The sequence below is a fragment of the Varanus komodoensis genome, unplaced genomic scaffold (genome assembly GCF_004798865.1).
Source record: "Varanus komodoensis strain SLA01 unplaced genomic scaffold, ASM479886v1 scaffold13_1, whole genome shotgun sequence".
NCBI lineage: Eukaryota > Metazoa > Chordata > Lepidosauria > Squamata > Varanidae > Varanus > Varanus komodoensis.
Genome location: NW_025335408.1, coordinates 10,242,798 through 10,386,976, shown reverse-complemented (window position 1 = coordinate 10,386,976; position 144,179 = coordinate 10,242,798). Strand labels below are relative to the sequence as shown.

The 144,179-nt window shown below is 40.0% G+C and overlaps 2 protein-coding genes across 8 annotated transcripts; one reads left to right on the top strand and one right to left on the bottom strand.

Moving 5' to 3' along the window:
• The first annotated feature begins 51,369 nt into the window (after positions 1-51,369).
• ANKRD26 (ankyrin repeat domain 26) lies at positions 51,370-127,559 on the top strand. Of its 6 annotated transcripts, none has more exons than XR_006413980.1 (40): positions 51,370-51,853; positions 54,368-54,482; positions 56,437-56,610; positions 57,981-58,087; positions 60,003-60,140; positions 60,532-60,680; positions 67,512-67,545; positions 67,686-67,755; positions 68,175-68,235; positions 68,350-68,549; positions 70,509-70,677; positions 71,736-71,803; positions 72,148-72,238; positions 72,817-72,836; positions 72,931-73,000; positions 73,093-73,137; positions 73,885-73,995; positions 75,433-75,482; positions 77,478-78,488; positions 79,206-79,432; positions 80,391-80,540; positions 81,464-81,485; positions 85,527-85,668; positions 88,613-88,826; positions 90,174-90,357; positions 99,241-99,387; positions 100,660-101,616; positions 103,168-103,320; positions 103,812-103,987; positions 106,761-106,854; positions 107,197-107,274; positions 107,930-108,064; positions 108,995-109,107; positions 109,809-109,950; positions 111,883-112,173; positions 112,388-112,623; positions 115,348-115,594; positions 124,126-124,183; positions 125,449-125,494; positions 126,819-126,909. XR_006413980.1 is itself a non-coding variant. In XM_044423042.1 (39 exons), exons 1-39 carry the CDS (start codon positions 51,597-51,599, stop codon positions 126,965-126,967), a joined length of 6,840 nt encoding a protein of 2,279 aa, XP_044278977.1. In that variant the 5' UTR covers positions 51,370-51,596; the 3' UTR covers positions 126,968-127,559. The 6 variants fall into 6 exon arrangements, 4 of the variants coding, with proteins under 4 accessions (XP_044278977.1, XP_044278979.1, XP_044278976.1 ...); XR_006413981.1 differs by lacking the exon at positions 124,126-124,183 and adding an exon at positions 118,245-118,454 and having other exon boundaries at positions 126,819-126,889; XM_044423042.1 differs by lacking the exon at positions 124,126-124,183 and having other exon boundaries at positions 68,353-68,549; positions 126,819-127,559.
• Positions 127,560-129,438: 1,879 nt separating this feature from the next.
• On the bottom strand, positions 129,439-133,462 carry LSM8 (LSM8 homolog, U6 small nuclear RNA associated). Of its 2 annotated transcripts, none has more exons than XM_044423120.1 (4): positions 133,329-133,462; positions 132,475-132,515; positions 130,642-130,769; positions 129,439-129,687 (listed from the first exon to the last, which is right to left on the bottom strand). In XM_044423120.1, the coding sequence occupies exons 1-4, from the start codon at positions 133,357-133,359 to the stop codon at positions 129,597-129,599; spliced, it is 291 nt and encodes a 96-aa protein (XP_044279055.1). In that variant the 5' UTR covers positions 133,360-133,462; the 3' UTR covers positions 129,439-129,596. The 2 variants fall into 2 exon arrangements, with proteins under 2 accessions (XP_044279055.1, XP_044279056.1); XM_044423121.1 differs by lacking the exon at positions 132,475-132,515 and adding an exon at positions 132,568-132,748 and having other exon boundaries at positions 133,329-133,375.
• Positions 133,463-144,179: the final 10,717 nt, after the last annotated feature.

Below are 144,179 nucleotides of genomic sequence, written 5' to 3'. Positions count from 1 at the left end.
AATATAATGAATAAATAAACATGCACTCATCTATTTATTTGGGGCAGGGTGGCCACTTACACGTATCCCCAAAATGCATCAGCAAACAAGAAAACAATAAGAGGTCCATAAAATGCCCATGTGTTGACATACACAAATATAAAAATAATTACTATCATTCCTACCCATAGTGGAGAAGGCCGTGACTAGGTGACCTGTCCAGTCTGCTATTCAGGTGCCCAGACTTGATGGATCAAATCAGGTTCTTTCCTGCTCTCCATTCTTATAGTTCTTCATATGATTTACATTCACACACTCAAATATGTATTTCCCAGAGGGGTTACAGATATGTATGGGGCACAGCCAATCCAAGCTCCAATTACTTCAGTGTGTCAGCTGCATTTACTCACTGAAATCAATGGTGTTTAGAAGCAATTCACTCTGGCAAGGTAATTCTCTGGATTCCTAGGATAAAGACATTAACGGTGTGATCCTGTGGGGATGTTTGTGAGCCTGCTAACTCAGTGGGCATCCAGGAGAGAGCTCTTATAGGTAGGGGATCTTTGCTTCCCTGCGTTTTCACTAGATGACCCTTTTCAGCAATGGTACTTCAGAGGGAGAGGGAACGAGGCTGCAGTGCTGTTAGAATACCTCATATCCTGGGTCTCCTGTTTATTCACCTCCCTACCTCCTAAGCAGACCACCTCCCTACCTCCTACCTCCTTCTACCACTGTGCAAGATTTCTACACCTCACAGAGCAGCCAGGGCAATTCTTTCTGAGACAGCTGAGTCAAAGGAATGGCAGTCAGACGAGATGGCCAGCCCTGAGGTTGCAGTTGGCCATTCCTCAGGTCTAAAGTTGGGGAAGTATATGGCCGCTATACATGCCTATGGGCCATAGGATTGTTCCCTATGTGATTCTAGAATTGCAGCTTATTTGAAAGTTATGTTTGTAGAATTAAGCCAAGTTTCACTCTGAAATACATTATTCCTGCTATTGGGCAACACCAGTTTCTAAAATAGGAAGTTGATTGTGTTATATATAATTATGTACATGTTATATATACTACAAATCCTTTTACCTCATATCTTTCTAATGTTGCAGAGGTAGGAGGGTTTTTAATCTGACAAGGAGAACTTTCCCAGTTGCAGTATCTGATCCAGCAAAAATATATAAAATGAGCTTTCACCTTTTTGCATTGGTTGCTCACCAGGATTCCTGTTTATTGCATATTTGAATGGTACTTCAGATATTAACATATCTTATTGCATATTTGCATATTGCATATTTGAATGGTTCTTAAGATATTAACGTGAATGTCACAATTTCAGGAAATTTCTTGAAGCCTAATAATATTACTTTTAATAATACTACAATGCCACCAGCCTTTCTTGGTTATATATGTTAAAGATGCATTTATACAATTAGTTCTGTTGGGGAAATGTCATTATAAGAAGGCACTGTTTCTGTCCTTTTTACAATGGTTATTTGCTCTTATGACAATTCCCTAATCTGCCCATGTGTCCCCTGAACAGGTTCATATTGAGATACATTTGACATGCAACATTCTAATTTAATTTCTGTGGTTGTAAATGTGTGCTATGTACACACCTGCAATCTTTAGTAACTATAAGAAAACAAATAGAAAACGTTATATTTTGGTGATATTTTAGTGCCATTCCTCCATGGAAAAGTACATTTTAAAAATGCAAACTCTTTCTCAAAACACCCCTTATATTTGTACTTTCCTGATTATGAACAGTCATAATTATGGAAGCACTATAATTCTCCATGCACAGCACTGACCAATTCAGTTTTATCGTGCTTTAATATCATTTTGAAGGACAGATCCCTGGTATCCTGCAATCCTTTGTTCTAATCTGGTTGTTGTGTCCCTTATATCTAATATGAAAGAGCCTGTATGGTGCAATTCCAGCAGAATTCAATATCTGTGTATTCTACTTTGTCAAAGTGAAGTGCTCATTACTATAGTGAAGTTAGTAGTTCGTATTCTCAACAAAGACATTATAAATCCTCAGATAATGCCAAGTCTTAAAGGTTACCCAGGGCCCCTATGAGGAAACAATTCATATCCTCGCAGCCAACATCAGAGTTTAATTTCTAAGAATAATCCTTTAGGCACTGGAGACTACAATGAAAAAACAACCCAATAAACAGATTCCAAGTGACAGAAAGAAAAAGGCACTTGGAAAAGCATATGAAGCATTGCAATCATCCACTTATGTATGGCAGGAACCCCATAGAGCTCTTTATGTGTAATAGCATTTATTTTTTTAAGGAAAAGCAGCAAAGTTTGCCCAAAAAGAGAAAACATCCATCATATCCATAGTCACCATATCAAAAAGTGCTTATGTAGAGGGAGTGTGGTGTATTCTTCAAAGGCTAACCTTTTGTTCCAGCACAGAGATTGTTCTATTCTGATTCAAAGGAGGAGTCTGCAGAGTTCAGCACAGCATCATCTTGGACCTCAGCCCTTCCTTGCAAGATGGGCAGCACTAAAAACTCACACCAGGCAGGCTGCTTGTGTTGGACCACAGACTGTTTGGTTGTAGGGCTCTTGGAGGGGGCTATATGAACCCATTGCTGTTGCTGGACTTGGGGGCTGCAGCTTTGGGCCCAGGCTCAGGGCTCTGCAGCATCCCTGGGCTGGAGGTCTCCAGTTCTGCAGTGGTGTTCAAACTTTGTGTTCCTCAGACTCAGTGTCCATGCCCAGGTGACTGATGAGCTCAGGGGTCTTGAAAAGAGTAATCCTGAGCAAGATGTAAATGGACTCACAAGCCCTGTCTCATTTATTTCAGAAGACCCAGTGAGAAAAAAAATCAAATTATTCAACAGAACCAGAAAACTATGAAAACAAAAAAGCTCTCCTGAAAATAGGAACATCTGTGTAGCTCTGAGTGTGGAAACTATTATCCCTCCACTGAGACTGCGTTAGACATTTATAGCTTCCAGAACTAATTGAAAGGTTTATCTTTTCACAAAGAAGTTAGGGAGACTTCATTGTGTGGTACTATACTGTACTTCCAGCCATTTTCTTCTCTACAAATTTATTTAACCCAGGAATGGCTAGGAGTGAGTAGGGTATACAAGTCATCTGCAAACCATTTCTCTTTTCAGTTAATACTGGTTTATGACATCCAATCCCAGAAACCACGTTTATGGATTAAACAACACAGAGTTAATCCAGCCACAAACCATGAGCAACAACCCAGGTATTGCAACCATGTGGCGTAAAGCAGTAGATGTGGGTTTTTGGATGACAGTGCCAAAGTGACATAAAAAACTATACAGCATTGCTGATTGCAATAGGGAGAAAAGCTAGTTTTCAGGAGCAAATTGCATGCAAGTTAATGAGGCGATTAAGTAATTATCCATACATTCCATTCAGAGATAACATTATCTTCACACAGCAAATAAAGGCATATGTTCAAAGTCATCTCTGTGTAACAGGAGCCTCCTTTTTCAAGACAGGAATGGTTTGGTTTGAGGGCTGACACAAGGCACTTTCCTGCCTGAAAGTAGAAAAGCAAATGGTGTACACACACAAACACCTGAATGTGCAGCGTATTCAAGGCTGGCCAAATTTCTGGGCACTTAAAGATAAACATCTAACACGAACTTTCCCCTGGTGATAAAAATGAAACAGTACATTAAAGGTGCAATCTTATATATAGCATCTCAGTACTGGAGAAAAGAACCATGGTGAATCCAAGAAAACTTTCAGGCCTTTCAGACAATGGCGTTAAACTAAACTTATCTCTTTCTGCTGAACAAGATATTGTTGTCTAGATGCCCAGAAGCAGTACTTGGAAAGAATTTGCATATAGGACACAGGAAAAAATGTGACCTGCTCAGAATACAGTATGCACCCAGACTAAATAATGGGGCACTGGGATGATTCCTCTGAGTCTGCACCAGACTCTCCCCACCCCACCACCCTAAAAACTAACACTGACAAATTCAGTGATGATGCACTACACTTAAACATGAAACTGAGTATACTTATTGCCTGTACAATGACAGGCAATAACCTTCTCTCTGGTTATCAAGAAAGGAAGGCAATCTGAGAAAACCTAAAACATCACAGAAGGTGGATCAACAAACCCCATAAATCTAACCTAGATATCTGCATTTGTCTTCCCTTATATAAGATCGACATGGCAAGCTGCAGCCAGGAATTGTCATATATTTTGCTTCTGGCAGTTTTCCTGTTAGAGTATATCAAGCGGTAGATAGTAACTACTAAGCTCTCACTTTTGTAAAGTAATAAAAGTGACTAAGAATGAATGTTCAGGATAAAAATAGAAGCACCCGAGCTGGACATGGTACAAGAAGCAAAATCTCTCAGAAAGTGTATGGCTGTCTAATATAATCAAATATGTTTTTATGGTGCCTTACCTATAAAATAAAGTGATAGTGTGCACTATAGGATAGTGCTCTGTGGCTCAAAGTACCACAAACATATTTGGCTGGCCTTCCGATGAACCTTTCATCCTGGAATCAACAAGGATTTCTTGTGCTTTAAGAACAGCTTTCGGTACTTAACCTTGGGTAGCTGGGAGGGGACTTGCATTTAGTGCTGCCTCTTTGTTCTGCACTATTAAGGAGCCCGTAAGTAATGCTCCTCATCACTCAGGGCCTTGGCAAACCTTCTAGCTGCCCAGCTTCGTAGGTGAAGAAGACCGGACTAGCCCCTGTGAGTTCTAGCAAAAGGCCCTACTTGCGACTCAATAAATTAGATTAGTGTGGTTCAGCGAGTTTCACATGCCTTTCACTTCAGCAGTTCCCCAAAACCAGGGGGAAAGGCAACACATGCCACTGATTGCCAATTTGTTATCTCCCAGGTGCCTCATTGCTGCCGAATTGTCATCAACATTGCTGCAAAAAGGTGGCGCCCTGCTCTTATTCCTACTCCAGCTCACCTTTTCTGGCTGCTGTGACCACAGCTCTGCTACCCTGCCAAGGAAAAGGAGGCCTGTGAGAGATGTTCTGGCCTGTGTTCTCACGGGGCAACAAGGTGCAGGTGCATACACTGCCTCGCTGTTTGGGGAAGTGATGATGATTCTCTGGCACATAACTACAGTTCCCATAGCTTCCTGGAAACAATTACTGTTACAGCAGCGAAGTTCTGTGGTATGGATATACCAACTGTTATTGCATTATGGCTGGAATTCTTGCCACCAAGCCTGCTCCCAAAATGTTGAAGGGGGAACCTCAGTGGAAGAGGAGGATTTATTACAAGAGATAGGAGATGTGTGTAGGTAAGTGTGCATACACGCTCGCACTTTCCAAGAACTATGACAGCAATTAGGGCACCCTCTAGGGAGGAGCGTAAGCTGGATCTTTACCATTTCTCAGCCAATTCATCCCTCCTCTGCTTGTATTTGCTGGACTGGGTCCCTGTTTTCTCAGAAGAGTTGCAGGGGAGCTGCCTTCAGGATTGATTGGAAGCACGAGCAAGTTGTGTTCCCTCTGGGGAAGCCGTTATCTGCTGGCCTGAGAAGCAAGACAGCAATGCTCCAGCGGCAACGACCACAACGAGGGGAATCTGAATGGGATCTAGAGGGCCATTGGTGTTTCCTGGCTGATACGACTACATGAATCCCTGGTCAGTCCTTGGAATACAGAGATGCCTTAGACACTTAAATAAGATTGCTTCTAAGCTTCCTCTCTGTAGTAGAGCTAGTACAGCTCCATGGCATATCCCAGAGCTGAGAGCAGTGAAACAAATTAGGAAATTAATGGCTTGAGTGCAGATGGAGAACACTCCTAGTAGATGCAATAGGGCCCTTGGGATGTGCCTACAGTACAGTATACTTAGGTGCAGTGAAGGAGGTGAACTAGCAACATCTCAATGACTGCATTCAAGTCTTCTCCTCACCACCCAGTGGAGCTTTTCAGGTCATCCAGGGGCTAATATATGTTGCTAAGGTGTCCAGAATACAGTATGATCCAATTTTATGCATATTGGATCTTTGCTGCTCTTCGTTTGCAGAAGAAAACAGTGAAAGAACAACTGGCTGGTACAGGGAGGTGATCAATGACTCCTTACAAGAGGGAGAGGTCCCAGGAAAGAGTCAGTGGTGAAGAAACTTACTCCTAAAGAAAGCCTCTCTGCACTCAAAAGCTCTTAACAGCTTTAGGTGACTGACAAATATTCTTGGGAGATACAGAAATAAAACAAAATATAGTAATAATAGTAAAAATAATACTACTTTGGGAAACACAGAATGCAGATTATTAGTAAGAAAAATACATTTTCCACCACTGATGAATCAAAGTGTCCAATTTTGGTTAATCAACTATCTTCAGAAAATTTGGACACTAACACATCTGGGGTGAAAACGGGGTGATGGGGGAAAAACCCCATAGCTTGGAGATTTTGAAAAGCACACTATAGTTGTGTCGAAGAAAAAAAATCAGATCTTGCTTGGAACAACTCAGTAATGAAGTACCTGCCTCTAAGCTGGCAGGCAGCCATCCAATAAGAAGTACTGATTAGTTAAACATCTCTTTTTTTCATTGATCTATTCAACACAGCATCCTTCAAGTCAGCACAAATATTTGCATCAAGTATGATAGTGTGGTATTATTGCTACAAATGTAGTAAACACGGATAAATAAACTTAAAAATTACATTTCTGCTTCTTCAGCAGATTCAAGCAATATTTTGTTCAGCATCTTAGTAATAATATGTACTGTAAAAAAACCCACTCAGTTCCTCAAACATTTAGTCTCTTTGGGAAACTAGAATGGTGAGTGTAAGATGAAAATGAGATTGCCTATGCATCATTTTACACATTGAACAAGATGGTACATAAAAGCATGGCAAAAAAGCAAGCACCGCCACTCCTGCACACCATACAGGCAGCAGGTCATGTGCATCACGCTCTGCAGCTGAACACCCATTTCTAAAATCTTTCTGTGCTTTTTGAATGGGAAGAGTAGCATTGAGCCATTCCTTGAATCGGGCACTCATGTGGCCCAGTTAGTACTGCAGAACTGTCCACAAGGTGAAAGACAGGTGCTCAGGTATGGTGCGGTTTACACATTGCCAAAAAGGGGGACAAAGATCTGCGGGACCTGTGCATTGTGTTGTAAGCCGCCCCGAGGCTTCGGCAAGGGGCGGCATAGAAATGTAATAATAATAATAATAATAATAATAATAATAATAATAATAATAATAAGGTAATTGATGTCTAGAACCACACATTACTGGATAAATGCTGTAATTGAAACAGAAATGCATTGCAGCTCACTCTAGTGAAGAAAACTACAAGCAGGGGACCCATGTGCTGCCCAGTCTAATGTCTTGGTACAAAGCATTGACAGATGAAGGACCCTGATATCCCTACTTAGGGTCTTTGGATGTGGACCGGACAAACCCTACATCCATCTTCCCCAACCTGCTAACCTCCAGCTAGTTTGGACTATATTTGAAATGTGAGTGGAAGAACTTGTGAAAGAAAACACTGGTTCCAAACCAATATTTCTGAAGCCAAAGGCATCCTTTTTTGCATTTTGACAATACACATGTCAGTCAACTTCTTAGAAAAGATGCTCCTTTGTGCAGATAGCCGGCAACCGCAGAGGGCAAGCAAGATCTTTATAAGCCCTTCTATCAAAAATTGGTTTACTAAAGCTGCCTAGTTAATTGGAAACACCATTCTGAATTTATTTTTTCCAAGTCGCTATTTCCCTTCAAAATGTGTCTAAGTGTACAAGGGGAACATGAGTCTCCGCATCATGCCATAATGTAAGGATGCATTGCTACAAACGTCATCAGCAGGGTGACTTTCTTTCTTCATTATTTCTTTTCTACAGGTCTTTCTTGACACTGAAAGGATCATTGCATCTTTCAGCACAATCCTATTCATGTGTACCGCAAAGTAAGACCCATTGAGTTCATTGAGGTTTGTTCCCTGAAAAAAGTGTCTACATTTGAGCTTTTATGTTTCTTTTAGCATTCAACAAGACTATGGAATGAAGTTTCTTGAAATACTTTGGAACATGTCGAGTAGCCCAGTTGCATAGGGTTAGACCTGACCTATGATGGAGTTTGAGCTGGACAATTCAAAATGATCTAATCTTGCTTGGTGACCCAGACACCACTGGTGGTAGTTTATGCACCATGACAAATTTTACACATTGCTAAGAATGGATGATTATTACATGTACATATATTCATGGTCACTGGAATGAGATTGGCTGTATCAGATGTCCATTCATCAAAAGCAGATATATTTTTATTGTACGTAGACAAAATCTATAGTGGCCCCTAAATGCCCCTGTAAGAACCATATCCTATCTTTGCTAATGTATAAAATGACAGGCTGCTATTGACCTTTTCTTATTGAGGAGGTGCACTATGTCATAATTATTGAAAGATGGTTGTTTGCAGTTAGGTAGCTCAGACTTATTAGCCATTCTCAACATTGTGTATTGCTTGCTTTGGTTTTCTGTTTGAGGTTTTGGTGTAATTAGACCAAGCAGCATAATCAATCTTGCTTTATGACTGGTTAGTTTGGTTTACTGCAATTACTTACATATTCTTGACAATAGGATTGATAAAATAAGCTTAATCTATGAAAAATAGCCTTTAGTCTCCTCCTTGATCAATATGTGATTCTGGTTTTAATGGCGCAAAGTCCTTTGTTCCAAGCAACCCTTTACGAGTGGCTCGTTCACTGGATATTGAGAACCCCTGCACCGTTCTGAGTTAAGACTCGCACGGAGGTACAAACGAGGTATGGGGAGAAAACTGGGAAGAGCCACAGGCAGGACTGCTGAGCAGCAATGTGCGCCACTGAATGGAGCCACGCAAGCTAATTTCAGCAGTGGGATGTGACGTATCTAGTGCATAAACATAGATGCCGGATAGCAAGGAGCAAGAGCAGCTGCTGAAAGTAGGAGTTTGGTGACTACCTGCAGTGCCAGGCTCATCCTGGCTGCCAGCAGCATCAGTGAGGGTGCAATCTGGCGCTCCCTGGTACTGATGCACATGGGCCTATGATCTGGGAGGTTTCTGTGCGTCCAATGCACAGAGTGAAGCTCAGTAGCGGCCATCTCCACGCATTTCATCTAGACGGCTGTTCTTGGCTCCCTCAGGGAAGTACCCTTTGCAGCTCAAGAGTCATTTTGTTGCTGTAGGACAGTCTTCTCCAAGCTGGTTCCCTCCAGATATTTTGGACTTCAGCTCCCATCAGCCTGAGGAAGCATGGCCAATGGCCAGGAATGTTGGTTGTTGTAGTCCTCAACATCTGGAGCAGACTTTATGTTCCTAATTGAATAGTATGTGTAACTTGTTTTGCTCATAAAAATATCAATATATTTAAAAATGTTTAACAGATTAAATTCAGTAAATTTTAATTATTGTTTGAGTAAAGTATATTTTTGCATTTAACATACCAAACATGAGAATAATATAAGCAAACCAAGTTATGCCTAATGTATTTTAGGTTCCTATTTCATTGTCTGACCAGAGGGAACAACAGCAAGTAGTGTCTGAAACATCTGATCATCCTAGAAGCCAGAAGAAACAGGAAGAACTAGAGGCACAGGAATTACAGTGTGCAGCATTTGTTCCTATTTGTAAGGAACTTTAGGGAAATTCCTTAACATGTTCTTGTTTGTGGGATACACATTAGAAAAATATGGTGTAAAGGAAAATCTATTGAGATTTTATTTAGCTTGATAAGACTTAGATTAGGAATGGTAAGCAGCCATATTCAATTTAAGAACCTTTAAGCAACCCCTGCATATTATTTGAAGAATGACTTTTTGTGCACTTTTGTAAATGCTTTCCATCATGGAAATTATTTTTGTTCATTTTGAAAATCTGCCTTCAAAGATCTGTTTCAAAGTACCATAACAATAATCCAAGAACATTCTGCCTCAAGAAATCAAAGCAAAGCAAATGAACTCCACTAACCCTACTTATTCCCATTTTTCACCCTTTTTCTACAGGCCTTCCTGTCTACTTACATAAGACTCAGGTAGCAAGCAGGCATATAAGCCCCCTTTGCAGGGGTCATCTTCCCAGAGTGATCTGGAGTGCCTCCACTCTGGAGCAGATCAAGGGGAGCCTTGCGGGAGATGGCAGTTGGCGCATGTCAAGATGTGGATAGCCTCCTCTTTGGATCCCGATGCTGAATGCATGCTAGGAAGTACAGGCACCTAAAGTTGCAGGCTCAGTCATCTGCTAGGCAAAGGAGTGCCCAGCTAAGGAAGAAGGAGGGCTCATGACTGAGGGCAAGCAATCTTCAGAGTAGACCATTCCTGAGGTGATGGGCTGCAGCTGTGCTCTGGATGGGTCTTCGACAGGTCAAGATTAAAAGCCTGCCCTTTTAGGCACAGAGTGACTTGTTTTTTTATGTAGTGATAGCCCACTGGTTAACAACAACCAGGGTAAGGTGGAAGTTCTGTAGGCCTTGGTTGACTCTATGGTGCTGCCTCCTGCCTGAGATCTACTCTAGGAAAGAAGGCAGGGATGTCTGAACTGCTTGGAGCCTCCCTCGCAATCACCTCATGCTGGAAACACTTCTCTAGAAGCAAGCAAGCGTGCCCAATCTGTTCCTTACCACTGTCACAAGCACAGAGCAGTCTTGCAGAGATGACTCTCGCCTGCAGCTTGAGAGGTCTACTCTCAAGACACAGGTAAGGATGTCTACTCCCCCTAGTCAAGGAGAAATGTGCTCCTTGGCAAAGAAACCAGCTAACCCTGGCCATCTTTGCAAGTATCAAGAATAGACTACTCAAACCTCTGGCATGGATTTTCACTTTGCACTGCCACAGGTGGAGGAAAGCTTCTGACAGCAACCAGTGCCGCCTGTGCACTTCGGAGGCTGCTTTCAGCAATGCTTCTCGGGAGCGGTGAGGGATTTTTTGCTGCTCTCACCAAGCAGTCTGCTAGGTGTTGGGGCCGGCTCATGGGGGGGTCATGATATCCAGGTATGAAGGACCCAACAATCCACCATGAGTGACAACAATTCTAGAGCAGTCCATGAATTCTCAGGGTGAGTGACCCAAGCTGTGTTTGCAGAACATGAAAACCCAACTACAAGAACAAACAATTGTGAGATGAGTTGTCATGGTGGCTGAACCAGGTCACTGTGTTGGATCTTGGACTGCCTTCAGACCTCACCTCTGTAAGTACTTTTGCTGATTCCTAAATACCCTGTCTTTGCACCACCTTTGCAAAAACTTCTAACTTGGGTTTCATAATGTTCTAATTTTTAGGAATGGCACCTATTCTTTACCAGCTGCACAGAATGCTGGTGCATTTCCAGACTCAGTTTAAAGTGCTGGGCTTGATCTTTGATGCCTTAAATGGTTTGGGTCCACACTCTTTATGGGCACTATACACCCTCCTGAACTTGCCCATTAAGATCAAACATTGCAGGCTCTATTTGTTGGCCTACCATTGAGGTTGTGAAAGGTTGTATGGTTGGGGGACGCAAAAGTAAAAGGAGGACCTTCTAAGTAATGGCCCCTGTTCTATGGAACTGTCTCCTAAGGGATCTGTGGCTGGATCCATCTGTTGCTACTCTTATGTGTGGCAGGAAAAACTACTGTTTTCTCAAGCTTTTAATTAAAAGATTATTACTATTATATATGCAGCTTTTGTTAGTGATTCATTTTAAACTGGTCCTAAAATTAATTAATATTTTTATGAACTTGTTCTATTGCAATAAAAGAGTATGTTTTATACTGCAAGCTACCTTGGGATAATTGTCATGTTGAAAGAAAGCCAAGAAATATATTCAATTAACAAAATTAGACAAATAAAATTATACATTTCCCAGAGGCATAGCCATGGTAGATTGTTGCTGAAAAGTAAAGCAACTTAAAGGCAAATTAACTGATAATGGCATGCACTTTTGTGGACTAGAGCTGACTTCAGCAGAGGTATGAAGTGTTATTCTCAGATGCACATGTGTGTATGCATAGAGGAGGAAAAATCAACAATGAAGTTGGGATGAGAGGAAATAAAATAATTCTGTGAAAATTATGTGAAGGGTAAAATGTATGCCAAATAATCATAATAACCATTCAAAGTGGCAGTAATTTATGATAAAAACGGACATCCTACAACTGCTACGGACATTAACAGCTGTAGTTTGATAGGAAGCCATTACCACAATTCAGGCCAAAGGGGACAATATTGAACTATTTGACACGTTGCAATTCAACCGTTGGATGGTTTAGCCTTCCTCTGAAGTTCCTTTTGTCGTCAATAGTCACTTTCAAGTCAACGATACACTGCCTAGGAAACAGGAATATTCTGCCACTGGTTTCTAAGTGCCCAATTCATTTATTATTGGAATGCTTCTCTTCATCTTTCATAACACATCCCAAGGTGGTGTATAAAATAGAACATCTCTACAACCAAATACTTAAAAGTACATAATAACAATCAGTATAAAATACTTGCAAAGTTCTGGGTGCATAAATGAGTTTTCAAGCTGTCGAAGGAACAGCAATGGTAGTACATGACTAAGCTCAAGAGCAAAGTCATTCCACAGGGAAAGCACCACCAGAAAGTAGGCCTGTTTCCTAGCCATTGCCAAAGGTTCCTCTCCAAACTCGAGCACAACCAGGAGAGCCTCCAAAGCCAGTCATTAATTCAAAACTGATCCAACCTCCAATGAGTTGGATGCTGGTTGGAAGTTGTACATATGTATCACTGCTTGAAGCATTTGGCTTTGGTATACCATAGTAAACTCTGGAAAAGACATGAAAGCAACATGTTTAATATTCCATCCCTACAAAGTCGTTAACTGATCCAATGCTCAGCTGGCTGCCTAATGCCTTAGCTTCTGCTGTCTAGCAAAGTCATAATTTAGTAATCAATATTTTAAAAATATATCCACTTTAGAAGAACACCTTCTTTGAAGGAACTCTCTCTTAATCCATTTCCTGTGCTCATAACGTGATTAATGATATCAGTGACCCAACAGACCATTTTGCTAATCGGCCAAAATATCACTGAACCCAGAAATTATCACTAATTTTGATCATCTGCTCTGTTACCATCAGCAGCACATTTAACTATCTTATTCTTCATTCCCTCACTTTCTGTCACTTATGATAGATAAAGCACTCTAATAGCCTTAAGGCTGTTCCCTATGGTTTCTTCACTAATGACAGTCTACCAGCATGAATATCTACTGTTAATAACATTCCTTTATATCCTTTTACTAATTCTAATTTACTGTTTCTTTTCATGCAGCTCGAGAAACTGCATTATACAAGCAAACTGTTTATATAACATTTTAGGAAATAGCTTTCATTTGTCTCTTACAAGCCCAAACAGAAAATGTCTTTTTGCAAATCTTTATAGCCAAAGCAAATTAACAAGTAGCTTCTGATCTTGCAGTCAGTTGTGTGTGGATAATGCTCTATGTGGTGGACAAAGATAGGCCAATCCTATGGAAATGGGATTGGCATAGGAATTGATCTGGGGTGTGAGGCTGAGTGAATGTGACCTGCTCTGCTATTCAGAAAGCCTCTTCCTCTGACTTCTCTTGCTTCTGAAGGCCACAGACCCATAAGATTTTGCACTATGAGAGAAGAATTTCTGATTTCTGCTCTTTTCTCCATACTGACAAAAAGCCGTGGCACATTTTGGGTTATACAACAATGCCATGAGGAACATCTGGGCAAGGTACCAATATGCCACCGGCACCCCTTTTTTTGGTCTGACGCATTCATTTTTAGGTCTAACATATAGACCTAAGCGGGTCACACTTGCAGGACAGCAACTAAAACTACAACTGAAACAACAGATCAACTACAAATCAAAACAACAGTTTTATAACTGATTGAACACAAATATAATAAAGCAAGTGAGTAGTAAAAAATATGTCAGTTAAAATCTTCAGAATGTTCCCTGATTTTATTTTATTTTAACAATACACACAGGATTTAACTATTTTTTGAAGACAAAGACAGATTTGCCTACCAGGCATGCCTAAGGAAGAAATGCTAGAGCAAGGATAATGCAACCATGACACATTCCTGTATTTTGTCCCCACAAATTTCAGGTAAAATCATCACTCAAAGCAGCCTCTCTGCTGAGCTTCTTAACTTACAGGCTACTTCCAGAAAGTTCTTAGCAGTGGCAACTAGAAGGCATTGTGCTAGCATTCTGTTAGTTCTTTTCCTTAACAGATTTTCTGCAGTAAGAAAAAGGACATCAGAGGGAAAATGTAGGCATAATTGTGTTAATTAATTGATTTGTATCCTGCTTTTCTACCAAGAAAATGGCACTCAAGGCTGCTTACGAATGGCATACAATGATGTCTGAACCACTGTAATACCATGAATGAGGCAGGGTGATGGCACAATAAAAGTCTCCTCTGGAAGCACTCACAGAGACTCTGTGAAAGGAAAAATTTGAACTAGCACTCTGCATTGTACCTGGAGACCTACTGGAAGCTAATGCAGCTATTTCTCTGCCCTTTTCTTTATGTAATATGTTACTGGTTGGAAATATTTTTAGATCACCGTTATCCTGATGGATCTCAAGGTATGTGCAACACACTTGACCAAAACTAGCCATACAAATAAAATACATACTAAAATCAATAAAATAACATTTCATGAAAACAATTGAGAGGCAGATAAATAATAGAACAGGCTGACCAGCATATCCCAGCTGATATGAAGTGCAAAGTGTTCCCTGGCCCTCATTCCTATACTCAACGGTGACTGCAGTTGAACTAACTGTAGTTTGCACTCATTAAAGGGAGTGGCCATCTTATCCTCCAGAAACTAGCTGAGGTGTGTCTCCCATTGGCCAGAACATCCTTCTGCAGCTGTTGAATCACCCCCATCTGATAGCTGAGCTACCTGAGAATTCAGGATCAATGCTGCACCCAAGAGCACCCTCTCTTCAAAGGATCTTTGACCTCATTCAAACCATAGTAGAAGCACCCTTTCAACCACATATCCCTCAATTTCATTGATCCATACCACCCATTGTTTTCTCAGATTAGGGCAGGAAGGAACCAGCAGCCTGAAGGAAACCTACAAGCAGGGTGAGATTGCAACACCACCCTCTCACCCATGTTACCTGGTGTAGATAAGTCTCTAATATCGGAGGTCACATGTAGCCATGCATAGCCTTATCCTCCAGAAATTTAGCCAGTCTCCTTGTAAGGTCATCACTATATCCTTCCGAAGTGAATTCCATTGTTTAAGTAGGCACTGTGTGAAGACGTACTTCATTTTATCTGTCCTGAAGCTTTTACCAGTCAGCTTCATGGGTTCTAATATTATGAGAAAGGGAAAAACATGCTTCCCAGTCCACATTCTACACACCCTGCATATATTGTACAACTCTAGCATGTTCCCCCTAACTCACAAACAGTCCCACATGTTGTAACCTTTCCTCACAGAGGAGTTGCTTCAGCCCCTTGATAATTTTAGTCATCCTTTTCTGTACTTGCCCCATTCTACAAGTATTTGAGGTGTGGTCACACCATAGATTTGATAGTGGCAGTTATATTTTCAATTGCTTTTCTAATTATTTCTGACATGGGATGTGCTTTTTTTCACAGCAGCCACACACTGAATCCATGTTTTCATTGAGCAGTCCACCAGCACCCCAAGATCTCATTCTTGGTCAGATTGCTAGCACGTATCCCTTCAATGTATATGTGGACTGGAGATTTTTTTGCTTGAACATGCATCATGTTACACTTGCTTTCACTGCACCACATTTACTATTTTGATGCTGATTCAGTTTCAGTTCAGGGAGATCCTTTGCAAACGAGGCCACCTCAGTGATCACTTCAAATTTCCCATCGGTTATTGACGAGTGGAAAGCATCACAGGTACTCAGTTTTTGCCAAGCTAAAACTGTTGTATTCCACTTTCTTGAACCTGTGTCTTGGCAAGTATCCCTAGAATGTATTTCTCATCCCACCATCCCACTGGCTGTCCACAGATTGCAAGATCAGTGCTATGACATTGTTGAACAATCCTTCTTCCTGTTCTCTATTTATCCTTCCTTCATGATTTATCCTTCTGAGTCCATTGCTACTCTGCACCGTTTCTTCACCCATCTTGCTTCGCTGTTCCCCATTTTCAGCCCACAAATGTCTTTAATACATTCATAGTTTCACTGTAGCAAAAGATACTTGTATTGAAATAAATTATAACGAAACTCTAGGCATCCCATGATTGAAAGAAGAGATAACTTAGTATATCATTCGCTCACTTTTCAAAGTGAACCAACTTGATTTTCATCCCCCAAGCCAGTGTTTGGGTTGGAATGCAGTTATCTTTGGAATATGCACTTTGCAATGCAGTTCTTAGTTCAAAAAGTACCCAAAATGCATATGAAAATGTATACATATATTGGGATAATATATGTTTAGATGCATTAAAATGGGTTTAAATAAATATTTATATATGCATTTCTATGTGGATGATTAATTACTGTGGATTAATGAAGAAATGGGATGGAACAGATTTAGGAATGAATAAGCACAAACATGCAGTGAACAAGAAATAGGCAGATCATTCCATCATTAGTTGAAAGAGAAGTGGAGACTGGCTACCAACCTTATCCCTGACATTTCACAGCTGCCCAGCTCTGTTCCCTGACCTGCAGTGGGGATGAATGTCTGAGCAGGAAAGCCTATGTATATGGACCCTGTACAAACAGCTTGCCTGCTTTTGCAGAAAGACTATGCACATGAAGGAGCCATTACTGGGTATAAAGGAAGGGCACTAAAGGAGGTCTGTTAATTATCATTTATAAATATGTAAGTAGAAAGTTCCACAGAAAACTCATATGGATACAAAATACAGAGGACAACCACTTGACTGAAAATAAATTGCTCCTTTCCATATTTATTTCTTATTTTATATTCTGAAGATTACCAGCCTCCCAACACCCAACTTCCAATCTGAGCAATATTTTCAAAACAAAACAAAAATTATGGCTGAGATTTGCTTACAAAACAAGACCAAAGCCATTTAACAAGAGTTGACGGGTCATTTTTCATGAAAGTATGGTAAGATTAAAGTAGCATTTTATGCTTAGATTCAAAAGACTATAAATACAATAAGAAGAATTATGTGCTTGGCTGAAAATTTAAGTACTACAGATATTCAAATTTTATTAACAAAGACGCAAGATCCATTTTAACAAAACTAGAAAGGTAACGTTATGTCAAACACAGCGGTGCTTTTAAAGAAGACAGCAGTAGGAATGTGGTGAAATCCAAGGACTTGTAGGTTGAATGTCACGGGTAACAGAAAAGTTTAAAATGTTGAATTTACCTAAGAAAGTATAGGGTTCTCTTCCTCAGGTGGGTTCCTCGGGTGGGTCAAACAATAATTTCCATCAGCCCCAGCCTGTTTGACCACTGGCCACTCATACTTTAGGGGATTACAGCAGTTGTAGGCCAATACATCTGGGGGGATGCAACTTTTCAACGTTTCCTGACAGTTTAAAAGTCAGTGTCAGGAAATTTCAAAAGACTCCACAAGACACCAGGGAAATAGCACTTCTACAACTCTGTTGTCTTTCAAAGAGGTTGCCAAGTTTCAAGTGTTTTTTTCATTAATCCCAACAAAATTGCTGCCTCCTTTTGCAGAAGCAAAAGGTAGCATTGCTGTCTCACTGAACCAGACATAGGACAAGCCAGGAGCCCTTCTAATTTAAGATTAGTGAAGCCATAGAGGCAGGCAGCAAAATCATGCCCAGTTGTCCCCAACTTCAGTCTGCATAGACATGTATCTTCACACGTAGCTGCACAATCGAGAGCTCTGGAAAAGCAGGGATCCCAGTGGCACAGACTTTCTGTCCAGACACACAACACAAAAGAAGGAGAATGCATGGAAGCCCATTCTCCCCACCCTTCTTTGATCTTAGCACTTCTTATACATTGCAATGAAAGCATTTAAACAGAGATAATGGGCATTTATCATTCTGCTAATTGCTGTATCTCCCTTTGGTTGCATTCCAGCACAAAGTGCTCCTCCTTTGCTACTTTTCTGCTGGACAAGTTCTAGGTAGGGCTGTGCTATAGAAGCACAACAGAAATACAGCAAGTGACAGAGCACCAGTTTCCCCACTGTAATTTAGGAAATCATTTCCGTATTCTTAAAAAAGTGTGGGGGTGGCGGTGGGGGAAGTACTCTGAAAAATGGAAGCAAAACCAGAGGATTCCTTGTCTAAAAGTCCTGTAAACATTCATGAATCACAGAAAGCCTTGTGAATGGAAGCCTACCAGCTTAGGTTTTACAGGACCAATCCAAAGTATCCGAGCCACAGCCCACTACAAAACTAGTTAAAGCAACATCAAAGGTTCCATGCTTTATATGCTTGGTTGTTTCTCATATTTGCCTGAAAGCAGGAAAAAGGAGCAAAGACAGTCCTCGGTTGGTAAACACCGATGTTTCCCTCTGTGTCCTCCTCTCAACAGCATGATGTTGAACTCAAACCATTCTTACCAAGAGCAGAGGCCAAAATATAATGTATAACCTTTAAACGTCTAAAGCAGAGAAAAATCCCAACTAGAGAAAGGGGCAACAGTGGTATAGCACAAAACAAAGGTGAAGGTCTGAAAAACCTGGGAAAAAGAAACGGTTTTTACCTGGTGTCAAAAAGAGCTCAGAGCAGGTACCAGGCAAGCCTCTCTGGCATTACACAACTGGAGTTCTACCACATCAGATTTCACATATAGCACCTCTTGCTTCGAGGCAGGAGATTTCTAAAATAAGACCTCTGCCCTGTCAAGGGATAGTAGTTGGTAATTGCCTTCTGCAGAAAATTATCTATAGAGCAATTTTCTCATACATTTGTTTACCTGTATAAAAGGGCAGAAAGTGTAGCACGTTTTCCTTGACAGCTTCTTTCAATAAATTATAACAATCCCATGGAAGCAGTTCGTGGTGATTAATGCTTCTCTCTCAGTTCAACCTTACTGGCTATCGCTCTCTTCTTACATTGTTGAATGCCTCTGCGTATTCTCTTCCCTCTCGCCAGCTGCTCCGAGTGTCGATTCTTACGTTCCCGTGCCGTCTTCCACCATCCATGCACTGGTGGTCTCTCAGCCTTGCTCCTGGTATATCACACCTGTCAAGTGCTGGAAAAAATCTCCCTTTGCAACTGCCGTGTTCATACTACCAAGGGAATCAATTAAATCTACACCCTTTCTTTTTCCCACGTTTTCATTTATAGCCCTGACAAATAAGTCATTTGCATAATTTCTGTTCACATCATGGTAATATTAGTTTATCCCTTTTGTTCTGCTTGCAATTACTAACCACGAAGAGGTGAATTTTGAGCTGCCCTCCAACCTCATCAGAACAGTAATAGATGAAAGGTCTGATTATGATGTATCGATGTATTCTCCCCTTAAAACCTTGACTGGGAAAGCAACTCACATCCTGCCAATTCTTTAAGCTGAATTCCTTGCTAACCAGGAGCTGTGATTGGTGTGGGCATACAGGCAGGCACTGAAGGAAAGAGGAGCTGGGGAGCAGTGGCTACTCAGCTGCAAGGAAGCACCTATCCCAGAAGAGGCCTGCTGAGGCAATTGGAGCTCTGATGGGCTGGATGGGTGCAAGGCCAAAGGGGCAGGTGTGCCTGTCAGAGGCCAACCTTTCCCTTTTGCTCACTCCAAGCAGATCAGGGCAAAAGGCTAACTGCAGACTTGCTATGTTGCTCTGGCCAGCTAGGCTGACTAGAAGACTAGCAGGACAAGGAGTATGGCTCCCTGCCCATTACTAGCTTCAGGCAGTCATTCATAGGAGCAGCAACATCCTTGGAGGAGCAACATTCTCCAAGCATCACCATCAGGACACAACCTGAGTAGTAGGAACAGAACCACTGCATGGGTTGTTGCAGGGTGGGGGCAACCAAAGCAGTGCCCCCAATTTCCAATTCCCTTAGAGAATCCAGAAGGATACTATGGTCAATAGTACTACAGACTACTGAGAGATCCAACAGAGCCTACAGGGACACACTCTCCCTGACAATTCTGAGTTGTAGCTCAACCAGTAGAGTGACTAAAGCAATCTCAACTCTGTATCTCACTGAAATGGGTCTGAAATGGGTCCAGAAAGTCTGCATCTCTCACAACTGCTGGAGCTGGAGAGATCTTTCCTTTTCAATCCTCTTACAAAGAAATGGTATATTAGAAACTGATCCAAAGTTGTTAAGGTCCAGGGGGTCCAAATTAGGGTTCTTAAGAAGCAGCCATACAACAGCCTCCTTCAGGCAGGAGGGTATGTGGAATCCTACCCTCTCTGAAGGAGGCATAATTCCCTCAGTGCCTCTCCTCCCTGGTCTACAAGCCCAGATGGCCACAGATTGAGGAGTTAGGTGGTTTTTCTCACCAGTCCAAACAGCCTGTCAACATTATCAGGACTTACAAATTGAAAGTGATCAAAAAACTCAGTTCACAGAATTGTTGGACACTTCTATGTTGATCTCCACCTCCACAATCACATCAAGCTTGGCTCTTATCTAATACATTTTATCTGCAAAATGGTTGTTTAAAAGTGTCACAGTAAGCCGTTTATGGCACTAAAGATAGCTTAAAGTGCATTGGGGCTTGAGACAAGTCCTTTACTACACTAAACTTGGTAAGGGGCTTGTATCTTGGGTATGTGGCACCAAGACCAAACCAGCATGGCAGGTGAGAGTTGCTCACATCCAGGAAAAAGGGGTTCCCATTAACAGTCTGTACAATGGTCCTGCCATCTACCACCAGTGCTCCTGGCATGTGAATCAGGAAGGGGGAATGGAAAGCAGACAATGACAGGATTCATTCCGTATGCCACTACCAAGCCTATTCAATAAAATCAATAAAGTTCTGGTGAATTTATTATCCCAGCTACATCAGAGATTGATTTCATTCCCTTCCATTTACCACCTGGACCCAACTAAACATTGACTGTACAAACCATTTTTTGCAAAGAATATTGTGGATTTTGGAGTAAGAAACCTCCCATGTGAAGTACACTGTGGACACATTACATCTGACAGCTCAGTCAGTATGCTGGGTGCCATTATAATGAAAACTGGCATGGCTACGTAGTTCATCTAATAAATGTTATATTACCCAGTAATCTTTGCAGCCCCTTCATGGATCACTGCCTAGTTGAGGCGAAGGGGCTTGTGTAACTCAATGAAGCTATGAGCTATGCTGTGCAGGGCCACCCAAGACGCACAGGTCATACAGAGAGCTCTGACAAAAGGTGATGCACTGGAGAAGGAAATGGCAACCCACTCCAGTATCTTTGCCATGAAAACCCCATGGACAGTTCCAAAAGGCAAAAAGATATGATGCCGGAAGATGAGCTCCTCAGGTCGGAAGGTGTCCAATGTGCTACTGGAGAAGAGCAGAGGGCTAGTACTAGTAGCACCAGAAAGAATGAAGCGACTGGGTCAAAGCCAAAAGGACGTGCACTTAAGGATGTATCTGGTGGCAAAAGGAAAGTACGATGCTGTAAAGAACAAAACAGCATAGGAACCTGGAATGTAAGATCCATGAAACAAGGCAAGCTGGATGTGGTCAAACAAGAGATGACAAGGCTGAACATAGACAACTTGGGAATCAGTGAACTAAAATGGACAGGAATGGGTGGATTTAATTCAGATGACCATCAGGTATACTACTGTGGGCAAGAATCCCTCAGAAGAAATGGAGTAGCCTTCATAGTCAATAAAAGAGTAGGAAAAGCAGTACTGGGATACAATCTCCAAAATGACAGAATGATCTCAGTTCGAATCGAAGGCAAACCATTCAACATCACAGTACTCCAACACTATGCCCCAGCCACTGGTGCTGAAGAGGCTGAAGTTGTCCGGTTCTATGAAGGCCTACAACACTTTCTAGAAATAACACCAAAAAGTGATGTCCTTATCATCATGGGGGATTAGAATGCTAAAGTAGGAAGCCAAAAGATAACCGGAATAACAGGCAAGTTTGGTCTTGGAGTACAAAATGAAGCAGAGCACAGGCTGGTAGAATTTTGTCAAGAGAATACAATGGTCATAGCAAACACTCTTTTCCAACAACCCAAGAGTCGACTCTACACATGGACATCACCAGACGGTCAACACAGAAACCAGATTGATTATGTGCTCTGCAACCAAAGATGGAGAAGCTCTATACAGTCAGTAAAAACTAGACCAGGATCCCACTGTGGCTCAGATCATGAGCTTCTTGTTGCAAAATTTAGGCTTAAATTGAAGAAAGTAGGGAAAAGCACTAGGCCACTCAGGTATGACCTAAATCATATTCCTGATTAATATACAGTAGAGGTGACAAATAGATGTAAGGAATTAGATCTGATAGACAGAGTGCCTGAAGAACTATGGACAGAAGTTTGCAACATTGTACAAGAGGTAGCAACTAAAACCATCCCAAAGAAAAAGAAATGCAAGAAAGCAAAATGGCTGAGGAAAGAAGGGAAGCGAAAGGCAAGGAAGAAAGAGAAAATTACATCCAATTGAATGCAGAATTCCAAAGAATAGCTAGAAGAGATAATAATAATAATAAGAAGAATGCTTTCTTAAATGAACAGTGCAAAGAAATAGAAGAAAACAATAGAATAGGGAGGACCAGAGATCTCTTCAAGAAAATTGAAGATGTGAAAGGAATATTTCATGCAAAGATGGGCATGATAAAGGACCAAAATGGCAGGGACCTAACAGAGGCAGAAGAGATTAAGAAGAGGTGGCAAGATTACTCAGAAGAACTATACAAGACAGAGCTTAACGTCCCTGATAACCACAATGGGGTGGTCACTGACCTCGAGCCAGACATCCTGGAATGTGAAGTCAAATGGGTCTTAGGAAGTCTGAGCAACAAGAAAGCTAGTGGAGGTGACAGTATTCCAGCTGAGCTATTCAAAATCCTAAAAGTAAAAGTGCTACACTCAATATGCCAGCAAATTTGGAAAACTCAACGGTGGCCACAGGATTGGAAAAGGTCAGTTTACATTCCCATCCCAAAGAAGGGCAATGCCAAAGAATGTTCAAACTACCGCACCATTGCACTCATTTCACATGCTAGCAAAGTGAAGCTCAAAATCCTAAAAGCTAGGCTCCAGCAGTATGTGGACCGAGAACAACCAGAAGTACAGGCAGGATTTCAAAGAGGGAGAGGAACTAGAGATCAAATTGCCAACATATGCTGGATCATGGAGAAAGCTAGGGAGTTCCAGAAAAACATCTACTTTTGCTTCACAGACTATGCTAGTCTTTGATTGTGCAGATCACAGCAAATTGTGGCAAGTTCTTAAAGAGATGGGAGTACCAGACCATCCTATTTGTCTCTTAAGAAACCTATATGTGGGTCAAGAAGCAACAGTGAGAACTGGACACGGAGCCACTGATCGGTTCAAAATTGAGAAAGGAGTTTGTCAAGGCTGTATACTGTCGCCCTGCCTATTTAACTTATATGCAATGCACATCATGAGAAAAGCAGCACTAGACGAATCACAAGTTGGAATTAAGATTGCCAGGAGAAATATCAGCAACCTCAAATATGCAGATGATACCACTCTAATGGCAGAAAGTGAAGAAGAACTAAAGAGCCTCTTGATGTGGGTGAAGGAGGAGAGTGCAAAAGTTGGCTCGAAACTCAGTATTAAGAAAACTAAGATCATGGCATCCAGTCCTATCACTTCCTGGCAAATAGATGGGGAAGAAATGGAGGTAGTAACCGATTTTATTTTCCTGGGCTCCAAGATCACCACAGATGGGGACTGCAGCCAAGAAATTAAAAGACGCTTGCTCCTGGGGAGGAAAGCTTTGGCAAATCTAGACAGCATACTAAAAAGCAAAGACATCACCCTGCCGACAAAAGTGTGTATAGTCAAGGATACGGTTTTCCCAGTTGCAATGTATGGTTGTGAAAGTTGGACCATAAGGAAGGCTGAGCACCGAAGAATTGAGTCCTTTGAATTGTGGTGCTGGAGGAGACTCCTGTGAGTCCCTTGGACTGCAAGGCGATCAAACCAGTCAGTCCTAGAGGAGATCAGCCCTGACTGCTCTTTAGAAGGCCAGATGCTGAAGATGAAACTCAAATACTTTAGCCACCTAATGAGAAGGAAGGACTCCTGGAGAAGATCCTAATGCTGGGAACAACTGAAGGCAAAAGAAGAAGGGGAAGGCAGAGAATGAGGTGGCTAGATGGAGTCACTGAAGCAGTTGGCATGAGCTTAAGTGGACTCCGGGGGATGGTGGAGGACAGAAGGGCCTGCAGGAATGTTGTCCATGGGATCGTGATGGGTCAGACATGACTTCGCGACTAAGAACAACAACAAATCTTTGCAGAGCACTTTACCCATCCAAGACATTTTATGCCCAAACAAAGCCAGAAGTGTACACAACTCTACTCTTAACTAAAGCATGTTTCTTACACACCCAGAGATAGAAGATAGAGATAGGAAAAACAGTGTCACCTCAAAATCCGATGCCTGAAGCTTTGCTTTGCTCTATAGTTAGGCAGTTCTTGGCAAAAGAGAAAGAAGGAAATATAATTTCTTGATACAGCTAGGCATAGTTTATTGTATTCCACAAGGAATGAATGTGTTCAATAAGAAAAGTCTGAACAATGCAGAGAAGTGATATTAAAAAGTAGTGTGTTGTTAAACTTCAGTAGACACCATGGTTTCCATGTTTCTTCAATGAAGAAACACTCTCCACCAAGTATGACAACAGCTGTACTGTCTTGGGAGGAATGCTTTTGTTTCAAACCAAAAATTACTCCTGAAGAAATATCTGTCAAACCATCTGTGGGAAATTGTGCCTTCAGTGGACAAAACTGCCAATGGCCTTTCTTATTTTTCTTAGTGAGTGCCTATGAGGAAGAAAAGGGACTTCACTCTGCATTTAGATTCATCCAAGTAAGTAGCTTTAATAAGGAAAGCTCATCAGCAATTGCAGGAGAAAAAGCAAGAAATGACAGGGTATCCCTATAAGCAACAAGCTTTGCTTCCCACAAAGAAATGCCACTTGCTTACATAACATTCCTGGATTACACAGAAGGAAATAGAAACCTAGCCAATTACTGTGCATGCAAATTACAACAATTACACATGCACCAATTCACGAACACTTACCTGCTTTCTCTGATGATGGTGATTTACAACAGGAACAACTCCAACTCGAGTCAAAACAAAATGTGAGCTATCACAGACAAAGACTGCATCGTGAGTTAACACCTCATCCATCATACAACCCATCCATGTGACTGACTGCTTCCTGTGTCTCTGCAAGAGAGGGTACTGTTGTTTTCTCAACACATAATCATGGGTCATATTCAAGGCCTGAATAACTCCTGCTTCTGCACCTGTGATTCAGGGATTAAGAAACAACACAGAGGCCCTTGAGCTGACTTTTGCAACTACCACGAATCCTCTGAGAAAGCACTCCTATGACCCTGAGAGAGCATTGCCCCCCACACAGAAAGGGGACCCTGGAATATGCAGGCTGATTACCAAACTTGCAAAAATGTCCTTAGACTAGCAGAGAGCTGAAAGGGGGCATTCTGATGGCTGGAGAGGAGAGGAGAGGAGAGGAGAGATGATATATTATGTTTTCTATGGGCTCTCTAGCCCCATCCCAGTGTAACTACAAGAGGCCTGTCTAGAGAGAAAAGAAAACCAAAGGAGATACAGAGGCGAATGTCACCCCTCCTATCCCTCTTGTCCTGCTGGAAACACTATGGCAGAACAATGAATACTTGGAAGTTTTCAAGATCAGAGCCTTTTATCCAACATGGGTGTGACCCATACTTGAAACCTCCTTGAAGCTTGGTATAAGAGGCTAAAGCAATTCACCTAGAGCCAAGGTGAACTCTTGAACAATTGGGCTATTAAAGTGCTATTTCGTACACAAGGGGATACTAATATTTACTTTGGGGTTTCACAAGAATGCTTACTGACACTTAAGAACTCAAGGGGCACTGTTATTAATACAAATCTTTTAACTATTTTACCTAAGTCCCTGAACTTCCATTGCAGCCACATGTATTCAAAACCAGGTACATTTTATCCTGACACCAAACTTCCTTCTGTTGTACTTCTGGCTCCTTAGAAAGTTCATCTGCTTTTTAATGCATGTTGTGTACCCTTCTTCCTGTAAGATCATAGGGCTGTGTCCTGGCATATCATAGCTACCTACCTCCTTCTCACGGTTTTCATCAGTTATATAGGGTTCTCACACAGAGAAGGAATCAGCTTGATTTTCTGATTGAGGTGTTCACTCCTTTTTTTTTTAGCACACACCAGTCAATAGATTACCTCCTTGACTGATCACCAAGTCCAATTGAAGCAGCCCTCTTTAATTGTCCTATTCCAACTTTCTCTTTGCAGCTACAACCTACACCCCTTCAGAATCTGGCATTTTCCAGACCAATCAAAATTGAATTCAGCTAATACAAGTGCCATCCATAAATATTAAAAGTGATCATTTCTCTCTCTCTCTCTCCCCCCTTCAGAATTTCACAGCAAACTCTTGCTACTGCCAAGCGAGTCTTCAAGACAAAAACAATGCTATGCCTCAAGTCTACACAGATACATTATGGCCTCACATAAACCACACAAAGCACTCCAAGATTACATCACATAAATGGTTACCTAGATGGCATTGCTTCACGCCATCATTCTATGAAATAGATCTTTCACTGAAACAGACTAAAGCAGATCAGATTAAAGCTTATCAGTCTGACTCAGAAATGTCTATTTTCCATCTTCTCCACATTTTCTGTTGATTCAATTTGGCCAAGAGTTTCTTATAACTGAAAAGATTGCATTCAGCATGTTCAGTAGTAGTTGATCCCAACTAAATCGGCCAAGAAGCATAACTTCTACTCCAAGCTATTTCTGTATCTTAATATTAAATCTATCAGTGAATCCATAAAGCAGTAGGATCAAATCAACAACCACTCCACCAGACTTACTGAGCATCTAAGGGGCTTTCACTAGCTCACTTTTTGATGGTGATATAAATTGCTGATTCTGTTTGCTTGGATTTGGGTGCTGAGGCCTCCACTCAAAAAGTACTCCTCAAGTCATACAGAAATTCAACATTTTTTGGTGTATGAATGAAACATTAGTGTAACAGAAATTATTAAGCTGAAACAGCATCCTTAGTTGTGATAATGCTGAGATGACAAATGCTGGCACCTGACTTTGTGCTTAACTGTCCACTGTTAAGATAAGCGTGGAATGGGACCTACTTTCTCTAGCTAACAATGCACAGAAGTCAGGATCAATGTACAGATGGGGATAGGCCAAAATGACCAAAGACTGAGTTTACTCTTAAAGATATAAAACATCTGGATTGTTTCTGGCTGTTAAAAAATCTTGCTGGTGGTTTGTTGTCTCTTGTGGTTAGACAAACAAAACTTTAGGCCAGTCAGGGTTAGAGTCCCTGACAATGGGAAGCAGGAGACCTTCCCATTTTCAGTATTATTCTGAAAGGCCTTCCTGCCCTTCCACCTTCCTGTCCAAAGAACAAAAAGCTTCATTTCCCTCAGTATCTGGAATGCCATTTTATCCTTGCATGTCCCCAAGTGCATTATGAGAAATAGGGTGGGTGAGTCCAAGACTGAGCTTTAGACAGCTGTCCGAGTTGAGCCAGGTACTTGAACCAAGGCACCACACCAAAACCAAGAGGACATTTTTCCTCAGGCAAACTCCCAGCTCACAAAGCCTTTATAGTCCTTCTTGTTCAGCGGTGCTCAATGGCTGCCCTTGGTGAGCCCAGACAAAAGCACTTGTCCAGACAAGGGGACTTCACTGCCAAGATGCTCCAAGCTGTAGTTCTCATATTCACTACACAAGGCAAGAGCTAAAGGATTCTGGTTGTAGCCTTGCTGCTCATACCAGAGTGCTTGCAGATGCATCGTATATTAACCTTATCCATGGAATTTCATGAAGAGGAGCAGATGCTGTTGTGTTCAATTGGTAGCCCTCCTATGGTTTCCCAGTCCTTCTTTGGTCTTGTTTCTTACCACAGTAGGGAAGGAGGGCAGGCAGGCAGGCAGGCAGGCAGGCAGGCAGGCAAGCTGCATAATGCCTTTTTACTGTGAGCAATGGGAGTCCTCCAGCTGAAAGGACCCTTTAACAAGTAACCAGAATGTGCACAGTTATATGTCTTGCACAGTGTAGGCTGAGGACCAAATACGTTATGCTACTCATTGGCTCAGCTGCCTGTGTTCCCAATAAAAACGCTTTTCTGCTCTATAAAAACAATATTTGGTAAGCAAGCATTTCTCAACATAAAAAGATTCATAAAGATTCTCTAAAATAACTTGCCTATCTTAGAAAGGAAGTACCATTTTCCCATCAGTGATTTGGAATAAGAAAAATTATATGCAAGAACTTTGTTCATGTAAAGCCTGAGAGCATAAGCTCTGACTTTAATAGGTACTACAGCATTACAAATAAAAACGAACTTAAAAGAAAAAGGAAATTGCCTTCCTAAGCATCTGCTTAACCAGTCAGAGACCATTACAGTAGAACAGTGTTCTGGCAAAGATAAGAATGTGTTACGGAGGAAGAAACAAGATGCAAATAACTCAGAAAGTAAAGCCCGTCTAATTTTATTCAGTGCATCATTCCCTGATGTGTCATATTTGAACTGACTTGTGAAAAAAACATTCATTTAGGTAATGTTACTGTACTTTATTTACTATCCATCAATACCAGGCATATGTCCATGTTCTACTCTGATAGTTTTAAGAAAAATGAGATGGTTGCTTTTTACAACTCAATTAAGCTAAGGTTTCAAAATACTTAATGGCATCCTTGCAAACGATGATTTGAACATAAATTATTTGAACTAAATGAATAGTGTGAATTCCTGCCAATATTGTCAAACCTTGATTTGTTTAGATCTCTTTTACTTTTCTTTAATAGTGCTCAGGTTGCTGCTATCTCTAAATACTTCATCTCCTGGGGAAAGGTCAACATTTTTCAGATAGTCGTGAGTCTTCATTTCACGGCTGCTAAAATGCCTTTGAATACATCTAAGATTCATCCAAGCCATTGCCTAGCTCTGACGTTTGCTAACTTCTAGGTTCGATTTTCCCTTTCAAAAACTTTATTCTAATTTTTATCCTGTGGTGACTGCAGCAGTGTTTCTCAATAATGAGGATATCTATACCTTCCCTGCCGAAAATATTAGCTTTGATAATTTTACATTTTTATGATAGCTTTCATCACCACTAGCAGAATGTGAGAGCTGGGCCTCATGCAATCCTATCAGGGCTGGAATCAAGGGCAGGAATTTGTAGATATCTGTCTGGGACTGACGAGGGGCCCTGTTCATGCTCCTCCGCTTCACCACTGCAACCCTTTTGTCCATCTGCCTCTCACTCTGGCCCAGACAATGTTAATGTAGGAAACCTTGCTTGCTCACTAGGGCACTAGGCCACTGACCCTCAAGCAAGCAAGTGGCAGCAGTGATGAGAAAGAAGGTGAATTGCAATAGTCAGTGCTTTTTTTCTCATAGAACGCACTGGAACAGAGTTCCGGCACCCTTTTTTGACAGATTTTCCAAGTTTCAAAAGTAACTTTTGAAAATTTGATGTTTGGTCCACGTGGATTTGAATCGCCCCGTCGAGCATAGCAGGTCAGTGGCAAAATCATTAAAACGGTGCATGCGGGCTGCTTGTGTGTCGAATCTGATGCATGCGAACTTCGTCCGCACTGGTTGTGATGGTGCTGCTCAGCTTGTGGCACTGCTTGGCTTGTGATTGGTTGTGTGGTCGCATGCTGAGCTTATTGTGGGTGGCAACCGTTATGTTTCATTACACAAATGACGTGTGTGGGTGTGTGTACAGTGATTGACTACATACGAAAGGTAAATAATTTCATGAGTTCCGGCACCTTTTTTCTTACAAAAAAAGCACTGGCAATGGCAGTTGATGACAATGATGGTGAGTAGATGCACTGAAGCATGGGGAGCCACTGAAGCTGTCTTGCTCAAGGACCCTCATAGAACTGGAACTGGCATGGTTTCCAATAGGTAATCACAGTGATTCAGGACTAGGTGATGCACCTGTTTAGCATAAATGTATATAGACATGCCTACATATGTTGTGGATTATATAAGAAATGTTGGTAGGCTATGAAAGAATGAAATATGGAATTAAATATGTAAGGACAGCACAGTGAATAGTGTCAAAGAGGTGGGGAATATCTAATCTGTTGTGCTTCTTGGAAAGCTTGTTTAATCTTGACAGTTCTCTATGGAAGTCAATCCAGGGTGTTTCTGTGCCTCTCCAATAAACCTAATCATTTTCCTTTTGTATGAATAAACAGACTTTGCTCCTTCATGTCACATTCCATGACATTCTAAAGCCTTTACGGTGTGGAAGAAGATCCTGTGAACTGAGAAGTTGAAAGCACCAGTCAGGAACGGTATTTGAGGCTCATATATGGTAGCTACTTATGGACCACCAAAAAGAGAAGTAATGCATTATTGAAAAAGAGAGGTGATTTTCCTAAGCACTTGACATGCTAATTATGCATACATAATGATAGGTACATGAATAGCAGAGCAATTTAAACATTTAGGCTTCAGCCTTCATCAGTAGCTGTGATGTTAAATGGATACCATGAGTGACAGTTTGGAATTCTGGGGAAAAGAAAATCCCAAAGAAGAATAAGAAGTATGAGTGATATAAAGTGTATAACTTGTCTTCCAGATTAAGGCCATATGGACTAATAGGTGAGTTTGTAGATCCAAAACTGCCCTTTCTGTCAAGCATGTCAATGTCCTTTGTTTAACTGGAAGCAATTGTAACTCTGAGAGACTATGGGCACTTAACCCAGTGCTTCATGGAAGCTGCTTCTTCCACTTTCTTTGTGCAGGGGGTAGGGAAGAGTAATTGACAAGTGGTTTTTTCCCTTAGGCTTTGGTTTCTCAGCCTTCATATATGCTACATTATGCAGCTACAAGGTGGTGATGCAGTATAGTGCAATCTCTGAATTACAGGATCCTTTTTTCAGGTTTGGCTAGTCTTTAAAATGTAATACTTCATTGTCCTTGCTCTAGAACAAGAGCCACAAAATGGCTACAAAACTCAGAAGAGGAGTTGGAGGATGACAGTGTCAGATAAATGACCTGTCAACTTCCATGTATGAAGTATCACTTGTGCAGATACAGAGAAATTATTGCAGTGACACTGTTGTTCCATGAAACAATAGCGCATCTTTGGTTGTTATTCTATAGATCTTTGATAGCACTTAAAATCTTCCTGCTGTGGGGGCTGGTTAATTAAAAGGTCAGCAATTGTGGAAATGGTGTGGAAATGTGGAAACAGTCTATCCACAAGGTTAACCAGAATTAATATTGATGTTTCAGCTAAGGCTTATTGTATAATGAACCAATGAGCACTAGGACTGGATTTTAGGATGCTATCGTAACAGGAATGTATCTTTCTGGCAGAAAAAGTCTTGGATATATAGAATGCAGTTCAACTTTGTTAGGAATGCAGTTAATATATGTTCAAAGCCATTTTATTGATTGAGACATACTTCGATAGATTGAAGTGGCTACGTGGTCCAGAAATTCTAATTGATACCTCTGCTGCGACTCATTCCCTCGTGGGTATAGATAAGTTTTGTTTTGGCTTTGAAATTCTATACCACAGCAAAAATATGTAATCTGCAAGCTTGCACTGCAGAATCTGTAGTACTTTGGGGTTCAGTTAAGGGTGTTCTCTAATAACCATTGTGCTAGCTATTTATTTATTTATTTATTTATTTATTTATCATCCCATTTAACTTGAATTTACTCTCAGTTAATAATCACAGCAACATGCATTCAAACTTCTGCAAGAGTTTCTCGCATGTTTGCTATTAATACCAAAGCAACAATTAGCATATATATAGGATTACCCTTCCATTGACCCTGTCTGCATATTTAGCTATTCCAGTGTTGTAAGGTGATCTTTAATACAGTTCTCTCTTTCACAACAGCTGTCTGCCCCAAGCACAATTTCATATTATTTGATGAATCCAGAGACTAAACTGCTGCTTCTATCTACTGTAAACAAAGCAAAAAAACAAACAAACAAACAAACCAAAACTGTTCTGCATAATCTGGAAGAAATATGGATATGAGTTTTTTTAAAAAAAAATCAGGACTATTTTAATTATCTGTGTAAAATGTGAAAGCTCCTTTGTAGCTTTTCCAGTTAACTGTTATGTGCGTGCACTGATGCTCTGTTACTACAGCAAAGGATTATGTTGTAACATCCTCTACATTTTTCCATTACAGTTACCTAGATAGCTATACATTCAGCAAAAATAATATGACCAGTCAATCCAGCACGAACACTTGAATTCATCCAGTGATGGGTCTAGAGCTTACTGCTGCTGATTTTAGACAGAACAAAAGGCAGAAAAACTCTGAAGTCACTAAAATGAACAGAACAGCATGGTACAAAGTCTACATTGCCCTTAGTGGTATGAAACATGGTAATTAAAGTGGACTCTTGAAGTTGTCTTAAAGTTAATGGACTACCCTGCCGTTTGTTGGAAAGAAAGACATAATAGAAAGTTCTTTTCAACAAAGTAGCCCGCTCCTTCCCAAGCCAATTCAGTTAAAAAATATATTTCTACCAAGTCTTCTTCCATTGACCTTTTGCTCCTATTCTTTGTGATTACATCTCTTTTGATTGCCTTTGATGCCAAAAGGAGGAGGAGTTTGTATTTAGTTCGCCAAGGAAAGAAAGTGTTCAAGCAAAGTTATCGGCACTGGTGATGGACTATCTGGGGTGTGCCTACAAAATAGGGGCAAAGTGAATTAATTCAGGAAACATAAATGAACTTAGTCTATGGCAAATGAAAGAAGAATTTTCAAGGAAATGCTAGGGAGTGATATGACTGCAGATAATGCCTGATAAGAGGTAAAATAGGCAGAACTGGCATCCAGGTTAGACATGGTGGGCAGCAGTTGAGGGTGTTCTTTACAGCATCACAGTGGCCCAGTGACAAGGCATCCTGGGAAATGACCTTCCTCATCACCATTGCTTATTCCCCTGCCTATAGCTCTAGCCCTGACAATAGTGGTGGTGAGAAAAGCAGCAGTAGCTGCCACTGCTCACTGGCTCTCTTCCTGACATACAGAAAATGCAATGATGAGAACGAGAGGATGAGAGCAAGAGAAGCCAGTGATGGGCAGGGTGAGAAGGTAGATTCCCTGAGGAAGGGCAGCCATCGAGAGTGCCTTGACCACAAAACCTGAAACTGCACCACACACAGGGCATACAATTCAGATTCAGTTTCAAGACTTGGGGTTTAAAAAAAAATACGTTGCACTCTTTGTTGCTAAGCATTGGTCTTTGGCCTCAGGGAACATGCATGAGCCAGTGCTCCTGGTTTCACAGGATGACTTGGGCCATGACATGTTGCCACTGCCATCTTCCCAGGCCATGGCCATGTAACCATGACAGCAGAGCAGGGAAGATGGCGGCAGCAGTGTTATTTTAATATCATTGGGAATCATGGCAGTGGGGATAATGAAATACAAAAGATAGTGGTGAGAGTGGCTAGCCTTGCATCTAAATCTTCAAGGACAGCCTTTGGTTCAGCATGAGGATGTGGCTAAGATGCTGGAAGACACTCATTTGACTATGTCCATATTGGACCATTACCCATCTTAGTTTATAGAAGTTAGCAGGGAGTGAACAGCTGGCCAGGCCAGAGTGGTGGTTGCTGCCTCTTTGCAAAAGAGAGGGACCCATGTCAAAGGGGCAGGAATAAGGACACTCCTAAAGAAATCCTGTCTAGATTGAGAAGAACCAAATGCTTTTAGGCTAGTGGCAAATGTTCCCTTTCTGAGCAAGGTCTTGAGCAGGTGGTAGCCAACCCGGTCCATGCACTCTTGGATGAAATGATTATCTGTATCCATTTCAGTTGGGGTTCAGGTACAGAAACAGCTTTGGCCACTCTGTATGTTGATCTATGCCAGAGGGGGAAAGTGTAGCCCTGTTGATACTCTCAGCAGCTTTCAATACCATCGACCAATTCCTTCTGGGGCAACTGTCTAAGCTGGGAATAGAGAATTCTGCATTTCAGTGGTTCTGTTCGTACTTGGATAGCTGTACCTGATGGCAACAAATAAGGCTATCAAACAGCTGTATTTCTCCTTTTCATCTTCAGCAGGTGAGACCATGGATGTGCTAAACCAGTACCTGGCTGTGAAAATGGATGGGATGAGGGCTTACAAACTGAAACTTGATCCAGACAAGACTGAAATGTTGTTAGTGGTGGTTCTTCTGACCAAATGAGAGTGCTCAACCTGTTCTGAAGGGGCTTGCACTCCTTTTGAAAAGTGCAAGGTAAAAGGTTTTTACCTTGAAGGTGCTTCTTGATCCATCTTTTGCAATTGAAGCCCAGGTGGCATCAGTGGTATGGAGTGCCTTCTACCATAGCTGGTGGCCCAGCTATGGCCCTATCTAGACAGGGGTATCCTGGCTTCAGTAATTTCTTACACTGGTTACTGCAATGCAAACTACTGAACCTGAATGACAGTTCAGGAACTGTAGCTTGTGCAAAGTGCAGCAGCCAGATTAATAACTGGGACTAGAGGGTCCAAACATGTATTTCCTTTTCTTGCCAGCTTGCATTGGCTGTCTATGCAGCCTCTTGCACTGGCTACCTAGTGGGCTTCTGAGCCTAATGCAAAGTTTTAACCTATAATGCCCTGCATGGACCATAATGCCTGACAGAATGCTTCTTTCGGCCACAGTGTACCAAGATGCTAAGCCAAAATCTGAGACCTTTGTCTGAATGGTACCTCCAAAAGAGACTCTACAAGGAGGTAGGGCTTCTCTGTGTTGCCCACAAATTATGGAATGATCTCCCACCAACACTCTCTTGACACCAACTTTCTTTTCTTTTCAGTACCAGGTTAAGACAGCTCTCTTTGCTGAGGCATTTACAAACTCAGAACAGCACATGTGGCTGAGGGTAAGGTATTGCCAACTGTTTTTTCAGCAGGCCAGGTAGTATGCACTAGTTTTATCTGTTTGGGTGCAAAAATATGGTTCTAAACGTGGGAAAATTCAATATTTAAAGAAGTGAAAGAAAGACCTATTTCCACTTGTGTATTTGCTTTATTCTGTTATACAATGGTGCTACCTGGAGGTGATGTAGTGGAAAGGCAGGAAAGGAAACTTCCTCATAAATCTGAGAGTAGATACAATGGATTAGTAGCCTTGCATAGAGAAACTTGTAGTTTTCCTGGTGTACCTTCCTCTGGAGCACTTCTCAGACTGCTGTCATTATCTGAAGCTAAGTAGGTGGCAACAAGGGAGAAACATTGCCAATAGCTGTGGACCTGCCTCCTCAAGAAGCCCATCTGTTTCTGAGCTTCTTATTTATTCTCACAGGCATTTTTCTTAGTAGTTTTTCAAAGGAGGAAGCAAATCGCTACTCTAGTCACTGAAAAGGAGCAGTTTATTTCACTTTACTGTTGGATTGCATTTCAGTTGAGTGAATTGTTTTAAATTGAATATGAAACATCAGTACTACTGGGGCGTATTTTATCACTATTTCGATAATTAGTGAGATACATTTGATAATTTCTAAATCATTTGTATGTTTTCCATGAAAGATGCAGGTATATACACACTAAGTATATTCCACTGTGAGATTACTAAGTACTTTGTAAAAAAATTGTCATACTTTATACCAGGAGTAGGCGTAGCCTTCCAGATGTTTTGGCCTGTAACAGTCCTAGTCAGCATAGTCAATGGTGAGAGATGATAGGAGCTGTGGCACTCCAGATGTTCCAGCCTACAAGTTCCCCACCCCTTTATTGATACATTACTCATCTGTATGAACACCATTTCTGTTCTCAGTAAGCCTTCATATTCCATTGTGTATTCCTATCAAAGGCTACAGCATCAATTATTTGTGATTAACAGCTTAAGGCACAAATCATGCCCTGCTCTAATTTCCTTGCTTATAGTGAGAAATGGATTCAAATGTAAGCTCATTTGTTAAAACTCACCCCAGGAACAAACCATAGATGCAAATGCACAGTAAAAGAGTGGTGCCAAAAGACAAAACAAAGTAGTTTCTATTTTTGACATTTTGTTTTTGAACAGTTTTATTCATGTCGTTATATATTTTATGTTATTTTTCAGGGCCAAACCAGCTATCTCAAGGTAGTTTATAATATAAAATCATAATAAAGCAGGTTAAAGGTAAAATACTGATACAAAACACGCAGTAATGACCACCTAAAAATAATTTATTCTGAAATTAGTAGTACAATAGTAACAACAGTTAAAACTTCAACTGAAGAGGATTGACCAGCATCAAAAGCAGATAAAAACAACTGGGTCTTTACAGCACATTTCAAATAAGTCAACAAGAAAGCCAAGCACATCTTTGCCTTGAAATCTGCTTGGGACACTATAATGAAGCAATTAAGAATAAGAATCCATTAGGAAACATTCAAACATGAAAGGAGTGTGCTGTGTCGGCAGGGCCAAGTGCTGCCATGAGCTCCCATGACTTGCCAAATTACTAAATTGCCAATGGATCGGTCTGTCCAGAAATATCATGTCATATGCTGCTCTAGAAGTTTTCAACAAAAAATAGGATAGTAATAATAAATAAGCACAGAGAGTTGCTATTGCTATTGTTGTTAATACATGCATGCTATACTGAGAGACAGTTTAAGCTTTGAAGTTTTATGCAAGGAATTTATTTAGCAAGTATGATGCAAGAGTGGTTAGAGTGTTGGCTTGGAACTGGGAAGACTAGAGTTCTAGCCCCTGCTCAGCCATGAAGCTTGCTGGGTAACTTTCATCCTAAGCTACCTCATGGCGTTGTTATGAGGAAAGATGGCGAGAAGGACCATGTAAGCTGCCTTGGGTCCCTGCCATGAGGAAAAACAGCTGGGATCTAACTGTAATACTAATAGTAACAGACTTATGTCCTATTAGGAAAAATGGAAAAGGTCCCCAGCGCAATTCTATATTTGTCTACTAATTGAGTTCAATGGGTGTGATTCAATGGTGTGACTCCTGGGTAAGTATGTACAGTATACCATTACAGCCATGGATTCATTACTTCGAATGGATCTTGGCAAATATACCTGTGGCATGGTGGTAAATTTTGAACTGTGAATACCCATCATGACAATCTCTTCACTTCTGTTGATTTATACCAAGGAACCAGTTCTAACCATTTTCATCTCTACCAGTAGCACATATTTTGTAGATCTAGTAGGGCCTTAATTGTCCATTCAAGACTAAGCCAGTCAAAAAAATTTCAGTACAACAGGAAATAATATATTGTGGCTAGGAAAATTCATCCCCCTCCTCAGCTACTACAAGATTTGTAACTAAGCTTAGAGGGAGCAGGGGATTCTTCTGGAGCCGCAGGGACAGATTTCTGAATAAACATGTTTAGGATTGTGCTATGAACCTGTGTTGGATTGTGGCTGGAATAACGTGCTCGAGAAAATGGTTGATTAATGTTTATCAGGAAGGAAATTCCAAAGCACTTCCATGGTAACTAATCTGAGCTGATGTTGAAATGTTTTCAGAGCACCATAAGTTCCATGTCAAGGTCTTGTGGGCCATGATGCTGTGGATAAATATATCCCTGATCATTATCGGATGATAGTCCTAACATCCAAGTGAGCAAAGAAATGAAAACTACAGGCTCATCATCTGTGCTTTTATGAGATATAATGGCTTTTATGTCACTGTAGCCAAGTACAATATTTGATCATATTAATGCTTTGCAGCTAATTTGGAGATTCAGCCAGGAAGACTAGTAGCCCAGTCGTTCTGTAATCTAAATTTATAAACTTAACAGTAAATAGTTCCATTTACATCCAAATTAACCATTATCACCGCAGGGGAAATGGATGCATACATTTTAAATGGTACTGGAAACATTACCTCTAGACATCAGCCCAGTGAAATCTACAGTGGGAAATACAATTTCATCAGCACAGAGTTTTGCTACATTGCTGTTTAAAATATAAATTGGTTTGGTTGTTCTCCTTTGCCTCTAACCTCTTTATGAAAGTAATATTTGTCAGTGCCATGAAAAAATCACAGCATATAATATTTCAAGGGAAGAAAACAATACATACCTGCCAGTAGATGGCAAGAAGTTTACACATTATGTATAATAGCATTTCAGATTCTCAGTATATAAAGGCATTGTTCAGTTGACAAGTAAAATCCACATTTCAATTCTTAGAAAAAAGGGGGAAAATCAGATTCATACTCATTGCTTGTCCACACCCCATTCAGCTTCTTGAAAATTTCTCCACCCCTTTTTTCTGGGATTCATTTTTCAGATGTTGTGACCATATAACTGCATCTTGATACATTCTAGGAAAAGAGTTAAAGGATCCACTCATTGACTGGGTTCAGATGACACTATACCTCATCATGGGTTGCTACCTATAATTAGTTGTCATTTCATGTGATCCTGGAGCAAATTCCCCAGCATGGGCTATTTGTATCTATAATGAGTTGTCATGTCCTCTGAATCCAGGTGAGCAACTCCATGGAGGGTGCAGGGAATTGGATACTGAGTTGCTTGGCAAGAGTAGCAGAAAGCCTTGATGTTCTTGGCAAGTAGCTCCTGGGGAATGTCCAGTGCCAGCCACCACCAAACTGTCCAAGTGGCACTTGGAGCCATCAGGGACTGGCTTCCCACATGCCATTTCAGGTATGCCATGGCTTTTCCTCCTTTGCCCTTTTCCCTTGATAGCAGGCTTTTGTGATTCTTGTTTTAACCCCATTGCAGGCACCCAAGCAGTACATTAGAAGGACTATCTGTGGCCAGTAGAACATAACAAAACCTGAGTGAAACTATTTGAGCAAATACCAATGTTAATTTTAAAAACGATCTGCAATCGTGCAGATATGAAGTCTCAGCTGAGTGACTGTGGGCAAGATGCAGCAGCTGGGTTGTGATGAACCTTGTCGGAATATGTCCCTCCAAGCGTTCATGGGCTCCCACTTGTGCTCAGCCTGGTCTTCCCAAGAGGACAGAGCCAAGAGGAAGTCCAGGAAAGCGGGACAAGCCCTAGTTGCTCATCCAGCAACCTTCGTCCAAAGAGTTTGGCTGCGGCTGGTACAGAAGGAGAAGCTGCTTACACAGTGTATGGGTGTGGGGATGTAGAATTGAAAGGCACAGTAAATAGGAATTGAAGAAAAACTCTCATAGCATTGCACAAATCCTTTGGGCCTGGCATATCTGAAAAATTAGGACAGCATGAGGGGAACAAGTCACCCTTAAACCTTGATCCTTGATTTCTTATATCAAGACACAAATACATTTTGCCACCTTGGGGTCAACTAGTCTTTATGATGTTCACTCATTGTTCCTTGAGAAGAAAGTATATTTTTGATAGGCATCTGGACTTACAGAGTTCTAAGGATATGAGGTGTCATTTTTTACAACCAAAAGCACTGACAGCTTTCATTTAGCTCTACATGTAGTTCTCAACAGCTGTGAATGTATTACTGAAATGAATAGATAGTAAACTCAGAACATATGTTATTCATTTTAAACTAGCACAAAAATGCACAAATGGTAGCAGATTCAATGTTGAAAAATATATTCAAAATAAAAATAGTATAAAAACTAAAAAGGGGGTCTCTTGCTCCACTAAATACCAACAAGCTCAAAGCTGGTTTGGTTTCTATTTTAATCATATTAGCAATCTATTCATGGCATAATCCAGTGAGGCTGCTGGCAACCCTCCCAGCTCCGAGGATCACAGGCATCCTATGCAGGGTGGGAGACATGCAGGGGTGAAGTTCATCTCTGTTTGCTTCCCACCCAGCAAATCATCTAGATGGCCAAGTTCATCAATCTAACTACAGCACTTTGGAATGGGGGGTAAGGCAGCTGAGAGGCTCTCAGGATCTCTTATTTCTTAGCAGCACCAGTCTCCTCCCCTCCACACCCTTGAAATCCCTTTTCCAAGGACCATCTTATAACCTTGGGGACACAGCAGCACAGTTCTTTCTGCACCTGGTGCAAAGGGGAGAGGACAGTCCAAGTGCAGATCGCCAGCTCTGAGGTCTGAACCATTTTTGAACTGGGAATCCGAGTGATCCTCTGGCCTGGTAGATGCGGATTCATGGGCATAGCCTTACTCTGCCCATCAATAGCAGTTGTCGTTCTGCCCATCTATGGCATTTGCTCTGCAAGTTGATGAAATTATGCAATACCACTTCCTCCACTAGATGTCAGAATTATGTAGTGAAAGTTATTTTAAGAGGCTCAACACCAATGATGCCGCAGAACACTTAGAGAACAACTGATGCAGTTCCCTGGAATAACATCCCCCACCCCCATGGCGGCTTCATCTAGGCAAAGCAAACCTCTTTCCTCCCCACATACCACCTTTTCCCCTGCAGAGCTTCGTGGGTGTGTTCATCACGTCATCAAAAATATACCCAAATGATTCTAGGGGAATGGGTACCCCAAATTAAATTTCAATTTGTCTCGAAGTGGCAAAATTAATTCAAGGGATGTGCTTCCCTAGATCAGTTTTTATTTGAAAAATCACTATAGGACAATTCTATCCCCACAAGTTAACAATGGCTGAGACATAAAAGCACACTGGTAGCCGAAATCAATAGATTGCTTAGGCTTCTGCTTTTTTGTTTGTTGTTTTGCCTCATGCTTCCCTCTGTTGATTTTCAAAAACAGTAACTCTGTGTGGGTGGTTAAATGTGTAACACTGGGTCAGATTTTATTAACCAAAGTGTATTGTATTGGCTGGCAGAAAAAATGTCCCCCATGTACAACATTTGGTTAATTATCTTGGGATGTATTCTTGTAGTAGTAACAGCCCTGGGTACTTTTGTGAGCATCAAGAAAATGATCAATGGTAAGTAGTTGAAATGTGGGGACAGTTTCCAACTGTTCAGTGGACAGTGTCCTAGAAAGATTTCATTCTAGGTCTACTTCTGAATAAATTTTGCAATATAAAGAGTGCACCAGAGGTGTAATTTTAACTCCAAAGGTCTAGCTGAGGAAAGAAAGGCAAATGTTTAGAAGAAAAATCACATTGACATCCTAGCCAATGCAGGATTGACATTTACATGGGAAGCTGATTAGATCAGCAACAGTGTAAATGCCATGTATAGAAAATGCTGTAAGAATTAGAAAAGGTGACAAAAGACTTATCTAGTTAAATTTCCCTTGGGATGATTTGTGCTCAGGATGTGAAATGACTTCAGCTCAGGATTATCAGAAGTTGATTCCAGACCTAGGAAGAAGGTGTGATGCCTTCCCCTGCAAACTGTCTTGACTCGTTCTAGTGAATGAGCTTGTGCTTTTCTTAGTGTTTCTTTTTAGCTTCATGAGAATGCATCTGTACAAGATTTTCTTTTCTGTTTGTAAAATGTTATGGTCTAGGACAGGGGTCAGCAAGCCGCGGCTCTGGAGCTGCGTGTGGCCCTTTCATCCCTCTGCTGCAGCTCCGTCGCTCAAAAGTATGTGTCACAATGTGTGACACCTGCCAATGTGTGACACCCGCCGGCACGCGATTTATTGAGCCTTTCGACCCCCAGTAGGCCAACCATGGATAAATCCAAGAAAAGTTTCAGAAGAAAACAGAACGTTTAATGGTACGTGGGCAGATTCATTTGCTTTCACTACTGACGAGACTGGTTTACCAATCTGGGTTTTTTTAGGTAAAAAATGATATATGCAGTGTTATCTTCATTTTAGATGTCAAAAGGGTTTTGTGGCTCCTGGTGTTTTCTTTTCTGTGGGAAATGGATCCAAATGGCTCTTTGAGTGGTGAATGGAGGGACCTGCAGGCGGTTGGCCTTTTAACTTTTTGCACTTCCTAGTTGATCATTCATTCATTATTCATTATTCATATTCATTTAATACTTGAACCACTGAAAACACTTGCCTCCTGTTTCTGATTTAACATTCAAGTTTAGTAGGATAACTTTTTGTTCATTTAGGACTTCAACAGAAAAGTAGAGAAGCAGCTTTTCAGCAGCAGATGGTATCAGGTATAGTGGGAAACAAAACTTGGACGTTTGAAGACTATTAAAGGCCTTTCATAGAGGTTAAGGGCACACTCTTAATTTTAGACAGAAAGACCAGGTTCCACAGCATGCAGATTGTTGCCCAAACTTACCAGTCAGTCAATCACATGGTTACCCATGCACCACAATTTCCACTTTCCCTGCTTCATCCTCCCAATATCACCATGAATCCCAACAGACCCTGCAAGCAAAATATCCATCCTTTTCCAAATCTTGCCTATGGACCACAGCAACCTCCTCCTGGCTGGTCCACTGCAGTCTTCCAACAGGTTTCCCCCTTTCCCTTCCCAGGTGTACCTCCATGTCCATCCCCACAGAGATTTTTATTAAATGAAAATACACAGGGAAAGTCATCATGTGTTTTTGCCCTGGCCTCCTATTTCCAGAAGTCAACAGAATCCCTTCTGCTCAGACTACATCCCTGCAACCTGACCACAGAAAAGGGGTTTTGTGGGTGTTCTAGTGGTGGGGAGGGAGGGGGAGGAGATAGGTGTCCTGAAGGTGCATCAGCCTCCCTCCCCTTCCAAAGTGCCATGGTTAGATGACTGTAATTTGCAGGATGGGAAGAACATGGAAGCAATCTTTGCCTCTGTGCTCCTTCCATCCTGTATAAAATGCCCATGATCCCCCACATTTGGACAGCTACAGAAAAAAACCAGTTTGGATTGTGCCCTAAGGCTATTAATGGCTACAAGTTATGGTTGTGTTGCACCTGGAGCACTCAGCCCAATTAAGCCCAACAAGGATGAGAGGTACTAAAACTGCATTTTATTCTTTAGAAAATGGTTTGATCACAGCGAAGTGGCAGTCAACCTCAAGTGCATGGCAGTGTTCCCTTTTATACTCCTGATGACCAGGCAGTGATGACAGTTGCTTAATGGGCTGAAAGCTGATTGACACATTCAAATATAGGTGGTTCCTGCACTTACCTGAGAGGCTGGGCTGCCTGGAGGTTGGGCTGGGAGCTTCTAGAGAGGGATTCCTGACCACCTGGAGGCTCCGGTTACACTGATAACTCTTCAGTGCATGACCAGTCTGCCCGGCTTAATGCCAGCCAGACAGGTGAGTCCTACGGTAGTATGTCTGGTCCATAATCAGAGATTAGGGATGTGTGAGGTATCTGTTTTGGGCGTGGAAATCTGTCACTTTCCCTGGGCTTTCCCTGAGGCACTCTGGTCCCCTTTGCCACAGGCCTGAGTCCCAGTTCCTGGTGACCGCATGCAGTGTTTGTAGCGTGCTCACCAGGAACGGAGCCCCACACCAACACTGCGCAAGCAGCATCCCTCTTTCACACCACATGCAGCAGCTTTTCACTGTGCTGCTACACCTGAGGCAAGAAAAGGTTGCCAGTTGCACAGCCTTCCTTCTGCATGCATTTGCAGACTTCCTCTTGGCTTGACTTGCTTTCTCAGACCAGGCCTAGCACACGAGGAAGTCCACAGCACTAGCTTGTGCTACCTTTTGTCTGAACCCTACAGAGACACTATGCTTTTGTGCACTGGTTGTTGGGAAACTTGAGCAGGAGGGTACTATCGCACTCATGTTCTACTTGTGTGATTCCATCAGGCAACTGGCTGGCCACTGTGTGAACAGAAAGCTCATGAAAGCCATTTGCATGGGCTGAGCAGGGCTCTTTTTATGGTGTGTCCTGTGGTTACTAATATGGCTGAAACAGTCATACATGGCACAGAGGGTTCAGCAGTATGGTTCAGGGAGGGGGAGAGGTATATATGGGAATTTCCACCTCAGGTGCCCAAATGCCTGACTGGCCTCAGTTACTGTATACCTTGGTTACTTTGGAAGGAATGGCTGGGGATGCCAAGTACTGCCAGGCAAAATGCCTTGGCCCAGACCTACACATCACTTTCAAGTGTTTGGCTAAATGTCTACAAGTTCTCTACATGCCTCTGGTGCAGGATTTCTTTACACGGGGTCTGTCTTGTGCGCTCGTGACTCTTCACTCACAATAGTTTGCAGGTGCTTTACATGACCTCCTCCTTTTCCATGGGAAAAGGATGCTTACCAAGCCTTTCCATGGGAAAAGGATGCTTTGCCAAGCCTTTCCTACATGCTTGCCAAGCCTTTCCATGACTTTTTCTCACTCCTTTTAGACCAAGGAAAGTGTAGCGTTATGGAAATGGCAGAATGAACTTGAATAAGAAGCTCGTGCATTTTTACAATTCTGTTATACTGCAGCACCACCTCTTGGCTATGTAATGAGACACACAGAAAGACTAAGGAAGACCTGTACACAGAACACAGGATAAGGAAAACTGGATGAGGATCAGAGGAAGGACAGAAAATTGGTGGAAGGATCATCAATAATTTCAGATACCATCTTTCTGACCGAAAGTAGCAGTGAATTGAAACAACTCTCATTGCAAATGAAAGAAGGAAGTACAAAAGCAGGACTGCAGCTGGACATTAAGAAAACAAAAAACATGACTACAGAAGAATTGTACAACTTTACTGCCAACACTGAAGAAATCAAAATTATGAAAGATTGTATATACCTTGGCTCAGTCATCAATTCAAAGGGAGACTGCAGCCAAGAAATTTGAAGAAGATGGAGGTTTGGAAGGGCAGCACTGAAGGAACTAGAAAAGATGATCAAGTGAAAGGATTGAGACCAAGGCCAAGATCATTCACACCATTGATTCCCAATCACTGTGTATGAGTGTGAAAGCTGGACAGTGAAGAAAACTGAAAGGAAGGATAATGATGTGTTCAAAACATGGTGCTGGAGAGCTTTGCCAATACTGTGGAATGAAAGAAAGACAAACCAGTGGGTCCTAGATCAATTCAAGCTGGAGCTTTCCCTAGAGTCAAAAATGACAAAAGTGAGGCTGTCATACTTTGGACACATCATAAGAAGGCAAGACTCACTGGAGAAAACAATCATGCTAGAAAAAGTCAAAGGCAGGAGACAAAAGGAAAGACCAAATAAGAGATGGATTGACTCCATAAAGGAACCTGCAGACTTGAAAATAGAACAGCTAAGCAGGGATGTCATGAATAGGACATACTGGAGAGCTTTCATTCATCAGGGTGCCATAAGTTGCAGATGAAGCCCACAAAAACACCAGAGAAAGAATGCCTCCCTCTGGGGGGAAAACCCAAATCCCTGTGAAGGAACCAATCTTAATCACACAAAGAATCCAGAAGTATTAGCCTCAGTAAAGTCTCATGTAGAGCAGCCCATAAATTAAATAACCAATTGCCAAAAGGTACACAGAATACAAAGGAGTATAGTAGGGGAAAGGGTAATCACAGTGAAATCTTGTAAGAATAACTACAGTGTGGTTCTCTCAGGCTGATGGAGGATTGCTTCACAGTGGAAACGGCCTGCGCTTGTGCAGACACTATATTTATGCTACCTGCACGTGTAGACCCCACAGGATGTGAAGTACAGAGGAAGCCCTGGACTCTCCTTCACCTCAAGGTACAGCCTTTCTCTGCTGTTTAAGCTCCATTTAAGCTCCACATTAAGATCTTAAGTGGAGATTAAGTGATATATAAATCACTTTAGGCTGAGGTGAATTTCCCTATCACATTTAATGTGCCCAACCTAAATTTACACTCCTCTCTCTCTCTCTCTCTCTCTCTCTCTCTCTCTCTCTCTGTGTGTGTGTGTGTGTGTGTAAAATTCATGAGGAGGCAAAACTCATGAGAAGGCAAAAAGCCCTGGAGAACACAATCATGATAGGGAAAGGAGAAGGCAGAAGAAAAAAAGGAAGACCAAATATGAGACAGATTGACCCCATCAAGGAAGCCACTGCCTTAAATTTTCAAAAGCTGAATAAGTCCATCATAGATAGAGCCTTTTGGAGAGCTTCCATGCATAGAGTTGCCATAAATGGAAGACAACTTAACAGCACATACCAACAACATGTGCAAGCAAGCAAGCACTCACACACACGTCACATGTTCTTCAAAAGTGAATCCTACTAAGTTTGATGGGGCTTACTTACAAGTAAGTGTAAGTAGGTTTGCAGTGCAAATGTTGAAATACAACATTAGCTATTAATGTAACCTATAATAATTCTAGTGGATGGGTTATTTAATGCATCCCAGTGTCTGACATTTACAATTTCATTGACTAGCTGCCAGTTTTCCCTTTTGTTTTAGTTTACAGGGGAAAGGTATTGCTACCTTTTTCCTGCTTCCTTGTGTGCTAAGAAGTCTCAAGGGCAGGGGTGACACTGCCCAGGTTTGTTTTCCTTTGGAGTTGGCAACTATGATGGCAATTTCTTAATATTTGCCTAATCTATATATATTTGAACACAAGTAGAAGCAATGAGCTACTCCTGCTAAGCAGCAGATCTACTACTGTACACCAACTCCTCAGATGGAGTCCTGCAACCCTAAGATATTGATTCACAGCTCTACTTCTCTGCCTCTTCAAATTTCACATTCTTTCTCTCTTTCTCTCTCACACATACACAGGCACTAGGTAAGAGTACAGGAAGTTCTATTTGCAAAGACCCCAGATTTAATTTCTGGCATCTCTAGACAGGCCTGGAAAAATTCCCTTTCTGAAACCCTGGAGAAAAGCTGTTAGTCAGTAGGAACAACACTGAACCATAAGTACCAGTCTTCTGATGCAGTGCCCTCCCCACTCAAGCAGCAGCTGAGTTTGTACCAGGGCTGGAGGTGAGACACCAAATTAGCCGGTGTTCCTGGCCAGGCCAGGCCAGGCAGGGTGTTGCTATGTCTCCTTTCTGCTACACCCAAGCTGCTGAGGCAAGTTGTTCTCTAGAGTAAAGAACTGATGGAGGGGATCTTGCACTCTTGCGTCTCCCTCTGAGGCTGGGAGGAGAGATGGTTACTGACACAGAAAATTCTAGGAGGGGAAATACCAAATGGCAATTGTGTCCAGTAAGGCCAATATTGGGACTTTTCCTTTCTCATTTTGGTAAACTGCCCAGAGAGCTTTGGCTGTGGGATGGCATAGAAATGAAATGAATAATAAATTCTAATAATAATTTCTCCCCTGATTTAAAGAATATCCTTTCCCTTTCACTGGCAACTCTTATTTTTTAGATTTATATTCCACCATTTTTTAGAACAAACTCAGAGTGGCTTATATAAGTCTCATCCTCCTATTCTCAGTCTTATCTCCATGACAACAACCCTGCAAAGGCACTTAGAGAGCTTGCTATCTAAGCAGGGTGCTGGATCCAGCTCTCACTTGCCCAAGTTCCATGCTTCCTTTGTTATTTGCCTACCAAACTTACTGGACTCTGTATAAAATTCCATTAGAGAGGCTGGGTGGGCACTGACATGATAAAAGATCTGGAAGTACCATAAAAACTAGCTCTGCAGCATGGTAATCAATACACAGGGTTACACTGCATGGAACTAATCTTGTTCAATTTAGAATTGCTTGTAGAGGACGCTGATGTGTGATCTTAGACTTTTGGAAGAAGAGAGTTTCAAAACTAGAGTTCAATCTGATGCTGCCTATCTAACTACCATTATTTTTCATATGTACATTATAACTAAGCTCTACTCAAATGATGTTTTCAGCTGGTCAGAAATTACACTGGAATGCAGATATAGAAGCAGTATCTAACGTGTATAGAAGCCAATCACTTCTTCCTTTTCTCTTACTACATTCTAATAAAGACTCTGTGCATGTGTGCGGGTGTTATCCAACACTATATATTATTCTCGATCAAAGTATTCTACTGCCTGCTAACCTTTGGAGCATCCTTCCACTATGCTGGCAAGTGGCCCAGAAACAGCAGCTGGTGAGTCTGATTGCAATCGGGAGTCCATACATAGTAAAGCCTAAACTCTATGAGATGAACACATCAAATTGTAGAGTGCAAACTACATGTAATAGCATCTTTCAAATAGTAGATCACATGACATGTAGAGAAAGCTCCCGCACTAGATACAATTTTGGCCGCTGTTCAGTGCAATGCTCATCTGAATCCTATTTTCTGTGTGATTAAAGATTATCCTCAGTCGTAAAAATCTTGGGTCCAGAAACATTTTAAACCAATCTCATCATGCAGAGCACAATTAGAATTTTCAAATACGTTCAGTGCCAGATCATTTCTTCCCCAATTCACATCACTGGTTTTAGAGAAAGAATTGGCTTTAATACTTTAGACTTCCTTTTCTGAGCAGTCCTTTTGTTCCAGATACAGATGGAATAGTGCTACCAGTACCTATCAAATATTAAAGAATAAACAATTTGAGGCTGGCTTGGGGACAGAGCAATTCTAGACTCCACACAGAGATAAAGCAGTGTCATTTCCCCCATGTTTTTGAGCTCTGCTTCAAAATATGGGCTTCTGTAAGTCTGGAATAACAAGGAGGAGTGAACATCTACTGGGGTAAATAGGCAAAGGACCCTAGTTTAGTAGTGCAGTGAGATGTGTGAAATTTAAATTGGTGATCTCAATTGCAATTTGTTGGGACCTGTTGATGGGGTGGGGCTTCCCACAATTTGTAGGTACTACTGGAGTAGACCAGCAGTAAGCAGGAAGGTGCGCTGTGTGAAGGGCTTTTCTACTCAAGGTATTTACTGTGTGCTCATGATTCCTTACCCATGGTTGTTAACAGACTCTTTGGACAACATCATGATATTCCAGTTTGAGTCCCTTTTTTCAGAGCACTTTCCTCCAGGTTCTTGTTGCTGTTTTAAAATTAGTAATTTTAGTAGTTTAACAGTCGCCTTTGATTTATTTTTACTGGTTATATACTATTTTACTGTGTTGTTTTATTTATTGTTTTTATTGGTTATTTGTTTCAATGTTGTAAGCCATCCTGAGACGTTGTCATAAAGGACAGCATATAAATGTTTTAAACAAATAAAATGTGGGTAATGATCTACTATATTAAAACACACAAGGTGAGGCTCTAGCTCCCCATGTATTTCTGCTATTCTATTATAGCACAGCTCCATCTAGAGGCTGCACAGCAGAAAAGCAAGAGAGGAGGAGCTCTTTGGGTAGAGCTTGAATCTCAATGCTGTGATGAAACTGAACATAGATACAGCAATTAACAGCACAATAAAGGTCTTATGTAGAAATGCCCTGAAGGTCTGAAGGAAACTCTGAGATTTCTCTCAAACCATGCAGTCTTGTTTTGTTTTATTTACAGTCAGTTCAATCCTTGCTTGCTTGGTATGACCACTCTTAGAATATTCTGTTTGGTTCTGGTCCCCTTAGCTGAAGACGAGTGTTACTGAGTTGGAAAAAGTACAGAGAAGGGCAATGAAAATGATCAAGGGGCTGGAGTAACTCCCTTATAAGGAGCAACAACAACAAATGGGACTGTTCAGATTAGAAAAAAAGTGGCTAACAGGAGGCATGATTGAAGTGTTTAAAATAATGAATGATTTGAAGAAAGTGGAGAGGGAGCCATTTTTCTTCCTCTTGCATAACACTCCAACCAGGGTTCATCCCATGAAGGTGAGTGGTGGGAGATTTAGGACTGATAAAAGGAAGTGCTTCACACAACCTAGAGTTTAGTTATGGAATTCACTGCAGTGGGAAGTGGTGATAGCCACCAATTTGGACAGTTTTAAAAAGGGTTTGGACAGATTCATGGAGGAGGAGCAGTGGGAGGAAGCTATTAGTGGCTACTAGCCTTGCTGGCTATGTGCTACCTCCTTTATCGGAGGTGCCATGCCTGCATACACCAGTTTTTTTTCCATGGCAATAGTTAACATTTACATATGTATGGGTGGACCATCTTTCTACTGAGAAAAATGCTGCTCAAGGATACTTCTTCTTTAATTAATTAACAACAGAGGTTCTTTGCATTTGTGTTTGCAGTAAAGCCTAGGTTAGTTAGAAAAGTTAGGCTGAATGGAATATGAAAATCTAGAGAGTGGGAAAGGTGAGGAGAGATATGATTAGTTTGCTGGTGGGTAAAGAGAACCAACCCATTTATAGGACAGAAAGTCAACTTCTGCTGTGAACAGTTTTGAGCTGCATCAAGTAGGTTCAAGTAGTAGTAGTTGTTGTTGTTAGTCGCGAAGTCGTGTCCAACCCATCACGACCCCATGGACCACATTCCTCCAGGCCTTCCTGTCCTCCACCATCTCCCAGAGTCCACTTAAGCTCATACCAACTGCTTCAGTGACTCCATCTAGCCACCTCATCCTCTGCCGTCCCCTTCTTCTTTTGCCATCTATTGTTCCCAGCATTAGGCTCTTCTCCAGGGAGTCCTTCCTTCTCATTAGGTGGCCAAAGTATTTGAGTTTCATCTTCAGTATCTGGCCTTCTAAAGAGCAGTCAGGGTTGATCTCCTCTAGGACTGACTGGTTTGATCGCCTTGCAGTCCAAGGGACTTGCAGAAGTCTCCTCCAGCACCACAATTCAAAGGCCTCAATCCTTTGGCACTCAGCCTTCCTTATGGTCCAGCTTTCACAGCCATACATTGCAACTGGGAAAACCATAGCCTTGACTATACGCACTTTTGTTGGCAGGGTGATGTCTCTGCTTTTTAGTATGCTGTCTAGATTTGCCATAGCTTTCCTCCCCAGGAGCAAGCGTCTTTTAATTTCTTGGCTGCAGTCCCCATCCGCGGTGACCTTGGAGTGCAATCCTGTGTATGTTTTCTCAGAAGGGCCATTGAGTTTAAAGGAACCTAAATCAACTATAGGGAAAGTTTTATGGCAAAACTACTATCTATTTAGCAGTCCCTTTACTATTGATAAAGTTTCAACATTGATCCGTTCAGAGGGGTTTCCAAATATGATAGTGTATCTAATGTTAGGGTAGACCCATGAGAAGTTGGTGGCTCACATGCCACTGGGCCTCCTTCTTCATTGCAGCACTTACTCTTTTATACGAAGTAGCCCTGGTAGTAAACCTGCCTTGGTGATGAAGTTCAGCACCACAGATAGTTCCTATAAAGTTTGGAATTAATACTGAAATGAATGAGGCACCCCACTAACATAGGAATCACTGAACTCTCCTGAATAGCTCCCCTAAAATGAATGGGACTTCAACGAGTCTAAGCTAATTCTTCAAGGAGTCTACGCTTGAAAGGCCTAACATGGATTGTTACCCAATATTGTCGCTGGCGTCGCAGCTACGAAATCATAAGCTGTTTTTCCCTAAAATCCTGCGTCGCCCCGCGTATAGAACTCGGGGATAGAAAACGCGGCGGCGAGGGGGAATGCGCATGCGCTTTTCAGGCAATAGGTTCTTCTGGGAGGCGGGACTAGAAGGCTCTTTAGTACGCATGCGTAGTCCCTCCCCGGGGAAGCCGTTGCCTTGGCTCCCGTGTTCGAGCCTAGGCTTTTTCTCCCTCAGGCTCTCCGCCTCTCCCGGTGCTGACGAGACGCGCGCTCTCGCGTAGGAGCTCCTTGGTCCCTCCTTCTCCATTGACGGGACGCTTCAACGAAGGTCGCCAGGCCGGTGTCTGGGGGCCTCTGGACCCCCGCGGGGCGCCAATGCTATTTCCTGCAGAGACCATGGTGGGTACAGGAGTGGCTTCGTGGAGGCGGCCGATGCCGTGACTGCAGCGCCTCCTCCCCTCTGCCCAGGCCTTCCCAAGGAGGATGAAGAAGATGAAGAAGATCTTGCGGCTGGGGAGGAAAAGGAAGGAGCAGCAGCCGCCACCACCGTCCCCGGCCCGGTGCGTGATCTCTGCCCCCGCCTCCTGCGCCTCCCCATTTGGCTGTGCTGGGAGCGGCAGCTACAAGGTGCGGAGCAAGGAGCTCGGCAAACTGCACCGGGCAGCGGCCGAAGGAGACATCGGCGAACTCCGGCAGCTCCTGCAGAAGCATGACCTCAACGAGCAGGACAGAGCCGACAGGTGGGAGAGGGGCTGCGATGCGACCGAGGCCGCTTCGTGGCTTCGGAAAGTTAGGCTGCACTCCTTCGCTCGATTACATGGGCGTAAGCCTTCTTGAGCTCAGCGGGATGCGCTTCCGAGTGCGGGATTGTGCTGTCAGGCGGCAGACATGTCATTGGGACGGAAAGGCAGGACGGTGTTTCACGCGACCACAGGTTGAAACTAAGTTTCAAGTGGAAAAGTTGTGGGGTCATTCCTGTTAGTCTTGCTCGCACTGGTCGTGCATGTACTGCAGATGTGGTCAACCATGTGAGGGGACTGTTCATATTTACTGATGTACACGTGAGCTCATGAGGCTTTAGTTTGGAGCCCTTGCACTGAGCAGGGGATTGGACCTGATGACCTTATTAGCCCCTTCCAACTCTACCATTCTGTGATTCTACGTATAATCCTTGGGGAAATTCTGGCTCAAATAGGATTACTTCTAGAAGAAACAACCCTTCCTCCATTTTTATTTATTTTCAAATTTATATGCCGCTGAATAGCCTGACAGCGCTGTCTAAACAACTAACAGCATTAGCATACATTAATTACAATTAATTAATTAAACATTACAATTACAAGTATGGGTGAGGAGAGGGCAGAAATCTGCTGGAGAAGAGTGAGCTCTTATAATCAGGTATTAAAATCAAATTGCTAAATACCTGCAAAAGAGGATGGTTTTCATTTGGTACCAAAATGAAAGTAGTGGAATAGCCTGACAGCGCTGTCTAAACAACTAACAGCATTAGCATACATTAATTACAATTAATTAATTAAACATTACAATTACAAGTATGGGTGAGGAGAGGGCAGAAATCTGCTGGAGAAGAGTGAGCTCTTATAATCAGGTATTAAAATCAAATTGCTAAATACCTGCAAAAGAGGATGGTTTTCATTTGGTACCAAAATGAAAGTAGTGACAGTGCCAGGAGGACCTCTTTAAGAAGCCCCTTCCAAAGGTGGGGGGCAGCCACTGAGAAGGCCCTTTTTAAAATTATCATCCCTTTTACTTACTTTATGGATGGCTCTTTCAGATATGGATGCAAGTGCTTAGGATCACTTCACAAAGCACTGAATATTGGAAGGGGGTTTGCTAGCTAATGTGACTCCAACCCTTTTCATGTGCTTTCAGCATGTGAGGGGTTAGTATGAAACCCCTATTACCTATTCATGAGCAAGTTCAGAGTAAATATCTCATATTTATATCACCAGCCTATCCATCTGGCATCCCACTTTTCCTTCAAGAACTCAGCCTACTAAACTATTATCCCATTTTTATCTTTATACCAAAAAAAAAAAAAAAAAAAAAAAGACCACCCTAACCCAAAACATTCAATCCTGTGAAGTAGGATAAGCTGAGGGATATGGCAGTTAAATGTTGCTTTTCTTCATGGATGAGTGAAGAACTTGTACCTTGGTTCTCCTTGTCTAAGTCTGATACTAAACCTCACTATGCCACAGTCATGAAATACAAGACCTGTGGCCTCATTTTCAGAGATCTCCTCATATGAAGAGAAGCAAACTTAACATTTTATGTGCTTTAAAAAGTTCCAGCACTGTAGGTGCTTCTATATAGGAAATAATATGCCATCCCTACATTTGGGAATCTTTTTTTCAAGTTAATATTCTGTAGTCTGTTGAGGAGGCTTAAAAATCTTCATTTCCTTCAAGGCTGACTTTTGGGTGTATTCTTAATTTCATTTTTATTTCTTAATCTGATTACTTCTCACAGTTATTACCACAGCTACTTATTACCATTTGTTATTATACAAATTAGGTTATGGTACTGTACATTGCTATGCCCATTTCCAAGTCCTTTCTATCTTTCTTATTTTATATTGTTCACATTAGGGTTTTTAGTCTAGCATGATTGCAAATGTTGTGCCTAGTCATTAATTTCTACACTGGCGCAGCCTTTTCCAACCTGATGCCTTCTAGATTTTTGGGCTTGTTCTGGATACACTTAGACTCTTCAATGTTGTTTTGGTTCTACTGAAAATGACAAAAGACTATTTACCTTCCAAAGTGGGGAAAAGTACAAAAAAGTTATTTTAGTTTACATATAACATTGATTAACTCAGCCTTCAATTTTATATTTGGTGGGTCCTATTTTTGACTAAAGACATAAACATACATACACTGTGCTGAATACCATACTTCTTTTTGGTTACTTTGTGTTGATTATTATTTTGAAATGTGTGTTACCCTTTTGGATTTTTTTCCTGTGCTGTAAGAATCAAAGTTGAACAATGTAGAAGTTCTTACTGATTTCCAGAAATAGTCTGTCTGGAAAATCAATCGGGTGAGAGCTGGTGGTTGAAACCTAGTGGCCTAAATGGCTCACTCCAAATCTTCCACAAAACTTTGGACCACCCTAACTTTTATTATTGTTGCGAGGATAAAATGGGACAGTCCCAAGTTTAAGCTGTCAGATAACCTTCAGGAAAAACATTTTTTCCTAAATAATTGATCAATGGATGGTATACCTTACAGAACTCCTTTGCACTTTGCCTGTGCCAGTGGATATACAGATATTGTTACTTTCTTGGTAGACAACAAATGTGAATTAAATATCTGTGATAAAGACAAGAGAACTCCACTAATGAAGGTATGTATGAAATATAATACTGCAATTTTGCATGTAACGTATCTAGATGAAATTTTCAATTGATTAAAACGGCTTGGGAGGGTGTTGTCTAAGGCAGTGTAGTCCAGCTAGCCTGTAGGCTAGAGGTTTTCCTTTCCTGTTATACTGAGCATAGTTGCATATCATACCAACCCACTTGGCAGTAAGCCACAGTGGCTTGGCTCTGTGAAGAACTCACAGTGTGCTTGACAGTCAGATTCACCATGGGTTGTTGGCTCCCTTCCTTCTTTCTTGCTCCTTAGGGACACTGTGGCAGGACCAACTTGTTTCCTCCCTACCTGCTATGTTTGTGAGACACTTCCAGTTTGCCATTTTTTTCTTGTTTACACTTTTGTTGCTTTGCTGATCACAAGACCCCCATTTTGAAAAAGACTGACAGCCCCTGATGAAAACAAGTTGTGCCCAAATAGGTTGGTTTGTTAGTCTGCAGTTGTGTAAGTGTGGAAATTTGAAGTTTTTCTGGGCAATGCCCTGAGTGCTTCCTGCTGTCAAGATGCAGCGGGATCCAACCCTGAACTTTGCCTCCAAAGGCTCCAGATAGCTCCCCCCACTTCCCTTTATAGCTGTTAAAAGGTGAGCTGTCCAGAGAAACCAGGGGCTCAGGTGATCTTTGCTCACATATACAAGCATATGCCCTTCTTCACCCCCCTCCCCGACCCTCTTTTATAAACTGTCAAAACACCTTTCCACCTCAAAGAGGGGGCAATTCTTTTTTTTTTTTTTTAAATTTTGTATGCAGATAGTGCATCAGGGAAAAAAATTACAAAATGTTCCTCACCCTAAGGAATGTCAAGATGAGAATGATGAGGACCTTGCTGAAAGGGGGCTGTAAATCATGCTATGCCTTTTTTGCATGCAAAAAATAATTTCTCTTGATAGCTCATTTTTTGACAGCTTTCAAAATAAACCAAAGGGGAAATGAACGTATTTGGAGCCTCTTTGGGGCAATGCCTAGGGTTGGTACCTACTGTATCTTGTCAACACATCTCCACCAAAATTCATTGCCTTAGAGATTATTCAAATTTCCATGCACACACAAACATGAAATTCCACATTCATGCAAGTGTGGCTTTTTAAATTATACATTAGTATGCATTATTATTAATTTCATTTCTATACGGCCCATAGCTAAAGCTCTCTGGGCAGTGTACAACAAAATATGAGAACAATAAAATAAAACCATAAAATAACATAATTGAAAAGTCCCTTTCCCTAGTTGTCAGCTAATAAGACTCTTGAAGGGTTGGCATCCATAGAACAACTCCAGAAGCTGAATTGATTTTAAAATTTTTGGGGCAATGTCCTCAGAGCTCCCTATTGCCAAGATGCAGATGCCAACCCTATTTAAAAAAAAAAAAAAAAAAAAAAAAACTGACAGGCATTCCATGGTGTCACAGAGGCACTTGAATGGGGCAGTCAGTGTTTGTCAAAATGGGGATCATGATAACTGGTTGCCAAGCCCGTTTTTTGTGCATCTTGGGGAGGTAGAGGGGAAGGCTAAATAGGTAAAAAGCCAGAGTAAGTCAAAAGCTGGTCATGGTTTCTGCAAGGAGGGTAAGAAAGCCACTCCCAGCTGCTTCCAAGTGCCATTTCAGCATTTGTGGGCAGCTGTAACTGGTGGTTTCCTTGGGACTATGACTCATTAGCCAATTCCTGATATATGTGGTGTGGTTAGTAGTACAGGTTCAAATAATACAACAACCCATGTATTGTCAATTGCAACTTGTTGTCCTCTAATAAGCCATCTTACAGGAATGGCCCTGGCTTACATGATACATCAACCTGTTGAGGGTAGCAAACTTCAATGCATTTTGATGTCATGAAAATCCAGTTGGGTGTATTAAATTTTGACAGAGTTAATTATTTGGCTGCATTAACACAACTTAAGGATCTAACCTATTCTCAAATGTTACAGGCTGTACAATGTCAGCAAGAATTCTGTGTAGCTTACCTACTTGAGCATGGAGCAGACCCTTCTCCTATGGACATCAACAATAACACTGCCCTCCACTTTGCTGCCTCTAATTCTAGCATATCTATAGCAAAACATTTACTTGAACATAATGTTGATCTTGAAGCAAAAAATAAGGTAAAATGTGATATGTTTAATGTCTTAAAATAGGTCGAGACATTTCTTTCTCTTTATATTCTTTGGCATAGTTTAGGGAAAAGGTGTTACTTTATGCACTGATGCTGTTTGTCCATAAAGATAAGATAAATGTTCTGTCTTAATAAACTACATGGAATAAGATACAAGAATGTTGGCTCTTGCTTTGCTTCTCCTGTTGTGTTAATAGATAAACTGGGAGGAAAAAGCTTCATATGCCATCTTAATCTGGGATTATGAGTAATGCATTCAAGAAAGCTAGGATTTGTTAAAATAGCTTAAAAATAAAGTTAGTTGTTGGGTTAGAAATCTTGGGTTGTTTTGGCATGCTAATCATGATCTTGACTGTAGATTATGACCATAATCTTCAGCTTCCTGGTTTGTTTGCTTGTTAGCATGATGGAAGGAGCAGACGCGTTTGGTGAACTAGTGTGCAGTTCATTCTCATCACAGTGAGCAATAATTAGCTTAATTATTCAGTGCCAAAACTGTCATCTAGTAGGTAAATCATCTTTTATTTTAAAAGAAAGGGAGGAAACATTTGTTTCCAACCCCAGTTATTGGTGGCCAACTATTATCTGTAGGGAATCCAATTTATGCTTAAAGGGGTCAGTTTCAGGAAGATAACACTGTTAACAACCTTGTTGCCTAACCTAAACAAAGCAATTCCCTCTGTAGTCCATATTTATTATGTTCTCCCATCGTTCTTTTTAGGTTGAGGTAATATGACTGGCACAGACCCAGTCCTGCTAAGCCTTGTTGTGCTAAATTTATTACTCCTTGTTCAGCCTATAGGCAGGACTGGCCTTTATAAGAAATACAATACCTGCTAACATGCTTAAAAATTGATACATACTGCTTGTGACCAAAATATTTATTATTGTTGATTAATATATTGCTGTGATATATTTATGTATGTATGGTTTATTTATGATAAATTGTATGACTATTAAGCTGGTGTATTTGTCTTAAAGCAAATTATTTGTGAAAATTGGTCTTGGCATCAATCATTCCACTGATTGTTTTCAGGGTTGTGAGGACCTCTATACTTTTTTGTTTTGTTTTTGCAAAGCTACACTGTATTTCATTTCTCTGAAATACAGCTGGTATTCTATTATTAACTTTTAGATAGCAGCTTTCAAACTCAATCATGATGTTTCATTAAAGAAAAAATGATCTGTTGGAGTTTATTCCTATTTCATACCTGGATATTGGTTGTAGAATTGTGCCTTGTATGTGTAATCATCTTTCTGTGAATGAAGTGGCATGTTAGCAAAGCTTTGCATATTAAATCATTGTAGAGTGGGAAAAATGTGAATGACATAGCTTCTAATTTATTTTTGTTCTTGTAGGATGGGAGTACACCTCTAATTCTTGCTGTAACTGAAAATAATCGAGAAATGGTGGAGTTTCTTCTTGAAAAAGGAGCATCAGTACATGCTACAGACAAGTCAGGAAGGTATGGTATGAATCAGTTACCTGCATGCTTTCTCTAAAGAAATTAGAATTCTTTTTGAAGTAGCTGTTGCAAATCTATTTTTAGTAACAATGACAAATGAACAGGCTGAGATAACTTCTTGGATATAAGAGCTCTTTATCAACTGGTTGTAATTATTATTTCCATGTTTGTGAATCTAAAAATGTATTACCAGGCTTTGGTACCAGCTTTGATAATACAATTATATGTGTGTATTAGGATTGGAATGAACCCTGGTAGAGTCATCCATCTAGTATTTTGGAGACTTCTTTGTATGCTCTGCCTAGTCTTGCAAATTGAGCTGAGCCAAAAGGAAATCCACAAACACTCATGAAACAAAGGTTGTGCAACTGCTAACATTCTTTCACATCTACTGCAGCAGCACAAAGACTACTGCAGATAGTGCAGCGGAGAGACACCGCTTGTGCAGTAATCATGCAGGGCTCCATTCCTGCCAAACTTGTGTCAGATGTTGCAGCTCAAACAGCTGCTACATGGGCCACAGAAGAAGGGGGAGGCTGCTAGCAGTTGCACAGGGCTCACCAGGAACAGAACATTTGCAGCATCCCTCTTCTATGCTCTGTGTAGCAGTCATTTGGGTGCTGCAGAAGCACTGGTAGTGGCTGTGTGGGTCTCTCAAGGAATTGAGCCTTGCACAACCTCTAGCGGCATCCTTCTTCCATACCACATGTTGAAGCCATTTGGGCTGCGGCAGGTGACATGGAAGAGGCATGCCACTTGCCCAGTGCATCCCATGAATGTCCAGGGAATCTGATGGATTTCCTCCCGCAAATGGATTCCTCACACATTTCTAGCATGTTTACTTAGAAGTTGAATGAGACTTCCATGTAGAGTCAAAGCATCATCCCCGGTATGTCTCTCCTTGCTCTGAAGTGATGCCATTGAGTCAGAGATTATTCTCTGTTGAGGTAGCTTCAGTGCTGATGGGCTTTCTGAGGCCAGGGTTGGAGACCAGTTTTTGTAGTGGAAAGGATGCCTAAATTTAATCGATGATGATGACAATATTAATAATAATAGACAGTGCATTGATTGCGTTGGCAGTGTTGTGTGCAGGCATTCTCTGACAAAAGTTCAGGCTGGAGAAGCTCCAGCCAGTGTTTTGGCCTGGGCCTGAAGGTTGTCAGAGATGTGGCCTTTGCCCCATGATACCCTCTGCTTCACAAAGGAGCCAGGGATTTCCCACTCCTGGTTTAGGTGATGGAGGTATTTTTCTGTTCAGTTAAATCATGATAGAATTGGAAAGTTGCTTTTAGGCAAAAGTGCAGGGGTGTGTGTGTGTGTGTGTGTGTGTGTGTGTTGGACCTCAGATTTAATTTTTTATTAAAAGCTGGTTTGTGCAAACTTCCTCTCTTTTTTGTCCTTCTCTTCTTACCTCTTTCATTTAAGTGACTCATCTAATACAGAGGTGGAAGTGCTGCTTAGTCTAAACTTCTATAAGAGAAAGTTTCATCAGATATAATGAACTCAGAAGTAGATATTCATTCAATTAAGCACATTTAAAAAAGGGATTGATATCTCAGTTCAAAGTATCTTTGAATATGTAGTTTTCTTTTTTAGCTAGTGTTTTAACAAATAAATAACACTTAAACAGGTGTTTTAACACATCAACAAAACAAGTGTTTTGTTTTGTTTTCAATTTAAAACAGTGGAAATAAGGTTGTTTTGTAAGGATTGGAAACTCATAAAACCTATTTGTGAAGGGATATCTAATGATCATATTTCTACAAACTATATTAGAATATTATGAAAGTGTACAATGCTCTGCTTTTTGCAACAGAGAATTAGGAAAATTTAATCCCAATATATTGAAACAGTGGTGATGAAATATCTAAGTCAAATGAACAAGTGAGGTGAAGTCTTTTTTTTTCTGTTTCAGAACTGCCTTATTGATTGCTGCCTCTAATAAAAGACGTGATTTAACAAATGTTCTTCTCCTACATGGATCAGATGTTTTCCATAGAGATGAAAGTGGATGGTCAGCTGATGATTATGCAATGATAAGTGATGATCCTATGTAAGTTTTTATTTCTAAAGTTTCCCAAATTGTATTAGTAAAGCAATCCATCAGCCAAAAAGTTCTGAATAATTATCATCAATTTCATTTGATACTGCCCATTAGCTGAATTGTGATCATAATTTTCAAACATCTTTCTCTGTACTCAAGCCAAGAAACAAATTGTTTGCTTTTCATCAATCCTCACTGATACCTTTTAACCAAAAGTGTTTGGGTTGGCACAAAAGAGTGAATTTCTGGAAAGAAAAAAAGCCCTGCACAAAATTAGGAAATTATGCATAGAGTTAGGCTAAACCCTTTCTTCTGGTTTCAGCTTATCTTTTTTATAGCCTTTTATCTTTTAAAATGTTACATTGTCACAAAGTTTTGTAAAGTATTTTTTTCTCATTAGCTTGATTCAGTATATTGCTGACTATTCCAAATGGAAAAATACAGAAGATGATTCCCCTGATGATCAAAAAGTCCTGTCTGTATTGAGCAGTCCAGAAAAAGCTGGTGATACTGGTATTACGTTGGGTGCACCTGCCACAAATAAGGAAGGTATGATTTTATGTACTGAGAACATAAGGAATACTCTGCTTTGAATAAGGTCAAAGGCGTTTCCAATAGCCTGTTTCCTGCAGTGACCAGACAGATGGTTCTAACATGAGGACAGTAGCCTCTTCAGCTTTTGCTTCCAGCAACTGGTATTTAGTAGAATATTGTCACTGAAGCAGGATGTTTGGTATAGGTGTTAGGTCTTATGAATGGCTACTAGTCACATTGTCCATGAATTTGACTCATTCTCTATTAAAGGCAGTGACCATCACAAGATCTTGTGGCAGTGAATTAATAAATTAATTATGTATTGGGTGAATTACTTCTTTTTTGTCTTTTCTAACTCTCACCAGTCAACTTCAATAGGTGTTAGAGTGAGAGTAAAACTTCTCCATACCCACTTTACACACCATGCATGAACTTATACATTTCTATCATGCTGCCTTCACTGTCAATTTTTTAAACTAAAAAGCTGCAGATATTATATAGGGAAGTTTCTCCACATTGTGATTATTTTGATTGCCCTTTTTGAACCTCTTACAGTTCTGTGATAATTCTTTTCAAGATAGATTGGCTGGAATTGCTCACAATATTCCAAGTGTTCCTTTATCATATATATTAGGATGTAACAATACTGGCAGCTTTATTTTTCATCCCTTTCGTAGTAATCTCTAGCATAGAAGTTTTCTTCTGTTTTGTTTTAATGCATTTGCAATGTGTTCATTTTACTGTCTACACCATGGGTCCTCAAACTATCGGCTTGCCATGCCCATTTATCCGGCCCCCCCATGCCCGTTTGAACCTGCCATGTGCGCCCGCCGCCATCCACCTCGCCCTGCTTGGGGGGAGGCAGCAGTTTGCTCGCTTGGAGAAAACGATCGCCAAGTGAGCAAGCCGCTGCCTTGTGCACCTGCCTTGCGGTGTGTGCCCGCCCCTGCTTCCCCTCCCCTCGCCATGCATGCCCACCTGTGCCTCGCCTCACCTTGCCTCACCGCTCAGCCCACCCCCACCTCAGCGTGCGCTCCTGCACACACCCCACCTGCTCCCACACCAGCTCGCATGCACCACCAGCACCACCTTTCTGGCCCACGCCCAGCACCGGTGGCTTTCAACTGGCCCCCTGATGGAAAAGTTTGAGGACCCCTGGTCTACACTGTAGCAAGATCTATTTCCTGATTACACATTGCTGGTTCAAACCACATCAGCCTATAGAGAACCAGTGTTCTACAGTAGTTAGAGTGCTGAGATCCGAGAGATTAGTAGTCCCTATCCAGCCATGAAGCTCAGAATATGGCTTTGGGCCAGTCACTGACTTTGTTTATCCTACCTTGCAGGGCTGTTGTGAGATAACTTGGAGAGGAAGAAAACCATATGAGTTGCATTGGGTTACTTGCAGTTAAAAATGTAATAGTAGTACTAGTAATAAAATGTGAAATGTCTTGCGCTAGTATGCATCACTGTGTATCTAAGCAAACTGAAGTTTGTCCTTTAGTTGCATTTTCACCCAAATTTGGAGAGACTCTTTTGTTTTGTAACAGTCCATTTTGTTTTTCCTTTCTGAATAATGTCATTGGTAACCTTGGCTTCATCATTGCTCACCCCAACTCAGGATTATTTATCAACAAATTGAATAGCATTTTTTTCCAATATAGATCTTTGTATCAGTTCTTCTGAGACCGTTCATTTTGAAACCTCCAAACTGGCAGAAGTTCAACATTGCTCCTGTTCTAGAAGGACAAATAGTAGCAGAGTATACATTATGAAGCTTACTATTGTTCCTGAAATGCTTCAAAGAATCTGTATAGTTTAAGGCTTATCATTTTTCATTTTTAAATTCCCAATAAGCTTGCTAGCTCTAAGCAAGAACTGAATCATTAAACATGTCCCTTTCCCTAGACAGGTTGTATCAACTGATACAATCCTGTCTTTTTTTTTCTTTTTTCTCCTCAGATATGACAGCATCTGGAAAATATAGGATATCTTATAAACTATATTTATCTATGGTGAATCTTTGGTTAAGCCAGGATGTCACCTACTTATTTATTAACTTACTTGTTTTTATCAGCCACCCAGTTACAGAAGTTCTGTGAGCAAAATAAAATAAAAAAAATAAAAACAAATTAACATCTTAATTACTTTAGGACAAATCAAAAAGCAGCAAATAGAATAACAAATTACTTTAAAACAGCAATCAAGAGAGGTAGACAGTATGTGCGTTGATCTATTCAAGTCAAACAGTATGTGAAAACCTGAGCATAGAAAAAAAGTCTTTGCCTGGCACCAAAACAAATAGGTACAAAGCACACCTCATTGAGGAGGCCATTCCACAGCCAAGGGCCAGTACTGAAAAGATCCTTTCTCTCTGCTGTATCACAAGCAGGAGCGCTCTAAAATGGATGCCAGCTGATCATCTCAGAGGCTACGTATATCTCAGGGGAGATAGTACAGGAAGAAATAGAAGCCAGGGCCACTCTCTCTTGTGAGTGAGAAGGCTGCTTTGGGCACTCGTTCTCAAGGACTCCTGGCTGGACTTCAGAGGAATCAGAACTGGTCTATGAAGCAGAATGGGAGGGAGTTGGGGAGTATGGGCTGTGCTGAGACATGAGAGGAGAGAAGCAGAGACTCTCACACCAGACTCCCCAGGCAGTTCTTGGGAATATTCAAGATATATAGCAAATGAGAGGGACTCTGAATATGGGAGCTTCTCAGATCCAGACCAGGCAGCTCAGGCTCTTGACCCCATCACACAGTGTCAGCAGAGGAGGGCAGCCCAATTAGAGGACTGGCATGTGCAGAGGCAGTGAGGTTGCTTTCAGAAGGCCCTTCCCGAAGGGATGGAGCCCAGGCATGCTCATAAGGAGAGTTCTCCTTATGAATGTGAATACTAGATTGGGTTCAACAAACCACTCTATGCCTGCTCAGAGATTCATTCTGGGTGATTAGTGGTTTTTGAGTCATAAAGAATGCTTTGCAAGGAAAATGCTTTGCAGCTTTTGAATAGTCAAAAAAGGAAAATCTGAACTCATGACACTCTCAGCCTAACCTACCACACAGGGTTGTTGTGAGGATAAAATGGAATGGAGCAAAAGGAAAAAGGTGCAATATACATGTAATATATAGTAATAATATATTAAACCAATTCCTTACCACTCTAAACCCGGTGGACTTAAAGGTGATACACAAAATGATCTGGTTCACATGTAACACCAAGTTGTTTATTATGAACTGGCTGGGGAAAGTGGGAGTGAACAAGCACACTGCTTCTGGTTTAACTCTTGGTTGTCTGGTATTACATTTGATGCAAGTTGTGATGTAAACAAAAATAACTGCAATTAACAATGTCCTTCATAATAATTCTAGAGGAACAGGCAGCAAAAGACTATACAAATACAACATGCCAAGACAATTTTTAAAACCCTAGCCTGTTTCCAGAAACAGTAATGTTAGTGATAGCCATACCTCTTTGGGAAACGGCACTAGTACAGAAAAGGCTACCTCCTTAGAAATCTTAAAGCATGGGAAGGGTAGTTTGGAAGGGCATGATATTTCAGGAATTTGTGTCCCAAGCCATTTAGGATTTTAAAGATAATTGCAAGCACACCGCAGAAGCAAACAAGCAGCCCATGTAGCGCATAGAATTGGTGCAACTTCCTTCGACTTGGCTGAAACGGTTACATTTCTGTTAATCAGTTCTGCAGTTGAATGTTCTGAGCCCTCTTCAGAAGTAGCCTCATGTGTAACGCATTATAGTAATCCAACACAGAGTAATATGAGTACATTCATCCGTGCTAGATATTATAAACAAAATGGTATACTGCACTTATATTTAGAAGGGATAGCTGCAGAACTTTCACAGGCAAGTCACATGCTACATGCAACGACCATCTCTCAATCTCAGTTAATAGTCAATCTTCCTGAAAAACATTATTCCATTTTTGCAAACATTGTGATCAGCGATACTAAGTCGCTCCCAACTTGGTTAGGTGTGTTTAGCTGCGGGAGACCAGGATGAGGGAAAAAAATCCCAATAGGTTAGTGTGGGAAGCAGTTGGATGGTTTGTCTTTCTTGACCTTGAATTTTAATATGAGGCATTGTGTCCTGATGTTCAGTGTGAGCAGCACACTGATTAAATTTATTTATTTATTTATTTATTTAAATCATTTCTATGCCGCCCCCATCGCAACAAAGCCTCGGGGCGGGTCACAACAAAAACAAACAAAAGCATATAAAAATTATACAATAAAAATATTAATACCTGATGCATCTCAGCTTAAATTTTTTTAAAAAAATATTGTTCCTTTCTGTCATTTATATCTGTGTTCCTATATTTGTAATCATTTTAAGAATTCACTGTTTGTATCTGTTCCTTCCATGTCTTGCCTTAATAGCTAGAGAAATGCAGCAGGCACTCAACCAGGCAGCAGGAGATTCAGGGAAAGGTATAATTGTTTCCAAGGGTCAAATCTGTAATAGTTTGTTTAGCTGTTTGTTTTAATTCAGACAGCCTGCTGTAGTTGACACTTACTGCTTTTAGAAATGTTTATAGTACATAGTTTAGTTTTAAGCCTAAAATGCCATTTATAATAAGCTGATGTGGAAATTAGTCCTCAACTAGGTATTATGAAGAGTGTCACAACTGAGAATGCCGTGGCATTAATCTCCACCCCCCCCCCCCCTTTATTTCTAATAAAACTCTTCCCCCACTTGCAACTCCTTTTGCCCTGGCAACCATTTTTGCTTGGTTCATGGCATGGGCAGAAAACGTTGACACACACACACTTGTGTGCCACAGTACTAGTCCTGATCAGGCTACTCAATAACTTCAATTTGTTTTAAATACAGGTGCAAGCACCTCACCTATTGTATAATTTAGCAGTTGGTGCTTTATTCTTCACAAAAGTAAATTACTGGTGGTTTTATATTACATGGATCTACCCGATAAAGTTCCCAGTATGTTCATGAGATTTTCTAACATTCAGAGGGAATGTCAGTATAAAGTTCTGAAGCTGAGAGGAACTTCTCACCCAAATACTAATGATGGGAAAACATGGGAGGGTCAACAGTGGAAAATGATGGTATTTGTGCCTCCTCCAAAATTCTGTAGGGCAGTTGCAGGATAAAAGCTTTGTCTGGAAGTACCCTAATTGCTCCACTTTAGAAAGTTTCTTGCAATTCATCATGATTCTGACACTCCTGCTATGAACTTTGCCTTTGCTCATAATGCTTGGTACAAAGTTTTTCATTTCCTATATTTCCACATTTTTACTAAGTTGTGTGTATGACTGTATTAAAGAGAGAGTGGAGGGAACATGGCTAAGGTGACAACTAAAAGCTCTTCTAAATGTACCTTCAGCAATGTATTTTTTTAAAAAACCTATTTACTTATTGACCAAGAAGAATAAAACTATACTATCCAGATGAGGTTTAGCATTGTTTTTACTATGTACCTTCTAATTCCTTTTGAGTGTGCTCAGAACCTATTCTAGAAAGTGTTATTCAATCTTCTTGACTTTTTTTTGGGAAGATTGCAGTTTCCAGAGTTTCTGTGGGAAACGATTCAAACATGGTCAAAAGTTTCCTGTGCTGAAAGCTGGAAATTTAGGAAGAATATTCAACATTTGTAAACCCTTTCTGATGCCATCTCTCTCCTTCCACTGGTAGTTGATCATTTTAAGATGGGTATGGATGCTAGGAGAAAAGCAGTCTTGCAGCTGTGAAAGAACTCCCAAGCTGATACTTTTTGAGAATTTGCAGGAGAACACCAAACTTTTTCTTTATTTTTATTTTTTATTTTAGAACTTTCCAAATATTCTTAAGATTGTGATACTGGAAATGCTCAAAACTACAGCCATAACAAAAAAATGTCAGCTGGACCCCCAACTCAGTTTACAACAGTTTAAAAATATATACACAGTATGGTCAGAGGAATGAAGTACAATTAATGACAGAGAGCTAAAAGAAAAAGAAGTAACAGTAACAAAAGCATGGTAGCAGGATAATAATTAAAAATGACCTTGCCTGTATCAGATTTCAGCTTATTTTTCCACATCCTCTCCATAACTGTGTTTAGGTGTCAGTTCAGGATTTCCAATAACTTCCTGACATCCAGTGAAAAAGAGAAATAGAACTGGGGTTCATCCAATTACTGATGACATCCAATCCCAACTTTACAAGCAAGTCTTTCTAGGAGTTCCAAGTCACTATTAAACAGTATTGGGAACAATCTGGAACCTAGCTCCCCCTGACCAACAGTCTATTACCACTGGGCAAAAAGCTAGCAGGATATGCAGGTGGATACACCACTGCCAGCTTTGGAAAGACTTAATAATCTGCTTGCTTTATCTCACTCTTTTTGTTTCCTTTGTTCAGAAGGAGACATCTATATTTTCACCTTGTTGTGGACATTCTCATATTTTACAGATGTGGCTATTGATATTGTAGACTGCAGTAGAGATACATGTATGGAGCTTGATACTGAAAGTAACTGGAAAATTCGCTGCTTGCACAGGAATTTATTATTTACATAAGAACTTCTATTTGTGTGCTATGGTGCTGCCAAAAGAACTATTAACTATGGATTCGTTTGCCATTTTCTAAACGTGATATATTCCCAGTGATACAAAATCTTGATTTCTTTTCAGTGCTTGCTAAATTCTATTTAGTTACTACGTTTTTAAAAAAATAACTTCATACTTGCCAACCTTTTGTAAAATAATGCATCTGCCTTAATATCCTGTAGTTTAAAAACTTTTAAATATAAAAATTCTTTATTAAACACTGTTTTGCTCACTATTATCTTAACATATTTTTAATTGCTTTTTTAAAACCACCAGTTATTGATGATCATTCTTCTGGAGATTCAGTGAGGTAAGATTGTAAAATTGTTCTTAATTCAGCAAGTTCTATTAAACAGGATATATTATTATTATTATTATTATTATTATTATTATCATCATCATCATCATCATCATCATCATCATCATCATTATTTCCTGTGTGTGTTTAAGAGATTCAAGAAGAACAGATAATGACAGCTGGCTTTCTTCAGAAGAGGAAGAATTAGACTTCAGTCCTAAGGTAAAGTTTTAAGTTGTGTAAACTCTGCTGAACTTGCAAGGGAGAGAAGACAGCTATGATGGCAAGTCCTGGCAGCAAATGCATCCAGAAGGATTTCTAATCTCCCATGTGGGGTTTTCTGCTGACAACACTGATTATGTCAGAGTCCTGGTGGATCTCATGGTGAAATATAGGAATGGCCAGAATGATTGACAAGATTGCTCTGAGTGCACTAATCTGTGTAGGAGAGCATGATTGACTCTTTAGCTCAGGCTAAGAAAATGGTTGCATTAATGGTGAGTTCAGATATAAAGAAAATTCAGAGCTTATATCCTGAAAGGCTGGAGGATGTTTTAGACTAAGTATTTTGCATGTAGATCAGGATAAAAATGTTATATTGTTCTTAGATCTAAACTTAATACCTAAACATTTATTTCCAGAAACCACAAAAACCAAGTTTGGCTCAGCTAATGAATGTTTCTCAGCAGCTGAAGAAAAATAGTAAGTTGCTGGACGTGAAGATTTACTACTAAATTACCTGCTTATGTATAATGTGAATTTTAATTATTTTCTTCTTTGTTTACTGTTTTGTGTATGTTTTGTATTTTGATGTAGTAGATGAAAAAAGTAGCATTATCAGAAAAGAACACATTGGCATTTCACAGCACAATAAATCAGATATTGAAGCTGAAGATCTCAATGGGCCCCTTCCTCAGCCTTTGTTCCAAGTCAAATCCTTCCCTCATCCCATCCATTCCTCACCTGGCTCCTTTTCCAAACCTTCCCAGATGACTTCTTACTTGGATTTTAAGCAGGTAATGATTTTAATTCACATGTTTCAATCAGTTATTTGCTTTTTCATATGTATTTTTATACCCACATATGTTTTTATGAAGATGATGACAAGGAAAATAATCAATCATCAAAAGAAAACATTGAAGCAGCACTTCAAAAAAACATTAAAGCAGCACTTCAAAAAAACATTAATCTGGCTAAGCAAGGATTGAATGATCCAAATGATTCTTCTGCAAGCAATGAGGAAGAAGAATTTGATGAAGAGGGAGATGAAGAGGAGGACGAGGGGGAGGAAGAGGAGGACGAGGAGGAAGAGGAGGAGGAGGAAGGAGATGAAGAACTGGGGGAGGAGGAAGAAGAGGAGGAGGAAATAGAAGATGATTTCAGTGAAGAAAGGGAGGATTCAAATGTAGAAAGTCAGCACAAGATAGAAGATGAAGAGGAAGAATATTTTGAAAAGTCAAGGAAGAAGAAAACTTTAGCTGATAATGAATGTGAGGAGAAAGAAAATATTTTTAATAGTGATAATCAAATATGTGACTTACACAATGAAGAAACACAGGAAGCTGATGGCATTCCTATTTCATTTATTGCTGGTAATTATGATGGTTCAGTTGAAAATACAGCTGCTAGCAAAATAAATAATAACCTATCCAATCATTCATTTGAAAAGAGAAATAGTTATGAATGTGAAGATCAATTTCAGAATCCAAATGAATTTCAGTGCACTGAGACTAATAACAAAAGTGTGCATGAGGACCAAAAGGAATTTCATGGAACTGTTGTTTCTACATTGGAGGCTTCTGAAGCAACAGAAGGTGCTGTATTTACACATATCTTAAGTAGCCACTGTAACAAGGTTATGAGTTCAAGTGTGGGAGAAAATGATGAAGGTGCTGTGTCAGAGTCAGAACTTGAAGAACACACTGATAATCCTTACTTTGTAAATGATCAAAATAGTAGTGAGAAACAGTGTGTGGCTTTGAAAGAACTGGAAGAAGCAGTACATGAATCACTAGTTCTCCAAAAAGAGACTGAGAAACCTGATATCAAAGTAAGTGAATCTAATTTGTTGGGAAAAGTTAAAGGTGGACTTCTGCTCAATAATTAAAATAATACATGTTTTAGTCCATGATTGTTACAGTTGCATCTTTTGCTAACATAATTATTATTACACATTAGATGACAGTGATGCGTCATACATGGCACTGTCCTTAAAACTAGTTCAGAAACTTTAGTAGGTTCAGAAGAGAACAGTAAAATTGTTAACTAGTACTTTTAAAAATCTGCACAAATCTGAACTGCCTGCAAGTTTGTTTCCAGGCAGTTTAAGATAGTGTTTTGGGACCACAAAGCTCTAAATGGCTTGGAACTAGAATTCTCTGAAGGTGGCTCAGGGAGCCTTTTGACAGAAGTGGGGTAGTGAGGATAGCAAATACTTTAAATAATAGATATTTGAAGAACTTTTTTTTCCTATTGAGCACACTCAGTCTTTCAAGATTTGTTTCTAAGGTCCTTCTCAAGGCACTTTTACCAATTCTATAATTCTAGATTGTAATAATTTCTTTTTAGTAGTGAATCATTTTTTAAGATTTGCTAGTGGAAAAGGACACATGAATACTTAAGTAATAAGAATCAGTAAATATTATTGGTCAATAAAATTCAAGCTGTCAGAACTGCAAAAATTAATCATAATATTTTGACAACAGACATGCAATATTAAAAGCATTTCTGATAGAAAGGCCCTAGCTTCACACATGAAAATGTTCCTGATAGTACAATCTTACATATCTCATTTCAGAAGCAAATCCTATTGATTTCAATAGGGCTTATTCCTAGGTAGGTGTGCGTAGGATTGCAACATTAGTCTTACATCCTGCAAAACTTACCTGAAATTAATTATCTGTTTATTCTGAAGATGATCAGAAATGGAATTAAATAGTTCCCATGTAAAGAATTAATGTGATTATTTATGTTAGGAAGAATCTTCAGAAGATCAGGAGGAGGAGAAGGATGATGAGGAGGAAGAGGAGGAAGAAGATGGTGAAGAAGAAAATCAGAATTTTTCAGTTGCTGTGGATAAACATTTAACTTGTAAAGGGAACTCTCAGAATCCGAATCCCTCACAAGATGGCATTGTTAGAAAGGGTACAAACCTAGGCTTTACTATATTCATATTATAAATTAGATTTGTAGTATCTTTCTGAAGTTGTCCCATCTTTGTTGGCCTTCTCATTTCTTTAGTTCAATCTGTAATGCTGAGTTGCAGTAAATTTGATATTATGGGGAAACTAGCAGAGGATTTGTGTGTGTGTGTTTGTGGATTAACAGTACTCTGACAGCATAATTCTGTAAATGTTTACTTGGAAGTCCCACTGCCTTATTTCCAAAGTGTGCATAGGATTACAACCTTCATGTAACATACTGTGAAAAAGCCTGTTGTAATTCTGTTACTATTTTGAATGGCATTTAAGATATATATACTCAAGAAGACTGATTGATTAGCTCTTATTCCGAAGAGCTCAGCATTCCTAGAATTAAACAAACATTTTATTTGGAGCTTTACATGCAGCCAGGAAGACAAATTACTGTTGTCCATGTCCTCAAAAGCCACCTTGCAAATTGTATAGGCAACATTGGAGGGTAAGGCCTAGTTTATTACATGCATTTAAATTATTGAACTACCAACAAGTGACCAGTATTGATCGTATGCTAGTAATATGAAGCCCGCTTAAGGTACTTTGCTGTGATCAGCTCTTCAATCACAGCATTGCTATTTGCTGTATGCCTGGAACAAGTAGCAATTGCCCTGATGCAAATAGTCCTGTGTATTGAATCTCAGTGCTTTCTTTCCCTCCCCTAGATGTTTTCTGCTGTGTCCCTGGCATGCATATATACAGTATTGACTGAGGGTAGTGTTGGAATGAGTGGGTGCATGCTTGATTTTTCTGTATGCAATAATGGACTGCTGGTCTTCTGCATCTGGGAAGGGAAAAAGGAAATGGTCAGAGCTGCTATGAGGAGGTATTGCAAAATGGCAAAGTAGCAGAGGCATGCATTCAGGTCTGGGCTGGGGAAGGATGGAGTAGCACAGCAGCCTCTAAATGGCTGTTTGCAAATCTGACCTACAGACTTCCTTGCAATTAAACTCTTACCTGCCAGCTTGTATTTTGTAATGAAAAGTTAGTTGATCTTTTATTTTGTAGCTTCATCAACATTAGGAATGAATGAACAAGAGGAACAGAAGGATACAGAATCTCCATGGGATTCAGAGGTAGATTACTTTAGGATCACTAAGTATGATAACTTTTAAAGAGCTTCTGCTACACTCTTGCTTTTATTTCATTGCCTTCAGCTAGGTTACTTACACAGCTTTGGATGTGTTTTGGCACTTATGGAATTGATTCTTCCATGAAATAGAGGAAGATCTTCCTTTCACAAAGTTGCTTTCTGAACACTGAATTCAAACACCTAAAGGGCTACTAAAGTCTTAAGAGTCTGAATACTTTTATATTCTCTGTAGTAGAAGATGATTCCTGTTCCGTAGAAGTAAATGTACTTCATTGCTATTGAAAAGTTAAACAAGATTTGCATCTGGCTTTTAATTTTTGTCCATAGTGTACTTCAGAAAGCCCCAGAAAGCCAACTATTGGTTCTTTGCCTATATCTCCTGCCAAAATGCACAGCATTACAGAAGAACCATGTAATGGTAAGCTTGTCATAATAATTGTCCCTGTTTTCTGTTATTTTCCTCACAGACACACACACTCTATTTTACAAATGCTTTAGGAATAAAAACTATCTGATACGAAATATGGAGAATGGTAGTTGCACAGATATTAGTTTTACACCATAATGTTGCTTTATTAAGTAATTATTGACTTGGAAACTGAACTGTCTTCTTAAATAGGCCAATAGTATGCAAATTTACTCCGAAGTGTTTTCAATGGTGTTTACTCCCAAGTATGTTCACATAGGATTGCAATTTTAATGTCTCACATAATGTTTTAAGCCAGGGAAAGCTGGTTCAGTGTCTTCCAGATATTTTGAACTGCAACTCCCGTAACCCGCAGCCATCATCCATATTGGCTAGAGAGGATGGGAGGAATAGTTCCAAACACCTGGAGGACACCAAGTTGCCTGTCTTAGGACAGTGCCTTAAAACTGAATTCTCTCTGTGTGAGGGGTGAGGGACAGTTCCACATGTGTTTAGTACACTAAATGGTAACTGAAAATTGCAGGACTCTCGCAATGTAGGCAATTAAATTTCTTCTTTTCATTTCCCAGGGAAATCAGATAATTTACAGGTAAATATTACTCTTTACCTACATTACAAAAAATGTACCGACTTCTTTATTGAAATATTGTGATGTCTTATTTCATTGTCTTCTGTTGTTGTAGCCAAAGACTAATAAAGCAAATTGGGAACATGATGCTACTAGTAGAGATGCCAGAGAAAAGCAAAAATCAGGTAAAGTTTGCTGTAGTAAATTATTTACAATGAGGTGGGGAAGGACAACTTTCATAACATTTTCATAAATATATGTGTGTTTCTCCTTTCAGATTTAATGGAAGAACTTGGCTTAGATGCTGCAGATGATATTGAAGGTTGTTGGATATCTAAATATATAATTTTGTCTCACACCTAGAAAGTTAAGCATAACAACACACTGTATCTGACAATATTGAAGCTAGTACATTTTATCCTGTACTCTGAGCACCATTTTTGGTGGAAAGACAAGATATAAATTTATTAAAAATGCATTATATTGCAAAGATAAAGAAGAAAATCAAGTTTTCATCACAAAGCTAGGAGTGCTATTTTCACTCAAGAAAAGAAGACAGCATGTTCTGCATACATTTTCTGCTTCAATCTATCAAAGACTAGGTTTCTCTTACCTTTGAAGATATATGAGCCAGTATTATTGTAAAAATTTAACACTTTCATACATAGTTACTCATTCCTATCTTTTAAGCATTAATTAATATTTTTAGGAGACTGGTGCTAGTTCATATTGTAGGATTATTTTGACCACAGAATTGTTTTTTTTTTATTAGTAGGGATGGACAGGCATGTGTTGTTTGAGCTTGTTGAGATTCTCAAAATTCTTTCTTAGTTTGCCTTGGTTTGCAAGCATTTTTCTTATCTGTTGGGAAAAATGTGCATTTTTAGAAGTGGACAGAACTTGTTTTCATAATTCAGGAACAGAATTGTTGAACTTCCCTACTTAGTATGAGTAACAGATTATAGATGTTAACTGTTGAATGATGGTAAAATGTATCAAATTATTCTGTTGTCTAGCAAATGTAAATGTGTCATTGCCCTTAATTTTTTTAACATCTTGACTTTTTCAGATGCTTCTGACTGGGATTCAACCAGCATTTCACTTAAGAGTGTTCCCTGTACTAAATCTTTTAACAACTTGATGCTGGAAAATCCTCCATATCCATTACAGTTAGCAAAAGGTAATACTGCAACCAAATTCTTTGTTCATGTGACAGTAGAACAATTGTTTAATCATAGAATAGTAGTGTTGGAAGGGGCCAAAGGGCCATCGGGTCCAGCCCCTGCTGAATGCAGGACTCCAAGTTAAACCATCCCTCTCAGATGGCTTCCCAGCTGTAGCCTGAATTCCTCTAGTGTGGGAGAGCCCACAAGTTCCCTAGATAATTGGTTCCACTGCCATACTCCTATAACAGAGAGGAAATGTTTCCTGATCTCTAGCCTGAATCTTGCTTCCTCTAACCTGAGGCCATTATTCCATGTCCTGCACTCTGGGATGATCAGGAAGGGATCCTGTCCTACCTCTTTGTGACAGGCTTTCAAGAATCTCCCCTCAGCCTTCTCTTCCCGAGGCCAAACATGCCTTGTTCTTACAGTCTCCCATCGCAGGGCTTGGTTTGCAGTCCTTGGATCATCCTTGTTGCCTTCATCTGCTCCCTTTCCAGCTTATCTGTATGTTTCTTAAACTTGGTGCCCAGAACTGCAAACAGTACCCCAGATGAGGCCCAACCAGTACTGAGAACTAGTACTGCATGTGATTTGGAAGTGATACTTGTATGAATTCAGCCTAAAATAACATTTGCCCTTTAGCAAATGTTGAGATAATTTAATTGTTTCAGAAGGTAACTGATTTCATTCTTCATAAAATCAGGGTCTGTAAACTGAAGCAGATGCCTAACCATGTGCTGTTTACAGCTGCTAGTTACAACCCAGTCAGCTTTTAGTGGAGTCACAGGGCAGAGCTGTGATTTGCAAGGGTTGAAATGAGCCAATTCTGTGTGCTAGTCTTCATTCTAATCTACATTGAAGTGTTAATTAAGTTGGAAGGGTGGGAAGAAATAGTTTTTCAGGACCCAGAGTCCTCTGTTCAAAACACTTTCAGGGATTGGGTGCATTACACCTTTAAACCATGGAATGTGAACCTGGTGTCCACATGCAGCCAAATAAGATAGAATCATGATGTGAGTTGTGAGGTGGCAGAATGAACAATAAAACATATTCTGGAACTTTTTAAGTATATATCAAACATTGAAGGTTCTTAGTGGGTTATCAGGAAAGCTTTGACAATGCTTATTGTGTACACTCAAAGCAGCAAATGGATAGTTCGTGAACTCTATCAAATAAAAATATCCATATTTTTATTCTTTTCATCTGAACATAAAAAGAAATAGCATAACTTTGTGCAATATTTTGTCCTATGCCTTCTGTGATTTGTCTTTTCATAAATTAATTAATTTTAATTAATACATAGGCTTGCATACTTGGTTATTGAAATATTCCAGGAGAAGCATTTGGATTTTATACTGTCTGCTCTTAATGCATGTCTGTTTACTTGCAAAATATACAACAACATGAGGACTATAATTGTTATAAATGTCTTTATCAATTTTTTTTTACAGATGTTCAACATAATGAACAAAAAGGTGAATTTGGAACTGATGAGAACAAGGTATATAAATTAAAATTGATTTCAAAGTTGATATTGAGTACCATTGCATATTATGTAGTTGAAACTCATTTTCTTTAGTTATGCAGTGATTTTGTTTTGAAGTTAAAAGAACAGGTTTTATGTCCTTGGCCACCCTGCTTCCAGTTTCTACATTGTTACTTCTTATTCTATCCATTTACTTCCAGCTAGGTTTCTCATCTTTACTAATATTCTCTAACCTTTTCTAAAATGAATAATATGATAGTTATGAATTGTCTGCTTCTTAATATGGACCTTTTCTGAGGTTTAGTTGCAAAGTTGTGGCCAACCAAGACATAAGTAATTGGGCCATTCTTAATTATGTGGGAATTTCTTTGATGTCTTTGGTTTCTGTGCTTTCAGTGCATTCATAGATGGTTTATTCTGTGGAGAAATAAATGAATAATGGAGGAGGGGTAGAATTCCAGTTATTTTGTAAATATCTTAAATTTATTAGCACAAGAGTGTTATTATTCATTTATGAATTCCTACACCATTTTGTGTTGCATCTTATCCTACCAACCTGTAATTCTATAGCTTATAAACTGTCGTTCATAGAGTGTTTTTCAGCAAATGGGCAAAGGAAAGTATAAAAATCCATAAATATTATCCATACAAAACTGTTAGCAAACCAGCTGGTCTGCTTCTGTAATATGGCAGTAGCTAAGGAATTCCCAGTACTGGTAGACCTTGGCAGTACATGCTCCTTTGACTCTTACAGATCAAGTCATCTTGGCACAGCATGTCCAAAAGGCAATAACATTTCATCAAGGGAATATTGACATATACAGTATCTTTTTTACCTTTTTAATGTTTCAATATCTAATAGTTTCTCATTCTTAATATGAAAGCAGACTAATAAAATACATAATTGTGAATAAGAGATTGAAATTATTTGAGTTCTTCCCTCTATGCTATTAAGATTCCTTTTAGCAAATTGAAGCTTTTCCTACCCCTACAATTACCAAAAAATGCGGGGATCCATATAAATTTGTTACTTTCTACATGCACCATAGCTCTGTGCTGAGAGTTACCTCTGGAGCTGTCTTTAGGACAATAACCTCTGGAAGGAATGTGGCAGCCACAGCAGCTGAAACGATCCTGCTTAGCTGACTCAGGGTGACCCACAGTTTGCACAAGGTTGGGAGGTCTTGCTGGGAGATGGTTCTGGGAAGCTGGCTTTCTTTTGGGACTAAGCTGAGAAACTCACTGCACCAGCAGAGCAACTCAATTTGTGTTGGGAAACCTGAAGCTTGTAAAGTTTTCAGCAGTGGGTATGGGACATGTGATAATGATAACACATGTATGAAAAGGCATGATGGAGCTAGGAAGGAAACTCTTTATCCTTCTTTTCTACTTATTTCCATGGCTGTTTTCAAGTTGCTAGTTTATATAGGGTTGTTGTGATTGCCACTCCCATTCCATTTGAATGGGAAATGTTGAGGGGTTAGCAGTGATGTGTGAGACTTCCCTTCATGTGGGAGGAAATTGTGACCTATTGGGTGTTACTACCCAGTCCAACACATCAGGCTTGTTAAGCACTATTGGGTGAATTAAGGCTCATAATCTCTCGAAAGTCTGTAGGGGTGAGGATGTCTCTTTCTCCCTCTTCAACTTATTTAGTCCCTCGTCTACACAAGAAGTAAGAATATAGAAAAGGAGCATAATATTAGTGATACAATATATCATTTTCTTTTTTATTTAAACTTTGTGATCTGTTTGAAAGAGTTTGACAGGTTATAAATATATGTATATTTTGTATCTGACAAAGAAAGGAAAAAGTTTATTTTAATGCTACAGTGAAATTAATCCAAGAACTGTTAAAATGTAATAGTTGAAGAAACAAATATTGTAAAATAAATGTTCCTGTTCAAATATACTTAAAATCAGATATATGTTGTAACATCTATAGATTAATTTTTAGTAACACATTGGTTATTCTTTGCTAATTTTTTTGTCCATACTTGCTTGCATAAGGATAAAGGTGTAATAGACACTCACAATTCTATAGAAAAACCATCACCTGAAAAGCAGATTGACAATACTGAACTTTCATATATTCATGATGAAAAGAAAACTGGAGAACTAATTCACAATGAAGAATCAAACAATGAATGCAGCAATTTTGATTCAACGCTCTGGGAAGAAAGATATGAAAAAATGTGGGTTGCTAATGAAAAAAAGGAAGTTAAAACAAATTTTAAGAGCATTACAGCAGAGCTAAAGCAGATGTTTGGTGAAATTATAAGTAGCAAAGTAGATATGTCTGTGGAAGGAAGATCACAAGATGGCATCAGTGATGTATTAGAGGACATAAAACAATCATCATCACCTCATCTGTCTGAAGCTACCATTGATATACAAGGAAAGGGTGATATTGGACAGTTAAAGTCTGTCACTTCAGAAAAAACACTCAACACTGAAAACTCAGTTTTATATCCTCAAAATCCTGTTTCTCATATGCTTCTTTTTAAACCATGTGAAAATTGGAAGCAAAATGTTGAACAAAACTGGAAAACAAATAATGAGGTTTTATCTAATAATATAGAAGGTACAAAAATACATGTAAGTGAAGAAGGAAATGACAATACATGTGTACAACTGGAAACAAATGTGGATGGCAATACTACTGCTTCAGGAACATGTCCTCTTTATTCACCAACCCATTGTTTTAAAGACATCATTTCAAGTACAAGTTTTGAAGCTACCTGTATCAAACAACCAGTTGTGACTGACAATTTAAACACATGTTTTGATATAGCTAAAAGTACAAGTCAAGAAATGGCATGCTATTTTAATGCTAGTAAATATTTTGATACTGAGATTGGAACTAAAGTGAAATATTCTGAACAAACCTGCCATCAGTCAACAAAAAAAGAACTGGATGATGAATTAGAACGCGATGTTGCAAGATTTAAGAATGAGGTAGGAATGCTACAGATAGTGTTCCTGGCATTGGAGAAAGAAAAAGCTCAACTGCAAAAAGAGGTAGACAAGTACCTGCTGCTTTTCATTCCTTAGTCTTTTCTCACACCACAGCCATCCTGTTCATTTCAGCTCTTCAACATTTATTGAAAAGCCTTCTTTCTATGTTGGCTTTATGTAATGCTTCTAAAACAATTCAGGAAGGAAGAGATTATATAAGTTTTTCTTCCATTCTGTGTTAGATGGTGATTTTAAGAACATTTGATTCAAAATTTTAAAAACTGCTCTAACATGATAGGACTCCAAAAGTTTAAATAGGTGCAACTTCATAACAAATGAGCAGCACCCATTTATATACTGGTTATATACCTGGTGCAAAATGTGAAAGTAGCTTCTGAACAGGGTATTGATTGAACTTTTCATTTGCTCTCATTCTTACTAAGCACTCTTCAATTTGTTGTGTGTAGCTTCTTTTATTTCCTTCATATGTTATTTTTGATCATTTTCAAAAATGGTACCTGTTTTGTTTTAATGTAAAACTGTGTGTTCCTGATTCATTTTTTCCTGTCACTAATAGTTTTTTCATTACATTTTGTTAAACAGTACTAATTCTTACTAACTACAACTTTAGCAGTGATTGAATAGCTTATTTTCAAGTGTGAAATTGTTTTCTGTTTTGGAGGAATAAGCAAAATTAAATAACAGAACTAACATTGACTTATCATTAAGGGTATGTTATTTGCAGTCTAGCAAATCCATTATATTGTTACATTGCTTCAGGTTGAAGAGGGAAAAAGAAAATGGGAGTTGGAGGCTGAAGGAAGAAAAGAAACTGCAGATATTGAAAAGAAGTTGGCTGTGGATATTGAACAGAAAACTGAGCAGAAGCCTACAGTAAATGAAAACCAGCATATTAAACTAGAAGGTGAAATAGAAGAAGAAAGCCAAATAATTAACAGAATTTCCTCACCAGATAGAAAGGGATTAATTCCAATACCTTGTCCAGGGTGAGTATGAAAACTAAAATTAATTCTGTTCTCATTTAAACCAATTTGATTAAATATTTTTGCACAGTAATGCCTACATGAAAACATTCAAACTTGAGATACACATGTCTATGACTTTAGTACAAATATAGGAAAGAAAAGAAAAAGTTGGCTCATGTCGTATCAGTCCTCTGGCCCGTCTAGCACATTATTGTCAACATTAGTGACTGATCATTATTCTGTAAAGTTTCAGATGGGAGTTTTTTTCAGCTGTAGTGGAGATTCTCAGGGAATGAATTGGGATTCTTTTACATGTAATGTATGTGGTTTATGCTCACGCACACGCAAACACACACACACACAGAATAACTTAGGACACAGTCCAGTAAGAATGCCCATAGCCCTCTGAACTTGGACGATTATGAATTTCCTATGCAGAATCAGTGGTATGCCACATATTCAAATCCAGGAATAAATCCACTACCTAGCAATAGTTTTCCTATGCTTTCTCCTTGTATTTTCAGTTTAGCCAAAGGAATGTTCAGAAGGAGCAGGAGGATGAGAAGACTTTTCAGATAGTCTCCTGTGTTCTATTCATAATGTTAACAGTTTGTTTAACTGAAATAACAAAGACAGAAGACAATATATGATATAGTTCTCAATACAAGCAAATCTAATGATTAAAGATTAAACAGATTAAATCTATGTGCACATTTATGGGTTTCTAGTGCAGTTTTGTATTCATCTTTGCTCATATACATAACATTTTTCAAAAAACTGTTTTGCCTACCACTGGTGTAGCTTAATTTGCCCCCATGTATGTTGCCATTTTATATTATTATTCTGATGCAGACACTTCTGTTGTTTTAGTTTAGTTTTTTGTTTTTGTTTGTTTTTGTTTGTTTGTTTGTTTTTTGTAACCTCATGTCAAAATATTTTTCTGGTGCTTTCTCAAATGTTGTATTTTTCTGTATTTTAGGAAAAATCTTACTGCCAGTGTGAAGGATGTAAGAAAAGGGGGAAAACAAAGGCGGATTTCAAAGCAAAGAATTAATCAGCAGATTATGGAAAATCTACACCAACTGGAGGATGACAGCAGTTTGAGTGAAGTTTCTCCAGAAGAAGCAGGGTACTTACAATCATTATATTGTCTGTTTTTGGTGGGTTTTTTATTTTTGAATGATTATTTATGGATGTAAAGAGTTGCCTCACTCAAAATGAAACCAGTGATGCATTTAGCCAAGTACTATGCTTCCTGATTGGCTAGAACTCTCCAGGATCTTGGTTAGAAGTCTTTTCCATTACATGTTAACACCACCAATTTGCCTGATTTATCATATACCAGCATACTTGTCAATCACTGAAAGCATGCTAAAAATGTAAACAATTGTAGAAGCTATTTATAGATCTGATTTGCATAACTGAGAACTCTGGTATGGATTTTAAAGGTTCTCCCTTCCCTGCTACTACCTGAGTGCCTTTTTCTCCAGCAGAAGTGTAGACCTAGGCTAGGTAGGGAATCTCCTCACTTAGCCCAGGTTCTTCCTTCCCCTTCCGCAGCTCAAGATAGAAGTGGGGGAATCAGCTGATCAGTACTGCTCCCAGCTGGGTAGTGCAGCCAAGGTGATTGCTCCCTCTTCTGCTATTGCCTGAAAGATGTTGTTTCTTTCAGGTGCGGACCAATGCCAGCCCAGCTGATTACCCAGTCAGCGCGTGCCTGGAGACTTCCTTTCAGGCAGTTTGAGGAATCACTGTTCCTTTCAGCAAAGCCACCTAGTTGAGCTCCCCCTCCACCCAACCAACTTGTGCCTGAGAGTGGATCAGACATTCCCCCTACTCCAGATATCTCTTCTGGAGGAGAAGGCAAGGGTGCCTGATCACCTCCCTTGCTTCTCTGCTGTTTTAAGGACCTAAGCAAAGGTCTTGTTTGCTCAGCAGAGACAGTTGAACAGCCCAGGCAAGCCAAAGATGGCTTGCTTCTTCATTGGCTGAGTTGAAATACTTTTATTTGTAACTGTTTCATAATTGTAAATTTGTTTGTTTGTATTCTAGATGTCCAGCCAATGAAAATAAGGTAGGCTACTCCCCCCCACCCAACTTCTAACCGTCTATATAAAGTGACTAATAGATTTAAGGAATTAGATCTGATAGACAGAGTGCCTGAAGAACTATTGACGGAGGTTCACAACACTGTACAAGAGGCAGCAACTAAAACCATCCCAAAGAAAAAGAAATGCAAGAAAGCAAAATGGCTGTCTGAGGAAGCTTTACAAATAGCTGAGGAAAGAAAGGAAGCAAAAGGCAAGGAAGAAAGAGAAAGAAACGAACAATTGAATGCAGAATTCCAGAGAATAGCTAGAAGAGATAAGAATGCCTTCTTAAATGAACAGTGCAAAGAAATAGAAGAAAACAATAGAATAGGGAGGACCAGAGATCTCTTCAAGAAAATTGGAGATATGAAGGGAACATTTCATGCAAAGATGGGCATGATAAAGGACCAAAATGGCAGGGACCTAACAGAGGCAGAAGAGATTAAGAAGAGGTGGCAAGATTACACAGAAGAACTATAAAAGAACTATAAAAGAAAGAGCTTAACGTCCCTGATAACCATGATGGGGTGGTCACTGATCTCGAACCAGACATCCTGGAATGTGAAGTCAAATGGGCCTTAGGAAGTCTGAGCAACAACAAAGCTAGTGGAGGCAACAGTATTCCAGTTGAGCTATTCAGAATCTTAAAAGACGATGCAGTAAAAGTGCTATACTCAATATGCCAGCAAATTTGGAAAACTCAACAGTGGCCACAGGATTGGAAAAGGTCAGTTTACATTCCCATCCCAAAGAAGGGCAATGCCAAAGAATGTTCAAACTACCACACCATTGCACTCATTTCACATGCTAGCAAAGTTATGCTCAAAATTCTACAAGCTAGGCTCCAGCAGTATGTGGACCAAGAATAACCAGAAGTACAGGAAGAATTTCGAAGAGGAAGAGGAGGGGAAGAGGGAGAGGAACTAGAGATCAAATTACCAACATATGCTGGATCATGGAGAAAGCTAGGGAGTTCCAGAAAAACATCTGCTTCATTGACTATGCTAAAGCCTTTGATTGTGTGGATCACAACAAATTGTGGCAAGTTCTTAAAGAGATGGGAGTACCAGACCATCTTATTTGTCTCTTAAGAAACCTGTATGCGGGTCAAGAAGCAATAGTGAGAACTGGACACGGAACCACTGATTGGTTCAAAATTGAGAAAGGAGTTCGGCAAGGCTATATACTGTCGCCCTGCCTATTTAACTTATATGCAGAGCACATCATGAGAAAGGCGGGGCTAGATGAATCAGTTGAATTAAGATTGCTGGGAGAAATATCAACAACCTCAGATATCCACTCTTGTGGCAGAAAGTGAAGAGGAACTAAAGAGCCTCTTGATGCGGGTAAAGGAGGAGAGCGCAAAAGTTGGCTTGAAACTGAACATTAAGAAAACTAAGATAATGGCAAATAGATGGGGAAGAAATAGAGGTAGTGACAGATTTTATTTTCCTGGGCTCCAAGATCACCGCAGATGGGGACTGCAGCCATGAAATTAAAAGACGCTTGCTCCTGGGGAGGAAAGCTATGGCAAATCTAGACAGCATACTAAAAAGCAGAGACATCACCCTGCCGAAAAATGTGCATATAGTCAAGGCTATGGTTTTCCCAGTTGCAATGTATGGCTGTGAAAGCTGGACCATAAGGAAGGCTGAGCGCCAAAGGATTGAGGCCTTTGAATTGTGGTGCTGGAGAAGACTCCTGTGAGTCCCTTGGACTGCAAGCCGATCAAACCGGTCAGTCCTAGAGGAGATCAACCCTGACTGCTCTTTAGAAGGCCAGATACTGAAGATGAAACTCAAATACTTTGGCCACCTAATGAGAAGGAAGGACTCCCTGGAGAAGAGCCTAATGCTGGGAACAATAGATGGCAAAAGAAGAAGGGGACGGTAGAGGATGAGGTGGCTAGATGGAATCACTGAAGCAGTTGGTGTGAGCTTGGGTGGACTCCAGGAGATGGTGGAGGGCAGGAGGGCCTGGAGGAGTGTTGTCCATGGGGTCGTGATGGGTCGGACACTTCGCAACTAACAACAACAACAACACTCCCCTCCCCCCAACTTCTAACCATCTATATAAAACAGTAGGTGTTTGGTATCTAAACTAACTAACTTCTTTACCATAGTTTGTAAACTAACTTCTTTACCATAGTTTGATGTGATGTCAAGTCAGACCATAAACACATAGCTTTCAGTATATGAGAAACAAACAGAATGAACTTGTATTCTTAATACATGGAGGCAAATACTAATATCCCACCCTATTGGTCAGATAACTCCCATGACTAGAATATAGCAATTGTTCAAAAAGATCATTATTGAGTCATGGGATGAACACTGCACTAACAGAATCCCTAATCTATCCTGCTGGCCCAGCACAAGATGCAAACATTCTAGACTAGGAGTAAGATGGACAGGAAACATGGAGAGAGAGAGAGAGACTATGGCAACCACCTTTTCCCAGCCCTCCAGTCTTCTCTAAGGCTGTATCAAGTACCCTGCTGGGGAAAGGTGGGAGAGGATAGCTCCTGTCTTTTAACCCAGCTCCTATCTTTTAACCTCCTTGGTTATACATGCTGGATCAGCTGCCTCATCCACTGTTAATTCATGGTTGTAGGAGGTTTTATTGTGCCCAAAACTCACATTTGAAAAAGACCCAAGGGCAGGCTGATAGAGCAACCACTAAACCTAAAGAAGGGTCAGAAGACAACACAGTCATTACCTGCCTGAACTGTGTTCTACTTGCCTGGCTAGCCCTCCAGCCAAGGCCATATCTCCCTATATCTGTCACTACAGTAATTGACTCCCTGTCAGGACCCCCAGTTAGTCCCGTACCCTCCCCCCACTGCACATGTACAAGGCTTGTGAAGAAGGAACAACTCCACCTTCATAGAGTGTTGTGATGTCGGAGGGGTGACCCTTGCCCTTGAATTCAACCCCACCAAACTGTTGATCACTTTTGGAGACTGCCACTGAGGCATCATTGCACCATTTTGGGCTAGAAGTTAGAGGTCTGCTGGACATCCACCCCAGATGGGAGCGGTTTGTCATTAAGCTTGAAGTTTCTCTCCTCTTGACAGCACTAGCGCTTGTAGAACATTCCTCAGGCAGAGTCCCAACTCAGTTGTAAGGTCTAGGAGAGAGGTGGTGGGTGGCTACAGTCAGGATGCTGTGACCAGGGTACAGGTGCAGGGTGGAGGCTTGCGCCAGACTGGGAGGGCCAGAGCAAAAGGCATGTCTACAAGGTCAGAACTGGAGTGAAAAGAATGAGGCAACAGGATTCAAGCACAAACATGGTCCAGTAGAAGGCCAAGGGCCAGATGCCACTGAGACAGACATGTGCAGGAGCAAAGCGAGGTCAGGAAGAATGAGGTGCAGGTACCTGGCCGGGGCAGGGTCAGGCTGGAGGCAAGAATGAAGACAGAATCAGGCTGGAGCCAGGCAGAAGTCAGACATGTAGACAGGCAGGAACAAGAAGAGGGTCTTAGTTCAAGGCAAGACTGGAAGTCAGAGCAAAAAGTAGCCAGCAGAACAGTTTGTGATGCTGTGGCAAAGAGGAGCAGTGTAGTGAAGCCTTGTATGGTATTCCCCAGGGCTTCTAGCTGCACTGCATCATTATCACACACCGGTTCCCTGCAGGCCTTTGCAGGGTGAATCAGACTGCAATCCCAACACCAGTCAGTAACATGGGGCTGCTGAGAAGAGCGTAAAGAAGGTACAGAAAGGACTGCCAGCATTCTTACCTATCCCTGAGAAATGCAATAGCAGCTGATGTTATTAGTTGTGCAAGGACAATCAAGGTATAATAGGGGCTCCATGGTCATAACCTCCAGCCTCCTAGGACCTGCAGTAGAGCTAATTTATGTGCATGAAAAAGCCGGGAGCATAGAAACTAATATTTATAATCTGATGGTAAAACAGAAAATTCACAAATAGAACAGAATGGTCAACAGCTTTTACATCCCAGACTGACTTGTTATGATATGCAGCAATGTCTTTCTCTTCTGATTGTGGGTTTATTATTCATAGATCTACAATGCAACGGACATTGATAATGATTTCGATGACTTTACTCAGTCTTCAGATACAGCTACAGAGGATATTGAGTTGCCTACTTTAATGTATAAAGAAGCTGTTATATTGATAGAACAACTTAGTTTGGATAGTAAAGGTGAGCACGCTGCTTATTGTTATCAATAGTTATAAAATTATGAATCAGTATATGAATCCCTGTATGAGTTCTGCTGATAAGTTACTTGATTCATGAATGCTACAGTAAGATCCTGTTGAGAGGGACCTAACATCTATTTGCTTTTTAAAAAACAGGGATCCCTCTAATTATAGAACATGAAGTAAACATTAAAATAGCAGTTGAGGATTCTGATCAAGTTCTAAGACACAATGAAAGTAATTATGTTTCTGAGCTGATCCCAGTCTAAGAGCATTTTGATTTCTTGTAACAAATAGTAGTTTTGTTCTCTGAAGTGAAAATGCTATGTTCCCACTGTCAAAAAAGCATATCTAAGTGAATAGTAGTTTTCTGAACTGTTAATATGGAATAATAAAAACCATAAAAATGGGGTGCAGGAAGTTTGCCCGGTTCACAACAGAAGAACTTCAAATGAGGACTAGATGGACCTCAAGGTCACATAGTTGGGGGATAGTCAGTGGAAGCCAGAAATTGACAGCGATTGTTCTTCTTACATCATTTCTAGAATATTCTTCAGTCAGTGTAGAGAGACACTCACCCTTTCTCTCTTTCTCTGTTGTGTGCAGAGAGAAAGAGAGAGAGAGAGAGAAGTACACATGCATTTTAAAAATAAGGAAATGTGTGGATAGAAATGCTCAGTAAAGCTAACACGCAGTCTAACAAATCTGAAACCTTACCCAGTAGCATTAATTATAGCAGAGTACAGAGAAACACTTTCACAAAAAAGACGTTGTTGCTGGTTTGTTTACTTTGTTTATTTGTTTGCCTTTTTTTACAGGAAAGACATTTTTGTTTTTGAAAAGTAGCAATGCAACTGAGTTGTAATGCTAAACTTGTTGCTAGAAAGTAAGACCCATTGAACATGCTGAATAAACATAGGGTTGTGCTGAAAGAAAAAATAATTTACTTAAAAAAAACTAAACCATCTACTGTGTTTTAAATAAAATAGCCATTGATAAAAGAAATACTTAAAGCATTTAGGACTGGAATAACTATGTTAATAGGGATAGATTTTATAGGTCACCAACTGGAAAGTTATCGTTAACTAATACCAACATAGGCTACTTCAAGGTAAGGCAACTCTTCTTTAGCAGTGGTGTTTAATTTGGACACAAAAATATTTGAAGTATCACTAACTAGACACAACACAGACGTTGTGGAAATATTGGATACTTAGCAAGTATTATTATATCTAGACCTTCTTAAAAGACTGACATATCCACAAGAAAGTTAATCAAACCATTGTTGGAATTTGGAGATATACCTTGATCTGAATGAGATATTTTAGATGTATTTATAGAAACTAAACAAGGAGAAATGTATGACAATGTAACAGACTAAGAATATAAGTATTTGAAAATGAAACTGTCAAATGTTACTGGTAGGTTAATTAAACACAGATCTATTAATTAATGGATTTGAATAGATGGTAGATATTGACTTTATCATGGCTGAGAAAAATATGGTAAAAATGATTCTATTACTACCATTTCTCCTTTTGTTCTAGGCAGTAAAGATGAAAAACTTTCAGGAAAATTAAATGTCATCCAATTTGTATTAAATCATTTTATATGAACTAAGGCACCTGGTTATAGAATATCGGTGATGCAGTAAAAGATATTAGAAGGGATATTATCTAAGTATTAAGTGTAACCATGCAGCAGATGAGTGGGCTGGTAGAGCAGGAGTAGAACACTGTCCCTTCTCTGTGCCCAGCAGAGAAAGCCACTGGAATGCCAGAAAAAGGAAGCCCTCTCTTCGGTATTTAATATGCAGCAGGCTGCTGAAAGGGGATGGAACATTCTGTGCTTCCTCGGTCAGTCCTCAGCGGACTAGTAAAATGTCTTCAAGCTAGTACCTTTTGTGGACTTGCTTTTAAAAATACTGTATCATCATCACATTGCATTTATATCCCAATTTTTTTTCTTCTTGCAAGGAACCTAAGATGGCTTACATAGCTCCATTTTATTCCCACAACAGCAACTGTGTGAGATAGGTTAGACTGAGAGTCCATGACTGGTACAAATCACCTAGTGAGCTTCATAGCCAGGTGAAGACTAGAATCCAGATCTTCCAGGTCCTCAGTCCAACACTCTAACCACCATACCACATTTACATTTCTTTAAATTAACAAAACAAAAGATCAGTTGATGTTAAGATGCTGAAACTAACTCTTATAAAATACTGAAAACTGAGATTGTTACAATCTCTAAACCTCTCTACAATCTCTACAATCTCTTCTATGAGAAGATGATAGAGAATCACAACTTTAAACAATCCCTAGGCTCTTCATCCATGCCTGTCTCCACATAGCCCATTTTATATGCCTGCTTTTGTTTGACGATGGATGATTAATTATTCTAAAATAATTAATGATTGCCACTTTGTTGTAATAATTTTGTACCTGCCCTGAAAAAAGACTTGTAAGTGGCCTCATATTAAACATTGAAATGGTGCTTTCTTCTGTTTTAATGTGGGGGGAAGTGGGAGTGGTATAGCAAAACACTCATCGTGTATGACATCAAATAAGATGGAGGAGGAGAATGATGTAAGCTGCCTTGAGCCCTTTGTAGGAAAAAGGCAGGATATAAATCGGAATAAATAAATAAATAAATAAATAAATAAATAAATAAATTTTCTAATTCTTGTAGATTTTCTATGTGTCCAAGGATTTTAGATTTGCTGAGTTTGGGGTGGAAGTCACCTGCATGTACAATACAACTAAAGAGCTGCCTTTTACATTGCAGAGAATGGGGAAACCTGGACTTGCCAGGAATTTGATGTTTGCATCACACCTCAGTGACAGAATCATTGTGTTGATTTTTTCAGATGTAAAATACATAAAGTGCAGAATTCATGTAGGTTTCTTTTTATGACGTAATACAATATTCTTTTTCCAAAGCAGATTCTGTAAGTCTCCAGAAAATTCAAAATATATTTCATGGATATGAACGTTTAATTGAACATGAAAAGGGACGTTATACTCAGCAATTAAGAAGAGTTAAAAAACTTGAGAAAGAGAAAAAAGAACAGCAGAGAACATTGGAAGAAATGAGAGAAATGAAATCTATGTTGGAACATCAAAAAGTAGAATGGGAAAGTGATATCAGTAGTCTCAAGTAAGAATGCTTCAGTAAACCTTCAGTTCAGGCACTTTGATAGATCTATGTAAATATATAAACAAACAAACTGTAGGACTAAAGTCAAAATGTTTAGGCAGTAAAAATGTTTGCTTAGAATATCGTCGTTCCTTCCACTTAATTTAGAATAGGACAGGACAGGACAGAAGTGGCATAGCTTTGTGTTGGCTGTTCATCTAGGACCATGCAGCTTCACACTTGATTCAATCAAAATACATTTTTGAACCTGTGATTGTTAAAAATATGTATGGATTGGAAATGAGGCAGGTATATTGGAGATTAATTTTACTATATCCCAATTCCTGTTATGTCAGTGTTGTTATGTCTAACATTTTTCAAGGATTTCTATGAAGTACTTTTATCTAAACGTGGTAACCTTAGAATTAGAATTTAGTATCCCAATTAATTCTACTTTGTGCAGGGACTACAAATCTATAAAACAAGGCTAAGGATCCTGTGACCTTCAAGATGATGTTGAACTACAGTTCCTATAATCCCTGGCTATTGGCAACATTGACTGTGTCTAATGGGAGATTGAGTCTAGAAGGCCACAGCTTCCTCAGCCCAGCTGTAGGTTAGTTATGTTAAATCCATCCAACAAAATTATTTTTAGATCAGTTGCCAAATGTAGCTGTATTTTAAGGGAACTTGCGTTAAGATGATCAACATTACCTTTGTCATCCCCGCACTTGCTTTATGCTTAACTGTGTACACATTTGTTTGTCACACTGTCATAGGGCTCTGTGCTCATAAAGCCCAAAATGTGTTGTTCAAATTGTAGAATCTATACAATCCAATTTTATGATATATGAATCCTGTGGTTGGCATTTGTATGCATGTGACTTACGTACATGCGTATTTCCCTATAATCCTGTTTCTGCCTGTAGGCCAAATTCCATTTTGGGCCATATTCCAAGGGTGTCATGGTCAAAGACAAATGGACCAACAAACAGTCTGGTTTGATGCTCCTAATACTGATAATTATGCCTTACAAGAGGCTTTTCAGTCTTATAGTATACGGGGAAAACCTGCAGAAAATCTGGAAAACTACCAAAAAATTGATGTCCAGGGAAAGGAGGCATGGCAATCTGAGGAAACCCAGAGGCCCACATTTTGCCCTTAAGTGAGCCACATGTGAAGACTATGTGCTTCTTCCCTTTGCAAATATGATGATCCATTTCATGGACCACAGAGCTAGGCAAGCAAGCACAACCTCAATCTGCCCACTACACACACCTGAAAACATCATACTTCTCAATGTTCTAACAAGACCTCAAATGCTTATTTGTATTTTCATAAACATCTTTTAAAATCATAACATCCCAGATTTTCTTTGAAAGAAGAAGAAGAAAAGAGGGTGAGTGCTGAAATGCTGTATGAGAAAAGTCAAGAACAGTTAAGGAAGAAAGAGGAGCAGTACTGTAAACAGTTGGAAGAAAAACAGCAACTTGAGTTAACACTGAGAAGTCTAGAAATGGAACTGAGAACACTGAAAAAACACCTGAAACAGGTAGGATTGAATTCAGTGTACTCTCAATTTTGGAAAGGAAAAAGTTTTCTCATTTTGAGGTACGTTTTCCCTACTTTGGGGGGTTCAAGAATTGTTGTACCACGTGTGACCCCTTGGCTCCACCTCTGCTGACCACTCCGTCGCTCAGACTGGCCACCAGCTTTCCCTGAAATAAAGGCAAAATAGTTCAAAGGACCCATATGATAAGAAAGGGGAGGCAGCCCAACAGTGAGGATTTGTGGCTTTGGCTGAAGTCTTTAGAGTACTGTAACTAATTCCATATTTGCTAGTTTCACTTATCTGTGGGCTGAAGAACTGGCAGGATTGCAATATTTAGCCTTCATAAAATAACTGTGGCTACAAAGCTAATAGGTAATAATTTACCTTTGGATGCAGTGCTGACTTTCAGAGCTCTGGCCACAAATGTGATGGTTATTTATTTAAAACTTTTCTATACCGTCCCATACTTAAGAGTCTTGGGATGGTTTACAGCAGTAACCGTTAGAAGGAATGTTTGGACAAAATCCTGGCAAGTTTGTCCTAGTTCTCAGAAGCACCTTCCAAGTACAACTTTTCCAGGGACTAAACACTTTAGGAAGTTCAGAGCTTGTTGAAACCAAGGATAAAAAGAACTTTCAATCTAAATCCAAGCAAGATGCACATAAGAATAAATTTCAACAGAGCTTTCAGGTTTCCACCTTTCCTATTCATCCAGAGTGTTAGTGAGATTTAGGTCAGAATAATCCTATTGAGAGAAATTTGGTTGGACTTCTACTCCCTCTGCAGGAGCCAATTTCAGCAAGGGTACAAACAAATACTGTTCTGGTTGCCTGTCCTAGCATTCAGCTATAGGAAGCTGTGTTGTCCACTTCTCCCCCATGTGTTCCTAACAGTATTTCACACCTGGGTTGAAAAGACAATTGCACAGATATACCCAGCAGTTTTCAGGCATTCTAGCTGAAACCTCTTTTTCCAGCTTCCCAGAATGAATGAATAATTCAAATGAATGGATAGTTCAAATGAATGAATAATTCATGCAGGCATCTTTCACTTAGAAGCAGGCAGCCCTAGAAGGTCTGTCAAGAAATCCTCTTCTCTCCAGAATTTCCCATTTGCACTGATATCCGAAGCACTTGATTCTGTTACTAACCATTCTTCGTTGTGGCCTCTGCGCATCACACACATGGGTGCTACGCCTGCGCAGTGCCTTTGGCAGGAAGATTATAAGCTAATGGTTTATTTTGGTGGGGAAAAGATCCGCTCCCCCTCCCTCACAGCCTATCAAGAGCGGAGCATCCGCCATTTTGTTCAGTCTTTGCGACTGCCATTCACTGTGCCTCGTACCGCTTTCGACTATCGCTTTGATCGTTACTCGTAGCCTGTTTTTTCTCCTTTTACTCCCAGTTTTAGATCCCTGATAGTTCTTGTTAGCTCTAGTTATTTCTGCAGTTCTATTGTTCTACCGTTCTATTTTCTTCTTCTAAAACAAAAACAAAAACCAAAAATATATTCTTACCCTCTGCACTGTCTCCCTTTTTCTTCTTCTTCTTGCGATGGCACAGCGAGCAGCCTTCTGCAAATGTGTGGAGTGCGGGTTGAAGATGTCACCATCTGACCCGCACGACCTATGCCTCCTCTGCTTGGGGGAGGGGTATAGGACCGACAGGTGCTCCCACTGTCTGGCCTTCTCCAAGCAGGCCAGAAAAAATTGGGAGAACCGCCTCCGGAGGCTCCTGTGGGTTCGGGCTCTTATGCAGTCTGACCCACTGGTCACCGCTCCGAAGCCTGGCCCGGCTGCGGTGGTTCTGCCCTCCCGCCCATCAGACGAAGGTGCTTCTACTTTGAGGGCCCCACCAGCTTCTCCCAAAAAGAAAAGCGAGAAGCGCAAGCACGCCAATGCCGATAAATCGGCCAAAAAAGCCAGGAAAGAGAAGCCCTCTAAGCCGGCCCGAAAGGCGAAGGATCCGGACCAACCCCGACAGCATGTCTCGACAGCGCTCCAGGCAGCCATGAGGGTTACCCCTCAAGGGTCTCCCCGTCGTGTGGCTGACCCCCCGACCGAACCGCTTCCATCCCTCCAGCGGGGCTTGATCTCTGACGTAGAGATTCAGGACTCTCCCCCCAGAGCTAGGTCACCAATGCCTATGCCCATGGCCACACTGGAGGCGAATGTCATCGAATCCCCGCCCAGGGCCCGCCGGAGCCACTCCAGGGAGCAGCGATCCGAGCGATTCGAGGACTGGCGTCGCTCCTACTACCCATCTTGGGGCGAGCCATACTCGACTGGGTACTATCCCGTGCCGAGGGATCGATCCCCACCACACTCTCGTGATCGCCCACTGCCTCTGGATCCAAGGCGCATGTCCCCGGTACCCCGGGATGAAAGCAGCCGGTCCGCTTCGCCAGTGGAGTCTTCTTCTTCAGCCCCTCTGTACTATGGCGCGGACTCCGATGACTCGGACGTTGATTCTACCTCTCCCGACGTCGCGGTGACCTCCCAGGGCCCCGCATCACTGGACGAGTCGCACGTTTCTTTGCGGAGCTGATGTCCAGGCTTGTCCAATCCCTGGACATCGACGCCGTCCAGTGGCCAGGACCATCTACAGATAAAATCTATGACGTCCGCGGGGAGCAGTCCACCTCCATCGTCCTGCCCTTGATCACCACCCTACGGCAGGCGATGACCCAGCCCTGGGACTTGCCCTCTCACCCGCAACCAACATCGCGGAGGTACGAAGCCATGTACCGGGTTCGGGAGGAGGACATACCATTCCTCCTCCGACACCCCAAGCCGAACTTGGTCATGGTGGAGTCCTCCCAGGGAAGAGAGGCAAGGTGTCACACCGCGCCGCGAGATAAGGAGGGCCGCAAGATCAACTCCCTGGCCAGGAGGGTCTACGCAGCTTCAGGCTTGGGGCTGCATATCTCAAACTACGAGGCGATGTTGGCGAGATACCAGTATTTTATAATGCAACGCCTCCACAATGTCGTCTCGGCCCTCCCAGACCAACAAGGCGAATTGGCCAAAGCCTTGATTAAGGAGGCGATGCACGTCGCGGTGCAACAGTTGTCCACAGCCAGGCACCATGTGGACACTAACTCGAGGGCATTGGTCGGTGCCATTTCTCTTTGCAGGCATGCGTGGCTGAGGAGCACCAACTTCCCCGAAGAGACCAAGCGGCGCATCGAGGAAATGCCCTTCGACGGGTCCGGGCTTTTCCATTGAAAGACAGACCATAAACTTAAAAAACTTCATGAGTCCCGCATGACGGCCCGACGAATGGAGCTCCAGTCGCTTCCGAGGCGTAAGTGGCCATGGAACCGTCCACCCTACAGACAGCCGTATCATCCCAGGCAACAGCCTCAGCACAGGCAACAGCAGCAGCGCCGTCGACAACAGCCCCAGCAACACTACAAGCAGGGCCGTCGCCTATATGATGACAGGAGGCAGCATTGACGGGACTGGCAAACCATTCCTCTACCCTATCCTATACCCACCCCCCTCTCATCTGGGGACCGGCTGCCGACTCCCCATTTGGGAGTCCATCACATCTGATGGATGGTTATTATCTATCATACAGCACGGCTATAGGATAGAATTCGATACCGTTCCTCCATCGAGTCCGATTCGGTTTACATCTTGCACACCAGTACTGCTCAATGAAATACAACAACTTCTTCGTAAAGGAGCGATTCGTCAAGTAACTCAATATGACGGGCATCACGGATTCTGTTCTAGATACTTTACCGTTCCCAAATGGGACGGTGGCCTATGTCCGATTTTGGACTTACGTGGTCTGAATCAATTCATTGTGACGAAGTTTCGAATGACCACCCTCCAAAATATTTTGCTGCTGCTTAGGAAAGAGAACTGGTTCGCCTCATTGGACTTGAAGGACGCCTATTTTCATATTGCAATCCATCCCAAATATAGACATTTCCTTCGTTTTGCTGTTGCCCCCAATTTCTACGAATTCATGATTCTACCTTTCGGTTTGGCTACCACTCCGAGGGTGTTTACTAAATGCACGGCCCCTGTCTGTGCTTATCTACGCCTCCAGGGCATACAAGTTTCTCCTTACCTCGACGACTGGCTCCTAGTCTCCAGGTCCAGGGAAGCGCTCCTCACTTCTATCCGTATTACCTGAGCCTTATTGCACGACCTGGGCCTTTGCATTAATACTGAGAAATCTTCTCTCCTTCCGGTACAGAAGCTTACATTCATCAGAGCCCACTTGGATTTGACGTTGGAAAAGGCGTTCCTCCCTCGGGACAGACAACTGACTCTCGCTTGCCATGTTCATCGAATGCGACAAGACAGATCGGTTCCGGCGAAGTCCATCCAGAGACTTCTAGGACATATGGCTTCCGCCGTTGCAGTGGTGCCACATGCCAGACTGCGACTCCGTCCATTGTGGCTGTTTTTCAACAAAGTGTTCCACCCACAGAGGGATCCACCGTCAAAACTCCTTCGAGTCCCATCCTCGGTCCTCCATTCGCTAATATGGTGGTCAAACCCGACCAATCTGACTGTTGGGGTCCCCTTCAGGTCCCGAGGCCCATCGATTACAGTCGGTACCGACGCGTTTCTTCTAGGTTGGGGAGCGATATGCTCCGGCCTGTATACTCAAGGCACGTGGACTCGTCAAGAATCTACAAAGCATATCAACTTCCTGGAATTGTTGGCCGTGTTCAAAGCCCTACGCTCTTTTGAAGATGTTCTTCAACATCGGGGTGTTCAGATAACATTGGACAACATAGCCACCGTTTTTTATCTGAACAAGCAAGGTGGGACGAAGTCTCCAACCCTGGCCAGACTTTCTATGCAGATCTGGGATTGGTGCATTTCGAGAGATATTACGATAATAGCAGTCCATCTGGCCGGTACGGACCACGTGGAAGCAGATCTTCTCAGCAGGCGCATGCTCATCTCTCACGAATGGGAACTGGACCCCCAGACACGCGACAACCTTTTCCATCACTGGGGGTTCCCCGACGTGGACTTGTTTGCCACACAACAGAACAAGGTGTGTGCGACTTTCTGCTCGAGAGCGGGAATTGGACACGAATCCCGAGGGGATGCCTTCATGATTCTATGGAACAATCTGAATTTCTGCGCCTTCCCACTGATTCCACTGGTGATGAGAGTCATAGCGAAGATTGTTTGTGATAGGGCCACAGGGATACTAATTACTCCTTGGTGGCCACGCCAACCTTGGTTTCCCACACTGCTGGACATTTCTCACGGGGAATACCTACATCTTCCACTGCTCCCGTTCTTGATAACCCAGAAAGACAGCACACTTCGTCACCCAGATATATTATCATTAAAACTAACAGCGTGGTGAATCCGATAGCTGACTTCACTAAGTCTCTACCAGTCACTACTCCAAGGGGTTCGAATCCAACCTTCAAATCCACTACTGTCCTCGTTACGTCTACACCGACAACTACTTCAAAAGGTTCGAACTCTACTTTCGAACCTAATACAGTTGCAACTTCCAAATCCGCTAGGGACAGCACTGCACCAGCACTGTCAGATCCGACTACTGTGCCATCGAATCCGACAGCCTTTCATCCGGACATTCAGTACATATTGGACTCCGCTTTAAAGCCTTCTACACGGAGGTCTTACGAAGCTAAATGGAAGTGTTTCTCCGCCTTTGCTGACTCTCGTTCATTCGCTCTATTTACATCGTCAATTCCTCAAATTCTTCAGTTCCTCCTGGAATTACACCACTCTGGACTGAAACCTTCTTCGATTAAAGTATATACGGCGGCCATCGCCTGTCATCGGGGTATGGTGGACGGTTCGTCCATTTTCTCCCAACCTACTATTAAAAGGTTTTTGAAGGGACTTTATAATCTGAATCCGTCGATCAGACCAGTAATGCCCACCTGGAGTCTCTCTGTTGTTCTGCAAGTGCTTACGAGAGCTCCTTTCGAACCGTTGGCCACAGTCGATTTACATCTTGTCTCATGGAAGACAGCATTCCTAGTTGCGGTTACCTCAGCCCGGAGGGCCAGCGAAATCTGCGCTTTGCCCGTAGACCCACCTTATCTCAATTGTCATAGAGAAAAGGTTGTCCTGCGGCTCGATCCATCTTTTCTGCCTAAGGTATCCACACCCTTTCACATGGGGCAAGATATTATTTTACCTGCCTTTTTTCCGGCTCCGTCTACTCCGTTAGAAAGGACATTACATTCACTTGACATTCGACGCTGTTTAGCATTCTACAGATCCAGGACTGAGTCTATCTGACGTTCACATAGACTTTTCATTAAATATGCTACCAGTTGCCAAGGTGCCCCTGTCACTCCGCAGAGACTTTCTAAGTGGATAGTTCATACCATCACCCTGTCTTACCAACTGGCCAATATCGACTTGCCCACTACCCCTCGAGGCCATTTGACTAGGGCTGTGACTACCTCATCGGCATTCGCATCGGGAATACCAATGGACGATGTATGTAGAGCTGCTACTTGGGCGAATCCTTGCACTCTCGCCAAACATTACTGCTTAGACGTCCGCGCTCGACAAGATTGTTCCTTCGGCAGAGCCGTTTTTTCATCTGTTCTTCTTTGAGGACGCTTTCCCTCCTCCGTTATGGTAAGTTTGTTAATCTACCCATATGTGTGATGCACAGAGGCCACGACGAAGAAAAGCAGGTTGCTTACCTGTAACTGATGTTCTTCGAGTGGCCACATGTGCAGTCACACAACCCACCCGCCAGCCCCGCTCAGTGTCAGTGAGTGGACCTCTGTCGTTATTGAATGTTATCATTGTTTCTTGGTACCGATATTCATTGTTCTCTCGGTACCGATACTGTTCATGGTAGAACTCATTTACAAGTCATTTTTTCCACAAGAGGGCGTCTGTTCGGTCGTCAAAGACTGAACAAAATGGCGGACGCTCCGCTCTTTATAGGCTGTGGGGGAGGGGGAGTGAGCTTTTTCCTGCCAAAATAAACCGTTAGCTTGTAATCCTTCGGCCAAAGGCACTGCGCAGGCGCAGCACCCATATGTGTGACTGCACAGATGGCCACTCGAAGAACATCAGTTACAGGTAAGCAACCTGCTTTTTCTGTTGCCAGCAGTTAAATTACCACTGCCTTGATTTGGTATACCTTCAGGCCTCTGGGAAATACTCTTTAGTAGTCTTTGTTAAAAAATAAATCAACGAACAACAAAACTCTCCTTAGTTATAAGTTTGTTATTACTGTTTTGATAAATTAGTACTTTATAACACTAGACTATTACATGACATGGTTTGGCCCAGTCATTCCAAATTATTTTGACCAGCCTAATGTCATTCTAATTGGAAATAGAATTTTTTTTCTGCCTTTAGGAAATAATTAATGGTCACTAAGCATGCTTTGCTTATCCAGACATTCTTACATTCTCTGATCATTTGGCTTAGAATGGAGATAAATATTTCTTAGGTGTAAAAAGGAAAATAGACTTAAAAGAATTTTAGTGACCTCATAATTAACCAGAGATGTTATGTGTTTTGTGATGTCAGCTGAAGCCTAGAAGAAAGGAGATGTGGATATGGCAGTTCTGTAATGGACAGCTTTACAGTACCTGTCCATATTTTCATGTTTACACTGTTTAGAACAACAGCAGTGATATACTTAGTGTTTGAGTTCAAACTTAAGAATTTTTTTCCTGTCTGTTTCTTCCTTTCTTTTAATACTGAAGAAGGAACAAACATTAGGGCCTTTGTACATTGTCATTTGGGTAACTTGACCCTGAATGCCCTTTTAATTTGGATGCTTTATGCTCGTACATGGTTTGTAAAGAGAATAAAATGTTTTAGTAGAGTTGGACAAGGCAAAATATTCAGAAACTTTAAAAATGTTTGGGCACTGTCAAATTACTGAAAATTGGAAAATATCAATATACAGAATACTTGGAATTATTTTAAACTAAGAGCTATGGAGGCTGGTGGAAGCTACAAATTATATTCTGAACTTGGTAGAATGAAGAAAATTGTCCAGCTTGATGAAGAGCTGATTCCTTCATTCTCTAGTCCTCCTCTGGGCAGCTCTAATATTTATAATCCTTTGTTCAGAAAAATCACATCTACTAGATTTCAAGGAAGTTTGTTTCCAAGTCTTTCATTTTCTGTGCCACCTCTGAGAGAAAACACTTTTAAGAATGATTTTCCACCAAGTGTGCCAGACCTGAGTTTCAAAAAATCTCCTCAGGAGTTACAAGGCCTTGTGAATACTGTTCGACAAATGGTAAGCATGTTCTGACATTTGGCAAATACAAAATTAACATGCAAGCTCAGAGAAATTTTCTTTCATTACTAGCTTTTTATGAAAAAAGATGATCTGATAGTCTCTGCTTTCTAGCTTTGAGCTTTCTTTTTATTATACTACAGATGTTACTTATATTTATTTACAGTATTTCGATACTGCTCCATATATAAGCAGATTTTAGAACAGTGAACAGTACAAAGCCAAAAAATAAAAGAATAAAAACAGTGCATTGAAAATAGGATAACATGAAAACCATGGTGGGTCAGCAAAAGACCTCTTGGAACAAGGTTGTCTTTCAATAGGTGCTTATAACAGTGTTGGTGCATGCCTTAACTTCAGAGGCAGGATTTTTGTAAACACTACATTGTGAACAGTCTCTGTAATTATTGCATATACAGCCAAATCTTAATATAATTGTCACTATCTACATTTGTTCAATTTCATTCTCCTCTAGCATTATTTTTTTCTTCTCCCTCCACTCATTTGTCTATGTTTCTATCTGTCAATTCAAAATGATGTTCTATGTATTTGGTCTCCCCAAACTTAAGTCATAATATTTTAAGGTGGATGGGATTTTTAGTTTCATTCATATTTATATTTTAAATGAATTTTGTAGGTTGAAGAAGAACGCAATGAAACACAGCGCCAGCTCTCTCAAGAACAAAATGCCAGAGCTCTACAAGAGGGTATTTTGAGCAGCCACCTCTGGAAGCAGAAGGAGCTAGAGGAAGAATCAAAAAGAACAGCAGCTAAACATTCTGAGGTATTAATTTTATCTCTTCATCAAATTATGTGGTTATACATTAATGCAAGGTAGGTCAAAATATAGGACAGAAGCAGTTTTGCTTCACCAGCACACATGATGAATGCAAAGGAATAGTGGTAGACACTGGATACATTTATTTTGAATGTAGGTAAGTTAAATACTTTATTTAACTAATGCTCTAAACCAACAAGAAAAGGCGCCTTTAAATCATTAGTTTAAATCTAGTCTCCCACTGAATTTTTAAAAATTATTTATAATTATTTTTATTACTTAAGTGCCCTGCCCTGCTCAGTCTGATGTTGTAAAGTAACAATTTCGAGTTAGTGTGGTGTAGCCACTAAAGTGTTGGACTCAGATGATCCAGGTTTAGTCCTTCCTTTGCCTTGAAACTCACTTTGGGCCAGTCCAAAGGGTCCAAAGACTTCCAGCCTAACCTACTTCAAAGGGTTGTTGTAAAGATAAAATGTAGACAAAGAGAACCAATGTAAACCACCTTGAGTACCTTGCAGGCAAAAAAACAGGATATTAATGCAATAAATATGAAGTACTTCAACCACAAAAGACAATAATAATGCTTACTGTTATCTCAGTTCTTATGTAGTAGAAAGTTTTAGGAATGCTTTATATATTTTGGGTGGTTCCTTCCATGAATGGAAGAAAATAGCCACTAGCAGGTTTCTGCAAGATCTTATGCTGGAGTTCAAACAGTTCTGTAATAGGTTATTGTGTAGTTATCATGCTTCTATTTGTGCACATTGAAGGTTATCTTTTGAATTTAATTCTGTTCTATCTTTTTGGTGCTCCAGCTTGAGATTTTAGGTACCTCCTCCATGAGAGAAAGACACTTTCTGTATGTGGAAAAGAATCTTTACATTTTTCATGTGGTGTACACACCATAGAAAGTTGGGCCCAGCTGGAGAGATGCTACCTGAATTGCAGACTTGTACTAAAGCACATGTTTTGGAACACAATTTTTAATATGTACAACATGTTTACATAGTAACAATTCAGCATATCAGAGATTCTTTAGAAAATAAGAAGATAAATTTTTCTCCTTTAGGAGTTCAGTAAGATAAATAAGTTGATTTAAAATATGGAAAAGACACAATGAGTGGGCTATTTTGAGAATAAAACATAACAGTATTCACATTATAACATATATTGTTCCATCCAGAATAAAATTAGTTATGAGAGTATGGTCAGGAAAAGAATATCAGAGAATTCTGAGTAGTTCTGATTAATTTGGTCTTTTGCTTATGAATCATTCAGATAACTGATAGTCATGACCAAGAAAAGGAGCTGTTCCACAAAAATCAAATACTTCAAGATGAACTTTCTGTATTAAGATTAGAGCTTGACCACATAAGGATTCGACATCAGGAAGAAGAAAGCAAATATTTAGAAGAAAATGAAACCTTGAAAGAAAGAACAGAAGAACTTAAAAAAGAACTGAAACTAAATGAAGAGGCTTTAACTCAAACAGTTTTCCAATACAATGGGCAAATTAATGTATCAAAAACAGAAGTTGCAATCCTAACATCCAAATTAGAGCATATTAAAGAAAACAAAGAAAGATTGGAAGTAGAACTTGACTCATTTCGTTCCCGTTTGAATTCTACTGTGCAAGAACTTGAAAGATGCCAGTTGTCAAAAAATGATCTTGAGCGAATGCTTCAACGAGAGCGTGATGAGTGGCTTCGTTCAAAAGAAAAACTGGATCATGATCTGTGTGCTCTACGAGAAACCAACAATAGTATGTCTCAACAGTTAAGTAAAGCTGAGAGTAAGGCTAACAGCCTAGAAAATGAACTCCATCATGTAACACACAGTCTCAGAGAAAAGAGTTTGCTGTTAGAGAGTATTCAGAGAGATTTAAGTCAGGCACAGGGCCAAGTGAAAGAGCTTGAAAATGTACGACAAGTTGAAAAGGATCAAATTAACAAATATGCTGTAAAACAAGAATCTATGCAAGAACGATTGGCACAGCTTCAAAGTGAAAACCTCTTACTTCGACAGCAATTTGAAGATTTTCAAAATAAGGGTATTATCAAAGAAAAAGTAGTGACTGATGTGCAAGACAGATTCAGTGATATATTTAGCAAACTCAGGGCTGATACTGAAAAGCAAGTGCAGATGATAGAAGAAAGAAATAAAGAATTAATCACAAAATGTAATGATTTAAGAGAGCAAATCTTCAAATATGAAACAGAAAAGATGGATAGAGAGGTAAGTTTGCTCTGCTCCACCAGTTGCACTGAAGTACTGGTGATGCATTACTATTTCCAGTAGCAAGATTTTGATTAAATTAGCAGAATGAGTTGCATGCTGAGGTTCTATAAAGATTGGGCTTCAAGTTGATGGTCTGTTCTAAATGTTCTAACCTTAATGCACATCTTATCTTCAGAAGTTAACAAATCTAATGGTATACCATTTACTGCACCATACACTACATAAACATATGCATTCTGAATAAATGGAAAAGAACACTTGCAATCTTTCAAATAATAGCAAGTGCCATGCACTCTCCACAATCTCAGTATACATTGATCAGGAAATAAATAATTCAATTTGTATTTAACCATCATACTTCAAGCTAAGCCACCCCAGCTGCGGTGTTACAGCACACCAAGGTTGTGAAGCTAGCAATAGTGTCAGTCATAGTTTTGATATTTCTCAAAGGTGAGGACTAGAGAATAACCAATGGTCAGAGCACAGACTAGTTAGCAGGGAACTGCTAGACAGAAGTTCATGAACTGGAAGACAGACATTCCAGCAACCATTAGCCCAGAACTAAGGGCATTTGGCTTTGAGTTTTTAGAGCCCACATGGGGTTCAGGGGCCCAATTCAAGGTGTTGATTATGACCTACAAAGCCCTAAACGGCTTGGGTCCTGGCTACCTGAACGAGCGCTTACGTCCGTATATGCCCGACCGCCCTTTGAGATCTGCGGGAGAGTCCCTTCTCCGGGAACCCTCCATGAAAGAAATTAGGAGAGTAAGTACCCGGAGGAGGGCTTTCTCTGCGGTGGCGCCCAACCTATGGAATTCACTCCCCAAAGAGGTCCGCCTGGCACCGTCGCTACTGGTTTTTCGGCGCCAGGTAAAGACCTTTTTATTTAAACATCATTTCAATTGTTAAAACATATGATCTGGCCTGGGCAACTTCTTCTTCCTTCTCTTTCTCATCCTATATTTTTATTTTATACTGATAATTTTAATTTTGTATTTGTAAATCAATGTATCTTTTGTATTTTTATATTTAATGGTAATTTATTATGTACTATTGTATTTCAATGTATTTTATCATGTTGTAAGCCGCCCCGAGGTTTCGGCAAGGGGTGGCATAGAAATGTTATAATAATAATCATCATCATCATCATCATCATCATCATCATCACCTTGGAAAGGTATTACTCTTATTGGAAGCATTACACATAAGTAGTGCTTTACTTACAAGGCATTCCCTAGGACTAGATGGTGGTTCCACTTCCATCTTTGAATCCTGAGGAGATGGATGAATATGCTAACATAACCCCCAAAGTCATAGAGTCCTTCTGATCACCACAGCATTTCCAGAAACATTCTGCTTCTCTAAGATGTTCAGCTCAGGAATTTTCCCATCATTTTCTGATGAGAATCCTTCCAGGGAGGCATAACACTAACAGCTTGTGTGATTTAAGACTCATGTATATATTCTAAAAATACTTTAAGTAATTTAAATCCAGAAATTCAAGTTTCATTTGTACAGACTATACTTTTATAAAAATTCTTCTGTTAGGGTACAATAAGGCAACTGCAGCAGGAACTTGCAGATTCTCTTAAGAAGCAGTCCATGTCAGAAGCTTCATTAGAGGTTTCAACGCGTTATCGTATTGATCTAGAAGAGGATAAACAGCAACTTCAAAATGAAATAGACAAGATAAAGGCCAAGGTACAGTTAAATGTTGATTAATATATCTTCAGTCTACTTGATAGCGTCTTAGAAATATTTCTCATTGGGAGCAAAGGAATGGCCAACATCCAAAACTTCCCTTTCCTTCTCCCAGAACTACACTATGCCTACCCAACCCCAGAAAAAGCTGCGTTAGCAAAAAGTGGCCCTTGTTTCACACCCTTGTTTCACATAAATGGAATTGGATTTAAGTAGTGTTTGTACCGGCATCTAACCAACACAGGCTGAAATACAGATCTAAAAGGGTAGCCCCATAAAAGTAAGCAACTAAGTTTCATGCTTTCTAGCATTTACATACAGGTATTAGAAGTTAATTTATGTAGCTGCCACTGTGCTGAACTAATACGTTAACTTATTTCGCTTATCTCATAATCATTTCAGTCTAGTTCTTCAGTCAACCCGAAAGAAATCACATTGTCATTACTAAGCCCTGTTAGCCTGTAATGTTTTATTTGTGCTGTTTTTTACAGCTAAATGAGTCAGAAGAACAATATCTTCAGTCTGAAAGACTTGTTCATGACTTAAGAAATTCTTTGGATGCTAAAGAACATGAATCAAGTCTGGCAGCTCAGAAATTACAAGACCTTCTAGTAGCATCATCGGGAGCAAATAATACTATAAAACAACTAGAGGAGCATATACAGAGGTAAAAAAATGTCAGTATGTTGAACTCAGAACAGTGATTACTTAAAGTGTTATGGTATGAAAGGATTTATCTAGCAATGGGCTAAGTCTGTTCACCACCCATGAAGGCAGGAGTCAAGTGACAAATATCACTTCATGGGAGCCCTTTAAAACAACAGAAGAAAGGGACAAAGACAGCCTCCATAGCCTATTGAGCTTGCGACTAAATCCAACCTGGTTGATGAAATAGGACGAACTCCTTTATGCATGCTTGCTTGTGGTCTTGGAGTTCATGTCTACAATATCTGGTGAAATCTTTCCAAGTTACTGTATTTCATATATTTTTGGCATAGATAGTTTACTAAAGGAAAGCAGGGTACTGACCACCTGTTGCTTCAATAAGTGTTCCCTTCTGAAGCCAGACAGAAGACAGGCCACTAACAGAGGAAGTGAGGGACTCGGTGCTCCCTGGGAAGATTTTGGTGTTTGCCCCACCATTGCAAAAAATGATTTGAAGGGATACTGAAATATGGGCAGTTCCTTATTAGTTGTGTCCTAATAAGGAAGTAGCAACAGCTGGAGTGAGTATCATTAATCCTGAGGTATAGCACATCAGGTCTTCTGACCTCTGAGACCTGAGCACAATTATTTCTTGCTGGAATTCGAAGACCCATTCCAGGGCTAGGGTGATGGACCCCTTGTTTGTATCTGTCAGAGTATCTGGATAGACTCTGTTCTTTTGCCTGAGTGAAAATTACACACCCTGCAGTTGGCCAGAAAGCTGTCATTTCTCAAGGTCCATCTTGCTAAGATCCAGGCTTGCCTGTCATAGGGAGGAGGACCAGAGTAGAAGGTTGTCCAAATATGGATTGATAAGAATGCCTTGAAGGCTGAGGTGTGCTGTCGTGGAAATAATTAACCGGGGATATACCCTGGAAGCTGAAGGCATTTCAGATGGCAGGTCCCTGTACTGATAACTGTCACTCTTGCAGGCAAAATGCAGGCATCTCTTTTGAATACAGTGCAACTATATGAGGTCTGTGAAAGTGAAGTAGTTGCCTGTGTGAAATGCCTGCCTAATTTTGTGGAAGGGTTCCGTCTGGAACTTAGGGTACATACCACAAATGTACTGTTCTACTTCAAGGTCAGGATGGCTCTCCAGTCTCCTTTCAATACTATGAAACACGTGGAATAAACCCCTGGGAATATATCTATGGCCATGATGCTTTTGTTGTTTCCAGCCTGGTTTAAGATCTGAAGGCTGGAGATGGCAAAACTTCCCCTTAGATTAGTCGAGAAAATCTTATGTAATAACCATGCCAGATTATATTGGGTACCCAGAGATCCATGGCTAAGGACTTCCACTTTCAAAGAAACTACTGAAGTTTTCCTGCCTCAAGGAGACTGGAGGCTTGAGAATGTCTGGAGGTCTGGGCAGCCTGTTGTTTGGAGGAAACAGCAGACAGACTCCTGCTATGAATCCTGGATTTATTCCAGGCTGGCTTTGCATTCCCATAGTCTATGGAAGAGAAGGAACTCAAAGAAGTTTAGAAGGAAATGCAGTTAATCCAAAATGAAAGGAAATTGTGTCTTGGTGTATTCTTGTCATCTTTCATAATTGATGAAGACATGGCCTTTTTCTTATCCAGAGAGGTGAACCATTACAGGAGCATATGGAAGAGGCTCATTTAATTGCTGTATGGTCTGAGAAGGCAGAGTTTAAATTTTTTGAGTGGACTACTTCCTTTTGAGGAGGAGTTGCTCACTGTTGTTCAGGCATTTTGTCAAATGTAGAAGGAACAGACAATTCTCTGTCAAGGGGAGTCATTTCTGGAAACACTGAAACTTTCCTTGATTATGGTTTGGGAGGATGGAACCTCCCTTAGAAGCCTGCTGAGTGGAAGCCTCATGACTCCATTTGATACCTAGGGATGGCATAATTTGGAAAGCAATGGAAGAAAGGAAGGATTTCATTTTAACCTGCTTGTGAGTGTGAATGGGCTTAGATTACTATTTTGTAGCAGTTGAATGGTAAACCCACTGATGTCTGCCTGTTCCACATTCTGAATAAACTGATGGTGAGGGAAGCATTGGAGAAAGATGGAAACATAGGGGGTTCTGCATAGCTGATACTGTTGCCCTTGTCAGAATTGAGTCAGTTGGAGAGGAAAATAATTGGCATATGAATAGGAAAGAGTTGCTATTTCAGAATAGGGAAGAGTTGCCATTTCAAGTATCCTTCCCTGCCCCATCCCCCGCTCCATATCCCATCCCCTTTCTCCAAACTTCTGGACCTTTGTTGGTCTCTTTGGATAGCAGCTGTTGCTAGCAGTAGCAGGCTCAGGAGAAATTGGACAGCCACGGAGGATTTCAGGTTTTGGAGCCAAGTATTAAGGTGTAAAAGATGAGTAGAATTGAACTGAAAATACAGACTTATTATCAAGTAGAATGAAAAAATGTAAGAGGTAAGGAATCAGAGGGTTCAGAAAGGTTCTGTCCTGGGCAAAAGGTAGAAATACAGTGAAGGAGAAGCCCACGTTCTCCTAAGACAAATATTTGTCATGTAATTTCTGCCTTTCTTGAGCAATTAGGAGACTTAAGTCATTGTTGGATGCTTCCTCATACTTAACAGGAAATATACTTTTAAGCATGCAGTAAAGATGAAGAGTTAATATAAAACAATGATATGCCATTTATAGTACTAAATATGTTGTAGAAATATTCTGAAATATATAAAAATAAAGAAAATATACTTATTTATATTGTGTTTATTTGAGATACATTTTTCTTTTAAGACTTGAAATAGAAAATGCCAGATTGGAAGCAACAACCAACCAACAAACTGGTAAAATTGAGATTCTTCAGAAAGACCTGAAGGATAGTGTCACTGTAAGTCAGCCTTTACATTGTTGGGATATAAAAGAAGATAGATAGGAAGATTTCATCTGTTCTATTCTTCCACTATTACTTAATATTAAAATTTATAATTTGGTTTGCTCTAAGGAACAGAATAATAATGCAAGAATGCTTGGAGAACTATTGCCATAGATTTTGATTTTAAGAGTTTCTTTGACCCTTGAATAATGGAATAGTTTCCTAAAGGAATTATAAATTGTTATAAGTTACCAGAATTATTAATTTCCAAAAGGACCACTTTATAGAATTTCCTTCAGTCTAAAGACTTCTGTAGCTTGTATCACTGACTACTTTTTTTTTTTTTTTTGGATATAGGTTCACAGTCGTCTTGAGGAATTGATCACGGGCTTACAAACAACAAAAATTAATTTAGAAGAGCAGCTAAATCACCAGGTATACTAAACACTGTGTGTGACTGTACATGTTTGTACAAAGAGTATGCAATGATGAAAATAGAGACACTGCACTTTGGCTATTGTTTCCTTCATTTCCCAGATTCAGGAGTGAATTTTGAACTTTATGCAGACAAAATGGCCACCTACCCATAGTATCTGCAACAGCTACCTGGGAACCCTTAGATTACAGAAGTACATGAAATTGCAACTAAATAAAATGTACAAGAAAGAAGCAGTGGGTGTGAATGAAATTCCCCAGAAGAAAGACAATAGAGGAGGAACAGGATGAGAATCTAGGAACATCTGCCCCTTCTCAGGCAAGGAGGCTTTCCTGCTCCAGGCAGGCTTCTCACCTGAGAAGGATAAACTTGAGTGTGGTCAGGCCAGATAACAGGTGACCCAAACAGCTGACCTCAAGCAGAAATGCCATCTAGAACAGGAAAGTAATATGTGAAGTGACTCACAAGAAGGCACCATTGTTTTATAAAGGAAGCAAGTAAGGGAGCTTGCAGGGGCCTTGCCAATCACCAGACCATGGTATAGACTTAACTTAAATGTCACTGGCTTAATTTTCTATATAAATGCCAGCCTGGTTATTTCAAGTATTCTTTGTGTAATCATTTTTCATCAGAAGTATCTTGATTATTCTTTAGGTCCAGAAGCAAACCATGCTCTCAGTAACTGCACAAGATACTCACAATATGTGGGAAGAAGAACTGAAGTCAAGATCAAAACTTGGAATTCGCCTTTCTGAGCTTGAAAGAGAAAAGACAGAGCTCATGTCTCAGGTGGGTCAAAAGCAAATATAGATGATTAATCAGAGTTTCTTGCTAAGCTTTGGTGAGGTTTCTTCCCATTCCGAATCAACATTTTACATATCCCATCATGCTGCCAGACCTACATGGTTTATTATTTCCCATAAAATAAACCATATACCTTGAAATGATTAATCCACCCTAGAAAAAACAGACCTCATGCTTCATCAGCCTTGCAGATGTTCACAAAACTTATTAGCACCAAACAAAAAAGTCTCCTTAAATGGAATGAGAAAATATATCTAAGCTGGTTTATCATTTAGCATTTTGTTATTTCCTTTCTTTGGAACATTAGACCTGAACTTCATATACCAAAGCAATATTTTCCAGTTAGGTTCTTTAACAGTAGAGCTTTCTTAGAAAAATGTAGCTAGTCAATACCTGGATTCACACAACATAGCAAAGCACTATAGATTGTTACATTGTATGAACTTGGACTGCTTCCTGAAGGGTGGCTTGTTTTGAGACAACAAGCCATGTTGACAACCCATGAATTAATATAGATATTGTTGAGTCTGAAATCCTGAAAAAAAGTAAATTTTGATAAATCTCAGTTGCCACAATTGGGCTTGCCAACAAATGATCTGTAGCATAGCCACAGGTTAGGTTGTCATGTCATGTGAACTCACCCAATATCCATTTGATCAGAGTGCTCACTTAATAATCACATCAATTTTACTATGATGCTAAGCCTGTAATATCTAAAAGCCCAGGAATAAATTTGTATTTTCACAAGGAGTAGATTATCCTTAGATTTTGTTTCCCCTTTTCTCACACTCAAGTGCAAGTTGTAAAATGCCCTTTCCACCTTCGGCCACTTTGAGCTCTCAACTTGATTCTTTTTCAATTATTAATGACAAATGTATATTTTATATAAAAAGTATGTGCTTATTCTATTACTAGCTTGAAATTGAAAAGAAAAAAGTGAAGAAGTTAGTTGAGTCAAAGCGATCGATGGAAATACGACTAGAACAAGAAATGATTAGAAGCAGTGAATTACAAAAAGAATGTAACGGGTAAGGAAACTGTCATTCTTCTGAAAATAACAAAAAGGTGCTGTGGTTTAAAATGCCTGTTTTAAAAATATTTAGCACTACCATGGTAGAACTTTTCTTACATAAAAAGCCATTTTGTGGCATTTTGTTTCTCCTGGCTTTTAGTGCATCCCAACCTGCTCATCTGGAGTGGGTGTGTGCTACCCAAAAGCTCTGTGTAGTCAGAGGGTGAAATAGGCATTGAATCTTTGAATAAGCATTGACTCCAAGTTTCTTGTCAGTGACAGTAATAGTGCTGCAAGATGAGCAAAAGTGAAAAAGGCAAGATCACAGATGATGAGAATTTAGAAGAACAGAGACAATTACTCTGTCATTTGTGACACTGCTTCTGTCACTGATAAAGGGTAGGTCAGGTTGCAGCTTCACCAACATCACCCAGCAAACTAGTGTGTGCTTCACTAGTTAATGAGTGCATTTACTTGTATTGTGAAAAAACAAGGTTCCTTCGTAATTGCGACGGAATTCAGTATTCATAATTCACTAAACAAGCTGTTACAGGAACAACCCACTCTAGTTTGCAATCTGTTGTAAGGTCAGCCAGTATCTTTCTGGGTAGCCTAAAAAAGATTCTTCATATAATATGTAAAGCAATTGAAATAAAGCCTTAATCCATTTTTTCCTCTTAAGAGTTTAATATGATTTCTGTAATATGTGCTCTACAGAATTAAAAAACTTCTAAAAACAACTAAAAAGAAAGTAAAAGAATATGAAAGTGGAGAGAGTTCATCTCAAACAAGCTTTCATGGAGAAATAAAGAACAAATACTCAGAAATTGAAATAGAAGTTGGAAAGCTAAGAACAAAGGTATGCTTGTACAAAAAGAGATAAGAACAAAGTAATGAGTGTGGGTAAGTACGGAGGGACAGATTCCTAAGAAAGCATTGTGGATTTCTAAAAATAAATTTCATTTGGCATTCATCTGAACACACATTTTGACTACATTTAAACTGCTCTTCAAACTGTGGTTTAGACATTCATTCATTCAACCACCTAGCCTGCCTGCAGACTGTGGCTGTGTGATTTTTTTTCCTTGCTTGATGAAGCAATAGTTTTCCTGTAAATGCAAGTTATTTGCATAAAACCTAATCTACTTCCATTACTGAGAGGTGTGTGCTATCAACTGTACAAACCAAAAGAAAGTGATCCAAAGGGCTTTTGTAAATCTACTTCCTCAGGAGCATTGAGCACACACCAGGTGTGTTTGTATATTGGCACAAATAATAGTATCTCATGGAAGAAAAAACAAGTGTTGTGATTTTCCTTATGACTATTACCAAGATTTTGCATTCAGTATATGAGCAGGTTCTCCCTCTCTCTCTCTTATCCTTTCATGGAAAATTCATGGCATGATATTTGTGAAAACTCTAATGTCTTTTTCACAGAGAGTTAAATTTGTGCTAATGTCAGAAATTGGTGGCTAGCAGTTGGTTACCAGCAAAGCTATACAACATAAAAGCAGAGAATGGCACTTCTCCATTACTGATATTCACAGAAACCTGGATTGTGTGAGAGAGCGGTTTCAAAAATATAATTGTTGATTGTATTTTCTTTTTTAAATTCAAAACCAACTTATTGATTCAATCTGTTACATGCCACAGAAAAGATTACACATTCACTCTTGATTGGATTTAAGGTACCATCACGATATAGGTAGAAATGGTGATATTGTACATAAGAATTACATCTAAAATACAGAAAATACTCATTCTTTTTCTATTAACATTTTAATATATATTAAAGTAAATGCAAAGCAATTCATAACAGATAGGATTGATAGATGTCTGAATCCAGCAGAGATTTCTTCAAAATGAACAGTGCCAGGTATTTGCCACCAGTTCCCCGATGCTCCCCTTCCAATCTACTCTGGATTGAAGGATTGGGGAACGACTGAAAGATAGCAAGTGAAAGATGAAATAGAATTAAATCACCTCCCTTCCCCTTCCTTGTAGTTTCCAGAAGTATCTGCTTGATTGAAGCCCTTTCTGTGAAAGTCACTTTTTGGATTCGATCCACTGTAAAATAAGGTTAAGGCTGCTTCATTAAAGAAATCAGGGTTGATTAATGGTTTGAGTTTAATTTTAATATTTTAAATGTGTGTATACTTGCATACAATTTACACACTAGTGGTAAAACACTAGTGGTAAAAAAGGCATACTTGTTCTTTCAGCAGGTACCATATTAGAAGAGACATTTCCCCTTCCATCTCATACCGCTCTTCTGTGGTGGTAATTGTTTTCTGCAGCCTTGATAAGTATATATTTTAAATGTTTAAGGGTCCACTCCATTGCCCTCTGTTTCAGATGCACACAATAAAGCATTATAACAATGATCACTTTCTAAACAGCCTTTTTCACCCAACTAGATGAAAAGCTTTGGAGGGGAACTAAAGGAGGCAGAGGCGCCAATTGGAAACTGTTAATCCATTACCCTCTCTCCAGTCCATTTGCAACCATGGCATGGAGCAGATGCTCAGCCTTCAGAATCCCAAATAGTGTTTGAAGGCCATAGGATTGTACCCTAAATGAGTCTGTCTAACTGATAAAATGATGCACTCCTCCTTAACACATTTTCTATTGCTTCAGTCCTTAGCACTTCTACAATTGTTACATGCAGCTAAATTATACATGTGAAATAGCTAACTATATTAGTGTAGACATGTGACATTTCTCTGGGTTTACTTTATTCTGAATAGATGCCATTTCCCTGTTTTGAATTCAGTACTTCTCATTTGTTCAGGTTAATGAACTTTCTCACCATTTGGAAGTTGAGTCTTCAAGATGTACGCAGTTGGAATCTATAAATCGTGATTTACATGAACAGTTATCTTCTATGAAGATACTTCACAGAAATCATGAAAAACTGGAGAGAAGCAAGGTGCAGCTGGAAGAAGAGGTTGCAAATCTCAAACGCCATGTACAGAGTAATGTAATGGACCTCAACCAAGTGGAACAGTACAAGAGAGACATTGAAGAACGAGCTAGACAAGAAATAAGACAAAAACTGGAAGAAGTCAATTTGTTTTTACAGGTAAACTTAATTGTATACATTAATATGTATGCAGTTTACACTACATAGTCAAGATAAATTGCTACATTTACTCAACAGAACATTAAGCCAAGGTGATATGATCAATATTTAATACTTGAATTAATCCTTGTGGTCCTACTTTAAAATTAATATTTGAGAGGAGATGGAGACTGTTCTTCCTTTTCTAATGTAGCACATAACTTTTGTGTTCTAGACGCAGGCAGCTTCACAAGAAACCTTGGAACAGATAAGAGCTACTAGTACTGCTTCCCTGAGAAATCAGTTGGAGAACAGAATTAGAGATCTGGAATCTGAGCTGGCCAAACTGAAAAGTAGTCAGCAAGACAATATCTTACAAAAAGAGTCCACATATACAGAACTGGAAAGATACAAGGGTCTGTATTCAGAAGAACTAAAAATGAGGAAGTCTTTGGGAAGCAAATTGGATCGGTAAGTCAGAGGGGTCTTCTGACATTAAAGTTTTCTTGCGGCCTTTTCTTGCAGCATCACTTTTAGATCAGTTGAAATCCAAGAGGAAAAGAAAAAAAAGGTTAACATTATAAAAGCCTGAAAGTTTTATTGTGGAAATTTATTAACCAGAAAGCTTTCAATGCATTTCAAAAGTATAACTGCATCTGTTGTAACAGTTATTTTCTCGCAGATGTCGATAAAAGTGTTGTGAAATAAAAGCCTGATTTTCAGTATTCTGTTCATTGTAAGAACATGCCCCTTCAAAATATGGAGAACAGTTTAGCTGACAGCACAGAAATGCCTTCTAATATTATACTCATGTTTCTAAAGATACAAACAGGTATTCCAGGTGTCTGTATGCTCCCATCATCATTTGTTCTAATACTGAAGTTGGTGGTCCCATGCTATCAATTTGTTGTTGTTGCTGTTGTTTAGTTGCAAAGGCATGCCCAACTGTTCATGACCCCATGGGCCACAGCACGCCAAGTCCTCCTGTCCTCCATTGTTTCCCAGAGTTCACCCAAATTCATGTTCATTGCATCAGTGACACTATCTGACCATCTCATCCTCTGCTGTCCCCTTCTCCTTTCCCCTTCTGCTATCAGAATAGGGCCACACAAAGACCTAATACACAAGAAATATTAAAAAAAATTGCACTACTGAGATTGAGAGAACTAAAGAGTGAAAATTGTTGGAAGTTCTATCAATAATTTAAGATAAGCAAATAATGCCATCTTACAGAATGCAGCAGTGAATTGACATGACTCCTTATAAAAGTGAAAGTGTAAAAGCAGGAGTCCTGCTGAACATTAAGAAAATAGGAATCATGACTACAGGAGAATTGCACAAGAATAATGTTGACAATGAAGAAATTGTGAAAGATTTTAGATACCTTTGCTCTGTTGTCAGTTCACACAGAGACTCAGACAAAAAATAGGAGACAGCTGAGACTGAAGGGCAGCAATGAAGAAACTAGAAAAGATCATCAAGTGTAAGTTGTTTCAGTGGAGGTCAAGGCTAAGATCATCCACACTGTTGTATTTTAAATCACTATGTATGCGTGTAAAAGCTGAACAGTGAAGAAAGCTGAAAGGAAGAAAATGGATGCATTCGAAACAATGGCACTGGAAGACAGCTTTATGAATACCTTTGAGTAAGACAAATACAAACAGAAATAAAAAGAACAAATCAAACCAGAATTTTCATTGAAAGTAAAAAATGACAAAACTGAAGCTGTTGTACTTTGGGTACATCATGAGAAGGCAAGAATCGCTGAAGAGGACAATCATGTTAGGGGAAATTTGAAGGTGGAAGAAGAGGAGGATCAAATAATAGATGGATTGACTCCATAAAGGAAGCTACAGCCTTGAGTTTACAAGAGCTGAGCAGGACTGGCATGGACAGAACATCTTGGAATGCATTCATTTGGCATAAATTAGAAACTACTTGACAGAACTTAGGAACAAAGATCTAGCAATGATAGTATATTTGGTGAGGTTTCTTCAGACATGCAGAAAACTTTTCATTTATATTTAAGGAAAAGAAAGGAAGCAACTGATGAGAACCAAGACACCAGGAAGCTTACCATGTCAGTTAAAAGGGGTGGGGGGAACTGGGAGGGAATTAACATACCTGGGCCTCTTACATCTTATTTTTAGATGATTCTAATATAGAGGGTTTTGGGTTAAAGGATACGTGCTACTAAGCCCATCCTTCATGCCTCCAATGAGGTTATTATATCTTTTTCATAACTCTGACTTTGATTTTTAAGTGGGAGGGAGATCATTTGGTTTGGAGAGAAATTTCCTGTTTAAACACCTAAGGTATGAAAGGGGCAGAAACTCCCACTGCTCCTGTACGCTACAGAGAAGTAAATATAACTACCTACCCTGCACACTACTGCTCAGGTTGAAGATAGATGAGCATGAAACTGCTTATCCAGCCCTACAACTCAGCAGTTTCCCACTACTGTGCACTAGTAGAAGCATTTCATAATTTATCTCCCTATCGGCCCCTAACTACTTTTTTCTAATACCAAACTTGGTAGACCTTTGCTATCGCTGGGAGGCAAAGCAGGGCCACCTAAGTACAAGTTAGTGATTTCAGCATGCTTTGGTTCTCTCCCAGGTATACATATTTGCTTGTAAATTAAAAGGAAATGTGAAAATGAAAATTGGCCTGAGAATTCTGAAGTTCAGTGACCTTCAAAAACCATGTGTTACTCAGGGAAATGGAACATTAGCAAGGAGAGAAGGAAAATGAGAAACAAGGAATGCAGCCTCAACAACTTCTAGGGAGCTAGATGGATGTCTTCAGGTTTAAAAATTGCTCTCCCTGTGCTATATGGGAGTTTTCAGATGAGGAAAAAGGAGCTTTTTCTTTTCCCACTCTCCAAAAACCAGATTGACAGCCAGCCCTGAATCTGAGCCCTTATTCTTTTTTAAAACAATGAAGGAAATGTTCATGAGTTTGGAGAAAAGAATAACCCCCTTCTTCCTGACAGCAATCTTGCTCCATGAAGCTGAAATATAACTATAAGGTCCCTTTTCCAGACTGGCTAAAGCCCAAACAGGGAAAAAAAACTTATTAGTGCCTAGAGCTACAATACAGTGTTTTGTCTGGGTTCTTAATTGTTATAAACTTGAATGTATCAATTTTTTATGATGGTGTCTATCTGTTCACTTGCTACTAAACTTTTTACAGAGCTAATGAGAAACTAGCAGAAGCCAATGCCAAGCTCTTTCATGAACGCCACAAGAGCAAGTCTTTACTTGCCAACAGCTTTATAAATGGAAGCCTTTCATCAGGTCCTGTCTTGGAAACAGTTCAGCTTGGAAATATTGGCAACAATTTAGCATTAAATAGACCCCTTAGCCTTGGAGGAGGATTCATGAGCCCACCTGGAAACCCATTAGCCTCAAAAAACAGGGTAGAAGCTTACCTGGCAAAGGTTAGTAATCGTGAATATCACTCTGATCTGTCTTATTTATAATGTTATACGCTTAGGTCTGTTTGCTACAGTTTAACAAACAAGTTTGAAGTAATTTAACACTTTAACTTCTGTGCTTTCCTATTAAAAGGAAAGTGAAATAAGTAGTGGACAATGAGTTCAGCCCTTCCAAGAGAAGTGGTAACATTCTAACTTGCACTGCTGCTGTTCAACAGGCAGCCCATTACCACCAAATTTTTTTTGCTTATATTAACATGATGTAATGTCTGTGCTCCTAACGTTTTGTGGCTCACACTGAAATGGTCAGAGATAATAATAATAATAATAATAATAATAATAATAATAATAATAATAATAATGGTGGTAACCAGAATAGTCATACTCAAAAAACTATGTCTCATTCAAGCTCCTTTTTCTTCCACACCTTTATCCAGCTCCACCTGTCACCTGTACTGACCCTCCACCCTCTGTGTGTCTCCCTGACAAAAGGGGCTGGCCAAAAAGGCCCTGCCACCTCAGTCCACTAATAATCATTAAAAATGAAAAAATAACAAAACGGAGTTTAAAGGGTGCCTTGGTATCAGCCTTTGCAGTGCTGCTTCCACCTCCTCTTTGGACTCACCAATACCAATGTCAGCATCAGCACCAGTGACAGAGCAGTTTTGACAAACTTTGATATCAGAGAGAAATTAGAATCTCTTGGATTTAAGATATGGGGCCCTGAATTCCACCACTGATACTGGCAGGTTGGTACGTTAGTTAGCCTCCAAACCCTATAACCCCCCTACACACACACACACACACACACACACACACACCTGAGACTTGGGGCAGAGGATTACAGGAATTGGCATCACTGCTCCCAGTCCCCCATCATAACTTGAAATGATAGGTTGGAATGGGCCATACCACCATGTCATTTTCACTATAGGAATAATTACCGTCCATATCCTTCAGCTTGTGACCATTTCCGATACCCTAGAGCTCATGCTAAATCACCCTTTGTCCTCAGCCACTCATTACTGGCTGCCTTCAGACAAAGTCTTTCATGCTCTACCACTACCTTCTCTAGGACTGCCTCCTTGCAGTCCAGGGCAATTTTCAGTACTCTCTTACCAGCTATGGCTCCACTCCTTCAAAACATCAAGCCTACAACCACTACTTATTTGATCACTGTCCTCTTCACTATCTAAACCAGAAGATACATCAGATTCAGAGTCTTGCTTTTTGACTGGACAATCTATATTGTCCTTGGATGCAGTCATGGGAGCACAAAACCCAGCCTCACCAGTGAAGGATTTGGCCCATATCTCTGACCAAATGTTCCACATGGCTCAGTGACTCAGTCACTCAGCCTACAGACTACAGCCATCAACCAGAGCAGTGGATTAACAGCCCTTCCTTCAACACAGAGAGCCAGTGCGGTACAGTGGTTAAGAGCACAGGTCTGGGACTTCAGCCCACACCCAATCCATTGTTGCAGCACATTCTGTTTAGGGAATAGTAACTTCTATCACATTCAGCAGAGAGATTTCATTGGTTGGTATTTGCTGTGCTGAAATGTAATCAAAACTACTGGCATTCTCACTGCAGCATTTGGACTAAGGCAAACTGCTCCTGCTTCCTTCCCATTAATTATTTAGCTTGCTGTTCACCCATACGTGTGATGCACAGAGACCACAAAGAAGAAAGGCAGGTTGATTGCCTGTAACTATCATTCTTTGAGTGGTCATCTGTGCATTCATAGAATCCACCTTCCATCCCCACTTCGGTGTTGATGGTTCTGTCTATGCATCAATATCAATACAAGTTTTTTCTTTGCATGATATGTTCGCACATAACAATGGCATGTTATTACCTCAGTAGTGAAATTTGCTCTATTCTAGTCAGTTTTTTAGTTAGGTATAGGCGAAATGTATATAGAAGTGCATTTACAGCCAGTATTAATAATGAATAGCAAAACAGAGCAACAGTGTACAAATTGCTGATTTTTAGGTATGATAAGAGAGAAGTCTCCAAGTAGATATTACTCTGTAGGCACAGTAAAAATGACAGAACCCAGTAGAGCTAGACTGAGATTTTTAAATTAATGTTGTTGTTCAAAGACTCTGAACAGTTGTGCCTAAAGAGAGCAGCTTCTTTAAAAATTCTACAGTCTAGAAAGTGAGTCCAGCACTTGATCCAAGTGGGTCCAATCAGTGAAGCCAAAGGAAGACTGTCAAATGAGAAATTGAGTTCTTGCATATTTGCTTACTAAACTGAAAAATGGAACAGAAATCCATTCTGTGCATATTCAAATGCATAACACCTACAATCACTGTAGCATTTCAAAGAACTATATAGTCTTAGTCCATGAAGACAAAATGCGATCAGCACATGGGTAAGAAAACAAAAAGCAATTAAATAGCCTAATGCTTACCTTAATGTGTTGAAGTTTATATACTGAGAGCATGGGCTACGGTTGTGCAAGCAAATGTTTATTCTTCTGCTCATTGTCAAACGAAGCTCATACTTTACTAACCTGCACTTCTATGGCTTGCCTGTGGCATTACTGCTTAGTTCAGACTGTTACTTATTGTTCCAGGATGAGCCTGGAATGGCTTTAAAAGTGTAAAGTATTTATCCTAACATAGGTAATAATTTGTGTCAGTGTCCTGTAAGTCTCCAAACTGGGCAGGAAGACACGTGCTGACTCTCAAGGTACATAGACTGTGAAGTTCCATCCTTCCCCACCCTCAAAGGTGAGGGATGGAGCCAGCTTCTCCATTCAAAAGTTCTAGAACTTTCTATGAAGTTACTCTGTGAAAATGCAAAGCCCATCTGTTGTGACTTCATAGAAGATCAGGAATATTTGTTATGGGTAAGTAATCTGACTTGAAGGGGGTATGCTTCAAAAGAGTTAAATATGACAATAAGGAGAAGTAAGAGGATGTAAAGGAAGGACATAATTTCAAAAAGATGATAGGAGCAATACTTTTCTTGGGGGTAGAGGAAATAGATAAGCCTCTTACTTTGTCTTAAAGAAACCAATAAAGAGAGACAGAGAAGGGAAAGAAAAGCTAGAGAGCAGCAAGGAAGAAACTGAAAATGGAAGCAGAATGAGAATAAAGGCAGTAAGCAGGGAGAGAGAAAGCAACTAGGTTAGTAATTCTTTAATTGCTTTATGAAGTGTTCCTCTGGCATACACAGGGGCGGTGCTAGGTCCTGAAAAAATCCTAGTCTCAAGCCCATAAAACAGAAAAAATGCTAAATTTGTATGTGCTAATTTACATGTACTCTAAAAAGACCCAGTCTCTTAAGTATACTCCCATTTGGAAAAAAGGTGGGGGGAGGTATGGACAGGCGAGAGGAGAGCACTTGATTTTAAAAAAAAGAAAAGATTTCAGGGAAAAGAGTAGACATTGGAGAAGGGGAAGCATATGAGAGCAAAAAGCAGATAATCCAAGGGATCAGATGCAACAGAAATTCCTATAGCCCCTTTCCTTTTATTTCCACCTGTGCTCTTGAACAGCAAGTGTTCTGGTCTTCCCAAAGATGTGGGAGTCCAAATGAAAGATCTGGGGCTCCAGCCTCTAGTGGGCCACCCACTAACGCCGCCTCTGGGCATATATGTTAGAAACATAGGAAAAGTGTGTGTCAATTTAAAGATGTAAAAAATGTGTGTACATTTCAAATACTTTGTTCAAGATTCATTTCATTCCCTGACCTGATAAATTACATTGAATAGGAATGCAAACATTCTTTGATAGCCTGTTTTAAATGTTACTGTTACATGCCAAGCTTCTGTATTCAGGCTGAAGTTAACACAGTAACTGATAAAATGATAAATATGCCTGTTAAGATCTTTTATGTTAAATACCTGAAAATGTTACTATACTTATTCCTTCAAAGGGAAGCCACATTTGGATGAATATATTTTGTCTTACTGAGCTGAAATATGCATGAGCCTTTTGCTCATGTTTGCTTTGTAGCACAGCATAATTCATTCAGGAGGCCTCTAAGAAACTATAGTATAGTATTCCATCCAAACCAGGAAATTATAATCATCAGGTTTGGAACAAACCAAAATATTAACCCAATTTCAGCTTAGGTAACCATAAAAACTCAGCTTGTTCTGATCCTCGTGACATTGTTTCCTGGTTCAGATAAAATGATGAACCATGGTTAGAGACTTCCTAGCTCAATCACAGACCCTGCAAAGGATATGAATGCAGAAAGAAAAAGCCCATGTAATAGTTTGCCTTTCTTTCTTTGTTTGTTTGTTTGTTTGTTTGTTGTTGTTTAAAGTATTTATATCCCACTCTACAACCAGAAGGTTTCCCAGAGCAATGAAAACAAGATAGCCCCTGAGAAGATTCAATATAAAAAAAGTGGGAATGAGGAGGAAAAAGGGAAACAAGAATACTCAGGCTTCTTAATATTATATGGAACTTATAAAAAGCAGGTGTAATGCGGATGGTAATGGGTGTAATGCAGCTGGATTTTGTTAGCTATCTATCACAACCAGCAGAAATAGAAATAGTTCAGAGAGGAAGAGCCAAAAATTGCTTGTCCTCCAACTGCACTGATGGTGGTATTTTCTTCACTTGCTGCAGCCTGATAAAATGGCTGCTGGATGACAGTATGGGGAGAAGAAAATCTTGGGCTGATGATGGCTATTTTTCTGCCTCTGCTATCACATGATGAAACAACACGACTACATTGTCTTTTTAAAATATTTGGACTGGAGTCTATGGAAGCTCTTGCCACAGTATTCAACAAAGTGTTTAAGAAAGTTCTCAGACAGTCCTACAAAATCTTGCCACCAAAATCGACTCTCTGATTCCTGTGGCACAGGCATGGGATTGACACAACTAGAGATGACTATAAATTGGCCAAATATAAAAGTTTGGTCTATCAGGGAATTGTTTTCATAAGAACACACTACTTTTGTTCTTACTGTGCTTTTTTATTTATTTTATAATATAGAAAGGAAAGCTCCTTCAAGGGTAAATTGTGATTATAGAGTATTTGACAAAAGATTAAATCAGTTCCTGCAACAGAAATAAAAATATATATCTTGCAGATTTTTTTAATCCAATTGTAACAATAATAGTACTGGCCAGCTTATCTGAATTAGAAACAGTGATATGCATTCTTCACATAAGATATAGCTCAAGTTTTCGGTATGTCCATAATATATGCATAGTATAAATCTTATAAACCCTTACCAGAGAACAGCCGCTACATGATAAGTTATAGTTATTTATTTATTTATAAAATTTCTAGGCCGCCCCATTTGCCGAAGCCTCGGGGCGGCTTACAAATAAACAAATCAAAATACATAAATAACAATATAAAATACACATAACTATATAGTTAGGCCCTGCTTCAACAATAACAAGTGTAAGCTACTGTCTGGTCTAAATGATGTCTGCTCCAGTTTAGCTATACCCTAAAGAAAAGCTTGAGAATAGTAAATTCTTGCAATGCTTTTGATTTCCGATAGGATTTGTAATTAGAAGAATTATGAATAATATTAGATATATCTACAAGATTCAGATAATCAGAGTTTGAATATCTTGATGTAGAAAGAAGTATCTTTCAAATCTTTCCATTTTGAGGTCATCTCTTAAAAGTACCTGTGCTACTTCACTCTCATGCTCACTTCTTATTTATTAGATTTATATCCCACTTTCTTCTTTTTTTAAAAAACTCAATCAACTTACATCATTCTCCTCCTGCTGCTCTCTTATCCCCACAACAACAACCCCGTGAGGTAGGTTGGGCTGAGAGTTTGTGACTGGCCTAAAATCACCCTGTTGGCTCCATGGCTGAGCGAGGACTAGAACCCAGATCCTCTGAGTCCCAGTCCCATGCTCTTAACCACTACACCACACTGGCTCTCTAACAAAGTAGTCTATCTCAAACACTAGAAAAAGTGTGTATGGATCAGTAACTGAGAAGAGGAGCCAGAGTTAAAGTACTATCTGCCTGCTAACTTGGAAATAATCAAGGTGTGTCATGAATGGAAAAAAATAGTAAAATAAAGTGTCTAGGTACGTAATGAACTCTCACTACACAAATGTAAATGTTCCTTTATTGCTATAGGTTCATTGAATTTAATCTAGTTAGAGAATGATCCTGTGGCCCCCAGATGCTGTCTAAGGGACTATTAGATAGATGAGATTCTTGACTTCCAAGGTTGTAGACAGTATGGTTGGACCCCCCAACTCTAACCTGCAGCAGGCATGGAAAGAATGATACCAACTGTTTTCCATGATTTGGAAACCAACCTAAGAATGAGATTGTAGTGGCCCTTCCAGGAGAGGGAGTGCCCAGGATACAAGGTATCCTGAAGCAGCTCCATCCTTCTTTCCTCCCCATCTGAACCACCATCCCTAGGTAGCTAAACACAGCTGCTGAGTGAAAACTCAGGGTTGTAGGGAAGTGAGGACTGCTTTTGTCTCTTTTCCCACTCTGCAATAGAAGCACATGCACCTCCGTTTGGGCACTTAAGCTCATCTTTTTAGGATTGTGCCTTAATCTGTATTAATAGTTTATTCATCATGGCACATAAAATTTTGAATAATTAAAAGCAAAATATAGCTCCATTGACTCCTGACTGAGATCGGAATCACAGATGTGTACATATTAAGACACAGCATCAGTAAATCAAAACTTGATACACAGTATTTATATATAATATTTGAAATTAGGCTTTTTAATGATTTTCAGAACTAACATTCTGTAGAATTATGAGTATACAGTATATTGAGTGTTAAGAGCTCAAACATTTAGAAGAACATGGCTGCAGTTTGTTTCTCTCTTATTTCTTTGAATTTAAATATTGCTTAACAGTACTGCTGAACTTTAGCTAGCACAGGTGTCTCCTTGCATAAGTTCTGCAATATCAAACATATATACTTTGCATAAATGGATTCACAAGGTCAGCTTTTGCAACATATAGTTATCACCTCCTTTCCTCACATCATAAAAATTTGGGTTCAGGTATGCAAACGTCCCTGCCACTTCTCATAAATAGCCCCCTGCAAATACAGAACAAAGGGAATGGGTTACACTATGGTGCAAGGAAAAGGTGGAAGCAAACATCACTGGTGCCTCTGCTTGACTTTCAAGGCTCTCTCCACTACGCAGCTGCTATGGAGAGCAGGGAGTGAGGGAATTCTGCTGGACCAGTTGTATGTACCTAGATTTAGATATAGATTTAGAGAGCCAGTCTGCTGCTTGAGTTGGAATAGGATAGGTGAGATCTGGGTTCTAGTGCCATACAGCCATGAAGCTTACTGGGTGACATTGTACCAGTCACAGACTCTCAGCCCAGCCTACCTCACAGGCTGGTTTGTTGAGAGTATAAAATGGAGCTATGTATACTGCCTTGGGTTTTTCACAAGTGAAAAAGGCAAGGTATGAATGCACTGTAATAATAGGACAGATGGATGAATGGTCAGATGGGCAGTCAGATAGATCCCATCAACTCAAGTCTGAAACAACTAAAACCCATCCCATTTAACATTTGGGTTGGGTGGTATCTGCTCTTGTAAGTGATACTGAATCTACCAAAAAAAATTCACTGAATTAGCCTCTTGGAATCTGAATATACTTTTTTTCTATTCCTCATGGCTCACAGCTGATTTAAAGACACAGCAGTTAGATAGGGCAAATGTGGGCTGGGCAGAAGAGGCACAGATCCACTTGATCCCAGTGCCTCCTACTCACTGCCTGGTAAGTCAGCTAGATGGATTGAGAGGCCCATCTAACAGAGTATTTTGGAAAAAGGAATAGGAGGTTGCAAAAGCCTTCCTCCTCATGCTTCCTTGTCTGAAGATGGATGGATGAGATCAGAGCCCTCTGTCCCTTAGGACTGTGCTCTGTTACCTTTACAATTTTCTACACTAAAATACTGCAACTTACATACTATAGTTAAATCTTTCAGCTAGGCATGTCAGTTCAGCAGTATATGTATCTCAACTTTACTGTTATCTGGTTCTCAGTTCTTTTTATCCAAAGCATAGCTGTTTTTTCCAAGCGCTAACCAAATATTTAGAAACCTTGTCTCCCTCCCTCCAATAATTGTACAGCATCTTAATTTTGCCACCTCTGTAGTTTTCCAAATTTTAGCTAACTATTCACTGTTTGGATGTAAATCCCCGTATAAAACTTTGGTGCTTTTTATTAATTCCATCTTTTCTAACTGCAGATTATAAACTGGATCCAGAAAATATAAGTTATGATTTAGTCCATTTGAAATTGAGGGGGGCTAAGTTACTCATAGTTAACACATCCTACTGATTTCAATAGTCCTGTGTTCTCAGTCTTAAGAGTCAGAGGCTGTGCATGATTTCTCAGAATTAAATGACACTGTGTTTAGTGGGATTTACTACTAAGTGTGCATGACTGCATCCCCAGAAGAGATCTGAATTTTCTCATAGTATAGATAAGTTCCTTTTTTCTGACACTCATATAAAGTGGTCATTTTCATTTCTGTCTTTAAGAACTATACACTTATGGCTTGTTCTTTACTTCTTCAGCTCCTTGATCAAAAGCCTATTTCTTCCTTCTCTTCTCTGCAACCAGATTCTTAACAAGGTGTGTAGTCAGCATTGCTTAATGCCATGTGTTGTACTGGAAAAGTATGACTATTCTGTAACAAATTAGTTAAAATGTGCATTATATACTGCAAGTTAATAATTAATAAATTAATGAAAACTAAAAATGTGGGCAGAATAGCTTCATAAACAATCCATGCTGTATTTTGTCCTGTTTATATTGCATGTATTTTAACTTCTAAACATTAATGAAAACTAGCTATAGTCATTTATATATCTCATTTAGTTTCTAATTTGGCATCTCCATTAGAAATCCCATTCTTTAGAATGTTTTACCACTGGTTTTGTGCAAACATCTGAGTGCTGAAAATGAAGAATCCATAGTAAGGCTTTTTGTAAAGTAGCAAAAATGGATGGCCTGTACAGTTGTCCCTCCAGTTAGACACTGGGGCTAAAATCCCATGCACATTTAAGAGGAATAAAACCCACCAAAGACATTGGGATTTACTTCTATGTAACCATGCATGAGAATACAGTCTAGGAGTCCCTGAACCAATCAAATGTCCAAAACTGCAATGAAAGCTGTTTACCTGCACTTAAAAAAACAAGTCAGCAGGTTTTCAGTTGCTTCTGCTTAATTTACTCTGTTTGCTTAAAAAATAAAATAATTCCATCTTCTTAGCCACTTTCACTCAAGGAATTCCAAATATTTAAAATGATCCTGATTTTCAAAACACCATACCAAATTGCGGGAAGCAAACAACGTTCTTTGTTTCTTTTCGTCTTTGGCATCTGTGATAGCAATATCTTATTTACAGTGAAGTCCACACTTCAAATCTGCCCTTGATTTTGCATGTTAAAGTATCTGCCAGTCATTCATTTTATCAGATGCCATCATGAAATCAAATATATTTTTCATTAAGAGTTGATTGTCAGTAAAGATTTACTCAAGGCCAGGAGTATCAAACTCAACTTACCTGGGGGCCGCTGGAAGTAGAGTCTGGGTGAGGCTGGGCCGCATCAAGTATTCCACCACCGCGGTGGTGGTGGGCCGCTCATCCCGCGTGGCTCCCGGAGGCGCTTTGAAGGCCGCAGGGCCCCTCCCCCGTGCCCGCCCATCCCGGCAATTGGCCCGCGGGCTGCGAGTTTAAGATCCCTGCTCAAGGCTAACTGAAAACTGAAAGGTGGCAAATTATATCAAAATAAGAGATTAAACCATGTTACCCAACATGAAATTTGCTGTTAATTGGTAACATATGTTTTGCACTTCAGAAAACATCAACCATGGTATAATTATATTTTCAGATGCAGATGGAACTAGAAAAAAATATCACCAAGGAACTAGACCAAGGTATGTCATTTAGCTGCATGCTAACGATTTTTAAATTGTTCCTGCTTTGAATCTGTTACCGAATGATAGCAGCAATGGTATTCCACAGCATTATGACAAAACCACTGTGATATTTCATTAGCTTGCAAAATGGGTATTGGAATAATAAAATCTAAAAGTAAAAGGGTTGTTTTCATGAACATTTTATTTGTATAATTTCATAATGCCATGCAGTAATTCCTATTAACTGGTATTGCATGTTTTTCTGCATGTTTCAGAAATGTAAATTTAATTATTGTTGTACTTGAATTAGTAACTGCATGCCTTTGATCAGTACCAAATATCAACAGCATAAAATTTAAGGGAAAAAATGTCCATGAAATGTTTTGTCATTCTCCAAATGGCTAGCAAACACTGTGTTTGTTTGTTTGTTTGTTTTTTAATGAAGCCATTTTCACAGATTAGTTTTTAAGCAGTTAAGGATAAACATTTATTGACAACTAATCTTAAAACATTGAAAGATATAATATTGCTTAATGAAAAACTGCAAATTCTACTGATCTAGCTCTTACAGGGATATTATGTGGGTGAATAATGTGCAGTATTTCAAAGCTTATACAAATCACTAGCAAACAGTCTATCGGTGACAGATATTACATTTTTAGATATTACTATAATGAATGCTTCTTAATAAAATTCATTTAGTACAAGTCAGGAATTAGTCTACAAAAATGAATATTTCCCATTGTAATTAACTGAATTTAATTTAGTTGGAATTAACGGATTAATTTCAAAGGGATTAAGCAGGACTTGGTATATGGATCCAGCCGAAGAACTTGCTCCCAAGGCCACTCATCCTGAGGTGGGATATCCAAGTTGGATATCCAAACATCTGATGCAACTCTGGGTGGATGGTCAGATGGAATATTCAATGTTTCCTATTTTATTTCTAGCCACAGGCCTGCATCAGAATTTTCATTAAAGCATTCAGTTTGGTGCATGTTAAAGAGTTAGATAGCCACAATCAGTTGTCTTGCTTACTTGTAGGGTGGAAGGTTTAGGGAGGTAAAGATAATATCTGTACTCCTCCTGCCTTCATAGTATACCAATAATCCACATTCAGAGCTTCCCCACTGGATTGTGCCCAAAGAAAATTTGTCCACACTGCTGAAATAAGGGCAACTTATCCAAACATAGATTGCTAGAAAATGGTTGTCAGCATTTCATAACTCCTTTTAACAGTTTGTATATTTGTGTTTGCAAAATAATTAACTTGTTTTGTTGCCTCCTTGATGTCAGATATGTGCAGCTAATAGGAAAGCATAAGCTTTTCTTGTTTTTACAGCTAAAGCTGAACTTGACACTGGATCTGTTAGAGTCTCCCCTATAGGAGCTGTTGATGGAACTTCAAAAAACCTAAATATGGAACAAGATCAAGTGTCCAAGGCTACACAGCAGTATCTTGATGTTTTAAAGAAAAACTATATGATTTAAATAAATGCTGATGAAAAAATAGAGATGTTGTTTCATTACACAACATTATAATGAACTGAACATGTAAAATGTGCAATCTTTTATACTCCGAATCCTATTATAAGCATATCAGGCACATTGCACTTGTATTGGAAGAAATACTGCATAGCCAAATGTTACATGTTATCAAAGCCATATTTCCTTAGCAAATACTTTATGTTTTACAGAACTGCCCATGTTATCTGCTACAGATGGCTCATATTTTATCCTGTTATATGTAGATTTTAAACCAAAGCATTTCCTGAAACATTTAGCAAACATTTTTTCTTTGTTTTTAATAAATTGGTATATTGTCAGGTAATAGTTAAAATGCTTGTCCAGTACACTTGTTTTGTATCCTCTCCTGCACTCAATACACATGCAACACTTCCACTTCTCTCTAGCAATTCCACAGAGGATAGGAGTGCAACACTGAGAGGTCAACATTTGTAACTTTACTGCAGTATTCGGATATTCTATTGCAACCACAGTGCCAAGAGACTTGTCATTTGTATTTTTAGATGATGTATGAAATGCACTGAAGTTATAATTGAATAAAATCGGTGTACATGAAGCTGTTGATATATCATTCCTGGAGTTAATAGTGATTCATCTTCTACCTCCAATTTTCCAAGGGTGGTGCTATAGGTCTGCTTCACTGATACAGCCAATCCTCGTTTAACAATACACATAGCTATTCTTGATTTTTAAGAAACTATGAAATTGATAATAGCTAAGATGTAAGAAAAATATCTAGATAAGATTTCATAATAAAGATATTACAGAGGTGGTATTACGTACCAAGATGATCCACAGGCCCACAGAAAAAAATGCACACATTTGCATATGCTAATTTACATAAACTTAGACTGTTGGGGGATCCTGTTTGTAAAAAGAAAGAAAAAAGATCTATGGCTAGGGGATAGCATACCACTTGATTTCAGAAAAATACTCAGGCAATTCTCCTTCCTCCCTGTAGTACCTGCCACCGCTAAAATCTTTGGAGGATTGCAAAACCCTCCAAAGATGGGAGCTACAAGGAGGAAAAGGGAAAGCGTTTTGTAATATTTGATCTAGGGCCTATATTCTAGGCCCATAATTTTGCCCTAAATTTGCTAGTGTATTTACATTTAAAGCTGGTGTTTAATGACAATAACTAAAAGGCCCCTCACATATTTTAAAGGGATTTGGTAGTTTTGTATTATCTGTGTTCTGTATTTAAATGCAACTTTAAAAAGTTTTTCAAAATAGTTTACTTCATCTTAATTACTGGACTATTTATAGGTATTAATTCCAGTAAATATTTTCATTTTCCCTGACTATATTTTAGGTATTTTTCACTGAATTTTTGCCCCATTAGCATTGCCTAGAGATAAATGAACTCTTGACACTCCAGAAGCATGGCTTTGTGTCCAAGCCATTACTTTTTCAATTTCATTGAAAGAAACTACAGAGGGCCTAGATTCAGTCCTCCAGATATCCTAGTCGGACTGCTAAAGACCCTCCTGAAATGGTGCACAGGTGCAGCCAATCAGAGCTATGTGGAACAGTAGTCTGTGTAAGGTAATTTATTGTGTTCTTAACTGAATGCAATTCTGCAACAATGCTAGAAAAAGAATGCTTAAGAAATACATTGTTCTCTTGGCATGGTACATTGGTTGAATTTGCCTAGGCCTGTGAATTAGTAGAATAGGGATCCATACTCCAATCTTGTAGATTTCAATGGGCTGTTCACCTTCAGTAGCCTAAACACTTTATTTGAAAGCTTTTATTTTGCTTATACAGCAGAGCACTGTAGCTTCTTGGGTCCCTTAGTCTTTTATAATTGAGATTGTGCTTGATTTCAAGATCCTTAACACCCCTAAAGCTAAGACAGAAGAGAAATGAAGGAATTTACACGGTCAGGCTTATTCTGGAACAGTTCCTGTCAACCAAAAAGCCAATGAAGGGTGACTTCTAGGATGTACAGGTGATGGGACAATATGCAAAGAGGTCCACCACTACTGATGTGATTTTCTGACACATAACCTTTTGTGTTATTTTTGTTTAGCTCTAAATGCAAACAATAACAAAACTAGTAGAGACTAAAAAGAAATTTGGATGTATAAAGCATGCCCTTTTAATGGCTTAGTGGCATATTTTCATGCACCTAAATTTGCATTACAGTTCCAGAAAGTAAGAAATGGTCCACAAGTCTTTACAACTCAGAGAATCCCAGTCCACAGCAGTTTGTGTGGCAGATTTGTAGAAAACTAAAGTCACATGAATTCATTTTGGAGTTCTCTGACTAACCCTAATACGTACCTGCTTGAGTAAGAACCCAGAACTAGCCTGCAGCATGTGCCTTACTTTGCTACAGCAATTTCAAAAGCAAAGTTCAAGTATGCTACGTTATGAACTACTGTCCTTTGCTTGTGTAGTTGCTTTGTTTAAAAAAAAACTCTCAAAAGCCATTGGTAAAAGGTAGCCTTTAATATACATATCAAACCATAACATTCAAAATAAAGAGTACAAACTAGTAAGGTTATTAACACATCTTGTAAAAAAGTATGCTATCCTATAAATAGTTCTGTACAGCCTGAAAGAGGAAGTCCTTTTGTATTCTTGTTCTTTAATGTACAACTGAATTCAAAGGTTCTGCTCGAATATTTCCCAGGTCAAGTGCAGAGTCTGTTTCTTCATCAATTTCTCCAATTACAGCACTGCACATCAAAATGAAATAAGTACAATAAATATACAGTATGAAATGTGGACTGCACTCTCATAGACATTTTTAATACAGGACTCAGCTACTATTTACCATGCACTAACTTTCAGATTTGATTTTTTACAGCAACTTTCATAAGTAGTGCCTTTCTACAACTAAGATAGAGTCAAATTGGGTAAAATGTTTTATTTTACTTTCTACCTATTACAACCAACACAGCAATCATAATCAGCCAGATTACTCAGAGCTTAGGGTGAAATCCTTTCATTGCCTACCTAAATGCATCAGTGAGATTTAGTTTGAGAAAATATAAAAAACCTGAATTATATATGTCTATGCTGAAAGAAGTAATGTTGGTTGAACAGGGCTTACTATAGCATAAATGTGTACAGGACTGCAGCCTACATCAGAAATGGGCACTTGTTCTTCAGATGTGTTGATCTCCTCACCACTAGCTAAGCTACTGGTGTGATGGAAATTGTATGCCAAAATATTTGGGGGACAGTGGGAGGTGGGGAGAGAGATTGCTCATCACCGAAGTTAACAGTAAATTTATGCTCCGGGTAAAAAAGCTGGTTGTCTAGTTACTGGAAGATGAGAGTTGGAAATCTGATTTTTAGAGTTAGAGAATGGATAGTGTCAGCAAAGCAGGCATATCAACAGCAGTGTTACATATGTATCAAAGGCTAGATCACAGGGAAGAGGAGACTAAGTTGTAGAGCTCTTACAGTGTGACCTTCCTAAATTACTAAAGCAACATGTCCAAAATACAAGAACATGGCCTGAAATTTTGCATTGGTGAGCAGTAGCACGGAGAGCCCTAGCAAAGGCACCAAGAGTATGTATAAAGCATCTTGTTTTCAAACAGACTATCCAAGCCTTGCCAGATGTACAATTCTGTACTACACCTCTGGCTGTATTAACACAGAAACAGAAACACCAAACTTACACATTATCTCCTCTTACGATGTATAATCCTAATACTACTTGTTCTACTCCTTGTGAAGAACTGAACACTCTTTCATGGCTTTCATCCAAGATCAAGTTGATGGTTTGATCAAAACCCTTGAGTGTTCCCTATAAATATTTTTTAAAAATGAGATGTTTAATATTTTCACATTTATTCTGGTTCCTAAGCACATCCTAAATATATCATTACACATTTAACAATGATAACAGCTTTTAAAAATTAAGCAGATTATTATTTAGTAATTCTTCAGCATAGCTTCTTACACCAAATTATTATAAACTATCCATTGAACATTTGTAGCTTTTCCCAACAATTATATTAAGGAAGGAAAATAACACTATACAGATCACTGATAACTGCATTTGGCCATCAAATTCTATATATTAAACTTCATCTCTTCATGCCTGATCATTTGAAATTCTGACAAAGCAAGCATATTTTCTGCAAGAGATTTTCATGCTATTGTTTATAAAAATACATGAAATGCTCACTTGACTAATTATGACAGTAATTCCAGTGGCAACTAATCTAGAAAATAGAGACTTGAATTTATACTTTCCCTCTGAAGGGAGAGCTAGAAATCTAACTTCTTCCTCCTTGCAGGGGGTGTGAAAAGAACCACAGTGGCTGCCCACCAAGCTAGGGAGCTCAGCTTCAATTGGGGGGGTGGGGGACCAGAATGTTTCAGTGAATGGGGAGGAAAAAGATGAGAGGCTAGGATGAAATTCATCCTGAGCCTCTGCCAACATCTGTCCCTCCCCTCTGAACTGCCTCCACTAAAGGGGCAAAAGAGCCTATGTAACAACAACAGAACAGGGAGGTAAAGACTGCCTTACCAGTCCACCCACCTGGCACAGGATGACCAGAAAACTCTGAATTTGGAAGTATACAATAATTAAGAACACAACTGATGGGACTGCACTCTAAATAAACCTTTGGTCTGGTCCAGCAGAGCTGCTCTCATGTTCAAGAATTCAGAAGTAAACCCCACTATGTTTAATACAACTATTCCCAAAGTAAGGTGCTCAAAAGCCTCCAAAATCAGCAGTTTCTGCCTAGCATGTTTCAACCAGATAAGGCTGTACTGTTGCCACTAAAAACACCCCAAAACACCCCATAGTTAGCCTGAGAAAGGCCACATAGTAGAAGCACCACAGCCATCCTGCAGATCCTGTCCAAGAGGGAGGGGAGGAATTGAGAGATGAACCCTGTGGGAACTCCTGTGATTGGAATCTCAAAAGAGGGCAAATAGGTAGAATTGCTGGTACCTGAAACTGGTTTAAATCTTAATAAAAGCAGAACAATACATTATGAATTATAAACACAAGGCTGGTGTGAATGGTTGGAAGATTATTAGCAGACATATGGAGAGGAAGTCCTTGGGAGAATAAAGGATTATTCAAGGAAATAACAAAAGGTGTCAATTAACAATATGTGAATGTATCTACCATGTATCTGGACATCATGCCTGTGACATAGAGTATATAATGTATGCTTTTTGTACCTCTTACAAGATCCTGATTTGGGGAGTATGTCCCCCTTCGACTTGAGAATAAAGTGCACTAGAATAAAGCTGTGTTTGCTTTAAGTCTCATCTCAGACTTTTTCTGACCTGAGGGTATGGGTCCACCCGGAGTTCAACAGCTGAATGAGATGTGATCTAAACTATGAATAAGATGACTGCTTTAATGGAAAATAGGTTACTAAAAACAGTGAGGTCCACAAGTATGACTCTTGCAATTGTATCTAATTATGTTTCAGTAACAACTACTTTATAAAAACATAGCATTTACATGTAACAGAGCTGCTTACCACAATCATTCGACCATCTGAAGTAATTACAGCAACAGTACCTGAGATTCAATTAAAGAACTGCCTTGTATATTATGATGAAGATAGGCTTACTCTGGGCCAGTCTTCTATCATTGTGCATTTTATGAAGTCACAAGAGCATTCACATAATGTAGCTTAGGCTGTAGATCATAACCATCCATGCACTTCATGACTCAGATGGGATTTGGAGCTGGCATTCTCACATGTAAAAGCTCCCAACTTTTTGGCAACTTTAGAACAAGTATACACGTTCCTAAATACAAGGTGGCAGTCATGCTAAGGGAAGGCACCTTCTGACCAGAAATTTGTTTAATGTTTATTCTATTCTATTCCACTTTTTTTGCTGCAAGGAGCCCAAGGCAGCTTACATAATCTTTCTCTCCATTTTATCCTAAAAACAATTCTGTGAGTTAGATCAGGTTGAAAACCTGTAACTGACCCAAAGACACCATGTGCACTGCATGATTGAGTGGAGAGTACAAGCCAGATCTCCAAACTCTTACCCAACACTGTAAACATTAGACAGCCTGGATTATTTGTAGCTACTGTCCATGTAGGAGAAGGCTTTTCCTGGGTGCTCGATCACACTACAAGGGAATCCTTGCTTCTGCATCTAGCTCAACCAACCTCTCCCCTTCCCAAAGCCTGCAGGATGAATCTGGGGACCGAGCAGCGAAATAAACAGGCCTCGCCCGCGAAGACCCCGATTCGTGTTAATTACTCTTCGACGTTAAAGGGTAATTAACACTGAAACCTCTTGCGTTGCCCCTTGTGGCCTCCCCGACCCACTCCCGCCTCAGGACCGCACAACCCCCACGGCAGCGGAAGGATACGGTTAATGTAGCTTTCCAACGCGGAGGTCATAGCGGCGGCCCTTGCTTCAGCCTAGAACTCGGCCCTGAAGTTGCCGCGAGACTTTCTGAAACGAGGCGCGGAACGGACAAATCGCTACATCCGGACCCGAGTGCTATCACTGCGCACGCGTCGGTGATGCCGTAGTCCCTTGGCGCATGCGTAGAGCGTATGTTGCAGACGTTGCAGAGTAAAATATGGATAAGTGCTATCTTCCCCTGAAGACTGAATTTCCTGGTTCCTTTTGCCCGTTCGCATCCTCAAGGTGCAAATGACAAGCCTTTCACAGAAAACAAGATTCAGTCATCCTGTTCCTAGACAACAGTGCATTTACTCCCAAGTAAAGTTGGACTGTCCCGTTTTTACTCTTGTAATATTTTCTGTAGGAAATGTGCATAGCAGGTAGAAAGTTATTCTTTAGCTTTTTAACACTTAGAAATTGCCCTGAGGTGCCAATACATTGCCTACAATATTACCCTAAGGAGAATGCAAAGAACAGCAGGTTTATTTTGAGGTAGACAGCAGAACACGGGCTCCCCAAACTCAAGTAGATTAAAATCATGGAATTTTCTTCTTGTTTTCTATGGATAGTTCGTAATTCATTCCTCGCTGTGGGTTCTCTTGCGGGGGAAGGTGGTGGTTAATTGTGAACAAAGTAGCCCGGAAGTTAGCAGTCTCGGAAAGTATAGGTATATTAACTCTATTTTTGAAGATTTAACAGCCGGATGTCTTAAAGTACTGCGCTCGGATGGCGCGAGAGGGCGGGGAAAGCGAAAGTTTCTGGCTGCGCATGCGCACGCGGCATTGATTTTAGTCGCCGCATGTGGCGGGTTTCCTTTTCCTTCTTCCCAGTCTTGTTGCTTAGTGGGCGTGCGGGGTGTGGGGAATATTTATCTCCGGAATAATTTGTTCAGATCTATTACTGCAGTCTTAGGCGAAGTTATTAGGACTGTACTCTGTAAATGGCACTGAGATTTATTTCCAAGTAAATATACATAGCTTTCATTCCGCTTTCTTAATTTTTTATTTTCAGAGTTATCCTGCTAATTCAAGCATTACAGTCAACGTTTTCTCTACTTCGATATTTAAAAATTGTAACGTCGTTTCAGTATTTTGTTGAATCAAGTGCGTGTTTGGAAGCGTATTGCTTATGAGAAAAGGCCAGAGTGGATGCAGGCAGGAGCCAAGTACAGGGTGGACAGTGCAGTCCTATTTAGAATTATGTCTCATTTAGTTTCATGGACTTTGCTCCCAGGTAATCTGGTTTAGGATGGCAATATATATTTTAACACAATCTTACACATATTGTAGGGTGCCATTTTCTCTGCTGTCTTTGTGCCTTAGCAGTTGATTGCTTTAGTTTCTACAGGCAAGAATGTTAGCTGCAGTGCAGTCTGTTCCATGATGACATAAGGAAAAGGAAAAAGAGAAGGAAACAGCACTGAAATTCATAGGCTGCTGGATTAGTTCTTTAGTCAGATTTGTTAGCTGTTTGAGGAGAGGGGTCATATTCTTATGCAGCATTTGTTTGTCCAAATTTGCAAACTATAAGTACGCCCTGGAGTATTCTCTTCACAATAAAGTCACTGTAAATGGACAGTGTTAGTGCTATATAGTCTCTCCTACATGAGTGTAGGCCAAGGATTCAGAACATCAGGCTTGGACCAACTTTAGCCCTCCAGGTTTCCCCAGAAATCCCCTTCCTTTCCCTTCACCACCAAATTGGGTGGTTTCTGGATTTTGTCTTACTAATTTTCAATAAGATTAGCATGCCTTTTGTAAGGGTTAGTTATTGGTATTAAGATTCTGAAGTTAAAATACACTGGTATTCTAGTATTTAGGCCCTGCCCCTTTTACCTTTGACCTTGCTCAACTCAGGAAATTTACCCAAAATGGAATTTGAAATATGTTTTGTATCCCTGTTTTTGTCTGTTTCTTGGTGAGATGACACCAGTAATGCTTGGTAGCCTATTATTACAATGGAATTCCAGAATGGAGTGACTTCTTAGCCAATGGCTGACCATGACATCAAACAATTCTAAAACTGCAACACTTGCCCAATCCTGCAATTTTTCTGATGTCATTTGACCCCATTTTTCTTGAAAAGAGACTTGTGCTAGCATGTATTCAGTACAATTCCTATTGGCCAGACATTCAGAGAGTATTGTTACTCAGTTGTGCAATCACACCCAACTTTTCATGACCCCATGGACCATAGCACAGCAGGCCCTCCTGACCTTCACTGTTTCCCAGAGTTCACCCAAATTTACGTTCATTGCATCAGTGACACTATCTAACCATCTCATTCTCTGCCATCCCCTTCCCCTTTTGCCTTCAATCTTGCCCAGCATCAGGGTCTTTTCCAATTAGTCCTTCCTTCTCATTATGTGGTGGAAATATTTGAGCTTCAGCTTCAGCCCTAAAGAACTTTCAGGGTTGATTTCCTTTAGGATTGACTAATTTGATCTCTTTAGTCCGAGCGACTCTCAGGAGTCTTCACCACCACAATTCAAAAGTGTCAGTTCTTTGGCGCTCAGCCTTCCTTATGGTCCAACTCTCACAGCCATACATTACAACTGGGAAAACCATAGTTTTGACTATATGAACCTTTGTCTGCAAGCTGATGTCTCTGCATTTTAGCATGCGATCTAGATTTTTCATAGCTTTCCTCCCAAGGAGCAAGTGTCTTATAATTTCTTGCCTGCAGTGATCTTGGAGCCCAAGAAAATAAAATCTGTCACTATTTCTATTTCTTTCCCATCTATTTGCCAAGGAGTGATTGGACTGGATGCCAAGATCTTGGTTTTTTTTTATGGTGAATTACAAGCCACCTTTTGCACTTTCCTCTTTCACACTCCTCTTTCATCCTTCTCTATCAGAAAATATATGCAGTCATTATTAAGTCAGTCCCCAAGGAGGATAAATTCTCACCACAGTTAACATCATAATGGATACAACTGTTACTGGGGGAACCTAAATTGGCTCTTGCATCATATGAAATGGAAAGTTGTGCCTGAATCCTTTCCTTAAGATGGACAGACTCCCCAGCCAAGGGGAGACATGGATGGATATCTGCTTGTATTATCTTTTGGTTTGCCCTATACAGTTTTTGTGGGGAATCAGAGAAATCAGATCCTCTAACAGGCAAGAGATCACTCAACATAATCGGCTCCACTGAGGAAGAGGGACACTTTTGCTGGGAAGGGGCCTTCATGTTATTGAGGAAATCCATTCTGATCATATCCAGTCTTGCAATAATTCTCAGTTCTTCAAGTGCTAAGCCCTTAAAAATCTTAATTTCTGCTTCTTCCATATTTGTGTCATCAATATCCAGTTGCAATAAAATATCCCTTGATGGAGACCTTGTGGCTTCCTCACCCTTTGTGAATCTGAGGGTGGCCATTGTTTCCATCCTGGCATCCCACTGAAGGCCTTTCCTAAAATTAAATTTAGGGAATAATGGGACTAACTTGGGGTTGATGAAAACTCTGGAAACAAATATCTCTCTGCTTTTGAGGAAGCATCTGCTGTCTTGGATTGTTTGTATTGGATCGGGTTTCCTCGGTGTCTCTACTCCTTTTCTGAGGCCTCATCACTTCTCGATACAGAGCCCTCTAAACAGAAACAGGTCCTGCTAACAATTTTAAAGCAGAAGTTTCTTAATTAAAGCACCATACATTTGTAAAAACGGCAGGGCATAAACATCCCAGACTTTCAGCTTAAAAGCAATAGAAAGAAAAAGAACAAAAAGAAAATGTCCACCGTTAAAATATAATAAGTGCTTGGCGTTCATTATGCTGCTGCTCCAAACAAACATTCAAGCTGACCAAGTAATCTTATCAGGGCTTGGCCGAGATGCAGTGTTGTTATTCTGTGCATTGAAAGGTCTGAAGCACCTGAGGAACAGGTATTTGGAGTATTTGGCAATTAATAACCTCCAAATGAATGATAATAAATTTAAAATGCTTGGTTTTGCCAAAGTATGGAAAATACTCAACTAGAAATTTAATGAGGAAAAAATAGAACAGGTAAAGCATTTCAATATTTGGATATCCATTTTCATTTTAACCATATTGGAGCTTTCATTGTAAAATCCCTACAATCTGGCACAGATTACTGCTCAATCAATTCTTCAGGTTTTTTTTAATCATAATAGGGGAAACAGATATGTGCCCACTGTTCTAGAAATCTTTAACACCAAGGTTGTTCTGCAGTTACTGTATGGAATCCCATTATGGATGGGGGCTGTGGATTATTTCATGGAATTATTGATTAAATCATTTGAATGCATGTTCCTTTGGAAAATCTTCATGTTGCCATGCTGCATTCCTTAGGCTGCTTTCTGCTTGAAGATGGACCAGTCTTTGGTGGAAACTGGAGCATGGCTGATGTCCATCAAATTTGGGTTAAGAATCCATTATAACTCTGAGCAGTGTAGCTTTCTCTACATTTACATTCAGACTCTGATGCTCTTAATGAGCTAACCCATATTGAAAAGAAAATTAGATGTATAGGTCTATTGTTGGATCCATTAGGATTGCTCTTCCAAGTGGAAATATACTGAAGGATTAAACACAGGATTTTAAATATTGAATTGCAAAACCTACAGAATGTGGCAAACAAGGTGACGTCTCCTTTTAATTCAATGACCTCCATTAAATATGGTGGTTGGCGCCATATCTATATTATTTACAGTGTTCCCAGAAGCGTAGAGCTTTTACGCTGGCCAGATTTAGCATTATGCCTTCAACAATTCTACATGAAAGATTCCAAAGGATACCATATAATGGGAGTCTGAACCCCAACACATGGGATAATCAATTGGGACTGAAGTCAATCTCACCTATATTCCTATACTGGAAGTGGTAGAAATGTTGGGGCGCCTCATTCTTGTTGTGAAGAAACCAACTTGATGGACTGCATTTACTCAGGTTGGATAATGGATCCTAATATTTCTGAAAACAGCACCCATGTAGGTTGAAATCTTTCTGTATGTCATGTCCCCAACCGAGCTCCCATATCTGTATGCTGAACTAGATGCTGGCTGATCAACCCTCTACCCTAAGTCATTCTCAGCTCAGTAGCTGAAGTAACAGTGCTAGCTGGAAGCCAACTAAACTGAAGTATTTGTCTTAAAACAGCTGTGGTTCCATTTCGAGTAGCTGGCTTGTGCATTACATGGTAAAGTATGTGAAGCTGTCATTTGAGTTTATTTTGACAAGAGGCTTGATGTTAGCACAAAGCTGTATTTTAATAATTACTAGCCTCTTGGTAACAGAAGAATTTAGATAGTGACTTTGGATTTTAATTCTTAATCTAATGATGTCCATTTTGCAACACATAATTTCTAAATGTACATCTAACTGAAATGTTCCATATTTAAGTGAATTTGAAAGGAATTATTGGCCTACTTCCATCAGTTTCTACTCTTGAGTTGAAATAAAGCAAATGAATGTTACCAATCAAACTCTGTCAATCTTTCTGTTCCCTTTGAATAAAAGATAATGCAATATAATTTGTTTTAATGGTTTATTTATCTTGTTCAGTTCTGTAATGAGGAAGTATTCTTTGCTAGTGCTCAAAGAGCTAATACAACAAACTGCTTTTTCCACAAAATACTCATGCCTTTTAGTTTACAAAATACTAGGCAAGACTGTTTTGTAACCATTGCATAACAGAAATTAAATATGGCTAAAATTTTTGCTAATTTTTTATTTCAAAGTAGGAATCACTGATTGTTACATTATCTGCTATGATATGACTTAACACTACAGAAATGGCACATTGAGAGAGGCAATGGGTGAAATCTGTGTCATAAAACTGATAAATTGATTGGTTAAATTACCAGCCATCAATTAGTTAACTTGCCTATCATTAGAAAGTTCTTTGGTATTGAACAAACCTAATACTGATCTCAAATTGCTGAGTCTGCAGTCATGGAAACAATTTGAAGTGAAATTGTAATGGGGTAACATTACTCTGTTCCCTGGACCTGTAGGAGGGCACTGGCACTGGACTCAGGATTACTACCAAATGCAAAAACCATTTTTCAGGAGACTGTGACTACCTCCAAAACAGATATTGTATATAATCCAAATCACCTTTTTCTCCCTTCTAACATTGCTGTCTCTGTCTGTCTGCCCACACCCAGTTCTCCACTGATCTCAGGAATTAGTTTGGGACCTTCATTTCATTGATGATGATGATGATGGAACACAGAGAGAAAACTTATTGTCATCAGGAGATTTATAAACCACCAACTCTCAAGATAACTTCCCACACCAGATATCCATCATGCATATACATGTTGCTTGCTTAGAATAGAACTTATGGACCAAAGGAGCTAGATTAGAACTGGAGTATTCCAATACTTTCTGTGGGCTACTTTCTATGAACAACTGGAAATACCATCAAGTGTTGGCTTATAGTTCCATCCCAGTTATGCTATGGTCAACAATATAAGAAGTTTCTGAGAGGTCCAGAATGTACCTCTCATGAGCCAGCATGAATGTACTTCTCCTGTGCATTGCCCAAAGTAGCTTGCATCAACACATGTAACAAATAACTGGAAAGGTCTTTGAACAAAGGTCACATGCCTTTGTGACAAACCCCACAGTTAATTCTCTATATCAGGGCTAAGCAACTATTGGGTGTTTGTGGGCACATCTGGCATTTTGATAAACTGTTCTGGGCATCACAACAAAATGATGCTATGGGATATGTAACCTGCCTGAAAGGCAGAGAAGGAATCTGAACCCCAACACATGGGATAATCAATTCAAGTTGTGACAGCCCAGGATCAGGCTAGATTTCAGGCAAAGTTTCCTCACTGTCAGGGTGATACAACAGTGGAACCAGCTGCCTAGAGTGGTGGTAGGCTTTCCCACACTAGAGACCTTCAAAAAGAAATGACAGCCATCTGAGTGGGATGGTGTAACTTGGTGTCCTGCAACAGCAGGGGATTGGACCTGACTGTTGGTAAGAACATGTGTTTAAAAAGTGGGCATCAAGATTGGTCATTGGAGCTCATGGCCATCACATTGTCCATCCCGCTCTACATATTCCATGGTAACAGTTTTCTGCTAAAAAAAGCAGAAATCAAGTCTTCACGTGTTATTGATTAGTCATTTTGAATCTCCCTACCTGGGAACTACCCAGTCCCAGAAAAATACTTTTGGATTTTCAAGGTTTTCCGTTGTATCTGACTAATTGCCAAAGAGTTATGATAAGGCTAAGGTCAGCTTGGAGCTAGATTATGGTCATATTCCCCTCTCTCTGAATTATTTTGGTGAATTATTTTTAGGATTCGGTTTAGTAAGGCTTATTCTGCTAGCACTGCTGTTTCATTTTATTTTCAGAAGCAACATTATCTGAACTTCTTTCCTCTGCTTGCTTCTTTAATAAATATACCAAATTGCAATTCTTGTCTAACCTGGAGCCGGTTTTAGCCTTAGATTGGACTGCTTGGCAGCACAGTAACCTGATTGCTAAGGATTTTAAAGAAAGCTGTAAAAGAGGGGCTTATCTCTATATATAAAAGCCCTAAGTCTGAATTCCCATATATCCAGGATAAGCTATTCAGTATTAATATTCAAAGATTATTTGCTACTGAGTATCTAAAGGTTAAGTTAGAATTATTAATACATGGGTGATGCCAGCCTATCTCTGAGGAAAATAGAAGCTGTCTTGCAGCCTGTCCTACATCGCAGGATGCAGGTCCAGACCTATTGGTCGGTCACAGCATATATTTTACAAAACGAACCAAAAAAGGTAAGTAACAGATCTTCCTCCTTTTTTCAGTTGCAAAACTTCAGTGAATTCATCTCAGGTTAATCCAAGTAATTTTCAAACAGCAATTCTATGTCTGTATCTTCAGTAATAAGCTACACTGAGTCCAGTGAGGCTTTCTTCTGGATAACTGAATATAGACTTCCACAGTGTGGTGTTCAGCATTATTATAGTTAGCTTTGTAAAGAACAATGTGTTTGGAATAAGGCAAAATAAAAGGCACTTCACAAGAATTGTTTAACAATACAGTAACTTTTAGTAGCTGGAATCCTGTCTGCAAGTCATTTCTGTGCTGCTAAAAATAGATCTTAGCATTGCCAAAAAAGACTTAGGCTAAGCACTGAGCTATGTATTGAATCAATGCTCTGGGATACAGAAGGGTTTTTAAGCTACAACCCCTGAGGACACTGCTTTTTCTGTTCAGCAAGAGAGTCATGTTTGAGGCAGGGAACAATAGTGAAGGAAAGAGCAGGGCAGTAGGATATTCAGCAGATTTAACTTGAAAATTAGACCTTTTCCCAGCACAACTCTTCCCTCTAGCCACCAACCTGTACTCTTCTGGGCTTTCTGAACATTTCAGGTGGCACTACCATCAAGGACACTAGCTAGGATGAGAAACGTGACTGAGAATACCTGCAATAGAACATTGTGGCATTCAGTGTTGAACATCTGTGTAATGTTAGAACAATTATGCAGTAGAATATTAATGGTTAATGAATGCAACTGTGAAATACCCTTTTAAAAAGTGAGGCTAGCATACAACCTGAAGAGTGTCATAGCAGCCTTTGAACACAATTTGCATGTCATAGAAACAAAACCTGCCTGACGAGCGGTCCTCAGGAGTATTCTGTTCATCCTCACACTGCTTTAGTTAGCAAACACCTGACCTGATTTTGTTTCCCACAATAGCAGCTGCTGGTTGCCTGCCATGGAAAGCATTTTTTTTTTCAAAAGGATTCATTTTAAGAAAGTGCATTTTTGTTACTTGTTTTGCTTTTCATGCCTCACCTCCAAACAGTACTTCAAGCTAATGCAAAATATTTGCTCTATTTCAGGAAACCAAAACCCCACAAGTTTACACAGATTTCCCAGTTATGCAAGCTCTTATTAGACCTGGAGAATTTTCATTTTCTCTAACAAAACCTTTTTTCTACATAGTTCTGGCATCACAGCATAGTATCTTCATTGGCAACTGGAATTCCTTCCATCTCTTTTCCTAACACTTCATTCTCCATCTTATATTTCTTTTTCTTCGATCATTCATCTCACCTATCCACAGACCTTAGCCTTCTGTGAAATCAGAAATATTTAAGTGCTAATAACAATGCTGTAGAATAAGTGGGCATGAATGCTACCTGGTGGTAGAACCCATGCTTTGTATGCAGAAGGCCCCAGGTACATTTCTTGAGATCTCCACTTGTTCTTCTTATGGGCAGCTGTCTCCAACTTATAACAATCATATGAATAAATACCTTGACTCCAAACGTCCTGCCCTTTGACAGCCAGATTCAGCTATTGTACATTCAAAGTTGCTGCTCCCTTTAAGGAATCGATCTATCTCATATTTGATCTTCCTCTTTTTCTGCCTTTGATTTCCCCCAGCTTTATTGTTTTCTCTAGTCTTGCCTTCTCATGATGTGCCAGAAGTACAGCAGCTTCAGTTTTGTCATTTTTGCATCTAGGGAAAGCTCTGGCTTGACTTGATCTAGGACCAACTTGTTTGTCTTTCAGTCCGTCCATGGTATTTGCAAAGCTGTCCTCCAGCACCATGTTTTGAATGCATCTTTTTTTTTGGGGGGGGGGGTCAGCTTTATTTATTCATTTGGATATTTTTATCCCGTCCAATTACGTTGTGCGTCTCTGGATGACTTACAAACCGAACACCCAATAAATACATATAAACCCATAATAATCCACGACTGAGCATAAAACATAGTTAAAATATTTAAACATTGAAATTATGGGAAAATAAAAAGGTCTTGACCTGGCACTGAAAAGCATGCACCAGGTGGACCTCTCTGGGGAGCACATTCCATAGCTGGGGTGCCACCACAGAGAAGGCTCTCCTCCGAGTATATTCTCTCCTCTATTTGATTTATATCCCACCTTTTTTTAAGAACTCAAAGTGGTTTTCTGTAAAATCATTCTCTTCTTCCTGCTCTCACTCTTATCCCTACAACAACCCTGTGTGGTAGCTTGGGCTTTGAGTTTGACTGGCCCAAAGTTCAACAGTTGGCTCCATGGCTGAGCAGGGACCAGAAGCCAGATTGCCTGCCCTCTTAACCACTCCATTCTAGCTCTCATGTTTATGTCACAAGGAGTCACTCACATAGGTTGATACCAGTGCAAATTGAACACATATAGAAGATTACCACCTTATTTGCCCAGGATTTCTCCTTCAAGAAATTATTCCAGTGTAGTTGCCTTATTGTTCTCTGTAACAGCCCCCACCTACGTATGCTACTCAATACCACTTCTCTGTCGGACTGAAAGTAACTCCTTCACAAAGACGAGAACTACATAAGAAAATAAGTGATGCATTTCAGATATAAGAGTTAATAACCATTGGTTGTTCATTATCAACTCTCTGTGCTGTTATGCTATTGATTAATCCTCTAGATGCTGTTACAGCTTGAGTCTTAAATGGCTTTTTCAGAAGCTTCTAATGTGTTAGCCTCTTCTAACTTGAAGCTCTAGGGAAGGGATGAAATACTACTTGCTGTTTGTCTGACAATACCAGCAATTGGCTAAACATTGATACTTCTGGGAGTAATTACAGGTCTTGTTCCAAAATGCAATTAGCTGCTTGGTTCTTGAAACATATAATGGATACTTTCCAAAAAATATGTGAGGAATCTGTAGATACCTTAACTAGAGTACCTTGAAAATCCTTAAACAACTACCCTGGTTCCCAGCTCATAGCTGAGTATAATTCAAAGTGCTGGCATAATTAACTTTTAAAGACTTTATAACTTTAGATCAGAGACCTGAAGACTTGCATACTTTCACATCAGTTGGTGTATGCACATTTTACAGAGAGTTTT

What these genes read in the sequence shown, in the direction of transcription:
- LSM8 (XM_044423120.1), bottom strand. Translation starts at nt 133,359, where the DNA reads ATGACCTCCGCGTTGGAAAGCTACATTAACC. An exon ending in GTTGGAAAGCTACATTAACC is followed by an intron (nt 132,516 to 133,328) that starts GTATCCTTCCGC and finishes ATTGAATCTCAG; the next exon opens with GTACTGTTGCTGTAATTACT. An exon ending in ATCGTAAGAGGAGATAATGT is followed by an intron (nt 129,688 to 130,641) that starts GTAAGTTTGGTG and finishes TTTGATGTGCAG; the next exon opens with TGCTGTAATTGGAGAAATTG.
- ANKRD26 (XM_044423041.1), top strand. Translation starts at nt 51,597, where the DNA reads ATGAAGAAGATGAAGAAGATCTTGCGGCTGGGGAGGAAAAGGAAGGAG. An exon ending in ATCTTGAAGCAAAAAATAAG is followed by an intron (nt 56,611 to 57,980) that starts GTAAAATGTGAT and finishes TTGTTCTTGTAG; the next exon opens with GATGGGAGTACACCTCTAAT. An exon ending in TTGGGAAGCAAATTGGATCG is followed by an intron (nt 112,624 to 115,347) that starts GTAAGTCAGAGG and finishes AACTTTTTACAG; the next exon opens with AGCTAATGAGAAACTAGCAG.